The sequence below is a fragment of the Labrus bergylta genome, chromosome 1 (assembly GCF_963930695.1).
Source record: "Labrus bergylta chromosome 1, fLabBer1.1, whole genome shotgun sequence".
In the NCBI taxonomy this organism is placed as follows: Eukaryota; Metazoa; Chordata; class Actinopteri; order Labriformes; family Labridae; genus Labrus; species Labrus bergylta.
The window spans coordinates 6955195-7077002 of NC_089195.1; the positions used below are offsets into that span (position 1 = coordinate 6955195).

The following is a 121808-nucleotide window of genomic DNA, read 5'->3' on the forward strand; positions in this document are numbered from 1 at the left end:
TATAGTCACAGCCCTTAGCTTCTCATAAGACACAATGTGGCCTTTAGCATCTACATTCAACAGAACTTTAACAAACTGTGACATCAATGCTTTCAGAAGATTCTTGGATGCTAACTCTAACTTCTTTTAGTGACGTAGTAGGAAGACCCAGATATCTCTTTTGGAACCATATGAAAATGTTTTGCAGTTTTAACCTACCCCATGTTAACCCTGTTGTTTTTGTTATCCTAACAATAGGAATGTAGTAAGCAGGTGACAACTGATGGCCAGTCACCTGATAATTCCTTTACACTGGGCCTACGCACAATTACAGACAACGATATTGCATTGTGTGTGTGTGTGTGTGTGTGTGTGTGTGCGTGCGTGCGTGCGCACGTCCGTGTGTGTGTGCGTGACAGAGAGAGAGAGAAGACGTCCTGTTCTTGTTGTTGGTGCGCATGGTCTCACTCCCACTCAGTGGTGTTTTTGGTGCTGATCTATGCATGGCAACACATTATGCCTCCCACACACACACATTCACAGACACACAATCTTTATATGTTGTCTTTGTGCAGCTTCCTGAGGGAAGTGCAACCACATGAAGGTACTGGCTGTTTTTTTTTTTGTCATTAATCATTCGAGAGACTGAAAGAAACGAAAAGGAGAGTCTGATTATTTGCTGAACACACTAATACCACTATTTTCAAATATTCAAAATTGACATTAAAAGTATAATTTGTAAAACTTTTTTTTAATTCTTCATTCTTAAATATTATTTGAGTTATTTCCTCAATTTTTCTTTCCTAACAGAAGAATGCTGAACATAGTAAGGCTGTTAACAATGGGGAAAAAACAGCACTCAAGTTGATTTCTTTTTAAAACAGACACATTTGGGAATGATTTAGATGTATTCTCTATTTTAGTTTAGTCAAGGTTTATTGACATTTTTTTCTCCTTGCAGCCTCCTCTCTCCTCTTTTGATGTTTTAATCTGTTTCCAGCTCCAGACCTCTCTCTCTCTCTCTCTCTCTCTCTCTCACTCACTCTCCCTCTCTCTCTTGCGGTTCTGGTGATGATTCATGCTGCATCTCCTCCTTCAGTCTCCGCAGTTGACGGGATTACACCACTAGGGGGTGTTCATCTTTCATGTCATCTCTACAGTATGTCCCTCTTTACTTTTTTTATGTAGAGGACCCCTAAACTGACCCTTGTTTAAAAGTGAAACCCATCTGATTTAGTTTTTTGTTCTTTGGTGTTTTATTATGGTAAGTGTATGAACATTATGACCAAAATAGTAAATTATTCAGTTTTTGTGATAAATATTGATGGTATATTGAGAACAAAATATTGCCGAATTTTTATATATGAATGTATCGTAAAAAACATGCATCGAATATTTAGAGGATTAATTCCAATAAATAATGAATAATGGGGACATAGACAAAGACATAAAAGAAAGTAATGTGTTTATGAAATAATTGTATTCATACGCATTTGTTTCCCCCCCTCTATTTTTCTAGCATTTATTTACTTTTTTGGTGTAGTTCATTTATTTTTATTTAAAAGCTGTGTTGTCAGACAGCTGTTGTAAGAAATCCTTCTTCTTCTTCTTCTTTGCATTAACATAAATGCAATGCATTACATTACACTACTGAAGTAGTTGTATTTCCATTTTTATTAGACCAAAGCTGGAGACACACTAGCCTATATGGCTGACTAAATGGGATAAAGCTGTCCAGAAAGCTCAGTTGATTTCACTTGGAAAGCTGCTGAGCTTCATATGGTGCTGTGCACGGTAAGCCTCTTAGGAATCACGACCACAGCAGATGTAGCGAGAATGCCAATCAGGAGCTCCTGCTGAGCGGAGAAACTCGCCGGCTGTGCCACTGCGCGACTCAATTCTGCCAAAGCGCAAAAGACACAGTCCTAAATATATTGTTTGGCGCTTCCTGTTTGCACTTCACAAACCTTGACCTGCTGCAGACATACGTGAGCTGTCAATGAGAGCATGTAGAGCGCAAAGTCTCCAAAGAATCTGAACCGTCAGACAGCTACAACAAATCCTCCCGCTCGCAGAGCCATGCTTCCGCAGGATGTCGGGATGCAGAAGCCACGGCGTGTGTCAGAGCCTCTGTGCGGGGTGGACACCCCCGCGGTCCCGCCTCGGCTCTTAAAGAACCGGGAGTTCCCTCTGGCCGTGAAGCGGCGGCGGTCAGGTTCCGCACCTGAGCGCAAGGTGAACTGCGTCCTGGTTGGAGATGGAGCTGTGGGCAAGACGAGCCTGATCGTGAGCTACACCACCAACGGCTACCCAACAGATTATGTTCCTACAGCGTTTGACAACTTCACAGGTAAACTAACAATGGAGATTAGAGTTGGAGTTACGCACAAGTTTTACTCAAACCTGGGAGTTTACATTTATTGAATCTGTTTGGTTTATTCGCTTATATGCCAAATGTCTCTGTTGTAGAGCCTGTATGTTGTGTTTTATTCCCTACATTTCATCAATGGTGAGGAATGTGAATGCCAATTCGGCTGATTGTCTAAAACGTATGGGTTGCATTGTTTTTCTTCTCAGTGATGGTTGTTGTTGACGGAAAACCTGTGAGACTGCAGCTCTGTGACATGGCTGGACAGGTAAGCTGCGCCTTTGACCCTTTCTTTGAGTTAAAAGCCGATATAATCGTAGATAGTATTTAACAAACCTGAACATATGATCGCTGTATGAAAAGTGCATGCATTCAATCACATTTTGTTTTGCAAATTTTCGCCTTCTTTCTGCTCAATCGTGGTAGAAATGGGGTCTGGTTGATGGATCAATCAATGTAAGTCATTAGTGATCAATAGTCCGTAGTCCTTGCTGTGTTTGTGTTTGTTGCCCCCTGCAGCTTGCTTTAAGCCCTGAACGGAAATCCAGAAAGACCCGTTTAGTTTTTACCACCCCACTGTGCAAAGTAGTCATAACTCCACAGTTTATAGCGCCTCCTGGAGGATTTAACGGAGACTGTAATTCATCAGCTTAGAAGCCACCCCTGCCATCCTGCAGCTCCAATGCCCCCCTTAAGTTCTACAATTGGTACTATTGGTTAAGTGTTAAGGGTAAAGTGTTAAAAAATTCCATTTAAGGACTTGCTATCAAAAATCCTGTTTACCTGATTTTTTTTTAATCAAAAAGAGAATTTATTTACATTGTTTCCAAATACAACACAACCAATCTTTCTTTTTCGGAATTTTTGTGAGTTATTTTGTATGTTTAAAAGACACCATATATTAAAATTGAGAGCTTACATTTGATTTAAAATTAATTTGCAATGTAGAAAACCATTTTAGGTCTCTCAGGCATTTTCTTTCTGTAAATAAAACTATTAAGTTAAGTCAGTTGTACCAGATTGATTCTGAGCTATTACAAAGGCAGCTCTTTAAGGAATTCACTGTAAATGAGCCGCATGTTGGTGAGATGATGGTAAAGACTCACAAACACATTGTTCTTACCTCTTCTCTTTGTTTCTTAAAGGACGAGCTGGAGCGCCTCCGCCCGCTCTGCTACAAGAATGCAAATGTCTTCCTCCTCTGCTACAGCGTGGTCCGCCCCTGCTCTTTTCGCAACCTGATTGACAGGTGGGTCCCTGAGATCCAACAGCACTGTCCTGGAGTGCCCGTGGTCCTTGTGGGCACACAGCTGGACCTTAGGGAGGATGTCCAGGTGCTGATCAACCTGGCACAGATACAGGAGCGTCCGGTCAGCTCTGAGGAGGGTATGCAGCTCGCCCAGGAGCTTGGGGCGGTGAGCTTTGCAGAGTGTTCGGCGCTGACCCAGAAGAACCTGAAGGACACATTTGATTCAGCAATCTTAGCCAGCATTGGGCAGACCGACATTTGCAGTGTCCAGCAGCAGAGGATGACTCTCAGGAAGAAGACCCCTGATAAAATCAAGAGCCTTTCTGAGACCTGGTGGAGGAGGATCAACTGTCTTATGGGAGAGCAGAGCTGTGACTTCAAATGAACAGCTGCATAATGTCAAACCTGGGTCAGATCATGAGTGCGGATATTTGGATCCATAAGGTTCCCAGATGGGTGGGGATCATTGCTACACAGGACAGCACTTCAAGTTTCAGAAAGAGTTCAGAAATAATTTATATATATTCACTGGATCTGCATATAGACAAAGAATCTGTATTTATTTGACATGACTCAGGCTTTGGATTGTTGGGGTTTTTGTTTGTATTGTCTAAGTTGTATTGTCTATCAGCATTTCAGATGGCTTTGCCTGTTTGTAGAAAAACTGTCCTTGTAGGGAGCATAAGATTTGGCATGCAATACATTTGAACATAATCCTCATTCCTATCAGTGATCATCTGACAACAATTTAGCTTCAACTCATCGCTCCAAAAAAAACATCTGCATGCAAGTTTACCTAACAAACAAGAGCAATGCACACTTACATTACGTTAGCTGTCTTCTTTTAATGTTAATTGGCACACCAGCTTTGTGGTGAAACTTTGTCACAAGTACAAAATGATTTGACTTACTACGAAATAATTTGATTGTTTGAAAATGTAAGATCTCTTATTTTGTCTGATTTTTCTCACGACAAGGATAACCCCACCAACCTCCAAGAAGTTATACCAATCCTGAAATAAATCCAGACCCAGGTTTGGTTTGGTGTAATGCTTTGAATCTGACTGTCCAACAGTCTAAAGGAGATTTTAACTTTGATTGTGTCTTAAAGTATGTTGTCACTTTTCATCCTAACAGCACTAGAACTGTGATTGAATGTTAGTTTATAGGTTATTTATTTATTTATTTATTTATTTATTTATTTATTTATTTATTTATTTATTTATTTATTTATTTATTTATTTATTTATTTATTTATCTATTTATCTATTTATCTATTTATTTATTTATTTACATTTTCTCTATGCCATTCATTGCTGATCATGGAACATGCTCAGAAGCCTTGATTAAAATTTCTAACAACTGAATACTGTTTACGATCATTTCAGTCAAGAAAAGAACATTGGAATGCTGTAAATCTGTTTATATCTGATCGAAGGAAAAACAATTTCTTTTGAAGATAAAATATGCAAAGACTTGATCAGTGTTCACCTGCTTCTGCAAGAATTCATGCTCTTTATCCTTCAATAGCTGGAACACAACATGTTGTCAGGGTAATCTGGATCAAGTGTCATTGATTGTCTCATCTCAGCTCCCTGATCCTCCTGACCCAGACCAGCCTGACATAGTAGGCCTTGTGTGAACAAAAAAAAAGAAACATTAACTGTGTCAACATTTTGTACACAGACAGTTAGAAGCAGAGTGATGCGTAGGATTTGGTGGTAAGAGAGGTATCAACACTTTGCTCAGCTTTGCTCTCTGACTCAGTGGCAGCCTGGTGAGGGCGCGTCAGGTCACAGCCTCCTCTAATAGGAGCAGACAGGACCACCTGGATTGGATTAGACCAACATATGGAGCCTGATCTTCTACCCACAGATGTATTACACCTTTCACCCAGGCAGAAGATGTAGATTCCTCCACATTTAAGGTTGCACTCATGTTAGTCATGGAAAGAAAAAGTTATAACACTTCATAAACTATTTATAGAATTACTTAACATGTACACAAATTCAAGGTGTCACACTGATTTACTTTCATTCCCTGCAGATTTACCCCAATCTAAACCATAACCACTACATATCCAACCCAAGTCCTTCCTTAAATGTACACTTAAATAAAGTCTTAATCTCAAAATTAAATGATTGCACTTAAGGACCCAAAAGAGATGGGTCCCTATGGGTACTGTCTCTACACAGTGCCCACACAGTGTTTATATAACATTGTATAATCCCATAAGAAAAGTGGTACGGCCCAAGAGTAAGTGCTAAAATGACAACAAAAAAAGTCCTCCCTGGAGACTTATCCCAAACTTAACCATTACATGTCTACTTTTCCTTACAAGTGATGCCTTCTGGTTTATAGTCTTAAATTATGGATGTGTCATTTTTTGACACGTAATCAAGGAACTCAATAACCTGGATGAGTAAAAGTACAATCATGGCACAACATATTCAAACTGTATCTAGAGCAGATGTAAGAACCACCTCATAATAAGAGCCAAACAATATCATAGAATCATATATTCATTCAAGACACTGAACGTTAGGCTTAGCAGGTGTTCTCACTTAACCTGGCCTGGAACCAGCTCAACAGACTTTACAGACAGGTGCTGTTGCCTCTCTGGCTTCTTACACTGATCTCCTGAGGACTTTCTGTCACGCTAGTACTGTCAATGTTTTACACACGGAAGATCTCTCTGACTACACAAAAAGACACATGCCTTACATGCAGACATAGAGGAGTTACTTTCCAGTTCTTTAATTATTTTTCATTTCAGCATGCGCTCATGGTTCTATTTGAAATATACATTGAGCTGTATAGACAAAAACCGCTCCAGAACAAAATCAATTGGTGCTCTGGAGCCTTTGTCTGCCACATGAAAACTTTACAATTAAGGAATCAATCTGCAGGCACTCCTTGTTCTGCAGAGAAATCCACTCCTAATTCTATCCAAAGATAGTGTGAGGCTCTCTTGTGGATACTTAAATTAATTAATATTTGTAGTTGTCTTAATATGTTAGGTACATTTCCTTCCACAATTTATATATGTATTTTTAATACTTATTTATTTCACACAAGAATATAAAATACAAGGCACACTGTGGAAATACGTATAAAAGCATGCAACGTTCTTTGAAATGAAACTCTGAAGTGGCTTTGATTTTTGTCCATGCAGCTAGTGTGGTTTAAACTGGCTGCATGGAAATATAAAACAAGATTAAAACAACTTTATTCATCCCAGATAAAAAACAAGCATAAAGTCAACCGTGGCATCCAGACATTTTCGTGATGTCATGATGAGCAGATCATAAAGATTTACAAACCACAATTCTGAATAATTAATAAATAATAATACAAATCCTTACAATAGAAGTTGAAAGGTCCTATCCTGTAAGTTAATTACTGCTGTCAGCATTTAGCTGCCTGATAGAAAAAGGAATAAATTGGAGTTATAGTGTCTGTGGAGCTAAATGACAATTGTTTGTTACAGGGAGAAGAGTGTTGCTTCTCTTCTCACTTTGTGCAGAGTGTGATAGACACTGCATAAACATGCAGCACATTGAGGCGTGGGCTGTTATTTAATACTGCTATGAGACATTTAGATAACTCATTTCACCAAAGGGCCCTCCATACGGGACTGTCTTCTTAACACCTAGGGACTGTAATATTGTAAAATGTGCTGGTTGCTTCCTCTTGTTTTAGAGAATGTCAAGGGAGCTATAGTTGTGTCGATAACAAACACAATAATGGGCTTTTGTATAACAACGATAGAATCTAACACATCTGCATCTCTTGATTTTATTTTATTTAGAAGAATACTTATTAGTTATCATCCCCTGCATTTACAATTCTACAATTCTACAATTCACTTAGCAGACGCTTTTATCCAAAGCGACGTACATCCGAGAGTAAGTACAACACAAGCAAGGAGCTAGAAAAAAGGGAACAATGTCAGTAAGAGCAAACGATCAGCTTTGAGTCTGATTGGACACACAGGTGCTGACAGGAAGTGACCAGAGGCAAAGCACAACATTGACGGCAGTTCTTGAGAGCTCTAATCAGTATAGAAACCATCTTATAAGTCGTCGTTTATCAAACAAAAACCATCGTCACAACTATCATCATCATCATCATCATCAATAATATGGAGACCATCATCATTAAGTTAGTAGGTATTCATGAAAGAGCTAGGTCTTTAGCTTTTTCTTAAAGGTGCAGAGGGACTCTGCAGATCCAATGGAGTTTGGAAGTTCATTCCACCACCGGGGGGCAACAGAGGAGAAGAGTCTAGTCAGAGACTGTTGTGAAGGTTGGATCAGGCGCCTTTCATTGGCAGAGCGTAATGGGCGGGAGGGAGTGTAGACCTGGATGAGAGAGTTAAAGTAAGGAGGAGCCGTTTTTGTTGCTGTTTTGTAAGTGAGCAGCAGAGTTTTAAATTTGATGCGAACAGTAACTGGGAGCCAGTGTAAGGAGATGAACAGCAGAGTGACGTGCTCTTTTAGGAAGGTTGAAGACCAGTTGTGCTGCTGCATTTTGTATCATCTGCAGGGGTTTGATAGTGTATGTAGGAAGACCTGCCAGTAGAGAGTTGCAATAATCAATGCGTGATATCTCAAGAGCCTGTACCAGGAGCTGTGTAGCATGTTCTGACAGGTAAGGTCTGATCTTCCTGATGTTGTACAGGGCAATCGAGGCTACTTGAACCTTAAAAGTTAGCTGGTCATCAATCATGACACCTAGGTTCCGGGCAGACTCTGTGGGCATGAGTTTGGTTCTTCCAAGCTGGATATTGATCTGTGGTTGCATAGAGGGACTGGATGGGATGACAAGGAGCTCAGTCTTTGAAAGATTTATTTGAAGGTGCCGTTCATTCATCCATTTAGAGCTATCAGCAAGGCATGATGAGATTCTTGCAGAGACTGTAACATCGTCTGGCGGGAATGACAGGAAGAGCTGGGTATCGTCAGCATAGCAGTGATATGAGAAGCCATGAGAGCGGATTATTGAACCAAGTGAGCTTGTGTATATGGAGAAGAGAAGGGGACCAAGCACTGAACCTTGAGGTACCCCTGTGGATAAGCTGTGCGCTTTGGACACTTCTCCCTTCCACAACACTCTAAAGGATCGCCCAGAGAGATAGGACACGAACCTGCAGGAGGCTTGATGGTATTGGGTCCAGAGGACAGGTGGTGGGCTGAGAGTCTAGCACAAGCTTAGAGACTTAATCCTCAGTCAGAGAGGAGAATGAGTCGAGTGAGGCACTTTTGTTTGGTGCCTTTGGGCTGAGTTGGTCAGGCTCAGAAAACTGGTTACTGATGGTTGCAACCTTTTCAGTAAAATATGAGGCAAACATGTCTGGTGTGAACAGATCAGAGGGTGGAGGAGGAGGTGGTTGAAGCAGTGAGTTAAAAGCAGAAAACATTTTTTCTTGTATCTGTGGCATTGCATATCTTCTTCTGATAATATGTTGTCTTGGCCGTTTTCAGGCTGGAGGAGAATGAGACAAGTCTTTGCTTATAGTCATTGAGGTCAGCGGACTGTTTGGAGTTTTGCCATTTTCTCTCTGCTGACCTCAACCCTGCTCTTTGCTCTCTTATGACTTCTGAGAGCCATGGGCTAGGGTGGGTTTTGCGAGCGGGTTTGGACACCAGAGGGCAGAGCTTGTTCAGAGATGAGGCTAGTGTGGAGCAGAGTATGTCTGTAGAGAGTGTGGTAAAGACCTTGGCATGGAAGCCATTACCTCGTTAGACAGCTGAGGTGGCTTGAGCGATCGCATGTTTTGGTGGTATGGCACCATTTGTGGGTGTGCCTGAGGGAGTTCAAGCAAGGAGATTGTGAATTAAATAAAGAAGTGGTCTCACAGATGCAGAGGGACGACAGTCAGGTTTGCTGTCGAGCAGTTCCGAGTCAGGATTAAATCAAGAGTGTTGCCAGCTTTGTGGGTAGGAAGAGTTGGGACCTGCGTGAGGTCAAATGAGGACAGGAGAGCAAGGAAGTCTGTTAACAGTGTGTATATTTATGTCTTCCATTACAATCAGTGGTGTTCCATCATCAGGGATTTCTGAGAGTAGCATGTCCAGTTCCACAACAAAATCATTCAGATTACACCCTGGTGGGCGGTAAATGATAGCAATGTACATTTTAATAGGAGCAGTAACCAAGATTGTGTGATATTCAAATGAGGAGTTGTTGCTCAGTGGGAAGAGTTTATTGAATTTCCAGGTATTAGAAATGAAGATACCTGTACCACCTCCACATCCAACAGAGCGGGGTGTGTGTGAGAACATTGTGTCAACAGAAAGAGCAGCTGGTGTGACTGTGTTTTCTGGGCGGATCCAAGTTTCAGGAAGGGCAAGTGCCTGAATGTCCGACATTTTTGCAAGTGCTTGGATGAATTCAGTTTTATTCACAGCAGATTGACAGTTCCAGAGGCCAAAAGTAAATGAAGGGTGGGTAGAAGAGGCTTTCTTAAGCAGAGACAAGTTGTTAAGATTGCGTTGTCTATGACAGATGTGTCTTTTCCTGTTCACATGAATGACAGAGATTTCTTTGTAGCACATGTTGCGTTTAGCAGATGACCAGAGAAAATAGGCAAAGCAGTAGTCGTGGATGCCCGGGCTCTGGCCACGCTGAAGCGTCAGACGCTTTCAGCTGGCAGTTTCGGATTCAGACTCTTTTAAGCTTGGATTTTTGTGAAAATCCCGCCCCAGATTTTCAGCTTGCAATCAACAGAGGGTGTGACGCGCATCAACTGCCTCTCCTGTTGATGCTCAGAGAATGAAACTTAAGTACTCAGTCCAAACAAAGCCACTATAAATGACCCACTATAAATATCTACTCAAAGCAAGTTTCGATTCACCCACCTAGCTGACAAGACCTTCCTAGTTTTCAGATCAGAGCTTGTTCATTTGGTGTGACAGAAGTATTTTATATGAATCAATGTATTTGCAAATAAAGACAATAACTGTAGGCCTATAAATTGAAGTAGCCTTTGGCTTCAGAAGGTACAACCTGTGTTGAAGTGAACCTTCATTTAACTACAATGTCCAGCAGAGGGCACACCCACTGTTTGGAAAAATAAGTAAACATTGTGTGAATCCCTGAGCCTTCTAAAGTGCCATGAGAGGTTCATTTAGTCTTTTTATAGTCCAATTGAGAGAAAAATAGGAAATAAAGAAGGGTATGCTTTCGGGAGTGAATTCTTGTGACGGCTTAATATCAGAAGATCCATACATTGTCCCGAATCCCCCTGGGGTTATCAAAATATTTATTTGAAAATAACAGAATTGCAAATAAATGACCAAACACCTGACCAGCAGGACAAGACCTTAATATTTACAGTCTATGGACAAGACCCAGAATTGTTTTTTTTTACTATTCTTTTTCTAAAGAGGTTTGTTGATAATTAGATTTCACTGAAACAAAAAATATAGATGATGCCTACCTACTATAACTTATCAGTACTCAATGCTGGCTTAAGTTTAACATATTTGAACTCACCACTCCCAAGAGCCAACTCATTATTCTCAGTGAGAGAAGAAATTGAAACACACTGTAGTGGATGAATTACAAGTTTGTCAACATGTTACATCTTATAGCTTCATTATAGCAGAACCGTGAGCAGAATGCAACAATAAAGTTGAATTCAATTTCTACTTTCACTGCTCCATTATGTCTATTGTTGTGAGTTCTTCCCAAAGAAAGAAAGATAATAACGATTGGGGAGGGTGGACAGTAAAGAGGCTGTAAAATTGAGATGTGTGCAAATCTATTTACAGTCTGTGGTGTAAATGTAAAACAAAAAAGAAAAAAAAATGAGGTAACTACGGTAAAATTCCAAGTTTTCTGTTAATTGTTTATATACAGATTGATTCAGCAAGGTTCATTTTCTTTTTAGCCTTCAGATGTTGTTTTCCTCTGGACACAGCTAGTGAATTCAAACCGACCAATCACTGTGAGGGACATGCAAATTGAAGTCGACAAACCACGCCCACATCCGACAAACTACCAATCGCTGATGCGATGGGCGGGGCTTACATGGTAACAGCGGAGGATTCAAACGGAACATGGCTGCAGGCACAGATGTCGATGAAAACACAAAAAATACAAGGTAAGAACATATTGTGAATGGTTTTTTTTGACGGTACTTTGATGGATATTAATTAAGTTTTACTCATAGCTCACTCTGTACTCGACGGATTTTAAAGTAAAAAAAGAAAGAGCGACAAGTTAAAGAAGCTACCAAGTTCTGTCAATCAGGCGTCAAGACGAGTCCTCTAGCTAAGCTAACATTAGCTGCTCAACCTTACCCTAACAAAACATTACAGATATTCAGCTGCAACTTGGTCGCTTGACACATATTTGTCTGAAATGAAAGTGTCTTTTTCGTAAGCACGTATAACAAACTATAGGGCAGGTTTGCAAAAACTAGATATTATCTTAATAGCTTAATTAAATGTTAGTCTGGCGTACTTTGAGTCAGTGTTTCTTAATTAACCTTCAATGTTTCTCAACTCGAATACCATTTTGAAAAGGCGTGAATATAAAACGTAACATTAATTGCTCTGCAGTAAATCCTGCATTTGATTGGATTAAAATGTCCAATCTGTGATTACATTATATGAAAATTAAAGTTTGTGGTAATATGTGAGATTGTACATGCTATTTCTTCTGTCATTGCCTTGACATAAAGGTGATGAATAATATTAAAGTGGCACTGTATTAAGTTATGTATAATATAGTTGATGTTTGCAGCCTGTGAAAATCGTTGAATAATCTCTTCTTTGACTCTGAGAGGAGAAAACAACCACCAACTTGATTTGTCTAAATGCATTAGGGAATAGCAGACAGTCTGTACTCACTTGATGGGTAAAATATGCAATTTGTGCTAAAAGTGTTCAGAATGTATTTTGATAATATGACATAAATAAATGTATAAATAATAAAACTGAAAATCCTGCACTTCATCGAGTGGAGGTCGAGGTCGATGTTGGTACCAGATCTGCTCGGGTGGTGGTCACATCTGCTGGGGGTCTTTACGTCTGCTAGTGACATTTCTTTCACAGATTTTACAGATGTAGTTTTGGTGGGTCTTTGGACAGAGAATATGGATCAATGCTATGAATCTATGGATCATTTTTTTTCTCTCCATGAAATACAAGAGGGGTCAAAACTGGTGTGTTTTGGACACAACAAGAACTTCAAGCACATCGTGTACATTTGATGTTAAAGAGTGAAACATGATACAGAAGGTCTACTCTCTCTTACCAACTAGGTGGCGTTGTTACAAATATTGAATATTGGTATGTAAATGTTCAGGCAGGGACTCTCATCAACTGTGCAACATTTAAGGCATTTTGGACGCTGTGTGTTTGAGTTCTTCCTCTTCCATGAGGAGATATTTATCTCTCTCCGCTTTATCGCTCAAAGAGCCCCAGAAGTCACACACCCACTCGAGAGAGTCAGTTAGCTGTACGGGAGGGGAATTCTTTGAGAACTCATCCATTTTGATTTAATGAAGGATAAGAGTTATTCATTATTAGGCTGGTAGCTGACCTGACGGACAGGCGAGTTGTAGGTGTTTGTCAGGAGGCTTAAGACCCGCCTCTTAGCCTGTTGTTAGGTCGACCAAAAATTAGGTTGAGACAGCATTTCCAGCATGGGGACAGCAGTAGATGGGCTTCCAAAGCCCCCTGAAGTAAAAGACTGGTGACATCACTCAGGCTTCGTCCATATACAGTTTATGATCTACAAATGCATCATTTGCTAACAATGTTTACAAAAATACAAGTATATCCTTTCTACAAGTAACCTATACCCTGTCTAAGATCTAGTTTAGCTCAAAGTTATTTAGTCTACAATGTAGCTTGCATGCATTACAGCATAATTGCATATTCCCATGTCTCCTTGAGTTCTTCTGAATGACTTTCACAGTTCATATGTTTGAAATGATGTCTCTCCAAATTGAAAATAAATCCAAAAAGCTTGTTTGTTTTTTTACCACAAGGTCTTTCTTAAATGTGTTTTACTTGATCCTCTCTCCACCCTTCCTCACAGTTTCCACCAAGTTCATCATTCACTTCGATCACTTTTGCATCCCTAGTAGTTTGTGATTTTCTCCACATCTTGACCAATATAGCAGGAGCGGTCAGCTTACAAGACAAAATAGCTTGTGGTCTTTAATTACTCAGGACCTGTGTAGGATGTCCTCTGCCAGACAACCAGATAACCGTTTTTTCACCCCCCCCCCCATGTGTCTCCCTTCTTCTTAGAGGAACAGTGAACAGTATGGTGACCAATATAGAAGAATCCCCAGGGGGCTCCCGAGCTGGCCGACCACCAGTCATCTTCAACCCAGACTTTTTTGTTGAGAAACTCCGCCATGAGAACCCTGACGTTTTCCTGGAGCTGGTGTTAAGTAACATCACTCGGCTCATTGACCTTCCTGGTACAGAGTTTGCTCAGCTCCTTGGTGAGGAGGGCCCGAAGACGCCAACCAGTGGAAATGGAGGCTTTTTCCGCTCTTTCAACTTCCTCAAACGTAAAGGTCAGAGCTCCACCACCAAATAACTACTTACAAACTTACAGTTAACAACCTTCTATGTTGTATAAACCGAGGCATACACAGCATTTGGCAGATTAGAGTCGCACAGAAAAATTAAATTTGGCAGCGTTCCACTCTGACAGTTTTAAATGTGTAGATGCACCATACAAATGAAGGTTTGTTTACATACTATAAGTTATAAAACTAAATATAAGAAATATACCATTTAACTGCTAACAATATATAACTGTAAAATGGAGTGTAATTAATGTATAAAAATAATCACAAGGGGTTCATAGCGTTAGCCTCTTTTGGGGTTCCCCCTCCTTCACAATTTCTTAAATTTCTTGTACATTCTAAAAGCAAATAGCAGAAATTTTACATCTTTCTTTATTTTTATTAACTATAAATCTTGATATTACCGGTAATTCACTTAATTATGTTTCTGTCTTAACAATAATCAACAGTAATAGTAACAGTAAAAATGTTCTGTGGTTTTATTTACTCTTACACTGTCACTGACTTTGTGCAAGAAGTGCCAATGAATTAATATAAGACACAACTTCATCCATCCCAATTTGACAAGTCTGCTGTGTTCATGGGTGATGAGTAATTAAAGTTATATTAAGATTCCATTCAAACTCAAATAACGATCATGTGTCAAAGAAAAAATCACTTTCTGGATTATGCCTAAACAATGCAGCATGGAGTACTAACACATTTATTTACTGAAAAAAAAATGTTTCTGAACCATTTGCACATACATTGATTCACTGGTCTCCAGCCTTCAAGGTTCCCTTAAACATCCACATATTTGTACATTTATTCAAATCAATTTTTTGCTTTTACCAAATCGTGCCTGAAGAGATTAAAATAAGATCCATACGAGGACACTAGACTAGATCATCATTATAAAGAGGTGCAGAAAAGACAAATTAATGCATCACAGTTGATACGACTGCAGGGAAAATGTTTGGTTCTGAAATATTTCTTGGGGAAGACTCTTAATGTCAGATTTAACCTGTGATGTCCTCCTTATGTGAAACTGTCCTGTTGAAGTTACAGATTTATCACTGAGTTGTCTTTCACATACCATTTAATTTTTATCACCTCTCTGTGTCTGGCTTTATATTTTTTACAGATAAAGGTGTTGTGTTTGGAACCCCTCTGACAGAGAGCTGCATCGCCCAGATCTACCAGCTCATAGAGTACCTCAGCAAAAGTGAGTCATTTTAAAAAGAATCAACAGATTCATCACACACTGATTCTTAACCCAGAATATTTTGATAACTGCATTACACCATTTAAAGTGGACAGTAACTTTAAAAAATATATATGTTGACAAAAAAAAAATCGATTACGAGAGTCTATTCAGGAGCTGAAAGTTACTGTGTGGGTATTGGTGAGTTTTGAATTGGTTGGGAAACAGACTGAAATGTATGCTGCTCCCTCTCTGTGAACTAGAAAAGAAAACAAGACCAGTAAGAAGAATATTTATCAATTCTGTATTTGTATTTTGTATTTTATTTCTTGTAATCACTGCCACTGGATCCGTGTCACACAGTATCTCAATTAATGGAGAAATTAAATTCTCGCTCTCAAATTACATAAATATGAATGATCCAGATTTTATGGCACACAGACCAAAAGTGTGTTTGATGACTTTTTTGACAGTATGTAGAAAGCAGTATGTTTTTCTTTCAGTTTAACGGACACTGTGCACGAACAGGACAAGATCACCAAAGACATTTCTGAATCGAGACTGTATGATTATGAACTCAATTCTTGGTCTCTCTCAGTGACAGGTTTTTAAAAATAACAAGCCTTTACACTCTGTGCACCTGCTCAAATTCCTGTGTATATTTAAGTGAGTTTTCATTGGCTGATAGCCTGATACCATCTGCTCCTCCGTTTTCAGATCTGCATGTGGAGGGTTTGTTCCGGGTGCCAGGGAACAGTGTTCGGCAGCAGACTTTGAAGGAGCTCCTCAACAGCGGGAATGATGTCGACCTGGATTCTGGAGACTTTCACCCCAACGACGTGGCCACACTGTTAAAAACGTTCCTAGGAGAGCTGCCGGAGCCCCTGCTCACACACAGACACTTCCACGCACACCTTAAGATTGCAGGTAATAATGAACACACACACTCACACACATATTGTATTACTTTATCACATTTGAAATTTAAGATGTGTCTTTCCATATGGGGAAAGATGTAATTTAATTGTTAGCCAAGGAGTAACTTTTTGTTGCCATATTTTATGACAAACCTGTCGCTGACTTTTCTTAATCAAGGTGTCAAATTTGCAGAAGATTGTACTTTTGGTCAGATAACTTATTGGAAAGTTGTCTCTCAACACAAACTCTGGGGAGAGCAGACCAAAAATGAATATATGGGCTGCTAATAGAATCAAGAATAACACATCAATTCCCACATCTATCTGCTCAATCTCAAGGTCCATTTCACAAAGCATTCTACACTAATGATATTCAAAAACACCCATAATGTTTTGCAGCTCCATGCTGTTTGCTCTTCTTTGCTCTTCTTTGCCTTTGATTACTGAGATCATCTTTCAGCTGAGCAACGCTCTTATCCTGACAAAGCTTACTTCTTTAAACATATAGATGATGAGTTGGATAGGTAGGGACACTTTTTAAGCAGTTTATTGTGAAAGTGAGGCTCATTGAATTTGACCTTAGTTTCACAGTTTATCAAATGTTCCCTGGAGCTAGCCAGTAAGAGCTTCTTGTCCAAATGAATAAAAGAAAATGCTCCATGTAATGGCCCAGACCCACACCACACATGGATAAATTGTGCCTGTACACTATGGGCTTAGGTGAAGCCTTGAACAGCCTCCGACTGATTTAACTCCTAAATAATGATAATGATAGTAATTTCAATTTAATACTCATAGGATTTATTTACAGACAGCTCATTTTTTTGTGATACAGAGGTGGAATTGTCCTAACCACTGGAAAGTTTGTGTGTGACTCACCTCATAAATACTGCGGCCCAGTTACTAACTCTCTGCAGATGGTAAAAACTCCACATTGTCTGTGTGTGGCTGTTTGTGCTGCTGTTTTTGAATTATTATTATTTACCGGTATTTATTTTTCGCAATGAAGCTAATTTGCATAGAAAGCAGCACATTTTCCCCCAATTGAATGCATCGTGGAATATTTAAATACTCAAACAGCACTGGAGCATTGAGATGCTCTATGCTCTGCAGTGCATTGTGGGGAGCATTTAACCCTTGATATCGGCTTTGTGATTTAGACTTGCCTTTTTATTTCAACTACATACCAAAGCTGTGCAACATTTATTTCTATTAGGTTCTCTTTGTTGCTTCATCAGAAATGTAAAAGTGACTCTGGTAAAACTATTCATGACTTTACCTCACCCTCTCTGTGCCCCCCAACCAGATATGACCCTGTTTGATGAACAAGGCAACAAGACTACAATTCCCAACAAGGAGCGACAGATAGAGGCCCTTCAGCTTCTCTTCCTGCTCTTACCTCAGGCCAACCGCTCACTGCTCAAGCTGCTGCTGGATCTGCTCTACTACACGGCCAAGCAGCAGGACAAGAACAAGATGTCGGCCTTCAACCTGGCGCTCATGTTTGCCCCCCACGTCCTCTGGCCCAGACATGTAAGACTTGTGTTTTAAAACTTGTAATTAAGGGTTTAGAAATCAGGAAGAGGTTTTGGAAATTTAAAAATGATATGCTATAAAGCAAACGAGAGAGTAAATAAATGCAGATCAAACATCTGTTGCTGACCGTTGATAAAACCAACTTTAAATTTCCCATGAAGGGCATTATTTGATTTGTTGTATTTATACGTTTCCTGTAGAAACAAATCAAAAGAGAGGACTAACTAGGTTTATGGATTAACTTTTACAGTTGCTAAATTCAGTTCAGTTTTAGCTCTAGTTGATGTAATCCCCTGCAACCTGCACTATAACCTAAGGTGATGTAAGTGGGGATGATCAAGCCCGCTGAGGGTTTCCAGGGGGGTTGCCATGGTGGGTACTTGAGGCAAGCGATAAAGGGAAGCAACATCACTGGGGTCATCAGGTGGGCATCCTCCTTCATAGGTGTTTTGATGACAGGTCAACAATGCCTCCAGAGTGCTCATAGGATGTGAGCTCTGCAGTTAATCAGGCTCCAGTAAAAAAAAAAACACACATACAACCTAAAGCAAAGAAATGCTAACGTAAAGACAAGCAGAGCGCCTACACACAAGCTAAGCTAATGTCAGCAGCAGCTCGGCCTGCAGCCCCTGAATGTTCCGTGTCTGCCAAACATTAAAGAAACAGTTATTGTTAACATGAGGACGCTGCATTCAGTGTCATTTTGTACAACAATTCATATCCTGCGAGGGTTGAACTGTTGTTTACTACATTCCTATATTAAATAATCGAATCACTTCTTTGCTATCTAAAACAGTAGTTACCAGTGCAGCCATGATTCCTCCATGGTGGTAATACTGAGCAGCTTTCTGTGAAGGCTGCCATTTGAGGCATCAAAAAATAAATGATGTCAGTTGAACAAAGATTTCTGTTTCTAAATAAACGATTGTACAGGATCTGTGCATGTACTGACGTACTTTTTTTGATACTTAACCCCACCTTTTAGGAATAATTAAAGACATTTTATATTCTAGTCTTTACATTGGATCAACTTAAATTAACCAGACAGCAATGCAAGACAAATGTGATAAATGTTACCTCTCTTTTTGTTACATTGGGACTTAAAGTGAGGTTGTATTTTAATTATTTAATCCCAAAGTTATCAAAAATCTCTGAATGCATCATTTTTCAAACTCTGTTCTGTTCCGCTCCAGATGACGGCCGGTGACCTGAAGGACAATCTGAAGAAGCTAAATAACAGCATGGCCTTCCTTATAAAACACTCACAAAAACTCTTCAAGGTGATCATTAATACCACACAATTCTGTGCTATAAAAATGTTTCAAGAGGAATCTTAGAATATTCCAGACCACAAAAATCACTAACTAAGACCAGACACAAATGAATAATGTAACATGTTTAATAGATGATTGACTCATCTCTGCTGTGTTTTGTTCAGGCTCCAATCTACCTGCGGGATTACGCTAAAGTTCACTTCACTGGGACCAAGGCTCTGCAGACCAAAGTTAGTCTACATGAGAGACATCAGAGCTCATTTTTTTCAACATCAGAGATAAACACAAACACTATATTTTTGCCTTTTTTTCTCTTCTACCCTGCAATCCTAAAATAGATATAAAATGATCCTATCAGAGTAATGTCAAAGCCATTTCCCACTATAAACCAGAACATGCACTGCCTGCTAGAGAGAGTGAAAGACGGCCTGGATGGTTGTTTTTATGTTTCTTGTTTAAACCGCCTAAATTAAAGCCTGACTTCTCTCAATCAGGATGATCTGGAGCTTTTGGCGGCGGGCAGCTGTATTGCTCAGCGGAGAGGGTTGCCTCTGAAGAGGTCAGCTGTTCCCATGGGCCCCTGCTCTCAGGAGCAGTGTCAATCACCGGCTCAACAGTACACGGAGGAGGCCCTGAAGGAGCTCTTCAGACACGTCCACCACAACATGCCTGACTCGGCCAAGAAGAAGAAGCTCGTCAGACAGGTTCACTTCAGGATCTTTTTTTACTGTCTTTAAGCTCAGCAGGCTGAACTGATGTCATAACTTTAGAAAGCTAGATGATGCGTCTTTTAAACTTCACAATGAAGACGTTTATAAGCTAAGTTGCTTAGTGTTCTTTTTGCTCTTTTGCTATGTGCAGTTAGTCAAACAGACGACCTCGGAGACACCTACTAATGAGAAACAGCATGGCCCCCCAGCCCCCAGCAAGAAACATCCCCGCTCGCGATCCTTCGGTGGACTAATTAAGGTTTGGATTATTATATTTTTTTTCTTATTTAGTAGTAGTTCTGTTGCTGCAGCTGAAAGGGTGCAGCACTGGAGTCCAAGTCCAGGTAATTTCCCTTCAAGGACAATGAAACGCGTCGTAACGTATGGTAGAATCATATCTAGCTGCCAATCCATCATAAAGCAATCCCAGCTTTGATTTGTGTACTTCGGATGATGATTTGGCTTCAATTAATCTCTGTGAACATTTATCTACAGGAAAATGCAGCTAACAATCTGAGTCTTAAACAGCAGAAGTTTTGGTCAGAAGTCCTTTATCTCAGTTGTTTCTTGCAGATGCTACCTTTAACAATTAGATAAAGGGTTTCAAGATTGATCTTAAATTAAACAAACATGACTCTTTATGTAACCTGAAAGACTGGCCTTTTATTTTATTGCAACAACCTTCTTTTTGGCTTTCAACTTGTCACAAATGAAAGGACATTTTTTTAAATGTATATGCTTAATGTGCATGATTAAGCCACACAAATACAAAGGCTTGCAATTTCCTTAAACGGAATACTTATGACAGGGAATGAATAGAGTAGAATAGAATAGAACGCCCTTATCTTCATCATACTTTTTCATACTTTGAAAATGTAATGTTTCACTTGAAAGTGCACAGCATTCATTTACACTAACATGGAAACACACAGATATTTTTGGACTGCACAGTTATAAAAAAATATTTCATGGTAAAAGGACTGACCAGAAGAAAATGTTGCACTGTAAGATGACCAAAAAAAATCAATTTCTCTGGTTCAAATGTGGTTTTCAGCGATAGATGGTCTTTGGCAAAGTTAGAGATGTCGTATTGATGTCTGTAGGCATTGTCTGAATTATTCTCAGAATTTAACCTGGGATGTTTCTGGGGGCTATTTTCAAATTTGGTTAAATTGAAATATAAATTCAGACTAGTCAAAAATTAGGCAAACAATCATAAAACAGTCAACTGAGAAAAATTCACTGGTCCACAGCATTGGTAGTGAAGGATGTCAAACTGGTTTGCTCTATGTGGCTAACGCTAGCAGTGCTAGCACAGACAGCCCTCGATCCTCCTTGCAGGTTAAATGTGGTCATGCATTGCTCCTGTCGAGTGGTTAAATACCAGTTTAACCTGACGCAGCCTACATACAACTTGATCTCCATTTAAAATGTTTAACGACTGATTAAGTGCACTGCTCCTGTGAGATGCTATCCATTCACTGTGCTTGTTTACATCCGGGCAGCAGAGCATTATAGCCATAGTAGCCATTAATTGGAGCTACAGCCCTGGCTAGTGGGCAGCTGCATTACACGTTAGACATTGCATTTGACTGACATAGTGAGTCTGAATTTATAAAATAATATGAATTGATTTAATAATGTGCAGCTCTTTATGTTGATTTCTGTGTCAATAGAATTTCAAACTGCTTTCTGTGATTCGTTGTCGGTGAAATGCTCATGCAGATGTCTTTTTCACAAACGACTCAATATATGATGTTTGTGTAACAAGAGGTTTTAGGCCAACATTGTGTATTCACTGAGCCAAAGCTAACATGTAAAACTTTCCTACCCAATGTTTTGAAACAGCGCAAAGCTCGTGGTGAGCAGCTGACTGGAGAGGGGCGGGTAAGACACATCTCCCCCGATACCGTCACAAGAACCAGAAGGAAAACTGGCAAAGAGAACGTCATCCTGCAAGCTGTGAGCCTTTTTATCTTTACATCTTCTCATTTGTAATATCTTAATCCAAGATCTAATGCTGTCTATGTTGCTCTTTGTCTTTATGTCTTTACACACTTAAGTCTGCTTTATAACATTTCTCTTTTAAAAATAGTTTCCTCTCTTCATCCAGCTTTGCATGGGATTCTATTTTTTGTTTTATCCTGGAATCAAAAATCACTTAATTGCGTGTGTGTGTGTGTGTGTGTGTGTCTACAGGTTAACAGCCCACTGAATGGTCCTGTGTTGGGAAAGGCAGGGCTGGTTGTAAAAAACCCAGATTTTACTTTCTATAAGGACAAAGCTCTGAAGGTTTCTAAGGTATGACATCATTTACGTTGTTTTGAGCCAACCTTACGCTTTGCAGTCTGTTTGTAACTAAGCACTTAAAAGACAAATTCTACAGTGTTGTACAAGCAGCTTTTAGTTCATTCTAGAGCTCTGGAAAAGAGTGTACACAAAGCTATTTCTTAATATAGAAATCAGCCAGGTCTAAATCAGCATGTTAATGAAAATAAAAATGTTGACTGTCATACAGCTGTATTCAAGGAACCTTTTTCAATTGTTATTTTAATTTATTTGTTTATTATTTTTTCTCAGGTATTGTCACTAAAGACTTCTTTTTTTTCTTGTTCTTTTTTTCTAAATCAAAATGTTTTTCAAAACGTTGAAATGATAATGTCCTGTCCCCATCCATCTCTCCTCACTCCATTCCTCTCCCAGCAGGACTCTCCTTCTGTTACCAGGACATATTTCTCTCCTGCTTAGGAGATCTAAGTGGATCAAACTGACTCCTTCTCCTCTTCTCAGACAGGACATGAGCAGTATTAATATCATTATTCCTCATTGTGTTTTATTTGAGTCAGTCTATTTTAAATGTGACTAATATACAGCAGCGTCAGTTTGTGTCAGAGCAGCCAAACCAAAGCAAAGAACTTTAATTTGCTTTTATATGCCCCAAATAAAAAGAGCCATCATAGTGAAGAGACATTTTGAATACATTAAGGTATCATGACCTCAATACGTGATGATGCTTAATGTTTTCATGTATAGAATACTTTCAGTCTCAGTGGTTTGTCTTCAACCCTGAGAAAATATTAAATCTATTAATGACACTTTTAATGTTATTTTAGTTTAGTTTTGAAACCAGGATATGGTCTGAGATTAAAATTACTTTTTAACCTTTCTATTTAATTTATTAAAACTTTGTATTTAGTTTTGCTTGTTTTCTGTAAATAGATGTGAGATGACTCGATGTAGGGCTGAGTTTTATTCATTGCAATCATGTATGACCTTATTACAGTAACATCTTGGCAAAATCAGAATCACCTGATCGACTGAAAAATCACGTTTTAAATATGCTGAACTTCTTTTACATGAGCTTAAATTCTCAGATGAATTACTGTTGAATTTTTAAAATAATTTATGAGCTATTACCGTTAAATCAATATGTATCAGTTATGAAGCCTTCAAAAATGTGCCCCACAGAGGGCGCTATTGCATCAATGTTAACTTCACGAAAAGAAGAAAACACTAAGTCTCAATTTTATTTTTCAGTTTGTGGACGGGTCCCTCAGAGTCATGTGGATTATTAATTCAGCCGTCTTTGAACACCTCATCTATGTAGTAAATGACTAAACTTAAACATACTTTTTGTTATAAAGACCTGAAACAAGGCACAGATATTAATGCTGTTGGCTTAAAACTTAAAACAATTGAAACTTCTGTGCTAGAACGCCGGTCCAGCAGAGTCTTAAACGTTGTAATCAAACTTTATCCTGGGTCTTTGCTTTGGTTTGGCTCAGCTGGCCTCAGACCTGCTTGTGCCAGTAATCACTTCAATTTGTTTTTCAAGCTACTGTATCAGTGTCCATGACCACTAGCAAGCTGTGCTAACAGTCTGCTGTAGAGTGTAGAATATACATGTTGTACAGTATTTGTGTGTCTGTGTGTGTGTTAAGTTTTTTTTTTTAGACTTATTGGGAACTTCGGCAGTTGGTACGATATTTGTTAACACTTCGGTAACTGGATCTTTGTGTGTTGTACAGAATCAGTGAGCAGGTCACTTTATTGTTTAGTGCTTCTTTTTTTATGCAAACAGGACAAAATGAATAATCGCCTTTTTATTTTTAACGCAGTTTATTATGATACATTTTTTTGGACCCTTGTTTCTGAATCTGCCAAATGTGAAATGTTACAATCCCAGAATGTCTCATGAAACTGGACATCTTTTTTAAAAACATTGTTTTCTTTTTTTAACTAATGCCCGACACGTTGTTTGACATTTAAAGAGGATAAGTGATTTGTTATGTTGATGAGTCAAAGTAAGGTCAGTTTACGTTGTTGAATTGAGCAGAAATCCGTTAAGAGTCAAGTCTTCTCTTTTTCTGAACTTGTGAGTTATTTCTACTATTTAAAATGTAGCCTGAAGGGGCCACATTCTTGGTACATTAAGAGTCTGAGTAAAGAAAACAGGGCCGTTACAGTTATTCATGTTGACTTTATTGAGTGCTATTCCAGAATATTGATGAGACCTTTTATTAGACGGTGATAATATGAAGTCATTCAGTGATTCTCAGGAGGAAAGTTAGAGCATTGAGAGGTTTCTGATAGAGAGGACCACCAAATGTCTCGAAAAACCACGTTTGGTTTTATGATAATACACTGCTTTACAAAACACCACAAAGTAAGCTTAATGTATCAAATGCATCCATGATTTTTTTAGTGCACCAAGAGTCTTTGCTTAACACCGTCTGTGCCATCTGATTCACATACAGTACAGAAACACCTTACAAAGGACATACATCTCTTTCCCATAACTCTTTCCTTTCTTATCATCTCTGGTATGTAAATGTTTGGTCCGTCCTCAAGAAGCCTACATGCTGATCAAATCACAGAAAAATGGTGGGTTTGATCTTTTAAGAAAAGGTTCAAAGTAAAAATGTTAATATTTGAGGTTGTGCAGATTTTATTTCCCTTAGCTTGACTCTTCATGGCTTGACTTAACTGATTTCTGCTCAATTTAGTTTTTTAGAAAGGTACATGTGCACCAGTAACAGTTCCAAATATTCAGCCCTGACGAGGTCAATGATTTTCCAAAAATGTGAAGTTCTGACTGGAGTAAATGTATGTTTCTGAACTCGGCTGTAGGTTAGCTTCATTGTTTATTTGTGAAGTAAATGATGGTAAAAAGCTTCTTCTTTTAAGATTTATTTTAGGGCTTTTTAGGACTTTATTTCGAGATAGTATAGTGGATTGAGTCAGAAACCAGTGAGAGGGAGCGAGTGGGGAACGACATGCAGGAAAAAAGCCAAAGGTCAGATTCAAACCCGGGCGGTCCGCTCTCTAGGATTAAGCCTCCTGTATGGTGCCCGTGCATTAACCAATAGGATACCAGCAAAGATGTCTCCTTTAAGGGTGCAAAACTATCCTTGTTAAGTGGTTCTTAGACCTTTTTTCCCCTCCCCTCAGTATTTGGAGTCTGTTACTGGTGCATCCTGTTTGTTTTGAAGGTGCTGTGGAAGTTGTTATGAGGGGATGATTGAAAGTGGTTGTGATGTGTAGATGACATGTCAGGTAAAAACACCTTACCTCCTTTGGTTTCACAGTATAATGTTGACTCCTGAAGATCATTTTGTACTGTGGTGACTACGTTAACTATTTAAAAATGTGAGTACTAGATCAATCTGACTGAATTCTTAAAGAAAGAAAGAAACAAGCTATTGAAACTGAGCTTTCCGAGTGGTCTTTGCCTCCTTCACTGGGTCCCCGGCTTAATCTTTTCAGCTCCTAATGGACATCTTTGAATGGAGAGAAGTTTACATTTTGTTGTTTTGTAAAAAAGAGAAGAAAAGAAAACATAAAAAGTGCACCGTTTATATTTTGTCCAGCAAACATCAGCAGTTACTCTGTTTGCTGTGAAATACTGTCTTATGAATCAGCCTTTTTTTGTTGAAGTGTCTATGTGTTGCATTAACTTTTTTTTTCTTACATGTGAAACACTATTTTTTTTTTCACTGGTATCTAACTGTACTTAGGGGTGCAAGGGTTCACAGAGGTGTGGTTTTGGGGTCATGGTTCAATTAGAGTTCAACGGGAAAAAAGCAACAAAAAGTCCTGAATTCATCTTTCTATGTTTCTCTAGTTTATTTTGAACTGACAGTAGTGCAAGTTCCAGCTTGTGTTGTTTAGAACTTACCTGGGATGGTTGGTACAGCATGGAGTGTATTACACATTCAATACAATAGAGGAAAACCAAATAATACAAAATACAAAGCAACCTGATAAAAAAATATCACTTAACGGTCTATGGCTCCACTGTGTCATCTCGCTATGATATATATATATTTTTTTTGTGTCTGTTAGTTCGTTCTTAGTTTGCTGTTTAAAAGAGGTTAGCAAACAGTTTCAAGCATTACCACCACACATTAATATTTATACCCCCCGTATGGATACTGCCGTGTGTGGTGGCCTTTTATGCACTTCATGCAAAGAACCGTGACATCCGGACCATGGCGGTATACACCGATACAAAGCCCTTTACACCACTAGTACTTGTAGATGGTGACTGAGGAGTTCTTCTGTACGATGTGAGAGCACTTTGGTGATGAAAGTACGTGAATTTTGAGTCTCTTTAATCTTTACATTGAATTGTTCGTTGCACTTTTGAATGGGCAAATGAGACATGGAGAAACATTTTCACACTGAATGTGCATTTTTTTTTAAAGGGGAAACTTTAATCTTATTATTTTAGAACATCTTTTTTTCATTTTCTCATGATGAACTCATCTGTGAATGCTCTAGCATCTGGTTCAAACTGTGGTCTCCTGTTTGTTTTTTGTAATCCCATGTAAAATAAATTAACCTTGTACAGTTGTTTGCTTTTTTTGTCAAAACATCCTCTTTTGGATTAAAACTTTTTTTATGTTTTCCTACTGAAAGTCTGTTGTTTGAATTTTGGTTTCTTTATTTTGCTTGTACTTTTCTAAATGTGTCTTGTTTACACTTTTTTACACACAGTTTTAAGGGCAGTCATCCGAAAAAAAAATAAAGGAGGAATATTTTTATGTTATTATATTGATATAATTTTTATTGATGTAATTTGGACCAGTTGTTCTCAACTGGTCTAAACTCAGGACCCACCAACACCTCCTAAATGAAAAATCACGGAACAAATTCCAGAAAATTTCAACCATTTCAACCAAATGTATTAAATAAATAAAAGAAAAATGCTGTTAGGAGAAAAGTAACTAAACACTATAGTATGTCAACATCACAAAACAAAGTAGTCAACAGGTTTGTCTTGATAAGTAGAGTATTTCATTCATTCGTTCAAGCACTTTCCTGCGCACACACACTTAGATTTTTGCTCTTCCTTTTTGTCCTCGATGTAAGAAAACCTATTAGTGGTGTCATATTTCTCCATGTTAACTGGCAGCATAAGAACAAACCTTATTCTTCGTCTAATTCTTTTCTTGTCTTTTGATGTCCTTCAAAATAAAATAGGAGCATAGACTTTTTAGCACAGCTGTCCCTGACACACATCAACAAGCCCCGAAAAAACACTTTGGACAATGCTCTCATTATTGAGCATACACGCACACACACACGTTTAAGTTGCAGTTGCAGTGCATCTGTAGCACATTAGAGGGCGCTGCTGTATAATTTAGAGTTGTAAGTAATATCAACATTTCTGTTTTTCTTGCTGTTTCCGTATTACTAGAGTTTCATTTCATGAAAACAGTGACAAACATCTGTATTTATCACTGAAATGTAATATATTCATTTTTCAAGGTTGGATTTTGGGATTTTAGATTATCATACAAGTAGGTTTTACACGAATGTAAGATGGTCAAAGTTTTCAATTCTTAGCTTGTTTTTGATACCACATGTCTTAAAACAGTCTCTGTTATTGTAATGATCTATGGAATCAAGAATAATTTTTCTTTTTTTTAAGATATATTTTTGGGCTTTGTATGTCTTTATAGGAGAGTGGATGGAGACAGAGATCAGGGAGAGACAGAGTGGGGGAATGACATGTGAGAAAGTAGCCACAGGTCGGACTTGAACCCAGGCTGCCTGTTTTGAGGACTACAGCCTCTGGATATGTGGCACGCAAACTAATCATTAGGCTACTTGCGCCCCTGTAATGAAGCTTTAAACAGAGAACAAATACAGATCTTCAGTAATATTTGTAATATTAAACCAATAATTTATTCGGACAAAAATATAAGGAATTATAATAATACGTCATCTCTGTGATCTGCTGTATGGGAGCATGCCAGTCAATGCCTTAACATTTCTTTGTTTAAGCAGGAGAAAACTCTTTGCGATAAAAGATGTATTTTTCAAGATTGTCCTGGCCAAGAAGGACATCAGCACAGTTAAAGTTTTTGAAAATAAAAGCTTTCAAAATGAGGCAACCAGTCTCTTTTTGGACTCCAAAGCAAGGCATGCTTTGATTCTAATAAAAAAAAATCTATTTTAACCTTCATATCTTCTTCTGAATAAGAGGTCGAAAACATAATCATTCTTTGATTAAAGAGCCCATGATATCGGTAGTTAGATATAGACCTAATCAGTGAAACCTGGAAAGTTAAGATTGAAGTCTCTGTGACTTAATGCCCCCAAAAAACAAACGACATGAGGTGAATTATGTAACATTAACAAACAACAGTGTGCTGCTAGCAGGTAGAAGAATCCTTTTTCATAGTTGGTAAAATATCAGCAGTCTGTTTTTTCAACAATATCAGAGGGTACTCAGTATCTAAAATGGAGAGGGTTAGGGTTAGGGGTTAGAAATTGTAGTTACAAACAAAAACTTTATGTGACTCAGCAGGCAGGGATCTAAACCTGACATCAGGATATATAATGTGAGTATGTTTGAAAAGATAGACTTCACTTTAGTGTGCAGAAATGATACCTCATTTCAAAGCAAATGCAGCTTGGTGCTTGTAGTGGAATAATATCCTGCACAGTACAAACATCTTAGAAAAGAACTTTGAATTCCCAAAACAGTGCTACATAAAAATCAAAAGTGTGCACACTGATTGAGAATAAACCATCATCTTCTCTTGTTGGTCACAAGTGTAGAGGATCTTGTGCTGACTGAATATTTCAGAACATGTTGGATGTGTAAGACTGACTAAGCAGCATCATTCTCACTAAGGAGAAGCTGAACCTGTGTACTGGCTGGCTTCTCTGATGATTATTTGAACTGCTTACTGTTGTTTATTTACCCACAGCCATTATTTTACTCATATTGGCTGTTTGCTGATGATACAGATACATCCACATGTTGTCTCCTCAGAGCTGCAGAGACCATAACGTCTCTTCTGTATTGGAACAAACATGTCGAGACTATACTTATTGTGAAGGCCCAGGCTACTGTGGATATAACATTCATTTCAAATCTTTGCCTCACATCTGCCGACCACAGTTTAATGTGAGAGTATTTCTTTGTTAATTGTCTCAGGAGAATAGTTTGCAATTATCTAATTTGAGGATTTAATTATAAAAATAATTAAAAGTACATTTAGTAAATCATTTTTTATTCTTTTTAGTGGTATCATGTTTTGTGCTAATATGACTTGTAGGGATTTTCTTCTCCACATGAAGGTCTTGTGAATTGATGCATGTTAGACAAAAGCATCTGCTCTGTCCTTCCCAAAAATCAATTCAGAAGCGTCCCCCCCCCCCATCCCCGCTACAGAAAGCTATTATGGCCCCCAGGAATATGGGGGTCCAACCCCCCCCCCCCGGAGATGTCAACATCTCGTCCCTCCCTTTGTTGCTGATTATCGCCAGAATGAGTCACTCAATTCAGCTGCAGACGGGTGCTGCCTGTGGCCAATTTGTTTTCCATCACTTGTGAAGGGCGGCTGGTTAAATGAACCCCTCATACAGAGTCTGCAGGGAGGAAACAAAGTGAGGCCATGAGCAATAATCACTCATGTATAATGGTAAATAAAAAGCTGGTTTAAACTGTGCCCTCCAGCTGCGGCTCCTCATACTGCAAACACTTCATCAAACCAAAAGAGTCTTTTTAATTCTACATCACCTAAGGATATCTTGAACTGATTTCTTTTACTGAATTGAGATGTACAACTTCTGGAATAGAACCTTGAAGTCATCCTGTAACAGGTCATTTTGAAGGTACTTCAAAGTCTATCCAGGACTGAAACCTGTGATTAATTCATAATTGAATAACTTGCATATCTTTCACAAAGAAGACATTCATCTTTTACTCCATACTAAATGCCAGAAATGGTAACAAAGTAACGGTTTCAGAAAGGCCAAAGTAACAGAGACTCTTCATTCACTATCATACTAGACAAAGGAAAGCAGCAAATCCTCACAATTACGAGGCTGAAACAAACATTCTTCTTCGAGGTTTCAAAATTGTCAAGGAGATATTCAGCATGATCTTCAAAGGCCAGTTTAAAAAAAATAGATTTCTTAGCAAACGAAAAAGTTTTTCTTGCAGCCTTAGAGCTTTCAAAAATTTTCCCCACAGATAGCTTTGGTGGAAGATTCTGGGTTGCTTTTGCCTCCACCACATCCCTGATGATTCACACTCCTCTTTGCCTCTCATCCATGGTAATATGGCAATCGCAAAAAGCCTAAACCGGCATTTCTTTGGAGATTAAAAATCTCAGCCGGGCTCCGTTTGAATGTCAGAGCTTTGCCAGTGATTCATAATAGACTTCTGAGTAAGCTCTCTGGCAGCTTATGGCATTCCAGTTGTGCCAGTCGCACAAGAACCCCCCCCACACACCCCACACCCCCTCCTTAACCAAACCAAGTTCCTGCAGCCTCGGTGCGCTGTCTTGGCACTGATCCGTGGCAAAATAATATTATCATTTTTCACACACAGTAGAACTCCCTCAATGCTTCTTTTATTCCACTTTTCTTCACAAATCCTCCCTCCTTTTTCTGGCCTCACATTTTTCACCAGCACTTCCCCTAGAAGCTTCAGGGTGATCACGATTTCATCTCCTTCCTCCCTCCCTCCCTTCCTTCCTCTCTCTCCCCCTTTTTCTTCCTCTTTTTTTTTTTTTACTCAAAAATGATGCAGCCTTGGGTTCTTTTCTCTCCCCCCTAAGGGAGGAGAGGAGAGCGCATGTGGGAGCGAGAGAGATAGACAGAAATAGGGAGAGGGTGGAAGAGAGGGAGAAAAAGGCTGCCGTCACTTGAGGTGCCGGCTCCCGCTTCTGCTGTCACTGAATTGATGTGAGTTCACTCCGGGTGCTGCCGCTACTGCGTTTGTGTGTGTGTGTGTGTGTGTGTGTGTGTGTGTGTGTATATGTGTGTACATGTATGTGTGTGAGGGGAGGGGGTGTGAGCGTGTGGGAGGAGTCTCTGTGCTGTTATTTGTAAAGGCTTTTGATGGATGATTGCTCTGTGTGTGTGTGAGATAGAGGGAGTGAGGGAGTCCCCCCCTTTCTTTTTTTTTTCTAGTGGCTCACTGTTCAGTGCACAATGACTCAATGAAAAGTGGAGGGGAGAGGCAAACACACTGTACGGCTGATGGCGAGAGAGAGAGAGAGAGAGAGGGAGACACACACACAGGAGAGTAGAATAAGAGAAGCCAATTGGAGTGAGCTCTAAAGCTGGGGACAAGAAGAAGAAGAGGATATACTTGTCTTTTTCCTTCTCTTTTTTCTCTCAAAGGCCACTCTGGGATCAAGTGGCAGCCGATCATTTTGTAGGGAACTTCACCTGGCTTTGCCACTGTCTGTCTCAGCCTTTAAAGAATTCTAACTATTGCACTTGAAGCATTTTGTCCACTTTTCCAAGAGGTTTAAGTGGTGGTCAGTCTTGGGACTGAAAGAGAAGAAAGGTGATAGGATCTGTCAGCTGGTTTCTGCAGTGCAGCAGGAAAGAAGGATGCCTGCTGGGAGAAGCAGGGATGGAGCCGGGTCAGGAGTCTCCGGGATGGTCACATCCCCAGGTTGGTCTCCTCGCTCCGGGCTGCGGATGCTGCTGATCTGGGTCGTGCTGGTGCTGGTGGCAGGTCCATGCCGTGTGGAGGCGTGCCCCTCCCCCTGCAGCTGCCTGGGGAACACGGTGGACTGTCACGGCCTGGGGATCCACTCCGTACCCAAAAACATCCCCAGAGGGACTGAGAGGCTGTGAGTAATCATACATCTACCACATGTGTATTCAGATGCTCCTATACTTGTGAGGACCGTAGAATAAGAGATGCGTAGATGAGGGGAATCCTTCAGTGTGACGGCATGTTGCTGCTCCACACTTAAAGGAGCGCAGAGCTTTTTTAAAATCTTTGCTCAAAACTAGATCATAGGTCCTCACAAGTATATCAAACATGCATATGCAACGGATGTGTGTCAAACTTAAGCGAAAGCATGGGATATTTGTATCTGCATTTGTAAGCCAAACTGCTCTCGAGTGATCAGTTTGATTCGTGACTCACCCTCTGTGCTGTTATTTCACACTGTAGTATTTGTGTGTGCGCACACTTTTGTGTAAATCCAGATTTGTTGCAGTGTTCCCTCTGTAATGCTCCTTCCACCTCTTCCTTACAGTCGTCTGTTTAACATCATATCACACACACTTAAATTGTCATCTTAACTCCCATTAAGCTGGTCTGCAGCGTTACTGCTCTCTCCTGCATATTTTCCTCATTACTTTACCTGTTTCATGAACTGTTTAAACTCCTAATCATCCTCTCTTCCCTTTTTATTTCTACTCTTTTTATTTCTTCCCTGTATGTCGTTTCAGCTTTTACTTAATAAGTACATGAGTGGAATGAAAAATGACAACATCATCTCATAGTTTGAAGCTATGTTGTTTTATTTTAAGCTCTTAAGAGACTGCTGATAAATGTCATGACACAAGTTGACAGATTCTTATAATTCATATTTGTATCTACACTCACACTCCAGAGACTGTCAAATGACTAAAGACACGAGCAGTCAATTACTGCTGAGTTAAGATGTCTTGTTTAACAGTGTTGCAGCATTTAAACAGTAGAACATGTCTAACTATTCAAACAGATGAAAATGTCATACTGTGTCTGTCAGGCATACAGATTATTTCATTCTGCAGTGAGTTGCTGTAAATAGAAGTTTCTCTCACTTCGTCATGTCAGCCCTTATGGTCACCTCTTTTATTCCTTACTTTTGAGCTCTAAGCCTTTATTTGGATAGGAAAGTGTATAGAGTAGGAAATGAGGGAGAGAGAGAGTGTGGAATGACATGCAGGAAAGGAGCTGTAGGTCGGCCTCAAATCTGCTTGGGAGAGTGTAGCCTCCATTCATGGGGCAAGACCTATATCCGCTAGGCCACCTGAGTCATTTTTGCAACGACACCATGCTCATTTCAGATAGCCGATTGTTGTTATGTTGCCTATATGGCAACATTTCCGCTGAAAATATAACTTTTAGATATAATTTTGCATACATTTTGCTCAGATAAAACTCTAAAAAGGTATTCAGAAGATTACTTTCTTAAACAAATCCATTTTCACGTTGTCAACCAGTTCTCATCCAGTTTAATATCTGCTTAGGAGTGATGCTTTGCTAAATGTACTGCAGACAATAAACTATGGAGTCAATATTCTATCACATCAACAAACTACCTGAAGACACCATGTCTGTGGCTCCATTTAGTGCTTTGTGCTATGTAAAGTTTGTATATATTGACAGTATCAGACTACAGATACATTGACACAGATACGTCTGTGATAGGCTCGTATCAGCTAGTATATCAGGCAACCAGCGTTGATGGGTCTCTTACCTCTACTGTTGCTGGTTGAAATGTTTAGCTGTGATTTTTCGTCCTGTTTTTGACCTTTTTGCCAAAATTTTACAAACAAATATGAAAACTGCAACCAAAATTTGAACCAAGGACTTGAAAAAAAATAAACTTTTTGGCCATTTTCCATCAGAAACTCTGATCCCATAAATCTGAAGATGAATACGTATTGAAGTTTTCAGGGTGGACTGTGTTGTATATAAATAAGGCAACACTTAACATGTTGTGCCTCACTGTTATGTGCTGAGTAAGTTATGTTTATACTGTATGTGGCTCTCAGTACAGGGTGAACATGTATTGGTTTGTATATTGTGTGTGTTTATTTCAGGTTCTAGAGTGCCTGTGTTTGAATAATTGATGATTGTCAGGGGTGCCAGCAGAGATACATTATCCTGCCTGCTCTCTGGTTTACTGTAGCGTGGAGGATGCTTTTTCCCCCTCTGAGCTTGATAGCTTTATGATCGGGGACTATAGGGCTCGGGCCCCCAGGTCAATGGGAAATGGCCCGGAAAAAACTCTGAGCCTGCAGACCCACTCGGTCATTTTTCTCTTATATTGCTGAGATGGTAACTGTTCCTCTGCAGAGTAATAATAATCAACAGAGAGGGGAACTGAAGAAAAAAAAATACTTAAGCATTTATCGTGTCATCTGCAAAGTCTATGGATACGATGTCATTTAGTGAGGCAGTCGCATGTTTATGTTGTGAAACATAAAATACATTTAAAACAATTTACCCCAATATCCTCCTCCTCATACTTCCAGACCGCACTGTGCTGGATCAAAACATTAGCATGCAAAATGTAATGTTTGGTCCAGCCATCTGTCACAGTTTAAAGGTCATTACAATGACAGAAAAGGATTGGTGTCTGATGATTTGTCATCAAGTCATGGCAGATATAAAAGGCACCATGATCAAAAAAACAGAAAGACAAATCCACTTGAAGGACATGCAGCACAATTTGTTATAGCCGGACATTCACAATTTTGAACAATGGATCACAAGATAAGTTGGTGATTTTTGCCTATTGTGAGAATGTGTTACTTCAGCGGTTTTCTATTAAACAGAGAAAATAAGTCCAATAGCCCAGTCCCGTTTTCTATAATAAACAAATCTGCAAATAAAAACGCTTTTTGAGTTAGAGTCTTTTTCAAAAGTAAAATAATGAGTCCATAGTGTCTTCATCTCAGCTGTGCATTTATGCTGTACTTCTTAATATGAAAATAGTACATACCTAACAGACAAAACACTTTATTTTCATGTGTATGTTCAAATATCAAATGTTCAGACTCAGAAACATCATAAACATGGTAGCTTATTTTTAGAAACAAGCTAAGCTGCTTTTTATAGAAGACTGTATTGTTATGAGAAACTGTATATTACCTCTGGTTATTGTTCTTTGAGTCTGATCATGTTCTAGTCTTGATTTGTATGGGTTTCTTCTTAGAACAATGCTACAACTTCTCACACATTGAGATGAAAATAGTGCCAATAGTTGCCCACTTGAATGTGATGTGCACTTCACTCTTCTATTATTTGATACTTTGAGTCAAACTGGCAGGGTGAATAAAAACAAACATATATTGATACTTGGAACCAGCGATTTGATGATTGTATCCCCTATGTCAGGATGATGATATATTGCTGTATCAATACATTGTCACACTCCCAAGCCTCTAGTCCTCTTAACAATCCCTGGCAGTTCTCAAAAAGACTACTTCAAGCCCTTTTAATGTAAACTTATTTTAAAATGTGTAACAGGGACAGTTTTTCAATTACTGCCTGTTGTGTTGGGATGGTGACATTCATTTCAGCAAAGTTTTCTGAAAAAAATCCCATGTTTCTTTTTGTGACCAGAGAAATGACCAGTGAGGGTTAACTGTGCACATGTAAACATAGCCATTATAACCAGCTAGTATTCCTTTTAACCTTTTGACCTCTGACAGTTTCCTCCTCTGAGAGCTGCAGCAGCCATTCGCCCTGCAGACTCAGACTCCTGTAGTGGAGGAAGAACTCATTAAACAGCTATTTGTTAAAGGGCTTGTCTCCCAATTAGCATGTAAAGTGATCTGAGTGTGTGTGTGTGTGTGTGTGTGTGTGTGTGTGTGTGTGTGTGTGTGTGTGTGTCAGCTGGACAGTTAGCCACTGGGGGAGAGTCCAGTGTGTGTGTTAGAGAGACAGACTTTGTGTACGGTATTCCCTGGGAGACGGGCGATAATAAGAGGGTCATTTATCAAGGTGACTCCACCAGTCAAACCAAACCCCCCACTCCGCTGTTGGATCGTCATGGTAACATTGAAAAAATGGATGCCCCTCTGGGCCCTGACGATCTTTGGTTATCTGAGCAGAGAAAAGTGTGTGAAAATGAGACACAGAATATCTGAGAGGACGTGTGAAGCTAAATGTATGGCCAGGTTTCAACACTTAAATAAACGAAGGAAATGAACATTTAAAAAGATATTGTTGTAAATATGCATACAATTCAGATATTTCCTCTTGGTCATACTATTTTGCTGTGAAATCAGACAGATTTGTCAGCTTTACTCTCCAATTCTCTGTTTCTTGACCAACTAACTACCACGATCAAGAAACACTAGAAAAAAAGTTTTTACTCTCACTAAGAAGACACTCTAAGTTAGCACTGGCCAAGTTGAGTATTTCTGACAATGTCCAATAATTCATTAGCTACAATACTTCTGTTAATACTTGGAAATGATTAAAACACATTATAAACTGGATTTGTGTTGATACACAGCTGTATCTCAAACTTCTTATGACAAGGCGTTCCTATCACATGAGCTTATAAGTGAGGTCCTTCTGTTATGAGAACAGCCCAGAATACATTTAAAGTCATTCGAACATGACTTGTTTGCCTAATGTTTATGCAGGACATTTTCCTGTTGAGGATAATAAAATACATTTTCAGAGTTTTAAGTTACAGTTTCATGTGACAAGGTTAAGCAGGTTCTCCTCAGACCCCACTTTACAACATAACAAAGAATCAAGTTTGTCATTTAGTAACTACATTGACAAGACTGAAAGCTTTAAAAAAAATACTTCAGATTGATTCTACGGAATACTTTTATCTAAAACAGTGTACATCGATTGTTCAGTAGTGATTGTCAAAAGGAATTCAAAGAGTAAATCCTCAGTTCATGTGTATGAACTTTTCTCAGCTGTCTCTCTGTTTGTCTGAACCTAAAAGAACCCAGTGAACTCTGTCAACGTGTGCACATTAAGGAGGGAATGTTAGAAAGTTAAGGCCTGATTTAAAAATAGAGGGCAAAACCTAGTGAGGGCAGAGCACATATTCTTGTGTATGTGTGTGTAGGTGTGTAGGTGTGTGTGGGTGTGTGTAGTGTGGCATTAGTGCAGACTTCCTGGATACCCACAACACAAACATAAACAAATGAAACCAGCGAGACTACCCAGAGCAATCTGTCGTACATCTAATAATATAAAAAAATCAGACTGTGTGTCTGTTTATTTCTGTTTCTGGATGTATCATTATATAAATTGGGCATGATTCATTGAGAAAAATATTCATCTTGCTGGGCACGCAAGTGTGTCTGCCAGTATGTGTAGCTGCCAGTGAGGCATCTAATTGAGTGTGAGGAGGATTAGCTTTAGCACAGACACAGCACGCAAAGAGAAGGAAACAGAGCTGCCATACACACGCTTGGAAACTCAACAAAAAAAATAAAAAAATAAAACAATTTAGTGTGTAAGACTGAAAAATGAACTTTTGAAAACACAATAACATGTTACACTTAAAGTTGAATTTCTCATAGTTTGAGTAACACACCTATAAAAAGTTGTTTGTCAGTCGATTTGCTCTTCCATGAATTGGAATTCGAGAGAGAATCGAGAAAATAAGAGAAAAGTATCACAGACGAGGAGACACAGTTGTGTCAGCTGTAGGAAGTAAGTACCATCTACCTGTGTCACCACCTACCATAGTGTAATCTAACATATTCCTGCCAATAAACCGATTCTCCGTTGCTGCATGTAAGTAAGTCAGTACATTTTATTTATATAGCACTTTTCACAGACATTAGCCACAAAGTGCTTTAAAAAGGCATAAAATACAATAAACAGTGGTCATAATGGTGTAGTTAGAATTACTGTAATAGGAATAATACCAACAAGAGCACACAAGAAAAACAGTGAAAATAATGTGAACAGGGACAAGGCCATTGGTCCAATTAAATGGTCTAATCAAGTTATAACCGTAGCTTGACTGAACAGTGCATGTAAACGTCCAAGCCCAGACGTCCTCTACTGTGTGCTGGTCAATGTCAACTTTAGATGTTTAGAGTTAATAGAAAATGTCCAGATTAACCTCATAAAGAGATATCTGCATATAATGCTAGATAAATTCATGAGGTTAAGTAATATACTACATGCTTCCTGAGATCTAATGGGTTCTGAGATTGTATTTCGGCCAGTTTGTACTGCCTCTTTACTTCCCATGAGGCCTGTTCTCCTGCATGAAACTAAATCCTGCTCAAAATAATCACTCAAAACTACTTCAGTTACAAACATAATATGAATGGAAATCATGTATTTCAATTTTCCACTTTTCCCTTGTCTACCAATTTGTCATACATGAGTCTTCTGTTTAAACTATTAGCTGAATGCTGTTACAGCGAAGACATGCTAATGTAGTAGTTCAGTGATTATAGCAGCAAAACAATTTATCATTCAAATGCTTGTTTTGATATGGTTGCAGTAAATCAAAACCAAACCTCTCTCTCTCTCTCTCTCTCTCTCTCTCACCAAACCACAGACTGACTCACTTTGTCCCTGAGTCTCATTATGAATGATTGCCACATCAGCAGGTCTCTTCCTCCAGCCATCTCTAATAATCATCTCTCCATTTACTCTGCAGCCCCCTCAGCGGGAAAGATGATGTTAGTGAAGTCTCATTACACTCCGATGTGTCTCTGTGTGTGTGTAGTTGTTAATATTAGTCACATCCATCAAGCTGCTTCTGAGAGAACGATCAGAAGAGGAGAGTGAGCAGGAGAAAGGAGGAGAGGGTGAAGAAGAGGTAGATATATGAAAGGCTTTCAGGGGAAGAGGAGAGGAGGAGAAAGACAAAAGAAGGAGGAGAACCAGAGGAAGGATAACAATGAAATATTTGTCATAAAGTCACTAAGATGAAGAGAGGTGACCGCAGGGATTTTTTAGCAAGATTTACTTAATGTAAAAAGTTCCATGGACTCAGTATCTTTTCTTTCTCTGTTTGCAAAATGACTGTTCAGGGCAGCAGAATATTTGCTGCCACTCAGGTATTTAAGAGAGAGTTTCCTTGGTGTTTGTTTGTTTGGAGCAGTTACCATGGACTTTGTAGATGTCTTTCCTTAATTTGGTTTGTTTGACTTGGTAAAAAAAAAAAAAAGAAGTCATGTTAATGCTCGCTTGCACTAAAGATCGACAGAGGCAATGTGATTAGGATCATGTATCATTGAGCACACAAACTCACTCAGATAGTTTTAGGAAGCCTCAGACTTCACAATGAGCTCGTCACCTGTTACATTTCACCACCCATGGCAAAGCAATACAAGCTACAGATGTGTGTGTTGGTCTTGACATTTGGTGTGGTTTGTCACATTGTTGGCATGTTTTTTTTCTTGATGCAGCAGTAAGTGATTGCTCAAGGATGAATTCCAATATGTTTCACCTGCTGTGTAAAGACTGGTTCACAGCATACCATACACCAAAAACACACTAATCTGATTGTTAAGAGACTAAATGTTTCCCATTTGATAAATTGCCTTTGCGTGATTTTAAATGTCAATCTAAAAGAAAAAAAACAGTTGTAAAGTTGTTGCAGCAAGTACGATGTATCTACAGTTGGTGGCGCAGATTCAGTAAAGGTGTAAAATTGCTGTGGCTGTTGCTTTTCGTTTAAATGGCCTCTGAGCTTGGTGTTAGGTGTTTTGTTTCAGTGCACTAGATAGTAATTGACATCTGGTATTTAGTGGTTAGAGCTCATGATAGAGGTGGACAATATGACCTTGGCTTCATATCACTTTTTTGTGTGCTTTTTGCGGTAATGGTATTACAGTATTAAAATAGATTGGGGGCATTTAAATGCATGATTATGCATATATGGTTTCCTCTTTTCCCTCTCAGAAAAAGCCTGCAACGTGATACTCAACTCACTCCTGAGCACGACAAGAGAGAAAGATGTTTTTCTAAGTCACCATGTCTTTCAGTTCTCAGTATGTTGTAGCTTCTATCTTAATCTGTGTGGCTGCACGTTGTGTTTCTCTCCTGCAGAGTTGTGTTGACATACTGCCCAGAACAACACATTTCCTGATATGGCTCTTTCAAAATAGAAAAGTTTCTAAAGAATTGCCGGACATCAAAAAATATGTTTAACATGAAATTGACATTTTCGCTATAGAGGAGCTACACATTACAGCCGCTCCTTTGACCACGTGTCACAGCCAGAGCCAGCTTCTTTTAGCATCTTTGACTTAAGACGAGCGACTCATCAGATAATACATACCTTCAGCAGGTAGACCTGTTGTAATGGGGATGAAAATATGTCCCTTTCCCATGGCCAGGTTAAAGTTTGACACAGACAGAAAGAGAAATGCTGCAAGCGAGCAAGCACACTCACTTTATGTCAGAGAGGGGAGAGAGAGCACGTTTACATGATTGTTGTGACAATAATAATCTTCATTAGCCCTTTCCATCGTGCAGTTTCACAACAGTGCGCTATTAGACGTCATTAGGCCTTAAGACATTCATATTGATGAATATATTCTAAACTGGTAATGACAGTTTGTAAAAATCCATGTCATGGCAGAATGTAATACGAGTACTGGTATTGATACCAGTTTACTGCCCTCAACTATGCTACAATGACCATAAATGGTAAAACAATCTGAGGTCAAACAGAAATTCCATCATTTGAGCAGTGTCCAAACTCTTTGTTTGTTACACAAAGCTGTGACGTTGTTGAGGTTCTTTCCCTGGAACCAGGCAGCCTGGACTTCAACAAATCAAATAAACTATTTCACTGAAAAGAATTGCCTTTTCCAACTTAGCTCAGATCAAATAAATAATCAGATGAAAGCTTCATTGCTGTGTACTAAACAGTTGAAGTATATATGTGTGTGCTTTCTTTGTTATTGATTAGACTTCTGAGACTTTATTGTTGCTCTGTTTCTTGCTCAATATTGCTCATTGTGGTTGTATGAGGTCTTTGTTTATAGTTCATGCATACTCACTGGTCCCTGCATTGATCGCATATGCACCATTGATTTGCAGATTAAATTAAACCACTTGGATGACATTTGTGTCCTTCAATGTATTCATGTAATAATGTACTTTAAGGGCAGCTGCGGATCTTGTGTTGGCATTTAGTATCTTAAAGCCATGCAGGTTTTCTTTTACTGCTTTGATGTTAGTGTTAAATTCAAGTGTGGATAGTGTTTAGATTTGATTTACCAATTGATTGAATGATTTGTTCCATAAATGTGGAAGTCTGGATGTTTAACTTCAGCCTGGAGAAAGGTCTGAAAATCTGTGTTTCAGGCATTCAGGGGCTGCGAGCCAAGCTGCTGCTGACTTGAGCTCAGCATGTTTATCTGATTACTTAAGACCCAGATGTGTGAGTAGGATGACTGAAATGTTTTGTTTTATAAATAATATTGTTTAAACAACCAGTGGTGGCAATAAAATTGATTTAAGAGTTTGGTGTGGCACTTCATTGGAAAATGTAATCTTGATTTTTAACAGTCAAACTGTATTCAAATGAAAATATCCTGAGTTGTGTTTCAGACAGACATGTGTGAGTGTTCTGGAGTTTGAAAGTGAATTCTGATAGTGGGACATGTTTTTGTTCATGCTCAGAAAGTACTGAGGTTTGATGCTGCTCTGCTACAGGATCAATACTTCGTCTTCTCACTGTACATTTATTTTTTTCTACATCCTTCCTCTCAAAGCCACACCACCGTATCTCATCATCGTCCATCGCCCGCTCCCGCTCTGCCTGAACGTCAGATCTAACAGTGGAGAGCTGAGCTGAGCGGATCAACTGCCTCACTGCCCACTCAGGCTGCAATTGTGTGTGTATGTGTGTGTGAGACGCGTTCTGCTTTAATGAGCTATTGTTTGCCAGAGTCGCCACTCGAGGGGAGTCTGTCGCTCTGCTGACCCCTGACCCCGCCATGCGGCACAAAACTCAATTAAGCACGCCTCATCAGGGCTGTTTGTGTGTTCCCTGGTGTCTCTGTCCTCCTCCTCACACAACAAAGATAAATCTATCGAGTGGTTAGCAATTAGTGGCTTATATATTCAGACTTGGTGTGTTTTTTAATCATCTGAACCTGTTTTTATAGTGTCGGACAATTTGGTCGTCGCAGGCATTACATTATTTTCCCTCGTAATGCTGGTTTGGACCGCGCAGTCTAACTGTCAGGGTGATTTCACACACATCCAGGGAGTGATTCTGGACCCCCCGCCATGACCCGTCTCCATCCGTCCTCCATCCCTCCCTCTGTCCAAGCCAACCCCTTGCTTCTGCTCTCCCCCATCCCTAAGAACTATACCTCCCTCTCCATCTTCAAACTGTAAAGCCTCCAAAAGTCTTGTTTACTTCCAACAATTGTCTCACTGTCGAGCATTTTTTTTCAAAAGTTGTAGTCTTAATTCAAGTGGAACAATCTGCTTTTACACACACAGAATGAGATGTATTTGTGATGACTGCGGCTCATCGATCACGGCTGAACAGGCTGCAAATTGGTCCATTCCAGTCACCAGCTGGTCAATCAGTGCACCTCTAATGGGAATTACTACTCATTTTTGTGGACTGAATGGAAGAAGTAACATTCTGTCGTGTGCCGCTTAGTAGTGGGCTACTCCATTGTCTGTTTAAGGTTGCCCATGGTGTAGAAAATAAGCCCATTCTTCTTTGATTTATTATCCTAATTAGTTTAATCGTCTCAAACTCTAGTTTAAACTCTTCTTCAATACAGCTTGATGTTGATTTTATAAAATTTGATCCTCTTTAGAATAGAACAGATGATAAAGCAGGACTCGTTTCAGGCCATGGCTAACTAGTGATTGACAACTTAAAAACTGAACTGCAATCCAAACAATGATTTTTTCAATGTTATGTTGTTCCAAAAGACCATCAGAAGAGTGGGTTGTTCCATTTTTAGTATGTACGATTTGTTTAAAGCCTTTTTTAAGATAGCAAAAAATGACATTGCAAGTATATGAAAGTTACAGAGAACAGCAAATGCAGCTTGCTGACCTTCAATTCGTGTTAGACAGACAGTTTGGAAAAATAACTGTTGAAAGTTGTTTCTGATTCAGCTTTGCTGTTCTCATTTTCTATTGTTGACATGCATTTTGCCTCTTGTTTTTCTTTGCAGTGGTGTTTCTTTGCGTTTCCATGGATAAAGTGTAGATCCGGTTCACACACCCAAACCTCAACATCCACTATTTTTCCCTCTCTGTGACTATCTTTCAGTCTTTCTTTCCCTCTTTTGCTCAGGATAGGACAAGGTCACTCTCTGCTCCACCCTTTACAGTAGTCCAGGAACATGACACTTGACACTTGACACACCACACACACACACACACACACACACACACACACACACACACACACACACACACACACACACACACACACAGGTACGCACACAGGGTTCAGTTTCAGTCTCCTTGCACAAAGCCTCGTGGGAAGAGTGACATCATCCCCTCTCTTTCTTCGCAGATGTCCATCAAGGTAGACAATGAGGTCATAGGGTTAAACCTGACTGTGCCAGATAGTTGCCTGCTCTGGTACAATATCAAATAACACACACTAACAAAAGCTAATACCTGAAGTCTGTGTACAAAGATACCTGCAAAAACTGCTGGAAATTACAATATAGTGAACCCTTAAAGAGAGCATTTAAAAAAAAAAATGAAATATGTCTTGAGGACAAACATGAGGCTCCCGTCAAACAGCAACTGTTTCATCTCAGCAGGAATGTCATACTGTTTGTCTGACCAAATGTCTAAACAATTTCTTTGGTTTTTCTTGTAACTTCAAACTGACGATAGTGAATTCAAAGTTAGAAAAAGACAGGTCGTCCTCAAAGTGAACTCCCACTGAAAAGACTTTCACAGTGGGGAATCAGGGAATATAACTTCAGAGAACAAGAATAATGTAGTGTATTGTAGAAGGATCTTTTTTACAGGCGAAATACATAGAGGTCCTTGTCTTGGCATTATCCAACTTTTTGTACAGAAATCAAATTAAATAACTTCACTTTAAAGAGAGTCCTGGTTGTCAAATTGGTTATTGGATGGTTCAAATATTAGCAGATGTCAGTGGAGCTTCATCTTCTGCACATCAAACACTAATCAAGGCTTTTGGGCTGTAGACTATGGACCTAAAGTGCCAGCTTCATCTTGAAAGTGGATTTATGTCAGAATTCTTCATTGAGGATCAACATTGTGGAATAATTATCCCACAAATATATTTTGTGTTTTAGAAGTTTAACTCTGTACAAGTTCTACTGAGTATTGAAGTTTTGTATTTTATGATTAGAAAGATTGTTCCTTCTGTGAGGTTAAAAAACAATGTAATTTAATAGATTCATCGACATCCTCCTGCAGTAAAACGCATGCAGGATGCTTGCAAGTTTGTCAGCAGCATCCTTTATTGTTACGTTTGTGTTTCTTTTGTACTTTTTGGGGTGATAGCTTTTCAAATAGAATTTTTCTGAAATGTCACGATATTCCCATGTTTATTTTGTGTCTGTATTCTTTCAAAGTTTTGTGTTAATGTGAGCAACCTGAGACTATTTATGTGTTTTTTTTAACACGCACATAAGTATGTATTTAAATAATGTTCTAGTCCATGTTGTCTTGCACATCTCTCAGGTACTCAATGTTTGAATGCATTCATGTTCCCCACTGTCCTCAATTTAGTTTCCTGTTTTTTAATCTGCTGTTGTCTTCTTTTGTTTTACAGTGATCTGAATGGAAACAATCTGACAGTGATCAGCAAGACCGACTTCTCTGGTCTCAAACACCTCAGAGTCCTGTAAGTCATAGCCCGTTTAATTTTTCGGCACATTCTGGTCTCAAGGCAGTTTGTGACTTAGTTACAAAAGTAATGCATAGCATGGGCACAAACTCCCTTTTTTCTGTGTTGATCAGCACAAATGACATGGCAATGTAATTAAAAAAACAAGTATAGTGTACACAAACACATATTTTGAAATGATGATAGTGTAAAATATAGAGCCTGAATGTCCACTGTCAGTGGAGACAGACTGGTCGAACAACAAAAGACTTGCACGAAGGAAACATGTAGCCATGTAATGCAGGAAACCGTTGACTGTATAGAAAGACGGATGACACATCTCAAACTCTGCCTGTTGTTCAGTGAAGCCCAAATACCTCTGTGCTGGCACCAAATTTACAAATTTGTAGTCAGAGTGTGTGCAGTAGAGATCAGCTGTAGTATTGACATCATACTACTGGTGCTAACTAAAACACACATTAGAAATACAGACAAAATCTCAAAAATCCCTCAAGTTGGTATACAGTACATCAAAACAACTGCTCTGACAATGACAGCTGTCAGTCATAGCATTATATCACTAATTATAGCATCAAAGTTCTTATTAAAACTGAACATCTCTGAAAATAAACAGTCAAGCGTATATCAACATAAAAACCAATTATAATGACAGACCCATTGTTTGAAAAAAAATTCTTTGGCATGTATTCTGACTTATCTCATCTGTTAACATGGAGGAGGCGGGCTTTATGATCTATACTACAGAGAGTCAGTCGGGAGAGCTCTAACTATCTGCAACATTTAGTTATGGCTTTGTTATAGATATCTTTACTTTGGGTAGGTTTAGGCACCACATTTACTTCTTTAGGTTTCCAAAAAAAGATTTAACCTAAAGCTAAAATAATACTTTTTAATAAATAATACTGTATTGATTGTTGGTTTCACACAGGACACAAAAAGGTTATCTGTGCGCGGTCCACAGAGCGAAAGTACGAAATGTACAGAATAGTCGTCCACGTTTTCTCAGTTAGACATACAACCAGTTTTCCACTTGCTAACCTGTTTGTGGATCGTTTGGTATATGTGACGTAATCTGTCAACTGGAAGGTCCAATAGTAACGAGCTGAAGGTGGCATATCGCTACCTACCTACCTGCCCATAAATCATGCTTGTATACTGGGACAAGTACAGTAGTCCAACAAAATGGCCTAATCTAGCTGTTAATGTAGCTCAACTTAAAAGTAAAAAAGTAAAATATGCCCCCTTGTGCATGAATCCTTGTATTTGAAAAAGCTCAACTTTTCCCATGACGGCCAGTAGACTGGGTTTTTTAGTTACATATGCCTTTAGTTTGTACAATTTTGCTAATTTAATTTTAGAAACATATCTTCTAGGACAGCTGTAAATTGGTCCAATATATTTGTGAGTTACTAGTTTTCCTTTCTGTTTTCTTGAGTTCAAACAGATGCATTTGTGGTTGTAAAGAGTCCTGAACTCATCGTACAGCTGCAAGGCTTTGTTTTCTGAACAACAGCTTGTTATGTATGCAGAGATTCTTTCCCACATTTCTTTGTTAGTTTCAGTCTGGTAGGAATGTGGGGATCTTTCCTGTGGTTCCATCAAAAAAACCCAAGGGAACAGAAGGATGCTTTAGCTTAGCAGCGACACATGAGCCACCCAGAGGTGCTTGTTGGGTGTCTGTGTCACTCACATTTACGACAGGAAGGAGGTTTATCCGTGACCTTTTAGCCCCAAAACATAGTGCCCTGTGGGAGAGGCTGATCTGATGGAGGTTTCCAGTGTTAACCTGAGGTCTTAGACTGTGTGAGTATCACTGATGGACATGAGGTGTGAATGGGATGACATGCCAGGAGACTAATGACATCTCCAGAGGCACACTCAAAACAGATTAGCAGCCTGCTGGGAGCCCAGGGCTCGTTTCTGTCAGGAGGGGATTGAGTGTTACACCAATGGTTTATGATGCAGAAGTCTGCAGAGTGTATTAATCAAACGTACCGACTGAAGCAGTAACTGCGGGAAAAAATGCGTGCTGAGGCTTTGTTTTTCCAATTTGATTAATGACAGGATGAAAAACATTACATGCAGTCTTTTGTTGTGGTTTGTGCAGACACTCACTTTAATAAATCATCAGTCAGAGATTCTCCAATTTACTTCTAATGTCTCCATAAAATAATTAAATGTTCTGTTTTTTTCCCTAATTCACCTGATGACAAATTGATGCCACCTGCTTGCCGATACTAGATTCATATACTTATGACATCGCTGTTTATTGCTAGTATGTGCTGATATTTTCCAGATTAACAGTTAAGGCATAAATAATGTTTTCATGAAATCAATGATATTTTTTAAAATCTTTTTTATTTTTTTTGATGGGGAAAATAAAGCTATGAGGACCTATTTACTACATTTCCATTTGCATTGCTTGAACACCATTTACAAATAAGTCTCTGAATAAATAGTGACACAGCTTTAATTGCAGTTATGCCTAACGTGTGTTTTAAAGTAAAACAAATAGTCAGGGTTGTACCTCAGAATTTCTTAGTTGAATCAGATTTACTCTTAATTAAAGGCATTTAACTTTAAGTTCTGTATGTTTTGATTTCACGCTGTATATACATTTCTGTCATATCAGCCTGAGTCAGAATACTTTCCAGCTAATGTCTTATTTTATAGTAGATGTCTGGATCTTAAATGATCACAAAAAATAAGCTGATGGAGAAACCCTGATTTTTAATTTAGTGTTATTACTGTTTGAACGGCCTGGTTACATTTGTTTTGGAGAGGATGTGGATAATTCTTCTGTTAGTACATAGATGAATGCTAACCTTGGAACAATCTGAGCACCTTAAAATAGCTAGCTAGTGGTTGTTCAGCTCTTTTAATAAAAATAATGTATGATGAATACTGATAAATATTGAGCAGAGTCAGTTGAAAGTTCGCTGTAGCTTGTATTATTTACTGCAAACACATGCACATTGACAGTATTTCTTTCCTTTTTATTGCAGTCATCTGATGGAAAACCAGATCAGTATCATTGAGAGAGGAACGTTTGATGAGCTGAAGGAGCTGGAGAGACTGTGAGAGACAATCACACACATATGTACACTTTGCATGAGAGAATGAGGCTTACATTTCCACTTTAATGACATACATGACATTTTCATTTTTAATTTTGTCCTTCCAGGCGCCTCAACAAAAACCGTCTCAGCCAGATTCCAGAGCTGCTGTTTCAGAAGAATGAAGCCCTGTCTCGACTGTGAGTACTGTCTACCAAAGCTCTGTAACGTTCTGTCTTCTACTTTAAAGCTGACATTTGAATCATGTCTTTGTAACCCTACTCCATCTGTTCCACATGAAGTGTTTTTTTCATGTGCAAAAACAGCATGTTGGACAAACTATGGTTATAGTGTGTATGGGTGTCACAGGTCCTGAATCCGGGTCAGGAGCTGTTGATAGCTGACACATAAAATCATATGACGGGTGTTGAGAAGGATTTCTGATCTTTTGCCTTCAGCTCAAGTCGATCCATATTTCAGTGCACAACGTCTGGTCTGCTGAAGTGTATGTATTGTCCATGCACAGCCCTAGTTACTCTCCAGACATGGTGTATCCTTATTTTTCACATTTTTTTTTAACTCTTTCTGTGCAAACTACAGCATACAATTTAAAAAATGAAATGTTGGCGGTCCAAAGCTGTAATTTTTTTTTTCTCCATTTTATATGTGTGACAAACTTAAGCACAAAGATGTCTTTGTGCAGCTCAAAAATGTCATGTTTGTTGAATAATGTCTAATGTTAAAAAATATCTTCCTTTGATCCACTGATGAAATAGAACTGGATACCACTTAGCACTCAACTGTGTACCTTCCTTTCATACCCCAACACTGTAGAATAATACATTTTGACTGTATTTTAGCTAATACTTGTCAATGGATATTTACAATCGCTGATATTTGTTCAGTTTTAAGCAATAAACCACATAAACAGAAGAGCAACAGAGACATTTGCTGCAGCTTCATTGGCTGTGTGGCTGCTTCTCTTTGGATCAAAAATTGACCCATTTTTCTCACCTAGAAAACACCGCAAATAGTCTCCCCTCGGACAGCAGACGCAACACAAATCACTCACAGACTCCCACAGGAGCAGTGAGCCCATCCTAGCTTTAATTTGATGCGCACACACAGAAAAACACACAAACAGAGCTTCTTTTTTTGTTTAATAACCGAGACTTGGACACAGTTGGTTACTATGCGGCTAATTATGTCACACGCACGCACGCACGCACGCACACACACACACACGCACACACACACACAGCTCTGAAGTCTTTGTGTGTTTGTAGTGAAGGATAGGGAAGGTGTCTACTACTGCCTGGAGACGCCTGGATACACGTACACAAAAACACTGCAGGACCGAGAGAAAGCAAAGCAATCACAGCAGAGCTATCTAATTAACTTTTTTTTCCATGACTGATTTATGGCATTAATGACAAGGGTGAGCTTTTTCTTCACCTGTGTGAGTGTGTTTGTGTATGATGTTTGACACAGACACTCTCACTTTTCCTCTTTTCCTCTGAGCACAGAGGGTGAGAGAGTGAAGAGGAAAACAGCCATGAAAAATATAGCTTATTACAGAAGGAAGGTGTGTGTGTGTGTGTGCGTGCGTGCGTGTGCGTGTGTGAAGGTGGGATAGACACATTCATGAGCAGTAAATAGGAAAAGAAAATGTGTTTGTGTGTGTGTGTCAGTTGGACTGTGGCTATGTGTGTCCGTCCTGATTATTTGCTTTTTGCCTTTTTGGCAATTTCACACTATGTCTCCCATCAGGGAAAGCCAAGATGGGACTTGGCGTGTTCGATCAATCGGCACATACACACACACACACACACACAAACACACACTTGCACACATCCATAAAAATGGCACACACAAACACACACGGTGCAAAGCCATTAGCACTTCCTCCAGCAGGAGTCATTCATTTCCTCCTGCTGTGTTGATGGACTCTCTAAAGCCTGATATCCCTTGGAAACACAAACACACACACACACACACACACACACACGCACACACACACACACACACGCACACACTCATCTGCTTCTTGATTTGTGTGAATTTCCTTCCCTTGCTTAATTGCCTTCCTTAAATTAGTCACCTCTTGTATCCATTGCTTTCTCCACATTTTCACTCCTCCTCCCTTGAACGGGTTCTTTTGTTCCTCTTTGGTATTCAGGGTTTTGATGTTCTGATTTTGCAATATTATTCATTAAACAAAACATTATTTTGCTGTTTATCTCAGACAGGTGATAAACAGCATTCCAAGTCAAGATAAGATAAAGATGAACTAAGTGAGAGTGATTTTGTGTTGTCTACATGTGTTTGCTTGTGCACAACATGGGTTTTTTGTGCTGTTACCTCTAGCTGCTTGGCCTTTATTCCAGGAGTGAACAGCTGAAGTCAGGTGATGTCGTTTAAAGGACGATTGGTCAGTCGGAGTTGAGCAGTCGGTGGAGAAAATAGGATAAAACAAACGCAGGAAATACATACCGGAATTCCCCTTTAGAAAAATGGAAAATTGAAACACTAACCTCAATCCAAATAAACTCAAGTCTGAGTGGACTGCTGATGAAATGCAGTCTGAATAGATTTGAGTCCAGAGAAGCAGTCATGTTACTTCTGTTTATTTATAAACCGTTTGGGGCTAATGCATGTGTTACCTGATCCACCTCTGAACCAGTTGGCATACCTCTGATTAAAACAAATCGATCTGAACCGCCACATTCAACACTTTCATCACAAAGTTCTTGTCAGCTTTGCAGGAATCTTTTTGACTCCTGCAGTATTACATTTGCTCCAAAAATGCAATGTTTGTTCATTTAGAACTACAGTATTATAAAGTACTAAATAATGCTCTTTAACTTTCCATGTTGTGTGTCATATAGGAGGCTTTATTCTCCATTTCAATACTTCCTGCAGCAGTGATGCTCACAACAACCGCTCAGACCATCAAATAAAAAAAGCAAGTCAAGTACAAAAAGCCAGATTAAGTAACAATGTCATGGTTGATGGTGAGTGGTTCATCAATCAGTCCCTTTTTATTTATATAGCTCCAAATCCCCAAAACATTTATCTCATGACAGATTAGGTCTAGACCCTTCTCTTTGTGATACATTTCCATAGACATTACAATATCTCTCCACTGGCTTCCCAGGTGTTGTGTATGTGTATGTTGATGTTTGTTCTTTATTTTTTAGCTTGTGTCATTGCCTGTGTTTCTTTTATCTACTTTGTAAAGCACTTTGTGACATCTGCTCATGAAAGGTGCTATATAAAAAAAGAAACTATTGAGCAGGTGCTAGAAAGAATACAAATAAGCCCTTTTTGAGAAAGCTTAAAACAGTCCCTAAAAAAACTACCATATGTATAGTGAGATGCCAAAGGTTGACAATGCTTCATAATGAGAAAAATAGTGATAAGTACCTGTCAGACAATTGTGGGATTACTACAAATAAGTTGTGCATAACTTTTTTTAGATTATATCAATGTGTGTTTAAGGTTAAATGCAAAGTTGGTAATTTTCTCCAGATACGCTTTTTAAGATTTTGGTTAAAATTGTTTTTAGGTCCTGACAGAAATTAAAAGTAAATGTGCTCTTAAAAATGAACAAAGAAAATCCGTCATCTGCAGCAGCTGGAAGCATATCAAAACTTTGACCAATGTCTGCCACGAGGTACCAATATGATGGACATATCAGGCCTCCCTCTCTCTTGCTCGTTCTTTACCCCTTGGGTGCACTAGCCCTCACTTAAAGCGCAGGGTTTTTTGTTGTTGTTTTTTTTTTTATGTATTACGATCAAGTTTAGTGTTTACTTGCTGCTGAATAAGACATGGGACGACATAGTTTCTAGAGAATGCAAATGATGAGCTGAGGTCTGCACCCTGCATGTGAGTGAGGGGCGTGGCATTTGAAGGAGCAAAGAGGGGAGGGGGTGGATGTAGACAGAGTACTAAGGGAATGGTACTTTCAAAATCATGCTAGATTTGGAAATGAACAACCATGCCTTTAATGTGTCACATCACGGCTTGGACTTACAGAAATGTTGACACTGGATTTCGTGTTTAATATGATCTTATTCTTAACTAGTTATCTTAATTTATTTCTGAACGTTGTCATAAAAAAGTTCTCAGTGATGGCGAAGCTTCTACAGTCAGGTTACTCACAGTCATCCCAGCTCTCTCCTTCAGTCTTTGCTCGATTGTCTTCCTCCCATTAGCCCTCTTTCTGCCTCTCTTTCCTTGATACCCTCATCTTGCGGCCTCATCCACTTCTCTTGATTCCTTCACTCTCATCTCTCACTCTCCAGTCTTTTGTTGGCTATGAGTGGTTGTGAGAAGACTTTGCTCCACACCCAGTAACAGTCCTTTGTGTGTCCTGGTGATATCCAGAGGCAGCCTGAATGTGTATGTGTGTGTGTGTGCACGCTTGAACCATGCCCCCTCCCAGCACCTCCCTTTAGCCCAGGGGAACCCAAGAATTATGGGAGTGTAGCTTGATGTGTCTCTCACTCACTCATTTTATGCTCACCTTGACCTGGAGGTGAACTGTGTGGTTAGCCAGTGGAAACAGAGCTCCAGCAGGAAGGATGGGATGGAATTTACACCTTCAGACACTTCAGCAGAGAAGTGCTAATTCATGTAAACTCTGGGCTTCAGAAGGGGATAACCAGAGACCGATGTATAAAAAGTACATGCAGGTTGAAAATACAGAAGTGCATTGCTTCCATTCTCCAAATTCTTTAATAATGACATACAATACAAAGCCAGTTTTTTCAATCGCTAATTTGGCATTCAAGTTGATATTTCAGTTAACATGCTTTTGGTGGCACTTTGATTACCAGGCTAGCACAAGGGTTAGCCGTGCTCAGTGTTTTCTTCCCCCATGGCGCTCTCAAACTCAACCAACCTCTGATCCACACATGGTCACTTCTGTGTCCCTTAAAGCAAAATGGCATTGACCTGAATTCCAAACCTTTGGGTTCTAGTAGTCCACAAATATGTGGGTGTTGTAAAGTTGGAAATCATCTTAAAAAGTAAACACCACTTTAAAGCAAGATTCCCTTATAAAACATGTTTCCATGGTGAGTAAAGTCTTCACAAATCTTAACACAAGCCTTCCTGGTTAAAGGTGCTTTTCTGCCACTAGTAGTGCTATGGAGCTGTTGCTATGAGCAGAGTGGAGTCTTCATCGTATCTCATAAAAATGCACCAGCACGAAAGGGATGTCATACCCCAAATATAGTATGCAACAAAAGGGAAGGAAAATAGAAGACCGAAATCTTGCAAGAATGTGTGTAAAGGGCAGGTTTTAAAATATGTAAATGTGGCACATTTTTTAATTTGTAAGACAATACATTCAACATGTTTGTCAGGCCAAAAGTCTGTGAGAATACATTCAAAGTAAATGTCAAAAAAAGATTATGAGAAATAACGAATACACAAAATGATTGTATAAAAGTGTGTGTATGATTTATTCTCTGTCTTTACGTGTTTGTTCTGCAGTTAGCGTAACTTTCCGATCAGTCACTCTGAGAGTTTCTCTCATTAGGCAGAAAAGCAGAGCTGTCCTCATTAGTGCACTTGATTGGCATTTGAGCATGGCTAATTAACGGTGTGAGGCTAACAGAGGTGGTGAAGTCAGAGTGTGACCCCGCTGTTTAGCCGACTAATTTACCGAGAGGGAGGAAGCGCACACTGAGGCGATACGTCTGTGTGTGTGATTATTTGCCGGTATTTGCATTTGTGCGCTATAATTGTCTTTTTCTGCGTGTCTGTTGGTCTGCTTGCATTTGTAAACGTGATCATTCCACTGATTTGTATCAGTAGAGCAAAGTAGGACGGGTTTTTGGGTGAGACAATTTATCATGGATGTGTGTGCGCATTATGAAAGACATTGAGGCAAAATAACTGTTGGTGTTTTGGACATGCATTCATTAAATTTCCGTTTGCCAGTGTGTAACGTAGTTTTGCATTCATGCAGCTCCAATCATTTTGATGTTCAATGCTCAGGCACTGGTTTAGTTTCGATGGTTGCCCACTAGTACTTCAATGGTAAAGTGATATTAAAACCTTTTCAAATAAATATAAAGCATATTATTCTTATAGCTAGGCCAGCCATCATATGAGATTTTTTGACTTGTAGTTGAGCCCTACAAGAAGTTTATGTTCACTCCATTAGATGCTGGGCAGGTGTAGAGTGGTTTAATCAGAGTCTGTTTATCCTTTGCAAAAGATGTTTTTCCTTCAGTGAGTTCATTAAAGCTCCTTCAGTGAGTGACCAGTCATGCCTCAGTGTTCTACTGAATGCCTGAGAAGGTCCTTTGTTCCACCAGCAGTCTGATATTTTAATGAACATTTTTAGCTATGGCTCTGAGTCACAGCTCTACATTATGTCTCAAATGGTTTCAATTGTCGATATTGTTTGTTTTGTGTCAATTAACCAAGTGGCCAACAAGTTTCCCCGCCGGAGATTAATAACGTTTTTGAATCAAATCTAAAATCTGCCGGGTGCAGCTGTGATTTTTTTTATGTAAGAGCTCATATTAAATGTGCCACCAACAAATAAAGAGCTGAAAGATGCTGAAAAGCTCCACAAAGCTGTAGAGATTATTATTATTTCTTCTTTATTTCGAACAATTAAAAAATAATGGAAACCCAAGATGGAAATCCATAAGATCTCTTAACAACACTACTAGCCATTGGACTGTGTTAAACAAAGTGTATTGTGTATCCAGAACATATTTTACAAGATCATATTATTATTGCTGCCTTGAAATGAATGAGACATATATCTCGTGGTTAATACAGTATGCTTTTAAATGCATGGGGCTAGAATAGAATTACTTTATTGATCCCAAATTGGGAAGTTGTGGTGTTACAGCAGCAGGTTATCAAAGCAAATAAAAAAATACAAGAATAGATACATAAATAAGCACTTAGAATATAAAAAATAAGAATAGGAAGAGATTTATACATCAAGGATTTAACTTAACATTCCTACTGGTTTAAAAAAAGAAAAGAAAAAGAAAATACAACATTTATTCAGGCTTGTCAACTGAATGTAAAAATACTTGCTGGAGGTAAGAGATGTAAGTTTGAATAAACAGTGATGACAGTGGTAAATGTGCAATAACAATATAGGGGGTTATCCAGAGCTGTGCAAATCCGTGGCTATGCAATCAAATATATATATGTTAAAGTGCAGGAGTGTAGATACGTTATCAGTTGAAACTATTCACTATAATGGTGAGCAGTCAGACATGTCGTTAACTTAAATGTAAGGATAGTGTGTCAATTTTACAAGTAGCATGAGCAGAACAGATTACATTATGGAGAGACAGATATTATCATGATGATGACAGTTCTCTGCTCGCATGAAGGGAGCTGTTGTACAGAGTTATGGCCTTTGGTAGGAAAGATTTCTTGTATCTGTCCTTGTGACAGCGGAGTTGTATCAGTCTGTTGGAGAAGCTGCTCCACTGTTTGTCCAGTAGGGTGTGCAGAGGGTGATCAGGATTATCCATAATGGATAACAGTTTGTTAAGAGTCCTCCTCTCTGTCACCGCTACCAAAGAGTCCAGCTTGCAGCCTGTCACAGAGCAGGCCTTCTTGATGAGTTTGTCCAGTCTCTTAGTGTCACCAGCTCCAATGCTGCTCCCCCAGCAGACCACAGCAGAGAACAGTGCACTGGCCACAACAGACTGATAGAAGATCTCCAACATCTTGCATCTGCTCATCCCCTTCTTGTACACAGCCTGAGTGTTGGCCTTCCAGTTCAGTCTGTTGTCTATGTTGACACCCAGGTACTTGTACTTCTCCGCCACAGACACATCCTCTCCCAGGATGCACAGTGGTAGTGGTAGCGCTGTTTTCTCCCCTCTGAAGTCGATCACCATCTCCCTTGTCTTGTCCAAGTTCAGAATCAGGTGATTTCTTCCTGTCCACTCCACAAAGTTATCCACCAGCACTCTGTACTCCCCCTGGGAGTAAACAAAAACATCTAAATTTGCCATCAACTTATGCCAAAGCCAAATTCATCTTTCTTAGCCTCACAAGCCTCAGTAAACACAAGATTTAACTCTGAAGTTAATCTTAGCTTTAAGAAAGGTTGGATTTACAAATATGTTGCATTTGGACAAGTCAACACAACAGTAAGGCAACAGTAAGTTTCCGAAGTATTTCTACGCTCAAACTTGACATACTAAACACACTCAACAGGAATTCAGATGGAAATTGTCCAGAAGATAGGTCAGCATGTGTTCAGTCCATTTGCAGATGGATACATTCCAATATTTATGTTAACAACAGTGCTCAAATGAGTCATCACAGAAAACACAGGAGCTCTGTCTTTTCCCAGAATTTGAGTTTTTGGTCATAGCCGGGACCCTGGGATGCTTCCTGCTGTTTGTGGTAACAGCTTCAGTCTGCAAAACAGGATCTGTTGAAATAGAACGGACCGTCACTCTCTCTACAAAAGCCTCCTCTGCTGTTATTCTGTGTCTGCATACCGAGCGTGTTAGTAGGAGGTTCTGTCAGGAGCAGGGATTTTTCCTGTCATGTCTATCCAAAGTAAAGAGGACTCAGTGAGAGCATGATGGGTAAAAAAAACATACATGACTGTTCAAGTAGAGACATGTATTAGTGAGATACAGTCAATCACATTCAACTCTAACATCTTGGCTGTTTCTCAGATGGAGAGTGTAAAGGTGGCAGTTCTCAACACTAGAATACTCCTGAAGGCAGAGTCACTGTGTATGAATGTTTGTGAATAATAAGCGTATCAGTGGTCTTGCATGGAACATAATTAGTGTATGAATGTGTGGGCTAAAAGGTGAAAGTGAAATGTTCTTTAAACACACTTTGAGAGTTCAGTCCATTTATCCAACCTGTTGTTCTCTTCCCAATCCTTTGAGGATTGTTCAATAAAGCGCTCAGCTTCACTGTGATTGGATAAAAGAAGATAAAATAAATAAAAAAGTTTGGAAGTTAAGAAGCAAGGTATGGAAGGTAAGATATAGCAAAGAACAATGGGTTTGTGATACATGATTGGGTTAAACAAATGACAGAGCAACAGGAAGTAGAAATGGCTGATTGGTTTAGGACCCACAGGATCTTGAACACCTGGGTTAAAATCTTGTGTTTGTCGACCCAACCATTCCCATAAGTTTAACTCGCATACATTTACCAAGTGCTGTTGTTATTCTCAATAGCAACATAAAAGTTTGTCAAGTTCTTTTTAAGTTTGTGTGAGCGTGTATGTGTGTTTGTTGTTGCCTAACTGCTTGGGTTGTGTTGAGTTACAGGGGCCAGCCTCTGCAAGTTGTGTGTGAGGCTAATATTTCTAGCATGTGTGCAGTTTGTTTGCGTGTTGGTGCCGAGTGTGTGAGAATGTTTTAGTGTTTTTTTCATGCAGTGTTCTGTGTGTGAACTCCCAGCCTGAAGCTCTGTGGTCAACTCAAACGAAAGGGAAATGAGAGAAAATGAACGACTGTAAAAAGTAAAAGATGATTTTCTCTCACCCCATTCTTCTCTTTTCCCTTTTTTTTTTTTAACGTCAAACTGTGTGTGTTTTTTTTTTGTTTTTTTTAAACTTAGTTTTAAATTGACTTTAATGATAGATCAAAGAGAAAGGTTGAAAAGCACAGCGGACATGTTTGAAATGGTTTTGAGGTGAGTCTAATGAATTCCTCTCTAGTTCACACACATTTTGTATTCCTGATTAATGTGTCATTATTTCCACGCAAGTGTGTGCATGCATGTGTGTGTTTGTGTGTACTTGCATTGGTTGTGATTGTGTGTGTGTGTGTGTGTGTGTGTGTGTGTGTGTGTGTGTGTGTGTGTGTGTCTTTTCAGGGTCATCCTCTCTTCCAGTGGTTTCCTGGTTGACCACTGTTGTCTGCTTTCTGCTGCTGCACCAGTCCAATTATTGACTTGGTTTTGTTCTTCACATCTGGTTTTAACTTTAGTTTCTCTTTTCAGTCTTTTGGGTCTTTGACTTTTATTTCACAACGTCTCTCCTTTCCCTTTCATTCTTCTCATCGTCTTTCCTCCTCTGACTGATTCGTTGTGAAGGTGATAACTTATTTAAGTCATTTGTCTTGTGTGTGTTTGTGTGTGTCAGATTGAGGAGGGGGCCAGACTATTACAATGAAATATTAACCGTGTTGTTGCTCAGAATCTGTCTGCTGACCTGCCTTGATGGGGGTCAGACATGAAACTCTGAGTTTTGATTTTTAAGGGTGATTCAGTGAGGCGTGTGCAGGAGAAAATGGTCACTCAGACACACAATATGTTCCTTAGTGTTGCTGGTTAATTATACACAACCTTTAAAAATGTGACAATAGCATCACAGAAGCTTCACTGGCTTCATGTTTTATTTATTTTTCCTAGTTTTTCATTAGAAACAGATTGGTTGACAGCTGGTCAGGAAGATGCGAGGGTTGAAAACAAAGTTAAGTTGCACTAAAAGCAAACAGCTTTGTGACATCAGTGTTCTTTGTCCTCTTTGTGCGCTGAGTGATGCTCAAAACGTAAATCTATAAACCATCAGACTCGTACGAGATTGGGCATGTTAATGGAGTATGGCCATAAGCTAAACTATAACCACATGCGCAATAGAACATAGGACTAGCTACTTTTTCATATTTTTTATGATCATAGGTTTTGAAAATCCCTGGAGGTTCTATCTTCTCTCTGTTTTATTCCAGACAGGTAGAGCAACAAATAGTTTCTTATCTGTATAAGCAGTAAAGAGTCCCATCTAACAGGACTTAGAAACACTGCATTCACCTGCTACATTGTTTCTTCATTTTTTGTTTTTTTCTTTCGTTTTTGGTCTTTTAATGCCTTTATTTAGAGATAGGACTGTGGATATCAAATCAAATCAGCAAGCAGTCTAAAAAAGCGTCATCACTTTTATTCGGTTCCTTTTCCGACGTTAGGGGATTTGAACTAGAATTTTCATAATCAGGAACATTTCTTTTCTTTTTTTCTGACACTACATGAAAGCATGGTTAGTTCCTTTTTTTTTGAAAGATTGCAGACGTTTTCAAACCATTTATTACTCTTGTTTGAATACCTTTTAATACATGTAAATATTTTGTTTAACAAGTAATGCTTACAGTAAATCAGGATTTGATCGGTTATTCCTCTCTGTCGCTGTTGGACTTCTTTCTGATGAACAGATAACATCAATTTCTAAAACAGATAATAAAAAAAACTAAATGAAATGGTGAGCACCGGAAAGTTCACCGACTGGATCATTGGTTAAAAGTAGAAGTCACATTCCTTGACTGAATCTAACCCGTGTTTGACCTCTTACTGGGAGTGATGGATACACAGAGAGGTGATCAGTAGACGAGGGGCAGGGACCAAGTGGGAAAGTTTACCTTTCTCACCCTCCATTGTGAGCAGGGAGCGAGGGATAGAGGGAAGAGGAGGATATTGCATCGACAGGAGAGACGGTGGAACAATGAGAGGATGAAGAGGAGGGAGGAAGGGCCCAACTGACAACAGAACAGATCAGTAAATGAAAGGAGGAGAGAGAGAGAGATAGAGAGCAAAGGTTATGAGACTACCTACTGTCCACACACACATTCTCTCCTTCTCTCTCTCTCTCACACACACACACCGTACACACACGTCCAGCTGTGACCAGTCTGTGTTTCCCTCCAGTAAACATCATATCCAGCCTGCTGGTGTCCCAGCAACAGATATCTTGACAACCTGATGGGAAAGCATCTTTAATATACTGTGTGTGTGTGTGTGTGTGTGTGTGTGTGTGTGTGTGTGTGTGTGTGTGCGTGTGCGTGCGTGCGTGCGTGTGTTCGTGTGTGTGCGGTTGTGTGCGGTTGTGTGTGTAGACTGGAAAGTATTTGAATGTATAAATAAACATAAAAGTAATAACATGTATAACTACATTTGTTGTAGCCTGATACAACAGTTTTAATAATACTTTATGAAAAAACATGCACAGTTTATCATTCATAGTTTTTATGTGTTTTTGTGTGCGTCTTGGCTAGTGAAAAAATCACCTTAAATGTTTTTTTTTGGTCTAACAAGGGGTTGATGTGAATCAATCTGTTTTTGTCTGTCTGTCTATGATTAGATTAAGACTAAAAACTTGAATAAGATAACATTGGCTCTTCAAAACAAACAATAGACACATTCTGAGTTTGTTCTTCAATTTCAGTTCAGTGTCACACCACCAACTCGGTAACAAACAAGAAATGCTAGCTGCCATCAGCTGAGTGTGGCTGTTTGTCTGTCTCTACATGTCAGCTCTGTGATTGACTGGCAAACAGTCGAGGATGTACCGCGCCTCTCGCCCAATGGCAGCTGGGATCAGCTCCAGTCCCCCCCACTACCCCGAACTGGAAATAGCTGTATAGATAATGGATGGATCGATGTCCCGATGTTCACAAAAGTTTCCAGCATACAAATGTTCTTTCTGAGACTTCAAAACATGCATAAGATGTTTCATACATCACACTTGAAATCACATCTTTTTTTATGCTTTGTTATTGTTCTGTTAAATCGCTGAAACTTTCACTCCGTGTTTCCTGAAAAGAGCCGGGCCAATACTTCAAAACCACACACTGCTGTGTTGGCAGTGGTCTGTTTGCCGAGCTCTGTTCTATTTATCCTCCTCCGTCTTGCAAATAAATGAATAATTATTAGACGCAGAACCTAAAATCCTTTAATAACATTGTTTTTCTGCTGCTCATATTCATGAGTGGATATCAAGCTTACTGGACATGAACAGAGAGGGACACACATTGAAAGGTAATCGGTTAATTTGGTTCACTGGCGCTGAACTCGTTCTGAAGCGAAGCAGAAAAAACTGGATGTGCAACTGGACTTCTCTTCCCTCATCTGTCTCCTTCTATTAGGCCTGAAGTCCCTTCTCTGTCTCTTTTTCTGCTCCAACTCATCTCATATATTGTTGATTGCTCATTTCTTTTTTGTTTCTCTAACTCCTCTTGCTGTTGGTCTATTTCACCTATTTTCCTCCTAATTTTCTTTTTTCTGTGTTCTATGAACGTGTCTGTCTTTTCCTCCTGTTCTCACATTCTATATCCCTCATCACCTCCTGTGCTTGTTTCATGTCATAGTCACCACAGAGCTTTATGCTTCAACGTCTCCTTGATACCTCTGGTTTCATCACAGACCTCAGACAGTGTCAGGCTAAGTTCAAGTTAGTTTGCTGTCTTTTTTTTCTCCTGCTGATGTATTTTATTTCAAGCTGTCTTGCTTCTTCTTACCACTGACCTCACCGTAAGACTTCCTCTGGTTTGGCCACACAGAAGAGATCGCTGGTGTACCACTGAAATGTTGACAGCAGCAGAGCTGTAACAGACAAAGTGTAGCGACTGATCGGAGACGGATTGTTTACACTGACTACAGACGTCGTTTGACACCTTAGAAGAGTTTAAGACTCACTATATATAGAAAATGAAAATATTGGGTCGATCAAAAATTGACAGACACTTTTTTTTTCTCAATTTCCTCAAAATGAGAAATGTTTTAGAACTCAATGATGGTGTTTTATTACCAACACTAGTCCTTGTATGGTCCTAAACCTCAACATGTTGTCGTACAAAGATCACAATCTTAATCTTTACCTCTCACACCTGTACATGGCAGGGTCATCAGTATGAGCAGGACTCTTATAGTACATATAAGAAGGGAACGCAGCCAACATGATGGAATCCATTAGGATAGACAAGTGGTAACCTTGGATGATGAAAAGTGAAGCCAATGTGCAAGTGCAAAAAACTGCAGTTTCTTGAATATTAGGGTGAGGCTGGCTTCAAAAGCCAAGGAATCCCCATTAGTTTAAAGTAACATTTTACAGTCAAAATACACATATACGTAGCAAGGCGTGTTGATTGGCTTTGTCTGCAGAGATTGTTGCAGATAGTGACATGAAGATCAGTTATTATGGTGACATTAGTGTTGGCATCACAACACTACATTTGACCTCTCTTTGCTTCTTTAGTCTACTATAACAGATCAAATCAGCCATTACAATAGAACCTCATTCTGTAGGAAACATGTTGAGAAACAAGCTTATTCACTATCCAAGGAATTAGCCACATATGTTGACTATTTGATAACTTTCTGTTTTCCAACCCCAGTCCATATTTCTTATTGGGCTTACTGAATTGTGGCATGGCCCCTTGATTTGCTCATTATTTGGACTCAGTCCATTCAGCTCACAGGCCACTGACTTTTGACCATTAACACAACTTCTGCGTTTCAGACTGTTGAGATGCTGAGAAACTAACATAGCAGAATTTTTGGCTATTTTTGCCTTTATAAGATAGGACAGCTGAGGAGGGACAGGAAGTGTTGGGAGAAGAGAGTAGGGGATGACATGCAGCAAAAGGCTGAGGTGGGATTCAAACCTACAGCTGTTGCGATGAGGACTATAGTCTCCGTACATGGGGTGGGCGTCATGACCACTAGGATATTGGCTATTACTCATCATTAAGTAAAATAGATAGTTCCTTATGTTAGAATTACTGCATTCACAATGCTAATTCAAGTAGGACGTTATTTGCACAACAACAACAACTGATAAAAAAGTTACAAAAGTATTGCATCATACATGTACAATGATCCCCTCTGAAGGTGTAACCTCCCAAGTGTGTTTGCTTTTGCATTGGCAACAGACAAATCCTACTTTACAACCCTTTCTTTTTCTGCAGAAAACACAGAAGGTTCAGGCTCGGTCCAATATTCTGCTGTGTGAATATTATCATTATGAGGCTGGTTTTGAAACAGCAGCCTCTATTTTATCAGCAGTGGAGGTCTGAGACAGTAAGTGGGTGTTTCCTCCTCTGTCAGCCTCTCTGGTTTGACCCTGACTTTAATGGAGTGTGTCTGAGGTCCTCCAGGGCAGCCAGTGATGATGTACATCCTCCTCTGTGGCCAATCTGAGACAAACACACACAGACAGACAGAAACACAAACATAACTTATCCTCTTAGATTCTCCTCTGTCCGTTTGGTTTTTGTTGTCTCTTTATTCAAAAACCCCTCTCCTGTTGTTTTTTTTTGTAGGAATCCGTCTCTTTACTCTTCCTTCATTTTTGCCTGTTATTGCTCACGTTACCCTCTCTTATCTTAGAAATCTGGTTGCCCCAGATCCCTGCAGGCTTGAGGAAGGAATTGCATTTAGATAAAGGGAAAATGGTATTTACATTGGTATGAACAGGATTATTAATAGTGCGCATCAGCCTGGGTAAAGGCTGCAGGATGACCCAGTGTTTCCAGTACTATAGATATTTGGATGATGGCCAGAACAATCTAACATTAAAGAATAATCTTAACATGAAAATTAGACACTCATGAGGATCACTCTTCTTCACGTGGTTAGAGTGCATAGTGTTGTTTTGGTTCCAGTTCACAACTTCTACTGTCTACACTGAATTTATTTTTCTCTACATCATCAGGTCCCTCTCTGTTTTCTTGTTTTCCAGGGATTTGAGTGAAAATTTCATCCAAGCGGTCCCAAGGAGAGCCTTTAGAGGAGCCGTGGATCTCAAAAACCTGTGTGTGAAGTATACATACACACACACACACACACACACACACACACACACACACACACACACACACACACACACACACACACGCTCCCCTTCAGAAGTTGTTTTATTGTTATTTTAAGTATCATCATCTAAACTTCTTTGATTACTTTGATTATATAGTTGTTGTCGTCTCTTAATCGGAAGACCGAGGGTTTGATCCCCAGCTCCTGCAGCCACATGTCTGATGTGTCCTTGGGCAAGATCAGCTACCATTAAGAAGATACTTCTCATTTACAGGACAGGATCAGCAAAGAGATTTATTATAATCCAGCTCTGTCCACAGGAGTGCTAAATCGCGCTGAACCAAGCACCAGACCTGGAGGGACAGAGCCTTTTCCATCGCTGCCCCCTCCCTCTGGAACTCACTCCCCAAACATATTCAAGACTGCACTGAACCATCCACATTCAAATCATTACTCACCTTTTTAGAAAATAACAATTAAATTACAGTTTTTTACAGGAGCTTTAACTAAAGCTGTGTGAAAAGAATTTGTATAAAATGCTGAATCTAGCTGATTTGAATGACTGAAAACATTGATTATAAATCATTGGTGTTGTATTGTTTTCATCAACAGACAGCTGGATAAAAACCACATCAGCTGTATAGAGGAGGGGGCCTTTAGAGCTCTGCGATCTCTGGAAGTACTGTGAGTATTCTGAAAGATCCATTTCATCCAGACATATTTCAGATAGGTTGTTTGTATTCTCTTGGTCTATGAATATATTGCAATATCTCTTGCTTTAAGACTTTGAATCTTGTTTTTTTTGTGTAACAACAGAATTCTAATTTCATGGTTTTATTCTAATTCCTGTATCTCTCTCTCTCTTTTCTCTCCTTTTTTTCTTTCTTTCCTTCTTTCTTTACCCTTTTCTCTTCACTCTTCACCCTTTGTTATTATAACTTCTCTGTGCCTCCTTCTACTCTTCTCACTCCCTCTTATTGTACACATTTAATCCCTCACTCTCTCTCCTTTCCACTTTTCTTTATTTTTTTCCCTCTTTGCTCTTCTAGCACACTAAACAATAACAACATCAGCAGTATTCCAGTCTCCAGTTTCAACCACATGCCAAAGCTGCGCACCTTGTGAGTCCTGCACTTCATTATACTACTTCAATATACAAACAGAACCTCAAACAGATCAAAACAATGGCACAGCCAGATACTTAAATCATATTTTTAATCACTTTTGTCTTCCTCCCCTTTTTATTGTGTCACTCCCTTTATTCTTTTATTCTTTTATTTTGCCTTTCATCTTATTTTTGGTAAAATTCCCTTTTCCTGCTCAACTTCCTTCGTTCCCTTTCACTCACTTTGTTGATTCCTTCCAACTGTTCATTTTCCCCCTCATACTCTCCTTACCTTTTTTTGTCCCCTTTACCACCCTCCTTCATAACCTTCCCTTGCTCTTTCACTTTCTTCTCTTCTTTCGTTCAACTCTCCCCTCCTTCAACTCTGTTTTCACTTTATTCTCCTTCCCTCCTTCACTTTTCCCACCTCCGACCTCTGTCCGTCACATTTCTCTTTTTATTACACTCCTCCCTTTTTGCTCCTCTTTCTTCACTTTGCCTTCTTCCTTCTTCCTTTGTCATTTGTTTCTTTGCTTTCTTACTTCTTCTCCTCTTTTCTTTTTTTCTTCTTCACCATCCTCTTCCATTCTTCCCTCTACACCTCTGTTTTCTACTTGTTATCTTTCTCCTCCCCCTCCAGTCGCCTCCACTCTAACTCTCTGCGCTGTGACTGTCACCTGGCCTGGCTGTCTCCATGGTTACGCCAGCGGGCAGCGTTAGGCCTCTATACTCAGTGTAGCTCTCCCCCCACGCTGAGGGGCCTCAACCTTGCCGAGCTGAGAAAGAGCGACTTTGCCTGCTCAGGTAGTGAACAGCACAGTGACACAACAAGCTCAGGTACACATGTGGATGATGGAGTGATATTTGAACATTTTCTGTTGTGTTTTTTTATTTTGTTTTTAAAGGTCATGGTGACAGCGCCTTTGTTCAGCCGTGCAGCCTGGCGTCTGGCTCCTGTCCTCCTATGTGTTCCTGCAGCAACAACATAGTAGACTGTCGAGGGAGGGGCCTAACTGCCATCCCCGCCCACCTGCCTGAAGCCATGACCGAGATGTAAGTATCTTAGAAGTAAGAAGTTGTACATGTCGAGTTCAAAACTCAACTAGGGCTGCAAGAAATATTTATTTAAAATCAACATCGAGTTTCGTCATGTGCACCTCTCTTAATCTCTGCAGTATCAAGAAATGCACACTCACTCGTAAAAACAATGCTTCATCTTATTTTGCTGCTTGAGGCATAATTCCCTTATATTAAATGTTGAACACTTTCCTTAATACACACACTGCTTCACTTCAGAGTGTAGCTCATGTTTGGTACAGAGACAGGATATCTTTTTTATCAGGTAAGTATAACAAATGTGATAACTAAGTGATACATACTGTAACATGCACAAATATCTTGATGCTTGATCCACCAATAATTTTGAGCTCGTCCCCTCGGGCAGCATCGAGATAAAAACTCAAATGAGCTTAATGTCTGCAGCCGCGATGTAAACCATTGTGAGCCTTCCTGATGCGATGTATGCACAGACTGTATGTGCTACTGTAACTGCACGGCTCCGTCCTGTGGCTTTATTAACATCACGTTACAAATACAAAAGTGTCTTTAAATATTTGACATCAGCTGAGGCTGTACAGGATACTGCCCACAGAGAACATCAAGGACTTATAACTGAAGAGACTGCACTTTTCAGCTGAGTTAAAGCTGACAGTTTACTGCTCCCTTCTTATTGATACCTGACACCGGTATGGTCGCTTTCTGCCCACTGAGCATCACGTGCATACCCTCTGTTTTTCATGTTTTTCTAAGTCAGGAAGTACCAACCACATTTTCTAAATTAACGTTTTCTTGCGTATGTTTTTTTCCCTGTGAGATTTAAGATACTTGAGTTTCGGGTTGGATTGAGAATGAACTTGCATAAATGGCCAGAACTTTAATAAATGTTGTGTGTGGAGACATCTTTGAGTAGTTTAAGTGGAAGCTTCAGACGGTCCTGTTGACGGAGGTAACATCCAGCTGGCAGCTGCGCTGATGTACTCTTAGCTTCTGGAGGCAAATTATTAATGTCTGTCTCTTTCTGCGTCGCTGTCTCCTTGTCTCTGTCTCTGTCCCTCTCTCTCTCTTCAGACGATTGGAGCAGAATGGCATCAAGTCAGTTCCCCCTGGCGCCTTCACCTCTTACAAGAAGCTCCGCCGAATGTGAGTGCTCTAATCTCTATCTTCTATCCTCAGTCTGCTGTTTTTACACTGCCCTGCACCTACATGATATGCGTATAACTACCCCCTTTTTAAAAGTCTGCTACAGTAACATCACGTACAGTATCCAGGGAAAATGATTTAGCACCAACGTTTGAATTTCATCTCAACCAATAGGATTACAGTACTTCTGCCTCCAGAGGGGGCATACTCTGATCTGCCAACGTAATCTTCGTCTTCTCCCTCTGCCTCCACTGCTCACTGAGCTGTGGTTTTCCTGCTCAACATAAAAAAAACAGACCCAGAGGATTTACAGCATGGGGGAGCGCCTGATTAATGTCAGACGGCAGCCAAATACAGTCCCCCACCAGAGGCCTTTTGGGGGTCGTGCATGATAAATCAAGCGCGTATCATTGTGATCTGGGGAATATGTTTGGAAAAAAAGCACATTTGACCACAATAATAGCTTCATGTACTATTTCAGTTTAATTTCCTCTTTTTCTTTGTGGCTTTTGTTTTGTCCGCTCTCACTGCATCTTTCTTTCCCTTCCCTTTTGCCCGTTTCCTTCCTCAGACATTCTCTCTTTCTATCTTTGTCTCTCCTGTGGTTTTCCTTTTCCTTTCCATCTTGCCCCCTGTTCCTTCATCACTGTGAGACAGTCTGAGATGAGAAGTTGATTACATTTGCAGCTTGGTTCTTGTGGTTTCCTCTTAAAATTTATAGTGACAGTTGTGCGATGGACATGTGGCAGCAGAACAAGGATTTTGGAATCTGACATGTCGTGGTTTGGCCCAGCCCGCCAAATAAGAGATGTATAAATGTAGAGTTGACCAGCAGAATATCTCTGGCTGTCTGTGAGTCTGTCTGTCACATAAGACGTTTGTAGAGCTCATTTAAATGTCATGTTACTCAGTGAGGTTTCTTCTCTTTCTAAATGTCTTTTATTAAATTCAACTTGATTTAGGGGTTAGAAAATGAACAATAAAACCATTCATGTACGTTGAACCCTGAATATGTTACATGAAAAGGAAACCAAACGGCTTTCATTCTTAGTGGCTTTTTTATAGAACACTTACAACATTCAAATAAAGTCAATAAACTGAGCTGAGATTGGAAATAAGAAAAGGATTATGAATACAAAGATAAAACCAGTCATAAAGCAGACGTCCAAAAAGTCATAATAACATCATTGTAAAAGTGACAGAAAAACAGAAAGCTGTTGTAGTTGCCCTGATTTCTGCACGCAGGCACCTTCATGCTGTATGAGCAGAGACAACAAAAGTCTCTATGTCCGTTTTGTTTTCATGAAGATGTTACAACAAAATAAACCCAAAATATAGAAGAATAGAGCCAGGTGTAAAAAAACAGAATCCTTTTTGTGTTGAAATTGCACATGATGGACAATTTTAAGAAAGACTGCTGCAAACTACAACAGTAAAGTATGTGCAAACCTTTGAACCCTGTCACTGAAATGGAACAGTCCTCACAAAAAAAGATGAAGCGGTCAGTAATTTAATATTTAGAGGAGAATATGTCTGGCTGCTGTGAATAAAGTCTGTATATGTGTGGTTACTGGTTTTGTGTTTTGTGTGTGTTTATGTTTGATATCCAGAGACCTGAGCAACAACCAGATATCTGAGATCGCTCCTGATGCTTTTCAAGGACTCCGAGCTCTGAACTCCCTGTGAGTAACAACACAGTGTGTGTGTGTGTGTGTGCGTGCGTGCGTGCGTGCGTGCGTGCGTGCGTGCGTGCGTGCGTGCGTGCGTGCGTGTGTGTGTAGACTTTAAATAATCACGGTGGAGATGATAAAAGAAGTAGAAGTAGCTTCATGAAAGGTAAAGCCAATGCAAAAATGTATTAACAGCCATAATTTAATGGCCAGCAGGGGGTGGACTCCATTGATTGCCAAAGGAGCACATATTTTGTAGAGGTCTATGAGAAAATGAGCCTACTGCTTAGCACATGATTCATTCCTTCAGTTAAAATGCATAAACATAATCTCTTGTTCCAAGTCTTCCACTTTGTTAATTTTAGTCCCATTATGTGAAAAATAAGACATAACGTTTTGTATGCTGTAGGTGTGCTCTTGAACACCTCATGAACTAAGAGTCCAATTTTATTTCGGTCAGTCAATTATAGCTTAAAGCATTGCCAACCAAGCTAATATTGAAGTTAGCTCGTCATATGTCAGTCGCTACTAAAGCTGCTCCTCTTTTCCTCAAAACACAAGATGGCAAAGCCAACCTCCAGATTTTAGAACTGGATCTTAAGCCGATAGATTTTGTCTGCTTCTTTTATTGTTGTGTTTGTAATAAGAGTGTTACATGTAGATAAACAAATAGTAACCATTCCAATGTTTGTTTGCAGGGTTCTGTACGGGAATAAGATCACTGAGCTGCCCAGTGGAGTGTTTGATGGTCTGGCCTCTCTGGAGTTACTGTAAGTTCAAAACACAACATGCAGATATTTATCTGAATTGACATTATCACCTTTTCTTTTTTTTTTTTTACACAAATAATTAACCGGTGTCAGAAAGCTGTAAAAGATTCATAAAAAGTGTCAATGATCATTTGTTTCTGCCACTTCTTCTCATGTACCTAAACATGGTTGCAATGCTTACCTTATTTAATGCTTTATTTTGAGTTTATTTTCTTGTATTTTTCATCATTTTCTTTCAATGTTTTTCTGTTTATTTCTCACATCATATTTTTTCTATTCTCTCTTTTGTTTTCCTAAACAATCAGTACTCACATTTTCTTTCTTTAAGTTTTCTTTTTCTATTTTCCTTCCATTTCTTATTCTTACGTCCCACTTTTTTATATATATATATATATTTTTTTTTTTTTCATTTATTTGTCTTTTCTGATCTATTATTTTTCCTTCCTTCCTTTTGTCATATTTTCAGTGATATCCTTTTCTTTTCTTACTTTCACACTCTCTTCCTTCTTTCCTTATTCACATCTTATCCTTCCTTGCTTTTGTTTCTCGTCCCCTTCATACTTTCACTCATAACAACCTTTTCTAGATGATATGTTTCTGAATTGTCTGTATAATAGTAATAATGACCCCAGCAGACATCCAGGTTGTGATTCACCTGTTCAGGAGTTATGTGACAGTAACAAATATTATTAATATCTAAACATGCCTGAGCATGCGGCAAACTCTCTTCTTTATTTACAGATGTTTGATTAATTTTGATATAAAACTACTCTTGTGAGAGGTCATCAAGTTTGTTATGCTTACTTCTGACTTTAAGCACTTTTTAATCAGATCTTTGTCTGACGTTAGCATTATTTGGATTGTCTGTTAGTGAAAACCTTTCTTATGTCTAAAGCACTTTGGTTACCTCAAGCTGCTTTGAACATTTTGTTGAAATGAATTTGACTAGACTTCATGATATTCTCTTGTGTGTATCAGGTTGCTCAATGCCAATAAGATCCACTGCATCAGGGCCTCGGTGTTTAAGGATCTGGAGAACTTGGCTCTGCTGTCGCTTTATGACAACAAGATCCAGAGTTTGGCAAAAGGCACCTTCAGCTCTCTGCACAGCATCCAGACGCTGTAAGAAAACACACATGATGCTATTTTAAGTTCTCTTCTGCTCTGTTCCACTCCATCCACTCTGATCTGACTGATGTGCTGCCCCCTGTGATTTCCCATCAGCCACCTGGCCCAGAACCCATTCGTGTGTGACTGTAATGTGAAGTGGCTGGCCGACTTCCTGCGTTCAAACCCCATCGAGACCAGCGGGGCTCGCTGCGCCAGCCCGCGCCGCCTCGCCAACAAACGCATTGCACAGATCAAGAGCAGCAAGTTCCGCTGCTCCGGTCAGTGTGTGTGTGTGTGTGTGTGTGTGTGTGTGTGTGTGTGTGTGTGTGTGTGTGTGTGTGTGTGTGTGTGTGTGTGTGTGTGTGTGTGTGTGTGTGTGTGTGTGTGTGTGTGTGTGTGTGTGTGTGTGTAAAAGAGAAAGAAGCTGTCAGCTGCAGTTGAATATGTATGATGTTGAACTGCAAAACTTAATATATATATATATATATATATATATAAACAAAGGTTGGAGGGAAAGGACGTTTTAGTACTCCTGTCATATACATGCCCTTTTAGCCTATCTATTAAAAATACATACATTTCAATATTCCGTCACATGCAGTTACATCTCTGTCCACAGTACAAAGTTATGTGAAGACTTAAAACAATGTCTGGAAAATTTTGAAATGCTAAATATTTCCAGTATTGTTTTTGACTTAAGAGTACGTCTTAAGACAAATCTACTGCTTGATTTTCAACATATGTACATATGAGATATATCTAATGTTTTGCAACACTATCACTTATACTTACCTAAAATCATTTGAATTACAAAATAAGCCTTCTCATCATCATTTTTTTCTGAGACAGATTGATGCAGAAGGCTTTTTTTCTTTTCTGCTCTTCAGCATTACGGGGGCAACTGTCTGCTTAACTCATGGAGTCCTCTGATATTTGACTTTGTGCTTGCATGCACACTGACAGCTAGCCAGCATCTGTACCTGTATTAGCTATTATTGAGAATACATTTTTTACTTCAGTTTGAGACATCTAAATTTGTTTCATGTGAGTATTAAGTGATCTTGTTAACTTGTAATTTTGTTTACATTTATAGTAACAATCAAGCTTTGAACATACAGGCTCTCACAGTCTGGACATTTATTTTCAGATATTAAAGCTCCTGTGAGGAGTTTATAGCTGGTTATTAAACGGATTCAAATCTGAATTCCTGACGCTAACATGTATTACAAATTGCCATTAACAAGCTATCATAATTTGCAGCAAGATTGCAATAACTTAAGAACTATCTATTTTACAAAACAAAGTCAAGAAAAAAAAGGAAAAGAAAGATGAGATAAATAAGTTACAAAACTTTACAATATTTGTTAGAAAGTGAAATAGAGTGCATTGCTATTAATACCTCCAAATGTTATGATTTTAGTTACTAAGATCTTCTGGCTTCCTTTGTTTCCCACTTTCCGGTGGCCAGGATTTGAAGCCAGTCACTGGCCGGTGAAACCATGTCAGGCTCTCTGATCACCACATTAACTGGCCCTCTCTGCTTTAGTCTCCTGCCAGGCCTGGGGAGCTGCACACAGAGCGACACATCGCTCCACTAAACAACCAAACACGGAGACAGATTGTTTCACGCCTGCTTCCATGTTTAAAAATGTTACAATTTAGCACTGCCAGAGCTTGGCCAGGTCAATGAATATGTGTGTGTGTGTGTGTGTGTGTGTGTGTGTGTGTGTGTGTGTGTGTGTGTGTGTGTGTGTGTGTGTGTGTGTGTGTGTGTGTGTGTGTGTGTGTGTGTGTGTGTGTGTGTGTGTGTGTGTGTGTGTGTTGTGTGTGTTGCCTTTGAAGCTTTTAAACCTTTTGACTGTCAATGATTTGTTTCTTTTTTTTCCCATGGCAGCCAAGGAGCAGTACCACATCCCTGGTGAGTTTGTTGTGTGTTCTCATATAGAATATCTATGCCTAAACACTTATACAGGTTTAAATATTAGCATTTCCACACTTCTACAGGATTTACAAAAGGTTCTTAGTTGGTACTAGAGCAACACATCTGCTTTTTACTGCTACTATATAATCTATACATGGGGATGCGCACCAACCACCAGGGTACCAGCGCCCCCGTTTACCAATGTTTTGTTATCTACTTTGGCTCATAGAATCAAATACAATCTGTTTACATCATCTCTTGTGTCAGTTGTTCAACATCATTTTTCATTTGGATGTTCCAAGCAAGGCCTCATTCTGAATGTAACATGTTCATGGTGTTATGATGTGGTATTTTTATTCAGGTTTCAGAAGCTCTCTTTTGAAACGTTTGCAGTGTAATTCGTATAGATTGGATTTTGGGGGGCTCTCTTCATGTTGATGGTAGAGAAACACATCAATTAGCCAACAGTTTGCAAGGAACGGGTTTATCACAGTGTGTACTGTTGCATGTGAAGGGAAATGTTGCTGCAATTAACATTTTTACTACATATATAAACATCTTAGAAGGAGGATTGCCTTTTTTGTAATAAGTGAAAAAAACTGAATATTTTGTGTGTTAGAAAGCACAGTCCTGTAAATGCATGCTCATTTTGTCTCTATAATGTATCTAGAATAGTCTCTGTAAACGGGTCAGTTATTTACAGATTTATTGAATTGAGACATTCTTTTGTAATTAATCTGTGTTTGTGTTAATGTCTGTGTTTATGTATGTGTGTGTCCAGGTACCGAAGACAGGCATCTGAGCTATGAGTGTAACAGTAAGCCAGTGTGTCCGGCTAAATGTCGCTGTGAGGCAAACGTAGTCGACTGCTCCAACCTTCGACTCACCAAGTTCCCTGAACACCTGCCGTCGTCCACTGAAGAGCTGTGAGACCACACTTAGATTAACACCTTCACACACACAGCACATGTTTGGTCTACTGAGTGTCTGTACCTGATTTACTGAAGCTTTAAAGCCAGTGTTATTATGAGAGATCATTAATGATAAAAGCCAGACAGCAACATATCAGCCAGTATTCAAGTGAGTACAACTGGTTCTGAAATACGTACTTACGTGGCAAACAAACCTCAAAATGGTTCAAAAGAGATGGGAAGTTTATTATCAATGTAGTTAGAAAAAAAAAATTCTCCAGCCAGACCCCCATACTCACCTTTTTTTTTTACCTTACCTTGTTCTATTTTCTGGTTAAACTTTTCAAAGCTAAAACATAGATTAATGGTTAAAGGTTTAAAAAAGTGTATCACTGCGATTTTCTACACAAGTCCTTTTTGCTTTTCCTTCAATATGCCATATATATTTTTCTTATAATATATGATAAACATATTAGATATGTTAGATATATTAGATAAACAATTTCAATATAATTATTTTCTGTTTAGTCTATGAAATATCAGAAACTATTAAAAGAAACAATCTAAGGTTCATAGAGTCCAAACTGAACTCTTTAAATTGCTTGTTAGGTGAAACGAATTTTCCAAAAATATGAATTTGACTCTTGTAAAAAAAACTATATTTTTCAAGCTTAAACAAAAAGTAGTTGTCATTTCTAATTGACAAAAGATTTAAATAATTGATAGATGATCAAATTATTATTATTTTTTCTTATGATGAAGTGATTTTCTTTTAAAGTAATTTACTGTATGAGTCACATGTTTCTATCACTCAGTGAGACTGGCCTTGCTGGTCAGTCTGATTCCTCTGTATACAGCCACAGCGTGCTATTCAGAGGGTGTTTTTATTCACTGTGTTTTGGCGTCTGTAATCCCGGTGGTCCTCATTGTCTATTTTAAATATCTACAACACACAAATACACACACATGATGACATGGACTCGTCCTGCATGGATGCACACTCAGTGCACAAACACACACATACATGTACACACATTCCAACCTAACAATGTTTTCTTGCTCTGTCCTCATCCTGACCACTCCCTGTGACCATCCAAGGCGTCTCAACAACAATGACCTCTCCGTGCTGGAGGCCACCGGAGCCTTCAAGGGTCTGTCCCATCTCAAGAAAATGTAGGTCACTCAGATAAACTTCAACAATGTCATTTAGGCATTTAAAGAAATATTCTCGAGATCTTATTGTCTGCCCTTTACAACGGTCATAAAAGAGAGAAGAGGCTCAGACCAAACTACTCTGTACTTTATACATTTTCAAACTATCTGAGTACAGTACTACAAAGCGTAACCTTAGTAACACCACAAAGGGTAAAAGTTGTCATTTTTTATACCAAAACAACATGGCTGCTGTTTGACTTTAAATTTGAATTTTGACCGCAGATGAAGTTAGTGTGGTTAGCCTTCAGATTGCACAGTACTTGTATAAAAGAATGTTTTAACAGTTTTTCATTGATAATGCACTAAAACAGTGTCAGGAATTGTAATGAACTTAATTCATCCTTTTAGTTTATGTTAACACAGTAAACTTTTGTTTTTGCTTATCTTCTTATTAAGGTGTGTTCAGTGCTTAGTCCTGAATCTCAAAGAAAGTAGCTTTGTGAAAACCACTGTATAAAATGTGTCTTTTTTACCTCATATTCTTTTCCTTGCTTCCAGCAACTTGAGCAACAATAAGATCTCGGAGATCGAGGATGGGGCGTTTGAAGGTGCGTCCTCGGTGATGGAGCTTCACCTGACAGCCAATCACCTGGAGTCTGTGAGAGGCAGCATGTTCAGAGGCATGGAGGGACTACGCATGCTGTGAGTTCACTTTAGTATGCTCCTGATTTACATGAATCACTGCAGAGACATGTAGCTCAGTTAGGTATGTGGCCTTTTAAAGAGCTAAGAAGTTGTAATTGAACAGATCACATATGTCCTTTTCGCCATTTGGAGGCGTGCTATTACGCCCCTGTTATCCCTTATCTGAAGTAACGTGACCCATAGCTTAGCCTGTTGCTAACAGAATAGTAACAGGTTAGTATGCTGTATATATTATTTGAGTATTTAGTAGGCAGTACGTTAGTATGTTGTTTCGGACAGAGCCGTTCCTACATCCATGTCTGACACACAGTCTATGGTTCTAAGAAGTTAAATCATTCTAATGACACAATTGAGGCCTCAATTATGAATATATCTGTGTTGGTGTCCCTTTGTATGTTTGTGTGTGTGTGTGTGTGTGTGTGTGTGTGTGTGTGTGTGTGTGTGTGTGTGTGTGTGTGTGTGTGTGTGTGTGTGTGTGTGTAAAGGATGCTGAGGAACAACAAGATCAGCTGTGTCCATAACGGCAGCTTCACAGGACTGGCCAACGTCCGGCTGCTCTCCCTTTATGACAACCAGCTGAGCACCATCATGCCCGGAGCCTTCGACACACTGCCCAACCTGTCCACACTGTTAGTCATACACACAAATACACACACACACAGATTCATATCCTCTTTGCCTTCCACTCTTAGTCTCCTCTGCTCCATCAGGAATCTTCTGGCCAATCCTTTTAACTGTGACTGCCGCCTGTCCTGGTTCGGGGCGTGGCTCCGTAGCCGACGAATCGTGACAGGAAATCCTCGCTGTCAGGGCCCCGCCTTCCTCCGAGAGATCCCGCTGCAGGATGTGGCCGTACCTGACTTCCGCTGCGAGGACGGTACGATACACACAATCAATTATAAACATAATTTGGGCGGCAGTAGCTCAGTCTGTAGGGACTTGGGTTGGGAATCAGAGAGTTGCTGGTTCAAGTCCCGGCACGGATCAAGTCCAGAAATTGGCCTGGTATCTATAGAGGTGCCTTTATCTGGTCTCAAAGAACAGATTCATTTGCTACAATGTGAAATCTTACAGTGATTTTGTAAAACCAAATCATGAAAAACATCCCTCTCGACTTAACCTGTTACTAACAGTGCAGTGTAAAAACATTGAGTACTGACCCTCCTGTGTGTCTGTTCAGGCTCTGTTCTGGAGGACAGCAGCTGTGGTCCAGGTCCACAGTGTCCCACTCAGTGTGCCTGTATGGACACTGTCGTCCGCTGCAGCAACAAACACCTGCAGGCTCTGCCCAGAGGACTCCCCCGCAACGTCACTGAACTGTGAGTCTGAAAACACAAACACAGAAACGTTTTAACTTTAACTGTTTTTTTACATCATCTTCAACTCAGATCAACTGGTCTCAAATGGTAAATGGACTTGAGCTTATAAAGCGCTTAAGATACTTACTTAAATATAATACTTCTGGTAATTTAAAGTAGCCCACGAGCAAGGCCCTAAACATGGTAAGCTTTTACAAAATGTGGTTTGAGAACATGTCCTTAATTTGCATTAGTTTCATTCAGTGCAGTGTTATAGTTATAGTTATGATGTTAAACCAACACCCAAATACAAGTGCAACAAAATCCACATTACAAAAAATTAGAATAACAACAACAACATTTAATCTATGTCATCCCTACAAATGATGACCAGTTAACAAAATGTAGAATCAATGGTGTACAATTCATATGTAACTTTAGAAAGGGTAACAGAAACTGGAAACATGACAAAGAAATTCCTTCAAAACATTAAAAAAACAAAGCTGAAATTTTGATGAGAGAGTTGAAAAAGTGAGCACATTTTAAATCCATCTACCACACTCTACAGACACATTAAAATTAGATATGAATAAAAAAACAAATCTCTGCTGTGATAATTTTTTCCTGCAGTGACCCCATTGATGTATTCTTATAAATACCACGTTCATCAAGAGGTTCTGGATTTGATGGAAACTCAATGAAATGTGGATCAATGCTCAGATATTCAGAAACTACCTCAGATGTAAATTAATATTCATCAGAAATGCGCAACATATGTCTTTCTCTTTTCCTCTCAGGTACCTGGATGGAAACCAGTTCACCAGCGTTCCTAAGGAGTTAGCCACATTCAAATACCTGCAGCTGGTGTAAGAGGCACTCAAGTGAACATTTCCACTGATCCTCACACTCCACCAACCCCCTGACACATCTGCACACACGCACTATCAAAACCTCTGACACTTACTGTGATTACACTTTTTCTGCTCTGCTGACTCCCTGAACACATCTACGCTCAGTGTATGAGTCTCTTTTTATATGTTTACAGAGCAGGCACACCTGACAGATTGTAATTGTTTAGTGTCTACTCTTTCACTCTACATTTAAAGTGAAGCTTTTATGGTGCAGTTGGGTTGCAGCAGCGAGAAAGTGTGAATACAAACTAATAACTTCATATCATGCACACAATTTTGCAGGGAAAGATCTGAAATGTCCAGAGAAGGTTACAAAGTAACATTTACACTGACAACATTAAGTATCAACACTTATTTTACACTGATGGCAGGTGAAAAATCACCCTTGTTATTATGTTTTAATTGTTTATTTTCTTATTGATTTTTCTCCACACTGTTTATCACACTTTGGCATGTTATTGTATACTGGATGTAAAAGGGCTTCATGTGCAAAGCACGCCCCATGTATTTATGAAGATGTCCAGCAGGGGGAGCTGTTGACTGTGTCATTTATTCAGATCAGTTCATCTCACGAAGCTTTATCTATTCAAATACAATCACACATGGACCTCTCTATTTGATCAACTCAACTCAACATGTGTGTGCGCGCGCGTGCATGCGTGCGTGTGTGTGTAACTTTGTGTGTGTGCGTGTGCGTGTGTGTGTGTGTGCGCGCGCGCATGTGTGCATGTGTTATGGAGAGAACAGGAGGTCTTTGGAGAGAGTCTGCAGTATGTGATATTATTTTGTGTGTGTAACTGTGTGTGTGTGTTTTTGTATCTAATGGGACTGCTGCAGTATATTGGTTGTATTGATCTGAATTGACCCTTGCCTCTGCAGAGATCTGAGCAACAATAAGATCAGCTCCCTGTCTGATGACTCCTTCTACAACATGAGCCAACTCACCACTCTGTGAGTACACACACACACACACACACACACACACACACACACACACACACACACACACACACACACACACACACAAATGAATGCACATAACTAAATGGTGTGATGCAAGTTTAATTTGTGTCAGTATTTGAGATAACTAAGCTGTTTTTGTTGTTGTGATAACTAGATAATTTTCTGGTGATCTAGAGAACAAAACAATAGAATGGTCAGACCATAGCATGCCATGCTGCCATTTTAAACATGAAGTAGGTTAAGCCTATTTCTGTTTGTTTTGTTGTCAGATAGCCTAATGGTTATGTCGTATTAACCCATGTCCACAGGCTATAGTCCTATTTGCAGTCATTGCGGGTTGTAAATCCGACCTCTGCCTTTTGCTTTATGTCATCCCCCACTATCTCCGCTCAATGTTTCCTCTCTCTCTTCATCTCTCCCACCCAATAAAAAAAATGACAACTCCCATTCAAAATTTGCCTTCTGAGCTCCTCTGCACAGACAGCATGGTGTAAAAATTGATGAACAGGCTCAAATTTGCCACCAAGGACAATTGTCACCGGTTCCCAGAAATACAAAACAATCAGACTTTTTTTTCCTAAGTGTGAAATTATATCGATAGTTCATGGATATATTGTCTTCAATTGCATAGCGAAAAACTGTAACACATAGATGGAGGAGATCATTGTGTTGTTATGATCTTTGAGATGACATTTTGTTGTTTCTCCTCCGCCAGGATCCTCAGCTACAACTCTCTACGATGTATCCCTCCTCTGGCTCTGGGTGGCTTGCGTTCTCTGAGGCTGCTGTGAGCTCACACACACACACACACACGCACACACACACACACACACACACACGCACGCACGCACGCACACACACACACACACACACACACTCTTGTTTAATTAAGAACAACAAGCTGTCATCTGTTACTGGACTTTTAATATTCTTCTATTGTTAAGCAGAATGAGACTTTGTGGTTTCTTGTGGTTTTCATTTGGACTGTTACTGACCCTCGATTGTGTCCCTCTTTTAGCTCTCTCCATGGCAACGACATCTCTGAGTTGCAGCAGGGCATCTTCAGCGACGTGGCCTCCCTGTCTCACCTGTAAGTACTCAAATATACATGTAGAGCACGCACACATACACGTAATGACAGAATGGGCTGAGTGTTACGGACAGCAGGGTCAGTTCTTGCTGACAGAATGAGGTCTGTGTGCATGTGTTTAAGCGTGTGGGAGTGTGTGTGTGTGTGTGTGTGTGTGTGTGTGTGTGTGTGTGTGTGTGTGTGTTTGCGAGATGAATGCCTGCCTTCATGGCTCCAGTCAGATAGAGTCCAGTTCTCAGAGAGTGAGTGGTTTCAAGTGGCTGCCTGGTGGATTGAATTAGTCGGAGAGATCCATCGTTTCCCCATGGGTCTATCGATCTGAGGTGTGTGTGCATGTGCGTGCACATGCAATATAATCATCTTCAGTTGAGCATGAACTGTGCGAGTCAATGATAGGATCCACTGTAATTGCTGAAGGAAGAGAGGAGCGATGGATGAAGATGAAGGCGAATAAGGGAGGTGATCGAGGGCATGAGGAGGAAAGAAAAAAGTATTTTTACTTCAAGAAGTCAACTCTGAAATAAGATCCTGCTGTCCACTTCCAGCCCAGGACAATGAATCAGACTGTAAAATGATCTCATGTTAATGATTCCTGCCTTGAGACTGACTTATGACGCTCCTCTCTGTCGCTTTTGTTTTTATGAAAGTGGAAGCTGGAGCTGTAGCACAACATTTCAAAGTTAAAGGATAAAATTCAAAGGAACATTTTGGTGTTTTTGAACTCAGTATGTCTTGTTACATATTTTGGGTTTACCTTAAATTAATATAAGGTACAAAAACTTTTGGTACTGCTCCAGTAGATTATTCGTCAGGTACATTGATGCTGATTAGAACTCTAAAGAATATCTGTTGTTGTTGTGCTTTTCGTTTGCACCTCCTGACATTGTTTTCACTTTTCTAGATTCTCGCTTTGTGTTGTACTTTCTCTCTGATGTTTGTTGCTTTGGATAAAAGCGTCTGATAAATGAATTGTAGAATTGTAGGTACAAAACAAGTTGCAATGTAATCTAATGTGGCAAACAAGCCTTCCCCTGCCCTGATAGACTTACTAGTGGTTTGCTGTTGGATTGTGTTGGATCCAAATAATCTCCTTGTAACACATAAAAAATACAAACCAAACTTTAGGGTCTGTGAGGTAAAATCACCATTTTTAAGTCAGATGTTTGTTTAGCGGCTCAACTGAAGTATTTCTCATAATTCCTCATTTAAAAAAATAATTTATTCCACAAAGCTTTCATAGGAATGATACACAGTCAAACTTTAATCAAGAGTCTGTCTACCAAACGTGTTGGATGTTCACAGTGGCTGCTGAAGTTTGTCGCACTGGCCTCAATGTTTTACTTCGTAGAAGAAAAAAACCTCTGTGATCATGCTGCTGTTTATTTTCTTTGTCTGGGTGGATTGACTTCTTCCCACATCTCAGAAATAGTCCTGTGTGTGCAAGATGTTGTCAAAAGCAGTTCAAAATGTTTTAAAGAAAAGGGGCACCAGTGGCCTAGTGGTAAGTTTTTCACAGCCCATGTACAGAGGAGTCCTCATGGCAACGGCCCGGGTTTGAGTCCAAGCATTGGCTCCTTTGCTGTATGTCGTTTCACGCTCTCTCTACCAGATTTCTTATTCTTTCCACTGCCCAGTTTGTCTAACAAAGGCATAGAAAGTAAAAGAAAAGGATTTTAAAAGGCAGTAATTGTCCCTAAAAAGGAGCCTTGGTTGACTTCCTAATCCTGAACATTAGAGTTAGATTGGATATTGTGGTGTGATGTTGTGGGTGTTTGTCTCAGTAAGAGACAGAGCGTGTTTTCCTCCTCATCACTTTATCCTGATGGAGTTTAATCGACTGAAGAGAATTGAACATTCCTTCACATGAGCGCCAGATACCCTGGCCTTCTTCTTCTTCTTTGTGTGTGTGTGTGTGTGTGTGTGTGTGTGTGTGTGTGTGTGTGTGCGTGTGCGTGTGCGTGTGTTTGTGTGTGTTTATCATGATGAGAGATATTTGATCCCACGCTGCTCTCTGATAATCTTATCAAGTGAATCAATGGACCTGATCTAAATGCACATTATTGGCCCCTCCGTGTGTGTGTGTGTGTGTGTGTGTGTGTGTGTGTGTGTGTGTGTGTGTGTGTGTGTGTGTGTGTTGTGTGTGTGTGTGTGTGTGTGTGTGTGTGTGTGTGTGTGTGTGTGTGTGTGTGTGTGTGTGTGTGTGTGTGTGTGTGTGTGCGCGTGTGTGCGCGTGCGCGTGTGTGTGTTTCTGTTTAAATATGAGAAGAGCTGAGAGCTCCACCATGTGGCTGTGTTTCATTGTTTTTTTCTGGAGGGGGGGGTTCCTCGCTCTTTTTTCCTTTCTCCTGATCTCTAAAATGTCTATTCTTTCTTTCTTTATTGACTATCTTACCTTATCTCTATTTCTTGTTTTTCTGTCTGTCTGTCTTTCTGGCGCTTTTCCGTCTTTTTCCTTTAATCTCTGTCCTTTCTTCTTTGTGTCTGTCCCTCAGCTCCCCCTTTTTCTGGGTTTCCTCCTTTGTCTTTTTTCCATCTGTCTTTCAGATTTTGTCTATCTGTGCGTATTTGTTCTGTCTCTAAGTCCATCTTTTTCCTTATCTCTCAACCAAAACCTCATCTTTTTTTTAACTCTTTCCTTTGACTATATTTACTTTAAATTTCACTTCTCAACTTTTCCCACTTTGTTCACTAAGTTTACTTTTATTTCCTCTGGGGTTGCACCAGTGTATCCATTGAACATTGTTATTAGCCTCTGTATCATCACTGTTGACTGACATCAGCAAAAGACCATGAGAAAATAATGTGGCATGCACCGATGTCAGTGTAGCTGATGTTTTTCTGTTGTGTTGCATCAATTTAATGCTGGCAAACTAGTGCACCTTATATTCAGAGAAGAGGTTCTTCATTGGGCAGAAGAAGTCAAATGTCAGACAAGCTGTGATATGTTTTCGTGGTCAAACGTGAAAGAAAATGTCGGCTGTGTGAGAGTCTTACACCTTCTCTGTGAAAGATCAACGACGGGCAGTTTGTGAGAAATGTTGTGAAATTTCAAGATGAGCGACTTCTTGAAACGTCTTAAATGCTTCAAATGACTTTACTCGTTTGAAAAACAGACACAAAACATTTAAGAGAAGTGATGAAAAAAGACATTGCTGTAGGTACTCTCCTCCCATGAAGTTTTTATTGATTTATCATTCCTTCTCGTCCCCTCATTCTGTATTCTTCCTTCATTAAACTTTCTTTCATTTCGTTGAACCTCTTTATTCTTCTTCCTAGCTTTAATAATTACTGTCTTTAAAGTCTCCCATTCGTTCTTCCTTTTTTTCCCCTTTCTCTTTATCAGTTATCCAACTCTCACTCTGTTCATTTTTTGGTTTCTCTCAGAGCGATTGGAGCCAACCCTCTGTACTGTGACTGTCGAATGCTCTGGCTCTCAGACTGGGTGAAGAGTGGTTACAAGGAGCCTGGTATCGCCCGCTGTGCCGGACCCCAAGGCATGGAGGGAAAACTGCTGCTCACCACTCCAGCTGACAAGTTCCAGTGTGTGGGTAAGCTGCTGAGAAGTCGCCCTTACACAAAAACACGAGTGCTTACCCAATGAATGCACACGACATAAAAACTTGACGATTGTATTCCTTGAACTGAGGAGGAAATGTATTTTCCTTTGATCATTTTTCAAAGTAAGTTGGCTTATTCTTGAATTGAATTTGTAAAGTGACCTGAGTGAACAAACATTGTTTTCCCATCACTTCACAATCGATTTTTGATGAAAGAAGCGTGAGACCTGTGAGACCTTCAGCTGAAGAGGGTTTTACACACCTGCTGCAGCACGAGCTGTCTTTATAAGTCAAAATCTGCAAGACATTTTTATAAATGAGGTCTTTTTCTATCTCTTCTGAAAGCATATAGTAGTGTAATATGGTTCTTTGAACTGCTTTTAGAAGCTCAAGCGTTTATTTGAAGAGTGCAATCACAATGAACAGTGCAGAGTGCCAAGCTGACCTGATGTTTTGTTTTTTTTTGGATACAAGTCAAGTCTATTTCTGGAAGAAATAGATTTGATAGGATTTCTTAAATTCCAAACATTTAACAAAAGACAAAGGTGAACCTAAGAAAACAGGCAGGAAGGCAGGAAATTTACAGTGGAAAGTACAATGCAAAAAAAAAGAAAAAGTCGGACACTTAGCAATTTAATGACATTTCCAAAAAGGAGTAGGAGGGAGTAAAAACTCATTAAATCCCACCCCGTCTCCATTAATACTTAACCATATTTACAGCTCGCTTCTTATTTATAATGTAATTATAAATTAAGATTATGATATAATATAATTTAAAATACGAGTTTATGTTGTTATATTTATCTTAATAAAAATGTACAATGTATGATTACAGCATGTGCATGTGAAGCGACAAACCAGCCATCATCATGAGGTTAATCCAGGTTTCCTGTCAGTCATTCTTCTCTTGTGTTTTGGTGTTTGGTTTGTATATTTTTTGACAACTGTTTGGATTGCTTGACCACTGATTGTATGTATAGATTAAAAAGGCCTTTTTTTTGTGAAGTCAGTTGATGAAATCTAGTCATTTAAGTTTACTGTCGAAAGCAACTTTGCAACTACATAATTGAGTGATCATCTTAATCAGTGTGTTGTAGAATTTTGCTGTTCACAAGTACTAGAGACGGATTACTACCAACTTCTTTTTTAGGATACAGACTTGAGAGTTTTATTTTATATCTATCTTTATATATATATATATATATATGTATTAGAATATTTTTTTTATTCTCTATTCATACAGAGAGCAATTAAAAGTGCTTAAGAGATTTTAAAATCAGAACATAAAAAAAATTAAGAGCATCAAAAGAAGCAAGATATCTGGCAAAATATATATGAAAAGGTCCAAAACAAATCAGTCCAAAGTATATTACAGGCTACATTAACATGGAGCCCAAAACTTCAACTGCTTTCATTTTTAAGACCAAACTGATTAAAAGTACTCAATAAAAACTGCTCACTCAGAGTAAACAGGCACATGCTGATTTCAATCTTTTCATTATCTGATTGAAAGGATGGTTGTACCATATAACCATAAGATGATTCAGAGCAACACAATGGCAACAACCTCTGTGGTGGTCAGATAATAGATATCTGTCACATACTAAACAAATAAACAGATATTGCTGAATGTGTTGTTGCTGAAAACTAGTGCGCACAAATCTGTGTTCTAACGTTTACGAACGTTTGACACTCAAATCTTTGATTCCTCAATATATTTTTTTGACTTGAATTTGTTCTTACTCTGTGAACAAAGTGAGAAATTCCTCAGACCATGTGTACGCACAAATTATGAAGGACCAGCTTTCTCATAACATGTAAACACACTCTAATACGCTTCATATTAAAACTGCATTCAGTAGGGGGGTGAAAAGCCTTGAGAGAACTAATAACAACCGTGAATTTACGAATGCATTATCCAAATAACCATGGACTTGACGACTTTTCATCCTCATTTTACTTACAATTTTTAATCGTAAATGAAAGACTTGGTTTACAATCAGGAATATGACGATGTCACAGGTTTGACATTCATTTTATCGTCGACAACTCCCAACAATAGTGCCATTATCTCGAGCATCTGTTGCCAAAACCAGATGATTAATTGGAGCCTTTTTAAGGACATGCAGGGTACATAAATGATTGCAACTTCTACTTGTCTTCACCTCGCCGCTTTCGCCTTGACACACCAATCGGATGTCCTTTTATTGAGAGATGGGGGCGTGGTAGTATGCTGATTGCAGTTCAATTTGGAACAATTCTGATCCTCTTGCATACAAAAGGAGGTGCAAAATAATTGGGTGGTGTGCACGTGTCATGAATCCAACTGTGATTTTGCGAATGCACTTATTTTATGTGCAGGGTAAGAACATTTCTACACATTTATTAGTGAATGACAACCAAGGATTTCAGACATAATTCAAAAAAAGTTTGCAACAAATCAAAGCTGGTTTATCGACTCCATATGTCTCTCTGCATCTTCTTATATTAGTGACTGAAGCTCTGCTGGTTATTCCCATTGTGATTAGACAGAAAACATCTGTAGCCTCTTTTACATTCTTATACAACATTCTTCTTTGCATTCTTGATATTTTTCTGGGAAATGTACACACCACCCCACTGCTTTTCACTTGATTTTTCATGAATGTTTAATGATCACATGCTGTGCCTTTATAATCATATTGTACGCTGTGGCATGCATTTGTTGTATTTATTCTGTAATCACTTAGTTAAAAGTACTAGGCAAGTGACGTGTATTATCCTAAGTTAAAGATAGATTTTGACATATCATTCAGTCATGAATCTGTATTAGTAAGCATCTGATCTACTTTTATTTGACTTCTGACAGTTTCACTGCAACAGGCCGGGTTCAGCTGTGTGTTAGTACAGAGACTGATCTTTTATTCAGTGTCTTATATCAGGATTTGCTTACGACTGACTTTTTCCGATGATGAAAAGCTTAATTAATCTACATAGAATCAAAGGTGAGTATTTTAAAAGGATGTGTAATAAAAGCTAAGTGTTTATTAAAAGGTCTGTCGCTTTGATTCCTTCTGCTTTTATGGTGTGAAGATGGTGTGAACTTTCCATCAGTGACACTCTCGTCAAACCCGCTGAGGATTATCAGGGGCGCTAATTGTTGAATTTTAAGGCATCACAATACTTTAGGGCTGTAAAAATTCACTGTGGAAAACTTGCTGTAATTAACTTCTCTCATTTCAAATGAAACCTTTTGGGATCAGGATTGTGTTTCTTTCATGTCCCAATTATTCTTTCAGTCTGAACAATTCACTGTATATAAAATGGATGGCATGTTGCCACCTCCTCTACTTGTACAAAAGTGAAGCCAAATTTCCCTAACGATGAGCACATAAAAAAGCCAGAGTCAGTGCTGTAGGGATCAGCTGGGGGAGCCACAGTAGCAACGTACTGTTTTCCCTCTAAACACATATTTATCATACTTGTTAAACAGCAAAGATCTCTCAGGTTGGTACAGACCATAGCAGAACAGATTATTGTGTCTGTTTGAAGCAGACACTCAAAGTTATGGAAAGTTCAATGACTCTCGTATTAGTCTTTGTTACATTTTCGCTCTCTTTCTCCTCTGTTCAGCTAAACCAGTGAACACAGCGCCACAGCAGCCTCATATGTCAATATAACTGTCAGTTAGGGCTGCAACAATGAAGCCATAAAATCCTGTAAAAAAAAAAAAAAAAGTATTATTAAAGGTGTTTGAAATTAATTCAATTATGATTTTTTTTTGTCTCGAAATTGTGACATCACTCAACGTGTCACAAAGCTGATTACACCACATGCAGATAGTTGAGTGGAGTGTGGCAGAGTTGAAGCAGAGCGTCTATTCTGAAGAAAAAAAAGAAACACGACGGCCATAACAGTTGAAAACCTGTAATGCACTTAGCACTTCACACTGAGTCGATTAGTCTTTGGTAATTCATCTTGGCGCTTGTGTGTACTTGTAATTTAGCTTGTCAAGAATGAGCTGTTCATAGTGTTAGCTAGCTGACGACAGGGGCAGAGCAGAGGTGGTATACAGTACCGTTGGTCGAGCAAGCTGAGATTTAGAATGGGAGATGTTTAAGACTTTTTTTTATGTTTATTTGTTTTAGTAAAAGTGTGAAGCAAGTAAACCATGTCAACACAATACAGCATTTCATGGTTTTGACACACTGCAGGTGATGTCAGTCAGTGTCTAATATCATGCTGCTGTATGTTCATCATGTTCTGTCTACATCTACGTTTGTCTGTCGACTTACAAATTATACACAGTTACAAAACAGATGAGCAGATTTCTATCACATATTAGTGTATGTATAATTAAATATATATATATATATACAATATATATACAGTATATAATTACCGGTATATATACTCAGCTTTATAAAGAAACCGTTATGAAACATACTGTTAACACGTTAAACAAACTATGACACCAGCACTCTACTAAGAAGTATAAGGGCAATATTAAAGGGGAAAAAAATGGAGATTTTAAGAATAAAGTTATTATGACAATGAAGTTATTTGTGAAACATATACAAAAGTAAAACTTCACAAAATGCTCCATGTTTTAGACTATTCGTCAAGGAACTGACAAATTTTTTCTGATATTTTGCCCCTTGTACACAAAATTAGTTACATGTTGTTGTTTTTTTTTTTTTTAAAGAAACTTAGAAATAGATTGATCATTGTTTGTTCTTTCTCAGACAAATATACATATTTTTTTGTTGCTTTCTCTAATTATTTTCTATTAATTGTTTTGTAGCTTGTAATCTTCCTGAAGTGATTGACAGTAATCACTCTGTTTTGATTGTAACCTTTATGAAGATTAAACCTCTTAATGGCCTTTGTGTGTTTTGTTTTCAGGTCTTGTAGATCCCTCTGTTCAAACCAAATGCAGCCCATGTGTCTCCTCCCCCTGCCTGAACCAGGGCGTCTGTCAAGTCCACCTCACACAACAATACACCTGCACCTGCAAGTCCGGCTTCACGGTATGCAACTGTGAACTTGTGTCTGTGTGTGTGGTTGTGTTTGTGTGTTTTTCTGTCAGCTGCAGAGAGCTTGCGTGATAGACTTAATCTGTTTTTGCCTGCACCTTTTTAAATGTAATCAAAAAAACATCTCCCTGCAGATGCTCAACAATCCATTTATTAACCCAGAGCTGGACGTTTGAAATCACTGATCCAGTTTTTCACGTGTGTTTGCGAGTCATCAGTTATTATTATTTGCGCACATCTGTCTCTGATAATCCCATCAAATTACTCAGTGCATTTGACCTGATCTAATGTTGAATCCTCCAAAATATGCTCATGTGTGTGTGTCTGTGTGTTTGTGTGTGTGCATCATATTTCAGGGTAAACACTGTGAGACCCCGGTTGATGCCTGTGTCAGTAATCCCTGCACAAACGGAGGACTCTGCCTCAGTGACGAACAGACCAGAGGCTTCAGGTAATAAATACAAAGAAAAATGGGATTATTGGGATGGAATAATTACAGAAACTAAAAGAAACAACACTAGACATTAGGCCAGCCCTATATGAGAACATTTGTGATCATATTCGATATTAAGATAAAGAGTATAGAATAACAAATAACAAAGAGTGTGTAATAGCATCAATATTCAGATTGATAGAAAGGTAAACATGATGCTTCATGAAGTCTGTCCTCAAGAGGAGAAGAAAACAACTTTCAAATGTTTGTTGATGGAGGTTGGATTAATCATTTCGGATGGTTTCCAGGACGTGAGGAAATCTTTTTTTTTTTAAGATTTATTTTTTGGGCCTTTAATGGAGAGCTAGGACAGTGGATAGAGTTGGAAATCAGGGAGAGAGAGAGAGTGGGGAATGACATGAGGGACAGGAGCCACAGGCTAGATTCGAACCTGGGCTGCCCGCCTGGAGGACTACAGCCTCCACACATGGGGAGGAAATCTAAACACTGATTGGTTTTTGCAACACAGTGTTAAGTGAATAGTTTGTTCAAGTTTAAATGTTTTTTTTTTTTTATATATAATGGATTGTCAGCTGCACTTGTAGGCAGAGATCTGTTAATAGAGACAAATACCTGTAGATCATCGTCATATTGCCACTGATGTGAGCCAGCATGTCATGAGTACCAGGGCTGCCCCAAAGTCGGCCCTAAGCAGAAGTTTTTTTATGAGGCCCTCTGTTAAGGTAACTTTGTTTGTTTGTTTGTTTGGATCCCCATTAGCTTCAGCATAGCGAGCTATTCTTCCTGGGGTCCGCAGTTTATATTGTGACAATACATTTTACAGATATATATTATTATTTTCACACTACACAAACATTCCACAACATTTCTACAATAACTACAAATAATAAAGACAATTGACATAAATGAACAAAAAACCCAAAAGAAACAGACAAACACAAAGGCTCCATCTGATTTACATCATCTAAGACATATCATGGTTACTCAAAAAAAAACTATTTATGATTGTTGCTTCTTCATTCTGCACTGCTACGAGCCTTGAAGTGAATTTCTGGCTCAAGGCTAAAAGAGTCAAACACAGTTTTTACCGTCACCAGATTTAAGCAGAGATTTAGCTGATCATGGAGTTAGTTAAATTAAAGCTAATATGCTTTCTGTAGAATAGGAATAGCATGAACACGTTTATCTTTGTATGTAGTATTTCATGTCATTTGAAGCGGTTATTTACATTTTTTTTATTTTGGTCCTTGTTTTCATTTGCTCAGTTGTGCATGCGCCTTTGGTTTCCATGGAACCTTCTGCGAGGTGAACGTGGACGACTGTGAGGATCATGGATGTGAGAACGGCGCTACATGTGTAGACGGCGTGGGGAACTACACCTGCCTGTGTCCTCCAAATTACACAGGTATAGTCTGACACCGATATAACTTGGCATAGTTTAGCTTTACTTATTTCTTCCACTTGAATTTCAGCATTTTAAAACCTTTGCCCTGTTTGATGCTGTATGAGCGGCAGTAGCTCAGTCTGTAGGGACTTGGGTTGGGAACCGGAAGGTCGCCGTTTCAAGTCCCGGTGCGGACCAAATATGGAAGTTGGTCTGGTAGCTGGAGAGGTGCCAGATCACTTCCTGAGCACTGCCGAGGTGCCCTTGATCAAGGCACCAAAAAAAAACCTCCCCACCATCAGCTCAGGAGCGCCCGCTGTGGGCCGCTCCGTCACTCTGACATCTCTCCATTAGTGCATGTCCATAGGATCCTGTTTGTGCATGTGTGTGGATTTCAGCCTATGTGTGTGTTGCATGATAAACAGAGTGTAAAAACTGAAATTTCCCCTTGCAGGGATCAATAAAGTAATCTTAATCTTAAATGACTTTTGGAGTTGCTCCAGTAGCTTGCAGCTGTGAAATGGGCTGTAATGGTTTCAATGTAATCATTGAATGTATAATGTTGTTAGGAGATGTGTATGACATCATTACAGTAAGGATCACTACAGATACAGGTGTTAAAAAAAAAGTATAATCAGGACCACCATTAATCCCCTATCTTTAATATCTTTAGAGTCCTTTCAGAAAAAAAACAAATGTTACTTTGCATGACACTGAATCAGTTGGACCGTTTGTGTTATAGGTATCCTCCTTTAACATAACGGTTTTATTTTGTGTTTGTTGTTGTGTTTAAAGCCTGTTTTATGATGTTAAATATCTCCTCGTGTAAATGTTTTACCTTGTGTTTTAAAAATGCCTTTATATGCACATGCAAGTAGAAGACAATTTCTGCCTTTGGCATGCCAAAGTAGAGAGTGTTTTCTGATGTCTGTGTTTCAAATGCTTAGTTTCAGCCCAACACTGTGTTTGTGTAACACACAATTAACAGAAAACTATTTGAGAGAGCAGTAGACCAACAACTCGTGTTCTACAAGAGCAAACATTTTTAAACTTTTGTCATTGACGTCTGCTGGTTTTGAATAGAACAGATGTTTCTGATTTGAAAATAGCATTAACTGTGATAACATCTCTGTGATGTTGTCAATCTGAGCTTGTAAAGGTTTAAAACAAGATTGGACAAATGATCTGGGTAATAATCAATCCTGCTGTAACGTATGAGCCATCCTTCTCTCTACTCTGTGTCAGGTCTCTTGTGTGAGGAAGAAGAGGACGTGTGTGCTCCAGGTAGAAACCCCTGTCAGCATCAGTCCACCTGCATCAGCACTCCTACTGGCCCCAGGTGACAACAAAAATAAACGCACACACACACACACACACACACACACACACACACCCACACACACACACGTACACTTTATCACGACCAGACTCAGCAACATTTCACACAAGATTAAAAAAGCACACACAGATGGACAAACACATACAAAGGTAAAATGTTGCTGATGTCTGTGTTGACTCCCTGAAATCCTACACCATGTGTCATGTTGCATGTGTGTGTGTGTGTGTGTGTGTGTGTGTGTGTGTGTGTGTGTGTGTGTTTGTGTTCCAGGTGTGTGTGTATTCCCGGCTGGGTGGGGCCAGACTGCAGCATAGATTATAATGAATGTACAGACCATCGCTGTCAGAATGGAGCTCAGTGTGTCGACCACCTTGATGGCTACAGCTGTGTTTGTCCGCAGGGATACAGGTACAATGGGAAAACTGTGAATACTGTGTGGAAAGCCGAGACTATGTGGACTCAAAGAAAGCCAGAAATTCTAAATACAGTTTTCTTTATCATGTCATAGTCACAGAAAACACAGTTTTTATCATTATGTGGGTTTACACACAGGCTAGGATTACTTTAGTGTTCATCACTCACAAGGTTTCTACTGGAAGGTGAAGTATGAACAAAGGTGTCCTCTTCTCCAATTCAAATGTATCAGTGTATAAAAACCAGGGATAATACTGAATGAAGCAACTTAAAGGTTTATATACAATGCTTCTCAGGAAACTGCAGGCTGAACATTTGTTCACTTTAGTTCACTGGCTGAATACAATATATCATAAGGCCAGAAATAATACATCTTTATAAAAGTGACTGCAACACTGAGATAGTAGTTGCAAGAATTTTTTTTTTTTTTTTAAATGAATGATATTTGGCAAAACGCTGAAAAAACAGCATCATAAAGGTAAATAAAGATATTAAGTCAAAGCTTTGTATTTAAAATCCATTTGAGTTTTCTGAAAATATTCTGTGTTGGGTATAAAGCCCTAACCTTTTGTCATGCAAGACCAAGCTGATCGCCCTAAAGACTGACTCTAATAAATAACTGAAATGCTTTTTGACAGACATTTAAGGAGAATATCTAATTTTCAAAATGCTTCAGAAGGATGTTTTTAATGCATTTGTTTGAGAAGTATTTAAGGAGTAACTTTAGTTTAAAACAACCTGCAGAGCTCAAATTGATGGAATATGAAATTCCCAGCTCAGACAGGAGCAGATACGATAAAAAGAAGAGTTTAAGAAACACTCCAGCTCAGAACACAGGTAATCATAAAAGTCCAAGCAAACAACTAGGTGTGCATCCGAATTGCAAAGTGCCTTCACAATCTGTCAGTAGATAGTAGAAAGCCCCTACTATCTGTTCTGTATACTGTTTAGTATCTACTGTTCAGTAGGCGCGCACAGTAGGCAGATATTTGTTCCTACTTCGTCTGATTCATTCAGTATGGAAGTGACATCATTTGAAAGGTGCATTACCCAAACCGGCCGCATCCATCCTTGTTTTTTTTTGTTTTTGTTTAGCTTTATTCAAGAAGAGTAATGCAAATATAAAGTCAGGTTAATTTAAAAAAAGTTAGCACAATGTAAATCAAGTAAACTACAGATGAAATAATAAAATAACATACAGTACATACAGGAAAGTACGAAAGAAAGTTACTATACAAGTTAATTAAACCAACAAAGACGCATACATACAAAGGGAAATCATTGTTTAAAAAGAGGTCTCAGAGGAAAAGGTTTTATAAAACTTCATACATTTGTTACTTTTTTTTTGTTAATTAAAAGGAGCGATTTCAGTAGGAACTTTAACTCTAGATTAAAAATTGATCCAAGTAATCCTTGCTTGTTTGTTTTGATTTGGTGGCGCACGTGAAGTGACGTTTTACATTTAATTACGCACAGCATTGTGGGTGTTAAAATACAACTCATTTCCTGAAAGGATGCATCGGAACTATACTGCACTAAACCTGGAAGTTAGTACCCATACTGAAATGTTCAGTATACTGAGGTGGACCCAAATACTGAATGACCACAAGGGTTCAGTCTACTGAAACTCCCTACTGAAAAGTACGCACTCCATACTGAACTGTGGGTTTTTTGGATAGGGCCTAGGAAACACACAACAAGTATAAACACAGACAATCAGACGTCTGCGGTCATCAGGTTTGAAAAAGAATGACTGGAAGTTAGAACAATTTGTGAGAGATCAAGTGATGAGTAAATAAACAACCAGTCAGAGAGAGACTAAAAAGAAAACAAAGCAAAAAATGTTAGAATGTCCTTTTAAAACAACCCATTTAAAGTTCTTACTGGTACCCTTACTGGCTTCTTTTCCCCCTCAGTGGAGAGTTTTGTGAAGTGGCCCTTCCTCCCGCCTCACCCTGCCAGCTGGCTCAGTGTCAGAACGGCGCCCCTTGCATGGAGGAGACGGGCTCTGCGGTCTGTCAGTGTCTGCCGGGCTTTGAGGGGCGCAGCTGTCAGAAGCTGGTCAGTGTGAACTTTGTGGACAGAGACTCATATGTTCAGCTTCAAGACGTGAAGAACTGGCCTCAAGCAAACATCACACTGCAGGTGAGGACACATGTTTAAAGATGCCGTGCCGCCGTCTAAGATTTATAAAAGAAGAGATACAATCAGAAGTTGAAGACATAGAAACACACATACATTGTTAGACTTGTGTGTGTGTGTGTGTGTGTGTGTGTTTCAGGTATCGACAGCAGAGGATAATGGTATCCTGCTCTATAACGGAGACAATGAACCAATAGCTGTGGAGCTCCATCAGGGTCACGTCAGGGTCACATATGACCCTGGAAACCAGCCTGCCACCGCTATCTACAGGTATGCAAACACACCATTATTGCTGAGTCTATTGTGTGTTAAACTCAGGCACAGTCTGAATGATTAGTGGTTGAATTAAACTCCAAACCTCAAAATTATTTGATCTATTTAGTACAGTTCAATATAGGTACAGTATGTGCCAATATAATAGAGACAAGACTAATCTGATTGCAAGGGTCTTTGTAGCTGTTTGTTAGAAGGTCAAAGGCCCACCTCAGCGCCTCCTTTTTGACTAGTACTAGGTTGAACTAAAGTCTGGTTGAGATAGTATTTCCAATATGGGGACAGTCATTGTTATGTTTCAAAAGTATGTTTCAGAAACTAATGGGTAACACACAGACCATATCCATGCTTTATACAGTCTATGGGCTACCTGCCTGCCCTGGTGAAAAATAAGGCAATGCAATATGGCCTTCTGTGGTAATAAAAGTAGGCTCATTTAGGAAGGAAGGAAAGATGAAGAGAACAGGTCAAACAAAATTAAAAAAATACTTCCAAGACGTTCAGGTTGTCCCTGTCTTCTCTGCCATCTCGCTAGCTGAGCAGCTTAGCTTGGATGCATAAATCCGCCTGAGCTACACATCCACACCATAGAATTCAAACAGAAATCCCTGTGTCAGGGATATATCTTCAAGAAAATATTTTTAAAATAATGGATTACTTACAACAACAAAAAAACAATTAACTGATTACTGGATTTGCTAAACTAAGATGTCACGTTACTTTTTACAACAGAAACCCTCAACACTAATAAGGAATAAGAAATAGTTCACTCAACATTCAGAATTGTATAGTTCTCTCATCCTAAAGTTTGTGGGGTGGTATTGATAGCAAAATATTTTTATACAATGATACATTTGCTCTGTTGCTCTGTTCTGGCAGGCCGTCAACCAACGATCTTGAGGAGCCTAAGTGACTGAGATTTACAGATAGATACATGCAGTAATATGATGTACTGTATATGCACAGAGAGAGAGAGAGAGCGAGAGAGAGAGAGAGAGAGAGAGAGAGAGAGAGAGGAGCTCAAGGTGCCAGTTTCCCCGGTAGTCTAAGCCTATAGCAGCATAACTAAGAGCTGGTCTACACCAGCACTAACTATAAGATTTATCAAAAAGGAAAGTTTTAAGTCTATTCTTAAAAATACAGACTGTGTCTGCCTCCCGGACCCCAGCTGGAAGGCGGTTCCAGAGGAGAGGAGTCCGATAACTGAAGGCTTTACCCCCCATAGTACACTTGGAGACTGTAGGTACCACCAGCAGGCCTGCACTCCGGGACCGCAACACTCTCGAGGGACAGTACGGCACTAGTAGCTCCTTCAGGTAGGATGGTGCCTGGCCATTTAGCGCTTTGTAGGTGAGAAGAAGGATCTTGAATTCTATTCTAGACTGTATAGGGAGCCAGTGCAGAGAAGCCAGGACAGGAGTGATGTGGTCCCATTTCCTGGTTCTGGTCAGTACACGAGCTGCAGCGTTCTGGACCAGTTGAAGAGTCTTTAGAGATTTGCCAGAGCACCCTGACAAAAGAGAGTTACAATAATCCAGTCTGGAGGTAACAAATGCATGAACTAGTTTTTCTGCATCATTTTGCGACAGGATATTCCTGATCTTGGATATATTACGGAGGTGAAAATAGACTGTTCTTGAAACTTGACTGATGTGAGAGCTAAAAGACATATCTTGATCAAAAAGAACTCCTAGATTCCTAACAGTGGTGCTAGATGCCAGGCTGATGTCACTAAGGACAGTCAAATCACTAGAAAAAGTCTCTCTGAGGTTCTTAGGGCCTAGCACAATAACTTCAGTCTTGTCTGAGTTAAGTAGTAAAAAAATTCTGGTCATCCAGGTCCTAACGTCCTTAAGGCACGTTTCTAGCTGACATAACTGACTGGTGCCATCGGGCTTCATTGATACATAAAGCTGAGTATCATCTGCATAACAATGAAACTGTATGGAGTGTTTCCTCATAATATTTCCCAGAGGAAGCATATATAATGTAAAGAGAATTGGTCCAAGCACTGAACCTTGTGGGACTCCATGGCAAACTTTAGTGTGCATAGAGGACTCATCATTAACATGTACAAACTGAGATCGGTCTGATAAGTAGGATTCAAACCAACTTAAAGCAGTCCCTGTAATTCCAAGCAAATGCTCCAGTCTGTATAACAGGATCCGATGGTCAATGGTGTCAAAAGCAGCACTAAGATCTAACAGGACGAGCACAGACAGAAGTCCCCTGTCTGAGGCTAGGAGTAGATCGTTTGTAACTCTAACTAGTGCAGTCTCAGTGCTATGGTGGACTCTAAATCCTGACTGAAACTCCTCAAATAAACTGTTGTCATGGAGAAAGTCGCACAGCTGTTTAGCTACCACCTTCTCCAGGATCTTCGAGAAAAAAGGAAGGTTGGATATAGGCCTGTAGTTAGCTAGAGTTCCTGAGTCCAGAGTAGGCTTTTTAAGTAGAGGTTTGATTACCGCTACTTTAAATGCCTGGGGTACATAGCCTGCCAGTAGAGACAAATTGATCATATCTAATATAGAGTTGCTAACTAAGGGAAAAACTTCCTTAAACAGCTTGGTTGGGATTGGGTCCAAAATACAGGTTGACGGTTTCGACGCAGAAAAAATGGGATAATGCTCTGAAAGGTTGATTGGAGATAAACAGTCGAGACTAATATCTGGTCCTGGAACTGTCTTTGCCGTATCAGACGTATCCGCACCAGGTAAGGGCAGGAGGTTACCAATTTTGTCTCTGATGTCTAAAACTTTGTTATTGAAAAAACTCAGGAAGTCATTACTGGTGAGGGCTAGAGGAATACAAGGCTCAATGGAGCCATGACTCTCTGTCAGCCTGGCTACAGTGCTGAAAAGGTATCTAGGATTGCCTTTGTTTTCCTCAATTAGAGAGGAGTAGTAGGCAGCTCGGGCGTGACGTAGAGCCTTCACATATCTTCTATGACTATCCTGCCAGAAAAAACGAGATTCTACCGTTTTGGTCGAGCGCCATATTCTTTCAAAATTCCGCAACGATTGTTTTAGAGTACGGGTTTCTGAGTTGAACCATGGAGCCACTCTCCGCCGCTTGACAACCTTCTGTTTCAGGGGAGCAATCGAATCCAGAGTAACTCTCAGCGAATCCACTGCACTATCAACAAACTGATCTAGCTGAGAGGGACTAAAGCTATCATAAGAGTTTCCAACTGGGTTGAAACACGGTACTGAATCAAAAACAGCTGAAATAGCTTCCTTAAATCTAGCTACAGCACTATCAGATAAACTTCTAGAGAGCACACCTCTTCCAGGCAGAGGTAATTCTGGTAGGACAAAAATCGAATGTAATAAAAAAATGGTCTGATAGCAGAGGATTTTCTAGGAAAACTGTAAGGTTATGGATTTCAATTCCATAAGCCACACCCTGGGTGAAACCAATAGTGTCTAATAGTGACATGAAAGCTGTGCTCAGGCTATCATTATCAACATCCACATGGATATTGAAGTCACCAACAACAATTATTCTATCACTGTTCAGGACTGAATCTGATAAAAATTCTGCAAATTCAGATAGAAACTCAGAATATGGGCCAGGAGGACGGTAAACTACAACAACTAGAACTGGCTGAAAGGTTCTTGAGACTGGATGTGAAAAACTAAGAACAAGGCTTTCAAAAGAAGAAAAATTCAGTTTTGGTCGAGGGTTAACTGGAAGTCCAGAATTAAATCTAAATAGCAAGAGTAGTCTTAAATGTCAAAGCTAAAATACAGGGCGTTTTTTCTTTGCTGGATGGACTGCTTTAAAAAACAATTTATTTATTTACTTTATTTTTATTTTACAGGGACAGTGCATATTAATAAACATTTCAGTAAATATGCCAGAGTTAGCCAAAAGGCAAATTTTCATCCGTTGTCCCCGGCCAGATTTCATAAAAGGCTCGCTTTTAATTCGGCCATAAATTAAGAGTTTACCCATTTCCCCAGGCACTACTGCACCACTGATTAAGGGTAAGTAAATTGTTATGACAACAGAAGACCAGGAGGGCTTATCGTGTTCTGACCGCTTGTTATTGTTGTTTGCATAATCCACTTTAAATGATCTTAAATACAAACCATAATATCCAGAGGATCATTTCCATAACTTGTCCTAACTTTAGTTTGTGCACATAATATGGATGTGAAGCATATTGAGATACTCCTAGAAAAGACCTCACAAAAACTATCTTGGTGCTGGCAGACAACATATTAAAAAAAACTACAGCCCTTAAACAAAGTATTCGATATACAGCCAGGTAGCTGAGACAGACAAGTTGAGAATGTGTACAGCAGGTCTTCAACAAAAGGCTGAACTAGCCATCCATCCATTTTTCATCAAATACAGGGCTGTGTAGTTCTGGCAGCAACATTACAGTTACCGCTAAGTTTGAACTATAAAATAAATAAATTGTTATAGCTGAACAATAGTTTTTTTTGTGTGTGTGATGGTCATGACTACCATCTGCTGAACTTGACCAGCTTTACATTTTTAACACAACACTCAACCTTGATTAGTGCGTTCTCATCGTCACACTTTGGAAGCTGAGTGTTCGCTGAGTCGAGCGATCCACTGGACTCCTGTCAGGCCCTCAGCAGCCTCTCAGCCGACCGTAGCCAAGCAACGCTGCTGGCAAGTATGTGCGTGTCTGAGCTGTGCGGTTGCTCAGAGAGGGTCTTGTAGGGTTTGGGAACTTGGACAGATTAAACACAAACACGGCCAGAGGACACTTGAAGCCGAGTGCCCACTCAATTGGGTGTCGAGTGCTTAAATGTTTGGAGGGTTCACTGTTAAGGAGAATGATGAGGATTGACCAGCCCAACCACAAATACACACACACACACACACACACACACACACACACACACACACACAAATTAACACAAAGTGAGGCTATTAATATGAGGAGCAGCTGCAGAGAAGAGGAGACTGAGTGCACGATAAATCATCTGAAAAGAGACAACAGAGATGGATCCAAAAAAAGAGACAAAAAGTGAAGTAATCAAAAAAGGGGCAACAACTGTGGCAACTAGATGGTCCTGTGTGATCGCAAATTACCAACATTCACAGAAACAGATCCTATGTCATAAACATCAGGTGAAAATGTGCTGAAGGGGAATTACTGATGGCTGATTAAAAAGTTGAAAATAAAATTTAAATGAGTAATGATAAATGTCTTGTGTCAGTGTGCTGACCCGTCATCAGACTTTACTGACTTTTACCAAGTGGATCTGATAAAATAATGGATCTAAAACCTTTAAGATGGATATGAAATTTTCCAACCCGGAACCTGATTTACTGTAATTCTAGAAACAACCAAAATGTGTCTATGAAGTGTTTAAAAATCCAGTGTTTTTTTCTGTTGTTCTTACTGTGTTATCTTCCTACAATGTAATTTAATGTGGAACTGTGTGTGTTATGCCCTTTAGCACTGAGACGGTGAATGACGGACAGTTTCACACGGTAGAACTGGTGACCTTTAATCGGATGGTGAACCTGTCTGTAGATGGAGGAGAGCCAACAACTCTAGACAGCCAGGGGCGGAGCCAGCAGGTGGCGGGAGACGCCCCTCTTTATGTAGGAGGTAAGAGTAGAGAGACTTTCAACTGAGGCAAACATAACAATATGTCCAAAAACTACAGTTGCTTGAATGACCACTGGAGGCTTACTCCAAAAGTGAGTCAATGATCACGGCCCCTGAGCCAAAGAGTTTAAAAGCAGAAATATGTTGTCTATGTGATTATTGAAAAATCCTTGTACGCTGAATATGACAGGACATTTTCAATTCCTCTAAGGGGTGTGCTGCTAAAGGCTTTCATACGAAATGATTTTCTTTCTTTTTTTTTTCTTTTTTGATGTTTAGTTGTGCTAAAGATACAAAATCATGTTCAGTTATTTTCTCTTACCTACATCTTGGTTACAGCATGGTGTCCATTTAGTAAATGATGGTCCCTAGACTTCACAGTGGCCACTTCCACTTTTTTAAAACAATGGATAAAATATATCACTCTGTCAAAAGGTTGACTTTTTTACTGTCCCTCCAGGTATGCCTGAGAAGGTGATGCCTTCCTCTCTGGGTCTCTCCTCTCTGTCCCTCAACACGTCCAGTTTCCATGGCTGCATAAAGAACCTCTACATTAACCACGAGCTGCAGGACTTCACCCGCAGCCACATGAATCCGGGGGTGGTGCCGGGCTGCCAGGCCTGCCGCAAACTTTACTGTCTGCACGGCATCTGTCAGCCCAATGCTGCAGAGGTGGGAGACATCATACAGCAGTCTCTATTAATACAATATCATTTAAAAAGCTTGAAAATGGTCTTGCATAAACAGAAACCATTAAGAAACATTTCTTCTTTTTACTTCCTATAGTTTACTTCTCGTGTATCGTCCCTCAACTTTCCTTCAGCTGCACTTTTATTGATGTCCTGTTTTTTTCATCTTGAGTGTGAAGAACACTTGAACAATGATTTATTTTCTAGGACATTTCCTAACAAACACTTGTAGTATTGCATTTTTGAAGGGTTTTCTATATTATAAATAGAATGTTGTAAAAGTCTGAAAACCTTGAGGGTCACAGAATAAAAGACAAATTAAAGGTTTTAAGAGCATCTTTTGCAAGCAGATTTTTACATTTATGATGTGACACATTGTAACATGTTTTCTTTCTTAGGGTCCCCAATGTCACTGCCAGCAAGGATGGACAGGACAACACTGTGACCAGCCAATGACAGGAAGCCTTACTGGAGTGGATGGTGTAACCACAGCAACTGGTGTCAGCCCATGCCAGGGCAGCAAGTGAGTGTGCTATGAATACTTAGATATTTTTTTTAAAACACATTACATCAACTGAAAATCATGACAAAGAAATGATTTTTAATGTTTTGGTTTCTGAGGATTTGTGCTTCATATTGACTGTTTTCCTCATCTTCCTGGGTGCATGCATGTCTGTCTGAATCCAGGTGTGTGAATGGTGTGTGTGTGGTGTTGGACACGCAGTCATACCGCTGTGACTGTGAGGAAGGATACGGAGGTTCATTGTGTAACCTGAAGGAGGAGCCGCCGAGTTTGTGTCGGGGTCTGCAGTGTTTACACGGCCAATGTGAGCAGACTGAGCAAGGAGAGCAGTGTGTCTGTGTGCAGGGATTCACCGGAGAGAGCTGTGATATAGGTGAGGAAAGACAACAGCATCTCTTAATTACTGATTGGTATTTGTCACTATGTCCGATTAGCTGTTTATGGTGTAACCCCACCATTCATCCATTTACAGTCTTTCACCCCCTCACCAAACTCCTCTCTGTCCTGTGTTTATGGCTTAGGACAGTTGTCTTTCATCATTGCCTAACTTTTTTACTATGTATGATTTACAAAATGAAAAAAAAAGTTTTCCTCTGATATTTTCTAAGTACCTTTTTTCAAACTGTGAAAACAGATTATACCTGCAGTATGTGCAGGTCAAAAAATGACAGAAATATTGTCTCTTTTTTTGTTGGTGAATAAAAAGAGGTACACTTCAGCCACTTGTGGCCAGAATGGGGATTTAAAAAACACTTAAAACACAAGATTATAAAACAACTTGTTTAGGCCATACGAAAAAAAGTTGAATTATTTTAAAAGGCCTAAAAATGAGAAATAGAGAAATTATTATAGATATATTTATTTTCTCACTGGTTTATAGATCCAAATAAGAAATCAGTAGCTTAGGAAAATGACGATGGCGACACCTTTTTACCCAAAGAGAGATGAGAAAGCATACTAGATCAAATTTTGAAAATTGAATTTTATTTCTCACTCTCTGCTCAGGACATACTGGAAGCTTTATGAAATACAAACACACAGAACCCCACTCAGCTCTCTCTCATCCAGGCCAGACTGGCTTTAAATCTCACAGCTACTGAAACTATAACTTTACCCTCTGGCAGTAAAACTAAGTCATTTTCCTATCTGAACAATAAATCCACTTCCTCGTCTTCCTCTGTCTCTGGTCAATACGTTTTTGAAGATAATGAAATATATATAATACATAACTGAAGATGTCAGTCAAGATTGAACGAGTCCTGTTATGTGGGCGTGATGGTGTTGAAAGTTATTAATGATAAGAGGGGCATAGCCCGCCTTGGTCTCCGACTCCAAATTGTCAAAATAATTTCCTCTGGGCTAGGAGAACTCCACCTCGAGTGAGGAGACAGAGAGAGAGTAGCTGCTGTACAAAGCAGACAGTGACATTCTTTGCCATGCCCTGTGTGTTGTTTAAGCGTCACATCTGCCTGTGCAGCTCTCTGTTGATGAATTTGTGTGCATAGAGTTTAATTATGTGGTTGTTGGTTCATATCTGTGTGTGTGAAATAATATAATTTGCTCGTTGGTAAGAAATGTTGAAACTGCTCTTAAAGTGCTCAGGCCTGGGCGCCCTGTTAATCCTGCGTTTGTGTCTCCAGAGTCCCCTTGTCGAGGAGAGCCGGTAAGAGATTACCACCGGCTGCAGCACGGCTCCGTCCTCTGCCAGACGTCCAAACCATTCTCCTGGGTGGAATGTCTGGGTCGATGCCAGGCAGGAACCGAGCCGGGCACTGCCCCCGCCGCTTCCTGTTGCGCTCCTCTGAGGGTCCGACGCCGGCGGCTCACATTCGAGTGTGACGACGGGACCTCGATCACACAGGACGTGGAGAAGCCTGTGGAGTGTGGCTGCAAGGATTGTGCATAGTACTGTGGATGCACTGTGCGTACACACACACACATGAAGACACACACATCCAAACATAACACACAAACACACTCACACACACCAAGCTAAAGAGGTACACACACTGTAGGTAATCTCTCACTGATAAACGGACATTTTGGTGTTTGTTTCGTGTGTTTCTGCGCACCGACGCAGTTTTGTTACATAAGACAGTGCTTCCCTCTCCAAACATGAAATCAACGAGTCAACCTCATCTTCATTCTCCTCCTCCTCTTCACCTGCAGCAGGACAACCTGCGCACTTACTACCTAATGCCAGCTCATTTCTAATGCTTGTGTGTTTTAAAATCTCCCTTTGCCTTCTTCTCTGTGTTTCATATTTGTGGCTGGAAAAGCGCTGCTCTCCATTCACACACAGCTGCATCAGAGAGCTGCCAGTTTTTGCAAGAAATTAAGGTACTAACTTAAGCTTAATTCAATGTTTGTTAAGGTAAAAGTTGCTCAATTTTGTATCCACTTTGTTAAGATTTCACCTGCCAGAGAGCATTTTTCTGAAACAAAGCACTGAGCTCTGTCAGTTTTTTGAAGGGGGGAGCTGCAGGTGAAATAACAAAGGGATGTTTTAGTATAGTTTTCTGCAGCCATGACTGCTGTTTATCTGATGGTTTAAGCATCAAGTCGTTAGGTTGACTGAAAGTTTGGGTAAGACAGCATTTCCAGCAAGTGACAGCCATCGATGTGACTCTAAAGCCCCCTGCAGTAACAGATGGGTGATGTCACTCAGGCTTCGTCCAATAATATTTACAGTCTGTGTGTTCCCTGCATCCACCTCAATGCCACATGTTGAAGCTCTGAAGAGAAATAAGGATTTCAAATAAGGAATAAGAAAAGTTATTTGTTACATATGAAGCAGGACATCTTACAGCCATTCTTTTGTTTTGTCTTTAAATGAAATTTGTCCTCTTTGTCTGATAAACACAGACAAAGATTCCATTTTAGTTAGAATAAAATAAAATTCAAAGGCAAGACAAAAAAAAAGCTTCATTCAACAAATATTTAGTAAATCAGATAAAGACAGTAAAGCATGAAAGTTTGGGCTTTAGGATCATTTTGACTGAAGAAACACCTCGATGGAAAATTAAACCTTGGTCTGCTATAAAAATCCCTTAAATTTAAAACAAAGCCCGGTCGTTGAGCTCATGGAATAATCCGGATGTAAATAAAAGGGTCATCACCCAACAATGTTCAGCCTGAAGGCTAAAGGTGATGGAGTTCACAGGGGACAGCAGAGGGGTCATGACATGTTCCCATCGCTGCTCACAAGACGCCCTTTCTTCCACTTAAACACTGGTGGTGGTGGTGGTGGGGGGTTGGGATAGTGTGTGTGTGTGTGTGTGTGTGTGTGTGTGTGTGTGTGTGTGTGTATGTCTATATGTCTTGTACTTCTATCTTTTTGAGGAGCATATTTTAGAGATATTGGGAATGAGGAGATGTTGGTTGTTTCCTTGAAGGTCTTTTTTGAGGTTTAAACTTTGTTTTGAATTTAAGCAGAGCGCTGTACTTTGAGGGTACCAACCGAAAAGTTTCCAGCAGAAGGCATTGAAGGCTGAAAATAGAAAAGTTATATTTTATCTTGTTCCTTTTTTTAAATTGCTGCTAATATAAATAATTCTTTTTTTTTTTTTACAATGTCATTTGGTATTGTACATTTAAAAAAGTGAACCACTCCACTTAGTTAGAAAAATCACTTTGAGATTTGTTCTTAATGTGAAGTGCTTTATAAATAAAATGTATTATTATTACTATTTTTATTATTATAATTATTACTGTAAATTGGTGATTTCTTAAATCTTACACTTTCAATATTTGCTCTTTATGATGTGGGAAGTATTGGAACTATTAATTAGAGTTGGCAAAGAAATAAAAAGATGTTTGATTTTTATGAAACAACTTTATTTTTTAGCTTTCTTTCTAAAGACGGAAACACAAGAGTAATGCAGGAACATATCTCAAACAGCATCCCCATCAACATTGTGGGATAAGCACATTATGGTTCAGGGCTTTAAAGAATCAAAGTCCTCACAAGCATAGAAGTGCATTTTTGTGTGTGTGTGTGTGTGTGTGTGTGTGTGTGTGTGTGTGTGTGTGTGTGTGTGTGTGTGTGTGTGTGTGTGTGTGTGTGTGTGTGTGTGTGTGTGTGTGTGTGTGTGTGTGTGTGTGTGTGTGTGCATGTGTGTTTGTCACTGCCAGACCCTTCCAACAACAGGACGCTGTCCCTGATAATGAGCTTCATTATACGACAATGTGGCATGGTGCTCAGATCAAACGCTTCCTCCGATTTGTCAGAGAAAGCAAGTGAATGCATCACATAATCGCCACATGGAAAATGTAGCTTTTATGGTGTGTTATTTATATGGATGTGAAACTAAAATAAAGCTGCGTGAAATTCATTTTAACCTGTTTTTGTTTATTAAGCCTTTGAGTTTAATTTTTCCTTCATTTGGAATTATGTCATTAATCAGACTAATGTAGCTCTCTTATTATTATAATAACTGCAATAAATCTACACAGTAACAGCCTAACAGATTGTAATATATTATAAGCTTATAATGCATTTGATTTTGTCATAGTATTTTTATATGTTGAAGAGGATGTTGTCACTGTATCATATGTAGATTGTAGACATCTTTTTTGTTTTGGTTGCCAAAAAAAATGCTTTCAACCTCATTTCAGTCATGTGAATTTTACAGAAAAGAATAAACAGATTGTGTTTTTGTTCCCAAAGTTTCACCTGAGAGTGGAAAAACAAGTAGTGTTTCTTTTTTCCTTTTATTTAAATAAAGAGCTGTTCTTCCTCCATTGTTTTTTTCTTTCCGCCAACCTTGACACTGGCACTGGTTTTTCTTGTTCTTGTTGCTCTGACCTTCGACCTCATTGTGTCACGGCTGTCTTGCTTTCAGGTTGAGTCGATGGGAGATGGCAGCTCCAGGAGACAGAGGGGAGAGAAAGAGAGAATTATTGAGAGAGAGTGGGGGTTGGAATGGAGATTTAAAGAACATGGATGGAGTAATGAGTAATGTTTTTTAAGGGGTTCCCCTTCTAAATGACCCAATCCTAGTCAAGGAAAGAATCTTAGTCGGTTTAGTTTGATATATTTTTAATTCCCCCAAAATAGGTCTGTGTATTGTGTTCATTATAAAACAACATATTAAAAAACCTATTAATAAACATATAACAGCTAACCTTACCATTAAGCCACTTCGTAGCTTTAATTGATGTCGGACTGAAAGTAGATGCTAACATTACCTTTTGAATAGTATGTTGGTGTTTAATTCTAAGCTAGTAGTCATTTTATTAGGGAGGTGGAGAATACTAAGATTAGCTGTTTCCTTATAGTAGCAAATGGGTTTTCAAATATATTTTTCTCACAAAAATAAGTCTGTTCACGCCTTTCCTTTTGTATTTTATTTACCATTAAAAGCTATGTTAGCATTAAGCAAATTTTTAGCGAATGGTTATGTTAGGAGGTGGGTAAATACTAACGCTAGCTGTTGTCTGACGGTTTCTTAAGGGTTGTCAAATTTTAACTTTAAATATGTTACATTTTCATGTTGGCTGATGTCGGGCAACCACAACATCAAAGCTGGCAGAGCGCTATGTCAAAGTGAGTGAATTGCCTCAGACTACAAACCAAACCAAACACTGACTACAGCGCAGGCTGCTTAATGAGTGGCTACTGACTGCAATCCAGTCAACATTGTGGAAGAAGGTTCTAAGCAATGTCCTGATGTAAGAGTTCCTTGTCAAAGGTTACAAAGAATATATAGGATATATATATTTTAGAGAAATATTATTTAAGGAAAAACTTAGCAAACCTGACTTCAGGTCGGTCTTTCCACAGTTTTGACATCAAGACAGCCAGAGTTAAATAAATACATTTGCAACTAGTCCACTAGGAAAATCTTTCAAAATCAGAGAACACAAAAAAGATGGAGGACAAAATAAGAAAGAAAGGACAGAGGAAGAGAGGGATGTCCCATAGCGAGAGGAGGGGGGGGGGGGGGGTGGGCTCTGAGACTGAAGTCATGTAATGAAACAGTGATTTATGCGTCCCCTCGTAACCATAAAACATAATATACACCCCCATTGGCTTTGACAGAGTCACTCCTCCCCCAATACACACACAGAAACACAAACCCTCTGATTTAAACTGCTGCATCTCTCCCCCACCTCCACCTCCACAACCCAATGAACTGGCATCCCCCTCTCTTCAACCTTTCTCCCTCACTATATTTACCCCTTCCCCCTCTCCTCTCCTCTCCTCTTTCTCTCTCTCTCTCTTTCTTTCTGTCTTTAAAGGAGGATACAATCATGGCAGCAGCACCTTCCCAACCCCCCAATTCTAATAAAGCCTCCACATGTTCACACACTGACTCACACAAAAGACTAAAAACACACATACACATTGTCAGCTGCACAGAGACAATTCATCATATACAGAATAACTGGAGTGTTTGTATCCAAAAGTGGATATATGTTAACAATATATCCAAATGGTGCATAATCCACCAGGACCCATGAAAATATCAGTCAATGTATTCAGTATTCATCTATAAAGATAGGTGGAAGAAAGAAAATAGCTCTAAGGGGAGATCGATTCATTAGAGCGGAAAAAGAAAAAAAGAAGTGACGCTAATAAATTGTCATTCAGTGTCTCCTGAGTCAGACAAACAGGAGGAATTCAGACTGGCTGGCATGAAATTAATAATTATACCTAAATTTAAACATGTATAGGGCTGTTGGTTCAGAGACAAAGGAGGACCACAGTGATGTAAATGACACTTTAAACTCTCTACTACTCGTTGTCCCATTCATTTGTTTACATAGACTTAAGAAGCCAAGTTACATGATTTTGATTGAATCGTGCATTTATACACACTATTAAGAAACCTGGATATGCTAGCTAAAAGACCAGAACACCATCTAGCTGCAGGGCTGCAAGACCATATACTGTATAAAACACACCTGATGTCACCAATTTGTGTTGATGCAGTTTCCATATTGGAAAAGCTATCTTTATCTAACTTTTAACCTAAATAATAACAGGCAAATGGAGTTGAGGCAAGCCTCCAGGCAAAGAGCTGCACCTCACTCACCTGTCAGTCAATTCAACCACGCCTATAATCATGCAAATGTATAAATAACTCTAAGCCCAAATCAAGGGTTCCCAAAGTTTGTCATGTCAAGGGCCCCCTTTTAAAATTATCTTTTTTATTCTTAAATCCCTATATATGAGGATCGAGGATTAAAGACACAACTTCTTGATATATTTTCTGCTACTGTTAACAATTAATAATCTTGTTTTTCATGCATTTCATTCAATGTCTTTTTGTGAGTAATCTTTTATAATGTCTGTCTCAACAATAATCAAAAGGAACAGGGAACATTAAGAATTGTTCTCATTTAATATTCAGTCATTACATACAGATTGTCTTTCTTCTCTTCAATCAATCAATCAATCTTTCAATCAATCATTATTTGTAAAGGGTCACACAGTCCTAGAAATGTTGTAAGCCTACTTACATTGTAAGGTGCAATGGTGCCTATTGTTGTGGAAAACGTGCCAATGTCTCAGTTGGTAGACTCGGTAGTCTCTCAGCCGGAAGGTCGTCGGTTTGATCCCCAGCTCCTGCAGCCACACTTCCGATGTGTCCTTGGACAAGACACTTAACTTCAAGGTTACTCCCACTGCTTCTTTGGTGTTGTATGAATGTGATGATGGTCACTTTGCATAACAACCTCTGCCATCAGTGTGTGAATGGGTAAATTATAATAAAGGGTTAATTATAATTAACAACAGTTTCTCAGGTCTTAAATATCACATCTCACAGTCCTGGTGTCAGTGTATCTATTACCTATCACCAGTTAACATATTGGTTGACGTATTGATTATCTGTTCTGGCCTCTTGTTCTGCTGAAGTACGACTCAAACACAGAAATGCCCCTCAGTCATGCTGTCAAATATAAACAGAATGCAAAAGAAAAGGAAGAGTTTGATTTGGACTTTTACCAATTCAACCCTCATGTATCATCCTTAAGTCATCTATTGTGCTAAAAGTTATTAGGCCATAAATTAATTCAATTCTTCTGCCAAAAGGGTATTTTTAGTTGCCTCTGTGTGCAATTCAGTTGTTCTTGAAAACAGTTAAATGCCTCATTGCAAGTTCCATTTACTGAGAGAAAGTATTCTGAGTGTTGAGCTGAAGTATCAAGTATCATATTTGATTTAGTACAAATAATGTCACGGTATAACATCTGGTATATGCAAATCCTTGAAAATATTTAAAGAGATGCAGAGAGAGATTTCATGTATTCCATGTCTGAGAGAGATGTTGATGCTGTCTTAAAGCAGCAGAGGGCAGCAGGTTTGAAATGCCTGCAGAGAATCGAGAATACCTGAGACACTGAAACCAGTGGGGCTCAAATGAGAAACACACATGCTTCCTTTCCTTTCCAACCTTATTTTCTTCTTTACTTGTCTCTCCTCTCCCCTCCTCTCCTCTCCTCTCCTCTCCTCTCCTCTCCTCTCCTCTCCTCTCCTCTCCTCTCCTCTCCCCTCCCCTCCTCTCCTCTCCTCTCCTCTCCTCCTCTTCTTTCCTCTCCTCTCCTCTCACCTTTTTGCATCTCGTAATTGTCTTCCTCCCCCTCTTCTCTCATTTAATTTCCTTTTATTCCCTCCTTACTTCACTAGATAACTGTCCTCTTGTTTCCTCTAATGTCCCCTTATTTTATTGTTCCCCTTCTCTTCTAGTGTTCTTTCTTTTGTTTCATGTTCTCTTATTATCGTCCCTTCAATTCCCTCACTTATTCCCTAATATAACATACATAATTTAACACGGTTTTTATTCCTGGTTAAATAATGGTTAAATAAAAACATAGATTAATCTCTTCTTCCTTTTTTTGCTGCTTCTCCTTTTTAATAATTTCCTGTTACCTTGCTTCCTTTCCTGTGATATTATTTTGTCTTTTGTCTGATGTTTCCTCTCCTCTCACCTTGTTTTGTCTCCTCTCTTTTCTTCTGACCTTCCATTAATACTTTTTCTGTCTCCTCCTCTTCGATCTCTTCTTCTCTCTTTGTTTTAATTAATATCCTCTTGTTTCATTTTCTTTCCTCACCGTCTCCTGTATCCTTTAACACATAACATTTCATTTACCCACTCACGTTCCTCTTCTTTTATATTTTTAGGATACTCACTATTATTTTCCTACTGCTTCCCTCTGCCGTCCTTGTCTTTTGTTCTCTTCTCTCTTATTTCCTCTCCTCGTCCCTCCATCCCCTCTCCTCTTCTTTTGTCATTATACGATCTCTTGTTTGTTTCTTCACACTTCGTCTTCTTGGTATATTTTTTTCCCTGTTCAGCTTTAATCTCTTTTCTGTTCCTCTTCTTTTTTTATTGATTGCATTTGTTTGGCTAGTGTTTTCTTTTCCATGTCTAGAATAATAGTGTAGCTTTCTCTTTGTTTCTTTGCCCAGAGTGAATAGTTTTGTGTCACAGGACCAAACCACATAACCAGTGTTAAATCCAAGGTTTTGCTCAGGAGCTCGAAATCTTTGCATGGAATCAAGATTAATATAATTCCCTTGTAAAGTAACAGTGAAACTTTCCTCATATATTTTACAAAGTACAACTGAACCTCATTTTAGAAAAATAAAATATTTAGTTTTTAATTGCAGGCAAGGTGCCCAAATCTTTAGAGTAAAGTTCAAGCGAAAACATCCTGATTGTTTTTAGTTCTTTGGCATGTTGCAGAGTTTGTTTGCCAGTATTCATTTATTGGAGACAAAATCAGAAAATTCAAATATTTTTCTACTAGAGTGGATCAAGCTGAGGGGATTTTGATCCACTTTATGTTATTGCTCTATTTTTGTGAACTTTCATTCCTTCCGCTATTGATTTTCACACCTACTTTCACATTCTCCTCTGTCATTGTGCTTTTCCTTCTTTGTTTACTTTTAGGTTATGTATCTTTCTCTTTGTAATTTTCACTCCTTTTTCATGAGGTATCTTACAATGGCCATGAAAATGAAATAATATATATATATATTCTGCTTTTGTTTTTGGTCTACAACAGTTCTTTTAATTTTCACCCTTTTTTGTGATTGCAATTTTTTTGTTTTCCTTCTCGCCATTTAACTTGTAATAATTAGATCCTCTTCACTCTCTCTTTTCCTGTCCTTTACTTTTCTTTGTTCATCTTTCCTCCTCTATACACCTCTTCTTCTTCTTTGATCACACTTCTCCTCCTCCTCTCCATCTATCACCTATCACATGTCTCATCCTTTCCTTTGTTCATTTTTCACCATTTCTTTCATCCCCTCTCCCCTTTTCTGTCTTCCTCTTCTTCTTCTTCATTGTTCACTCCATTCCTCTCTTCCTTTTGTTCCCCCACATCATCTCTCACTCTCTTTTTTCCCTCCTCCTCTTCCTCCTTGGTAGAGCAGATGTCCTTTTATTGACATGATCATGGTTAGTGGTCTCCAGGTGCTCATTGAATCCACTGTATAACCTTCTGCAGCCAGCGGCCCTCTTAATACACACTCACACACAACAACACACTACTATAACATGCGCACACACACCCTGCGGCTATAGCATCTCTTAGATACAACGAGCTGCCGAAGAGGACAGCCATGAGAAAAAGAAGAACTGGAGGAAGGTGGAGGTAGTGAAAAGGGAAAACCAAAATAAGAAAGATGAGAAAGAAAGGAGAAAGGAAGTTATAGGAAAGGCGGTAGGGGGATGAATTAGAGAGGAAAAAGATGGGGGAAGGGCTTTGAGAGTGCCGGAGGCAAACTGAATATTTCAGGCAGTTGCCAAAAGAAAAAGTCGAAACTACCAAGGTGTCCTGGGAGGAGTTCCTGTTGGAGAAATGAAAAGAGAGAAAGCGAAATAATAAAAAGTCAGTCTACCACAGAACGGATAATTTTCAATTAGGTTTGACCTTGTGGAACACTTGTTCTCCTTTCAGTGTCACATTAAGTTGTGGTTGTGAGGTTTTTCCCTTCGTTCCCTGAGAATGTCGCCTTTGTCTTTGGTGTCAGTGGCGAGGAGCCGCATACATCCAGTCAGATAGAGGAGGCTTGACAGTCTCTATATGTGTTTCAGTCTGAACGTGTGCTTATAAAGGTTCATGAAGGCCGCAGATTAAGCCACATCCAACACAGTAAGGCACTATGAAAGAGACTTTCAGATCGATGGATTCATATAATGTATAGGTATACAGGAAGCGCTTTTTCATTTCTATATTTCATGTCTGGATTGTGTCAATACTCTGTAGCTCTTCCTATTCAACAGTGCAACAGTGTGCCGAATAAAGGCATTTTCTTTATTCTTCTGTCCATGCTTTGTAACGAGTCAGAAATTAGAAACATTCTTTTTTTGTGATTAAAATGCTTTAATTGCTGTGATGAACTTTTAGGAGCAGATTTAAACTAAATGTTTTTATGCAGTAAAAATTCGGCAAGCCATTGTATGACTTGTAGATGTACGTAAATAGAACAGCAGGAATTTAAAAAAACGTATAACTATAAATAACTTTAGAAACATAGAGTATATGTATATATGTAAATGGTTGCTCAATACAATTTGACAGGCTCATATAACTCGTTTTATGTAATGAGTTTGATATAATATTGCATTGGCAGTCTGTAAGATTTCTTTTGATGCATTCTTTATTTACAGCTTTTCTCTAGAATAAATTCCTTCACTCAGTAGGAGATAAATGCCGAAAGAGTGAAGGTTTAAATACTTACTCATAATAGGCTAATTAATAATTTATGGCAGGAGAAAACCCGCACCAAACGAGTGTGTTCAGTATTATAGTCCGTGGTGTTACCATCATCCGCCACATGGTGTCACTCATGTACACGCACGCAGAATTGAGCTTCCGGTTGAATGGCTGATATCGGTTGTTGAGTGAAACGAACTGTACGAAGAGTAGGCTAATGGTTAACATTTACAAAACCATTCCCTCTGAATGTAAAAAAAAATTGTCAGCAGTATTCGGCATTGCATTTTTCTCTCCAGTGTAAGCTAAATTCGGAAGTAGAAGAAGAAAAAACGGTTGTAGAGAGAAAGCTACTTTTACCTGAAAGAAGAAAAAAAACAACAACAACACATTCTGTTTTATTTAATGTCCAATAACTAATGTTAGCTGACACATCACACAACAAGACAAAGTTACAAAAGATAAATAGACACTAACTTTATGAACATCCATTGTGAGTAACCCAGTTAGCTCTAAAAACCAGATTCAAAACTGCTCTATGTGATGCTTTTATTTTGCGTTTCTTAATGTCTCATGCCTCAGTATTTCCGGTCTTCATATAAAATGTGCTTTTATTTTGAAAAACTGCAAAGGGACTTCCGCTACATCGTAAAGTTACAAGTAAATAAATACAGCTAAAAGAACAACCAAGAGGAGAAAATGTTACACTTACGTTGTTTTGTGAGGTGGATTTGTCTTAAAAACATTTGTTTGGGTGACTGACTCTCTTTCAGAAGGATGCTACATCCAACTGTAACCCAACAGCTATGATTGGCTTAATTGTCACTTAATAAATCACAACACCCAGGGGTGAGACCGGGTAGGTCAGTTATCAGTTCTAGCCTACTTTACTGATGATTAATTACACAGTTTGTTGGGCTCTACAAGAAGCTTGTTATTGGTAAGCATGTCAGTCAATGTAGAGTTTAAAGGTGCCACGAGACAGAAAGGGTTCCAGTGTTTTGATTTGATAGGTGAACCTGTTAACTGGTGGCTTTCAGACTAATCAGATGTGGTTGTCGTTATGACAACTACTGGAAATAAAAAGATGATAACAGGCTGCCCTCATGAATGCCTTTTTGATTAGTTTTTAGTCATATTGTCAAAACATTCTCATCAGACACGGGTTTTTTTAATGAAAAATGTAACAAAGAAGCATTCGTGAGGGCAGCAACAAGTCATGTTTAAATAGCTGTTGTAACACCTAGTGATGTTATTTCTCTGAATTGTTTTCTACCTGGGAATCCTCAAGTATTAAAAGCAACTTCCCAAATAAATGATGTTGATTAAAAAAAAGTGTTGAGAATAATGAACAATAGTTCAGTTGGGGCACTGGTGGTGCAGCGCTCCATGTATGGAGGCTGTGTTTCTCCAAGCGGACGGCCCAGGTTCAAATCCAACCCTCTTTACTGGATGTGAATCGTGGGGACCCTGATTTGGTGGAATATCATGGTCAGGACGTAATGCACATCTTTACATCTTTACATTTACATCTGCACATCTCTCCTTACACCTGCTGTGGCTCCTGCTCCTGTTTCTTCATCTTCATCTTATCATCATCTTCATCTTCATCATATGCTTTTTCAAATCATCTGTGTGTCAATATGTCTGTCTGCCTTAAAGAATCACATTCAACCATAGCCTACGACTTTTTTGGAACTATCTTAAAGAGACTATTGTTTTTTTTCCCTCATGGAAACAAATGCAGCGACATCTCTTATCTCCTCCTGTTGTCGACTAACTCGTGTCAGAGTGTGCAGAGCGGTAAAGCGAGGGGGGCAGAGTGATTAAGAGAGAGAGGCGCCAAAGTGAAACTGAGTAGAGTTATCGAAGCAGAGGGAGACCGGAGAGCAATTTGAAAAACATTTTCCAAAGTAAGAGTAAAGAAGATTCTTGGGGAAATGTATCTGAGTAAAGAAATCACATTTTCTCTTCACAATGATGGTGTAGTAAAGGTAGAAGTTTACCAAACATATAAACATTCAAGTAAAGTTTGGATACTACCAGAAAATACAGCCTGTACAGTAAACCACTGGCTTTCAATATCTTTAGATTTAATTGTCATATCTAAATTAAATAAATTCATCCTGTTTTGTTGGGGCTTTTTATGCCTTTGTTTACAGATAGGACAATGGATAGAGTCAGAAATCTGGGAGAGAGAGTTGGAAATGACATGCAGGAAAGGAGCCACAGGTCAGATTCAAACCCAGGGCCGCCCGCTTTGAGGACCAGTCTCCCTAGGGTGCTCACACTAACCATTAGGCTACTAGCAGCCCCAAAAGGACTTTTAGTGCTGGCTTTTTATAACACCATATGGTTGACAGTTGTTTGTTGACTCTGCTGCAGTAATAACCATTATCTCAAAATTTGCATCATAACTGCGCCACTTTTAAGCCACTTTGTTCTGGACCGTGTCCCCCCTGGCACTGTATTTGTGAATGACAGTTGGGCTCAGTAATGAGCGCTAAACTGGCTATAGGCTACAGATAAGCAGCTCTGTCTGTTGATGTGAACGTATATTGGCATTTAAGTCTAAAGAACCTTAATAAAAGAAGATCCCCCTTTTTTCCATATGCAAGAACACCCAGTTTTATTTGGACCAATACCGTAAATAGCTTAAATATTCATGATATATATATATATATATATATATATATATATATATATATATATATATATATATATTAGCACTTATTTAGTCAAAGAAAAAATTACTTATTTTCCCTTCCTTGTCATTACCAGTTGAGATCCCCGCACCTGAGGCCGCGTGGCCCCTCGGTGCTGGCGGCGGATCGTCACTCAAAAACTCTCCCTAACCTCTCATTGTATGTTTTTTATATATCTTGTTTGCATATTTTTGGTGGGGGATCATTGTTAATGAAGACTGAAATAAAGTAGGGTACTAGGCTACATATTAACTCTAAACCTTAATGTTTTACAGCTGGAGCAACGTTTCAATTATTCATATCCTATCTGTGGGTGAAGGGTGAAATTCAAGTTTGTTTGTGTTGCACCTTTCAGAGTACTTTAGACGAGGGATGAAACTGAATTTAAAGGGAAAATAGGACATACATTTAAAAAAGTAGGTTAATAGTAGAGTGAGTTATGGCGGTTCACTGCTCCATCAGTTTCTGTATGGGAGCTTGTTAGGAGCGGCCGTCCTCACTGTGTCGCTGCTAGACGAAGCTCAGACAGGCCTGGGGAGATGACCGCATGGGGCTGGCGCTGAGTCTTAATTGAATGGAGCTGATGTGGTTCCATTAATCAGTAATGGGGAGCCTTGCTGGGCCCGGCCACCCCACACCGCAGCAGGAGGGGCTTCTGATGGGGCCTCTGACATTTTCACAGCAGTCTGTGTGTTTATGAAAAGCAGAGAGGCAGAGGAACGTTCATGTCTCATGAGTAAAGGTTGGAATGAGGAAAATCTTTTATCACAAATGTTTTTTTCAGCAAACATTTCTATGGTGCTCTGAGCCAGAGGACACAAAGGGAGCCAGTAAAGCTTTTATCACAAGGTTTCTTCTTCTGCACTCTCTCCTTCATCTCATACTGAAAGCATCAGTAGAAGCGGTGGCTGGTGCATTGTTCTCCAGGATGGGCATAATGTCTCACAGATGGACCGGGATAAGGCTTAGTTTCTTAGCTTGATTATAACATGGAAATTGCCATTAACTGACAAACAGCATTAGCATCGCGATGATTTGAACTTAGAAAACAATGAATTAACATACTTAATAAACAACAATATATGCACACGTACTTAAAAACATGTATTTCCTAAACCACAGAGACAAATTAAAAAAACTGCTGACTCATGCTAGTCTGGTCTGCTGCTTTGATCTATAAGCAGTCAGTGCTCTGATCCAGTGACACTGCATGAGTCGCTCTTCATGTCTCAGTTCATGGGACTTATCCTTTTGCTGCCTACTGTTGGGATGTGGTGTGTAATGCGTTCAGCATTTTTCCTGCGCCTTTCTTTTGTGTTGAAGAGAAGCAAATGCACATGTGCAACTTATAATGAGATTGTGGATTCTAGCTCCCAAGACCAGAAACACTTCACTTATCAGTAACTTTAGACATACAGAACAATTTAAATTTTAAATTTTACAGATCTACATAATTTTTACCTTCCCTTTTAAAACTGTACATGTATGCATAGTCTACATTGCAACACCCCTAGAGAGGTTATACAATAGAGCACTAAAAATATTGCATAAACAGCTCATTAGGTCTCACCATTGTTATGTCTTGAAAAACATAAACATGCTAAGTGTTAACAACGACATTATATTTGCAAACAACAATCTTATTCAAGTGTTTACATGCTCAGGCTCCTCTGGTTCTCTGTGACATGATGCGACCCTTAAAGGCCCTCAAGGATCCTCAACCAGAAATCTGACAGCAGGTAACTGTAAAGTACCACACCAAAGTACCTCCTTTGACCAGACAGCCTTGCTACAAAGGGAGCTAACTTATGGAATACACTTCCTACCAAATTTAAGACAAATTAAAAGAATTTCTTAAAAACATCTAATCATGTAGTCATGTGTAGGTAGTGTGTTAGTGGGAGGGGAGTTTTCATTTGTTTTAATTAAAATTATTTAAACTTTAAAGGCCTTTAAGCTTTAATTATCTTGTAGACAGGTATGTAAGTTTAGCTGAAGGGCAAGAGAAGAGATACATTTCACATATTTTCCATTTACTCACAATAAATGTCATTAAAAATGAACATGAGAGGAGGCTTTACATGTGGATGGTCTAGGGAACAAATGTTGTATTTTTAATTAGGATCTTAAAGCTCGGCAAGACATATCTTTTCATTATTTAAATAACTAAATAATATATTTTCATTCCATATATTTTTATGTCTTTCATTTATAGAAGCTACAAAGTTAAGTAAGGCTGTGTTAAATGAGTTATTTCTCTATCTGTGTTTTCCCTCTCAAAGTTTACATGTGGGCCACTAAACCTTGGTCACTAAATTCATGGTTACATTTTATATCTTAATTCATGATAAGAAGATAACAAACATACTCAATAATGATACATATCAGTAATTGTTCCTGCGTTTGTGGTAAAAACATGCATGACAATTACAAGCAGCATAATTGACTCAAAGGGTTTCAGCATTATCAGTTAATTTACTCGTTTGGTTAGCATTGGGATTAATAATGCTATCTTTGAAATGTCATAATATACTTAAGTGTCTTGCTTTGTTTGAATAAATGTCCCAAACTATCCACAGTTAGCATTGTGAAATAACAAAACTTTTCAAAAGTTTCAAATAAATTTATTTAGAGGCTGAAAACAGCTTATACTGAAAGTTTTAAAATAACATGCACCATTTGTATCTCTTAAAACAACAACTGTGCCCTGAATTTTTCAGAAAATAACCTGAGCTGCACGTTACATTTTACTTTAGATTTTGCCCTTCTATGCCATTTCTTTCCTGAACTGGGAAAATGCTCATGCACCAGAAAAAAAAATCAATATTCACATATAGCTGTCAGTGAAAAGCTATTTCAATATATGTTTAATAAAGAAAGGACTAGATGGAAAAAAATGAGGTCAGACCTCCTTAAGAGAGCAAAACCTCCAAATATTCAACATCTCTGTGCTTAGATTCAGACTATGAGCGACTATATATGTGCAAATGATATGAGTATGAAACCACACACACACACACACACACACACACACACGCACACACGCACACACGCACACGCACGCACACACGCACACACGCACGCGCACGCACACGCACACGCACGCACACGCACGCACGCGCACGCGCACGCGCACACACACACACACACACACACACACACACACACACACACACACACACACACAGTATCTAAAGAGGGAGTCCTCTATGAGCCTAAGGCACAGTGTGAGAAATAAATATTTGATGGGAGGATGACCTACTTCCTGTGCCCTGAAAAGTTATTTGTCTTTTTCTGCCTCCATCCACCACAGAGGCCTCTTTCCTCAGGCCCTGCAGCATAGACAGCCAGGGAGGGGGAGAGAGAGAGAGAGAGAGAGAGAGAAAGAGAGAGAGAGAGAGAGAGAGAGAGAGAGAGAGAGAGAGAGAGAGAAAGAGTTGGCTAGCAGAGTGAGAGGTGATCTGTTGAGAGAATTGGAGTTTTTATTCCTTAGGGGAAGTGGTAGTTGGTTGAATTACACTCTAAAGTATGTGGGCTATTGGCTAAGTAACGCTGATCTGAAGCCAAGCTACATATGTAAACAGTAAACTTGTGACCTTCATGAATCATACAGAGATTTGTCTTCTGACAACTAAAAGAAAAAAATGATTGCGTATAGTGGGCAGAAAAATAAGAGAAGGAGAAGTTACACAACAGTGTTTAGCATACAACTGTGCAGATTATAAAGTTCTTATAAACACATCTATGCTCTGATATTGACCTGGAGTAATACAATTTTCTTGAAATATCACAGGGCTTCATATCAGTCTACGACCTAAGTTTCTTCAGTTACATTATAAGAACTGTGCTACGTTACAGAGACACACAAATCAGTAAAAACGAGTCAAAGTATTTTGAGTTTAGATCACACACAAAGTAAACGTCATGCTATGACAATACTGGTTCTAAATGTGCAAGGATGACATTTTGTTCAAGTTCAACAAACATCCCCTTCAAAGAACTGTTCAGTTTTAACTCTGACAGTGCATTAGACACAGAGTAAGATGTCAATTATACAACAATAGCAAAAAGCAGTGTACAAAACATCTAGGTAGTAGTCTCTCGTTGTTAGCTGGTCCTGACCTGTTAAGCCTGGTTTCTACTTCTACATCCAATACGCCGTAACTGTTGTGGCCTACGCTGTAGTGAGCATTCCATACTTGTGAGTTGGTGTGTCTGCATAGCTCTATACTCTTCCTAAAAACACTAGTTTAAAGTCTGATCTTTCACGTTTCTCCCTGTTGAATGTTTTTGTGCTATTGGATTGATCTCAAACTATTATTTTAAGGATGAAAAGCTTAGATGTAAGCTTTTCATTTTAAACAGTTGCCTTCACCCTTTAGTCTTTGGATCAAGGAACTTGTGAGAGAGATTTGTTGAACTAAAAAGGCTTCTGCTCTATTTCAATGTGTCCGATACACAATTACCAATCAAGCAAATTTAAGTATATAATATATTAAAGAACTCTGATCAGAATGAAGCAGCTAAACTAAAGCTAAACTAAACTAAATTTCTCTCAAGGGCCATGGCTTTTGAATGCAACATACTTGGCAACAAGGATTACCCAGGGATGTTGGTTCCAGCTCTCCAGGACCTGCTGCTGACGATGAACACCATGGTCGCTTTGTACCTTTACAGTTTTATCAGGTAAGTCTGTATCATTCCAGACGCTTAAAGTCTCTCCATCAGGCATTTTAAGTAGTTGTATATCTTTAGATGAGCTTTTAGAATATGCCGCTCCCTTCTTTTTCATGGTTGTTGATAGTTGAATAATAGTATGAGTAGGTGCAAGTTTGAGGGCTCTAGGTTAAAAGTTCATTGCAAAACAATAACTTCATAAAATATGCAGAATGTTTGGGATTTATTAAGTCAGCAGTGTGTGAAATACGCATAGACAAGCTGCACTATTACAATATTGCTTATGTTTCAATGGATCTGCTCTCTCTTTTGTTGTATTGCTACGCTGTAAGAGCATTTAAAGGCAGTCAGGTAAACATCATTTTTTTAGACTATATTAGAAAACTTCACTAACCCACATCTGGGAAACTAACTGGCCACCTAGTCAATTCATACACATGACAAACATTATCAACAGTACAATCAGAATACACAACAAGAAAATAAATAACTAACAACATTGAATCCATTTGAGAAATAGTTTACAGCCATGAGACAGAGCCACAACTAAAAATGTTCATTAAAATATCATATAAAGGAGAATTCTGGTTCTCTAACTGATGTGGGGCATTAGCGAATCCAGACTCTGCCATACAGTCCTCTTATAAAATGCCCTTAAAGGTTAATTGGTGTGTTATCAGCTTTTAACAATAAGTCAGGTAAGGTCAACAGTGCTGCTTGAATTTACTCAACACAGTAGCGGGTAAATCAAATGTAATGTAACCGAGTGATTTGTGACAGACACATGAATTGAATCCCGGTCTTCTGCTTGCTGCCCTCTGACTTAATGTCAGAGCTAGTGTCAGTATTTATAATGATGTGATGAAATGGTTTGGCTCGGCTTCACTTGAGCCCAGTGCAACACGTATAAGCGTCCACATTATAACTGGTGTATCTGCTGAAGGTGTATCAACATTGATGTCTCTTTCGTATTTAAATCCAAGATGATTGGACTTAAAGATGCTGTGGCGGTGACTCGTGGTCGAAGGAGCGGCTGTAAATGCTGTTACTCCCTACAGCGTTCTCCGAAGTCACAGCTAATTGCAGCTCCGCTAAAGCTCAGTTCATTCAATGATAAACACATTGTACTTCCAGAAAGTTCCTCACAATTAAAGTCCCCGCTTACTATGGCGTTAAAATGCTTTTATTATGAAGCAGTTGTACCGGGAAATGGGCTGTTTGCAGTAGCAAATAGTCTCAACTCAGATGTCTGAAAATGAAAAATTCATGAGAGAAAGCCACAATGTTCTGAGAGCTGAACGCACAGTGACTTTTAAAACGACTTTCTCTGGTCTAATGAACTGAACTAAATGACTTATAAAAACATCTCATATAAGCTTAAATAATATTAAAACAATGATTATCTTGCCTTTCAGCCGAGGTTCAGTTTCAGATAAATCAGCGTTTGAGGACATAACTGCATAAGAGACTCTAACCAACTCAAAAAGATCAACTTCAAGAACTAAAATAATGTGTTTCTTTAAGCTAGACAAAGAGCAGGTCAGTATTTTCTTTTAAAGTTAACATATTTTACCTTCATGGAATAGCCTTTATCTCAAACACATTAAGCCTTGATTATTTAACTCGACATGGTTACACAATGATGCTGGTTAAACTGAAGTGTCTGGTAAAATGAAATGAGTGGCTGTTACTATAGATATCTGGATCGACTGAAGTTAACTTTCAACCCTGATATAAGGCTATGTAAATGATAGAATAAATGGGGTTTTTACTGTAGACATGTTGCTTTCTGCTGTGAAAATATTTGTGGAGTGTGTTTAGGACTTTTTTTTGCCTCAAACAGAAACTGCAGTTTTTTGCACTTCTGCATAGGCTTTATTTTTTAACACCAGAGGTTAGCGCTTGACTAAAACAGATCAACCCTGGTTCAAAGGAGTTTGTGTCCCTGTAATCATTAATGCTGTGATCACATTGTTGACTTTAGCCACTACACCTGCAGTGTACACTGTGAAGTGAGTCACAGGCAGCTCATGACGCTGAGCTTTTGTTTAATTAGGAGGTTCAATCACGGGGGCTGCTCTGCTTATGTTGACAAAATCTGACGTTGAACAGCGTTAGGAATGGTTGATGACATACATGTGACACAATCCCAAACCAGAAGTTTTTTTCTAAAGTTTATGAAGAAACATGTCGCCCCACCTGTTGTCTCTTCTTCTGTGTGTGAGAGGGCTGAGCACCGTGTGGAATTAAAGTAGGAAGGGTTTTATTTATGAAACCAGTAAATTAGTTAAAAACCGAAATAATATAAAATACACTTGTTTAAAAAAACACTGCA

General features: G+C 39.2%; 3 protein-coding genes across 6 annotated transcripts in view; all 3 read left to right on the forward strand.

Moving 5' to 3' along the window:
• The window catches only part of LOC109988176 (rho-related GTP-binding protein RhoU), a 5929-nt gene extending 966 nt beyond the window's left edge, over positions 1-4963 (forward strand). The window contains exons 1-5 of one of the 3 annotated variants that reach the window (XM_065952513.1): positions 1-1138; positions 1660-2329; positions 2557-2615; positions 2774-2803; positions 3493-4963. The exon at positions 1-1138 is cut by the window's left edge and continues 966 nt beyond it. In XM_065952513.1, coding sequence (XP_065808585.1) covers positions 2059-2329; positions 2557-2615; positions 2774-2803; positions 3493-3981 — 849 coding nt within the window. In that variant the 5' untranslated portion in view covers positions 1-1138; positions 1660-2058 and the 3' untranslated portion in view covers positions 3982-4963. Of the gene's footprint in view, positions 2330-2556; positions 2616-2773; positions 2804-3492 lie in introns of all 3 variants that reach the window. The other 2 variants (XM_065952510.1, XM_020639586.3) reach the window with 2 other exon arrangements.
• A 6667-nt stretch (positions 4964-11630) lies between these two features.
• arhgap19 (Rho GTPase activating protein 19) lies at positions 11631-26691 on the forward strand. 2 transcript variants are annotated; one of them, XM_020639595.3, is made up of 12 exons: positions 11631-11706; positions 13868-14142; positions 15281-15361; positions 16058-16267; positions 17564-17790; positions 18987-19073; positions 19232-19297; positions 19562-19771; positions 19929-20036; positions 21626-21739; positions 21977-22078; positions 22481-26691. In XM_020639595.3, the coding sequence occupies exons 1-12, from the start codon at positions 11663-11665 to the stop codon at positions 22523-22525; spliced, it is 1569 nt and encodes a 522-aa protein (XP_020495251.1). In that variant the 5' UTR covers positions 11631-11662; the 3' UTR covers positions 22526-26691. The 2 variants fall into 2 exon arrangements, with proteins under 2 accessions (XP_020495251.1, XP_020495252.1); XM_020639596.3 differs by having other exon boundaries at positions 22484-26691.
• Positions 26692-30904: 4213 nt separating this feature from the next.
• slit1b (slit homolog 1b (Drosophila)) lies at positions 30905-105159 on the forward strand. Its single transcript, XM_020639640.3, has 38 exons — positions 30905-31890; positions 44527-44598; positions 47607-47678; positions 47786-47857; positions 63145-63216; positions 63831-63902; positions 64268-64339; positions 64964-65127; positions 65229-65376; positions 66451-66522; positions 68133-68204; positions 68891-68962; positions 69941-70084; positions 70187-70350; positions 71967-71990; positions 72775-72919; positions 74003-74077; positions 74618-74761; positions 75250-75393; positions 75475-75641; positions 75945-76083; positions 76860-76928; positions 77853-77924; positions 78652-78723; positions 78955-79026; positions 82411-82574; positions 87468-87592; positions 87955-88049; positions 89318-89457; positions 90682-90775; positions 91046-91183; positions 93106-93334; positions 93471-93601; positions 99052-99206; positions 99667-99878; positions 100294-100418; positions 100583-100791; positions 102059-105159. The coding sequence occupies exons 1-38, from the start codon at positions 31646-31648 to the stop codon at positions 102322-102324; spliced, it is 4719 nt and encodes a 1572-aa protein (XP_020495296.2). The 5' UTR covers positions 30905-31645; the 3' UTR covers positions 102325-105159.
• Positions 105160-121808: the final 16649 nt, after the last annotated feature.

What these genes read in the sequence shown, in the direction of transcription:
- arhgap19 (XM_020639595.3), top strand. Translation starts at nt 11,663, where the DNA reads ATGGCTGCAGGCACAGATGTCGATGAAAACACAAAAAATACAAG. An exon ending in AGAAGAAGCTCGTCAGACAG is followed by an intron (nt 19,772 to 19,928) that starts GTTCACTTCAGG and finishes TGCTATGTGCAG; the next exon opens with TTAGTCAAACAGACGACCTC. An exon ending in AGAACGTCATCCTGCAAGCT is followed by an intron (nt 21,740 to 21,976) that starts GTGAGCCTTTTT and finishes GTGTGTCTACAG; the next exon opens with GTTAACAGCCCACTGAATGG.
- slit1b (XM_020639640.3), top strand. Translation starts at nt 31,646, where the DNA reads ATGCCTGCTGGGAGAAGCAGGGATGGAGCCGGGTCAGGAGTCTCCGGG. An exon ending in ATGCCAAAGCTGCGCACCTT is followed by an intron (nt 64,340 to 64,963) that starts GTGAGTCCTGCA and finishes CTCCCCCTCCAG; the next exon opens with TCGCCTCCACTCTAACTCTC. An exon ending in CGCCCCTCTTTATGTAGGAG is followed by an intron (nt 99,207 to 99,666) that starts GTAAGAGTAGAG and finishes CTGTCCCTCCAG; the next exon opens with GTATGCCTGAGAAGGTGATG.